Genomic DNA, 144,179 nt, shown 5'->3' on the forward strand with positions numbered 1-144,179 from the left:
ACATTTCTGTCCATAAATGCTGTTCCAATCCCCCACCATCCCCTCTGCTCCCCCAAAAACATCAAACCTTGAACTGCACCCAATGACAGATGTGCATATGTGGCCTCTGGTTGCCAACACTCCTTCTCCATCTGTTTGGGTGGTATTGCATTTAATCACAAGTTAAACAAAGCCTTCCACAAGAGTATTGTGATTTGGCAAAAGATTTTTGGGAAGAAACATTTCATATTAACATTCTGCATTTTCCTCTGTGCTAGCATTGTATCTCAGTAGATTCCTCCTGCATTTGACCCATCTATTCACTTCCAAGCCAACATCCAGTAAATCACCAAGAGAAAAGGAAAACAATTTATATACAGTCAAACCTTGCACAACAGCTTGCATAGCAGTGGGTGTTAGAGAAGTTGATGCCATTCATGTTTTAGTGCAAATCCTCACGCATTACCAGAAAACAACTGAAAAATTTGTGACATAACTAATTAGCATGAAAGTAAAGGCGAGTTCAGAGGGTATAATATACAAAAATAAGGTGTGAAATATGTTTTTTAAAGGGTTAGAGGAAATACTGTATTTTTTCAAAGAAAACCCCTGGGTATTTTTCTTCTACTACTTAGAATTTTACCAATAAAGGATATTTAAAGATAAAAATCTCAAAATTACGTTATATCCTCTTAAAATCTAAAATAACTTAATTGAAATGTACTTACTCTCCTTCAAAACTTGCATGGAAGAAAATGAGATCGGTTTCATTGCTATAAATGTTATCATGGCGGAAGCTGAACTGGCTAAATTGGGTGTCCTATTGCCATATTCTAGAAAGTGTTATATGAAAGATGAGAAGCTATACAAAATTACATTTTGTGTTGGCCTGAAAAATATACTTTCCTTAGCCTTCTGCAACAGCTGATCTAGCTTCCTTGGAGAATTTTTATGACATTCCTTTAAGACTATGAATGCCATACTAAAATGCAGTTCACATTGAATGAAAAAAGATGGATAAGTCTTCAGGAAATCTTTGAACACCATTGTATTTTTGTATCTTGGTATTTGTAAAAAACAGTACATGTCCTTTATACAGTAAGTGAATTTTTCCAGCAGTTTTCCATGGAAAGAATAATCATAGCCTCAGAAATCAGACATTGGAATTGACTAACAAAGAATTTCTTGAAGTCTTCAGCAGGATGCCATTACCAGCTGAAAAAGGGCTAAAACAATTCTGTGACTTCAGCCCAAAAGAGGTGTAAAAGGAAGTTGATTTTTTGCTATACTTACAGTCTATGTAAAATGTATCAAAACACATTTAATAGTATTTCACTGAGTGATTCCGTATGGGTGTGGAACATGAGACCTTTTGTTATGTAGATAATGTTATTCTTATATGAATTCCAAATTCATTCTTTTTTAAAAAAAAACATTCCTACAGATATTTCATTAGTATATAAATCACTTAACAAATATCTGAGGTCTGCCCTGTTCCTAATTCTTCCTTGTATTTTATGAATTTCGTGGACAATGCTACAATAGGACTTCTAGAACTTCAGTATAATTTAAATAAAAGACTTAAAATAATACAGATAAAACAATAATTGTTCCAGCAATCTAATCTTCTCTGTGGAGTCAATTAATGCGTTCATTATGTGATTGCACTCAAAACATTAATGTGAAAGCAGCTTGGTAGCATTGTTGCATAATATGCCTCTGCTTAAAACGTCAATCCAATTGGAAAAAAACCCACAAGTTTGTGGGGGCAAGGAAGGTGATCCACAGATCAAAATAGGAGGATTTGAAACACATTAACAATAAGTGTCATGATTTCCAAGTACAGCATTAGATTATGTCGTGATTTTACTTCTTTTCTTTGCTTGGTTTAATCAACTGGCACATCACTTATACTGAAAAAGTCTAGAAATGTTTCACTGTGTCCCAGTTTCTTATTTTAAAGGAAAATCTCACTAAGCCTACAAAAAGTATAATAAAATTACTTGGATAAGGTACTATAAACTTTTTGTTTTGTTTCTATGTAATTCATTTTTTTATCATTTGAAACAGTACTGGAGTAAAATATTATGATTGGGAAGTTGATCACTGGGGATGAGAATTAATTTTAAATGGTTAATTTTGTATTTGTAATGTGACTTTTTCTAGAGAAAAGAGTTCAAATGTTGTTATTCAGAGTTCCTGTGTCATTTTCTATACTTTTCTTAGTGATACAATAGTACGTATGTCTTGTGTAGTCACAAAATGAAATTACGTGTTTCTTGAGCTACTCCATCTTTGTGAAACTGATATCTTTAATGATTTTCTGAAATGTGAAACAGTTATGCTTTAATAAAGAGGACCTATCAAAGCTCTCTCTTAGCAAAGAGAGCTGATATATTAATATTCTGGAATTGTTACAACATATACTAGTACTGCTGAAATAATTTCTTCCTGTGTGTCTTCATAGCATGTTTTGCTAGAATTCCATATACCATTAATGTGGGAGTCGAGAGTTCAGTTTGATACAAATTATCGGCAATATCATAGCACCTAACATTTAAGCAACTTTCTTTTTTTTTTTCCACATTGTAAAAATATTGTTTGTTGAATATTTGACTTTCTGTTTAAACATACTTTAGAAAACAGAACTGAAATATTCTGATCTTTGCATATTCAGTGAAACAGATATCTTCCACAGGCATTAGAAACATAAGGCTTCTCACTGGAAGGCAGAAATATTTGGGTATACATTAAGGAATCTACAACAACAACTTCTTTGCAAATTCTATCCCACTCATGCCTAGGACAAAGATTGCCTTATTATCATCCTTGCTGAAGAAGAGTTAAAAAATCCAGAGTCCACTGTTTTTCTTTTTACAGCTCTGTGACAATTCTGCTGTACTGAGAAACAAATGAGGGAATGATAGACTTTCAGAATGAATGAACAAGTTGATTTTCACTTGGTACATATTTATTTCTCAGAAATAAAATACTATAATAGAAAGTTTTATTTATTTTCATGTTTTTATTTTTGCATGCTCTCTCTACTTCCTTGATTATGTATGATAAAACACACTGCAGTTATGAAAGAGGTGAAAACTTCAGAAATCACAAAGTATATGGCCCTGATTAACTCAAAGTAGATGCAGATGAAATTAAATTAAGTTTGTTTCATGATATACCAAACTCCTTTACCAGAATTAAGGCTCTAATTTCTTTAACATCAGCACTGAAATATCAAAGCAACAAGAGGAACTAGGGCCTAAAAACATGTAATTATGCTGTGAATGACAGTTTTGAGCTTATCGGAATGAGCTGACCCTCTCAACTATTTAAGGTACATCTACTATTAACATGGAAGAAATAAAGCCAAACATCTGCCATCTTGGCAAGTAATACAGCAATACTTTATTATTATATTAAAATTTTGCCCTGTAATAACACTGCATAAAAATCAATGAAGGTCATTGTTCAGCTTGCACTATTTTAGAAATAAGAATGCATTCATATTTAAACTCTGGTTGCAGCACAAATTTATATTCATTAATTTCACAGAATTTTTGTGCTAGGCAAAAACTAGAGGGTTCTCTTCTCTTTTCTGATATTTCCCTTTTAAACATGAATTGCTTTTCCCTTAATACCTTACGTAAGATAATTGTGCATTAAATGGCTTAGAAATTTTAAAATAGCTGACAGATAGTGGGAGGAGTTCTTTTCAGTGGGCTTACACAGACTGTATCTGCACATATAAATGTTGATTACTATTGCTTGTATTTAGTTAAATGAAGTGATGTAATCACAGAAATTTTATATTTTCTTTGAAATGACAGAGATGGCAAATAAAGTTAACTATTCAGACCACGTATTTCCTTATTAACTCTGTGGGTAGTTTTGATTTTTCTTACAAACAACTTTGAGGAAGTTTTCCCCTGATCTTCCTGTTACAGGTCTTCAAATTTACTCTCAAAGCTGGTTTTAGGCATTTTCAGCAAAGCTTACAGCCATTCAGTTGTGAAACATATACCTTTAATGATACGCTGAAATGTGAACTAGATATGCTTTTATAAAGAATGCCAATAAAAGCTCTCTCTTATCTATTCATGTTAAACAGCGTTAAATCAAACTTAAGAAATGGATGAGCCTTATTTGTTTTGTATCACATGCTGTACTTGATGCTGAAAGAACTAGAATCCTTCTGTAACAATGAATAATCAATCAAGCTTATAGCTCTAGAACTACATAGATTTGAACTTTGAAGGCAGATGCTTTGAAGATTATTTGTTTGCTGTTTTAACTATAAGTTTTCAGTTTCTAATATGTTTTATATGTGCAAGAATGTCATATACTGAGCCAAATCTAGAAGGCTACAGCATTTTATGTGAGTCATTTCACATTAGGTATTTGATGTTCTGGCCTATGGCAATAGAACATACCTGTCAATAAAACGACAGCAATATGTCATAGTCTTATTTGGGTATTTCTTAATGTGCTGTCAGAAAGAGAAAAAAAAAACCAGCAAAACTGTTAAATCTAATTTTAACAATCTGTACAATTTATTAGGGAAATACATAAAGTTGCCTTTTTTTTTAATCTGTGGATATCAGGGCTTCCCTTTTGTAATGTTTTATCATTTTAATGTTTTGGATTTATTTTTTCATCCTGGTACGTGACAGAAAAGCATTTTGAACTTTTATTGGGCAGCTTAATAGAAGATTCTGGGGTTTAGGAAACAATAAACTGTTAGAGCCTCATTTACAGGAAATAAAGAAAAAAACAAATTTTCCTAATATTTGAAATAAACTGCAGTTTTTAAGAATGTCAGAACTACAAAAGGTCATAAAAGATGTGAAAATTGCACCTATGAAAAGTTTTAGTACACATTGCAAGACAGGAGAATCTGAGCTTCTAAGGAAAAACATGATGATGTTCATCACACAGTAATTGAAATCATATTCAAATCCCATACTAGTTAACATTATTAACGTTGCAAAGGCAACTCAGGAAATGTCATTATTGAGGCTGTGTATTGGGTCTGTGTGGTACAGTTTTGGCAGCAGCACTGCTACAGAGGTGGCTTGTGTGAGAAGCTACTAGACGCTTCACCTGTGCCCAACAGAGCCAGTGCCAGTCAGTTGGAAGAGGGATCAGCTGCTGCCCAAGGGTGAGCCAATCAGCAATGGTGGTAGCACCTCAATGATAATGTATTTAAGAAGGGGGAAAAGATGCTGCACAGCAGCAGTTGCAGCTGGAGAGAGAAGTGAGAATATGTGAGAGAAACAACCCTGCAGACACCAAGGTCAGTGAAAAAGGAGTGGGAGAAGGTGTTGCAGGCACCAGAGCAGAGTTTCCCCCACAGTCCGTGGTAAAGATCATAGTTAGGCAGTCTGTCTCCCTACAGTCCATGGAGGTCCAGCGTTGAACAGATATCCACCTGCAGCCCATAGAGTATGCCAGCCTGGAGCAAGGAGATGTGCCCAAAAGAGTTTCTGACCTCACAGGAATCCTGTTCTGGAACAGGCTTCTGACAGGATGAGTGGACCTGTGAATAGAGAAGCCCATGCTGGAGAAAGCTTTCTTGCAGGACTTGCCACCCCATACAGGGCCCATGCTGGAGCAGTATATGAAGAACTGCTGTCCTTGGGAAGGACTGCATTAGAGAAGTTTGTGGAGAACTGCCTAGTGTGGGAGGGACCTCATGCTGGAGGAGGGGAAGACTGTGAAGAGTCCTCTCATTAAGGAAGAAGAACCATCAGAGACAACATCTGTTGAACTAACTACAAACCCATTTCCTGCCCCCTTGCACCTCTGTAGGGGAAGGAAGTAATGAATATTTATATTGAATATTTACTCTTATTTTCTGCCTTTTGCCCAGGTGAGGACTTTCAATTTCATACTATGGCAGATTAATTTCTCTAGGAGTTTTGATGAGAGACCTTGTCAATCAACTTTTGGATGTCTAAGCAGACTATGAAATCTGATTTCCCTCCTCTGTATGTAAAAATTCTGAATGCCTTGGTTCATAGCAAGTAAATAAAGCTCCTGAAGATGATCAGATCTTCTAACCTTCTGCCTTTGTGAGACAGCAGATTACCACACTATCTGGAAACCTGTCACAATCACAAATGTGCATTAGTTCTATAATTCTTTGTAATGATGAAATCCATGAGGCAAGATGCATACTAGAGACTTGCATTATGGTTGAGATATTCTTTACGCACCCACTGTTAAATAAAGTTCTGCAAACGAAGTTTGTCAACACTGTTATGTGTCACTGTCATGACATCCAAAATTTTACAGCAGCTACTAATCAATTAGTTTCTTGGATTTTATGTACTTTTTGTGACCGTACAGCTGGAAGTCACACAACTTTGTCATCCTAACATCTGTTTGAAAGATAAAAGATACTTTCTAGGTTTAACTGTAAGCTTTACTCTGGCATTTTAATGAATAATATATCATCAGATTTTGTTATATTTCCCTCAAATGGACAGATATAAGTTTTCTGAAAGTTTCTGCACACAGTACCTAAGCATGAGTGCAAGTATATTTAGTAAATATTGTCCTTCCAATGCTTAATAATCCAAATATTGTTTTGCAAACATTAATGGAAATGTTCAGTAGGATTTTACCAAGTATGTGCTCGAAATATATCTAATCTCTTGTTTATAGCCAAAAATAAAAGAACAAGTATTTGCCACATTTATTTTCAATTTTTTTTATTATTCATTGTTTACTGAGGTTGACATCAACTTAAAGACAATAAAGTTCCCTCAAATATTAAATGTTTGGTTTGAAAATATTTTTTTTAAAAAAGAGAAATTTGCATTTAGAAAAAAACTTTAGTTTAAAAACTGCCTTTGAATTTATAGTGGACTATATTCCTTTATAATGAAAACAAAAATATCTTTAAAGAAGAGAAAACAAAAGAACTTTTTAAAAAAATTCTATCTGTCTTATTGTATTTATTGATTCCCATGTGGTTGTTACCATATTTTACATCTTCAGTAAAGTGGAAAGTGACTTTTCAGCCAGTTCAACCATGTTAAAATAAAGCTTGAATAAGTCTCTGAAAAACTAGAGAGACAATAGAGAAGTCCATGATGATTTGTTTGGAAAAAAAATTTGTATTCACGTGTCTCCTTGTATTAGCTATTTACTCATTATGTTTACTATTTACATAACATTTTGGGACATAATAGATAACGCTGTGATGAATAAGTGAAATTGTTTTATCTTGAACATCTATCTGCTCATCTCGCTGTGAGTAGATTACTGTTCGGTGACTTCTGTGCTGTTCATGTGAGTCCGATAATGATAATACACTGTTTGAAGTCTTCTGGAACTTTTATAGTCAGATCTCTAATTCCTCTTTAGGAAGCCTAAACCCATTTTTTTATATGCTTATATCAAATAGATGTTATTAACTAGCTTCTTGAAAAGTTCATTGAATCTTCGTTTGAATAGTTAACTATGGGCCAAAAGGAAGTATTTACTCTTTCCCAAATGATGGATAAACCTAGATGAACACCATCAAATAATTTGATTTCTGTTAGAACAAAGGCAAACAAACCTGAAACATTTTGGAGCAATGATTGGACTGAATTGCCTCCACCATTTGCGATTAGCATAGTAAGCAGCTCTTTAGCCCTTAACATTCCTATTCTAATAGGACCAAATTATAAGAAGAGGTTTGAAGAAGAATAATGTAACAATTTTGATTCTTTTTCTTCCAACTTAGTGTGATGAGTAGGATAAGAAAGATATGAAAAAAACATTACAAGAAATCTGATTCAAGGTCAATAGAGTCACACCGGACAATGAGTGAGAGGAATGAAGGGTAGGCTCTTGACAGATAGTAAAGTAGTTTGGCCCAAGAGTAGTATTAAATACCGTTGCAGGACAAATGGTGGAACTGTGACACCTTGTAAGAGTGAATGAGAGTGAATGAGAGTGAATGAGAAAAACATCTGTATATACAGGGCTGGTGGATATTGACCTGGTGAGGCTCAATGTAAGATTTTTTTTTTTTATTAAAGTGCTTGTTTTATCCCTGTTTTTTTCAGTCTGCTTAGACAATTCTTACCATCAACATTTTTCCTGAAGGCCCTATGGTATATTACTATTTTTGTGGTTGTTGCCAACATAAGATCTTGTACATATCTTTCATGAAATTCCCTTTGTTTTAAGAAAAAAACAATCAGTTTGTTGCAACAGACTCTAAGAACACACTGTTTCCTGGGGTCCAGTGGATGCAATAGTTTTGATATGTTTTGGAATTTTTAAATATTCATAAGGTTTGCCTTGTCAGTCATTTGTAGGTTCCACTTGAAATGCAATATTAATGTATATTCTCCTTTAATGTGGTCCTGTGGCATGTTTGTGTAAGAACACATAAAAAATTCATTTAGACTAAACAATACCAGAGTCTTGTTTACTAAATGCTGTATTTTTTCAAGTTTCATACAATTTCATGTGGCTAGGCTTATCAGGTACTACTTGGGAAGCAAATATCCTATTTTAACTTTTCTTCTCTTAAACTGTCTGGGAATTTAACCTTCTAATTCCTCATTATTGCAAGGGTGTAAGAATTACATTGATGAATCTTGAGGCCTTTGTTCTCCCTTTCCATGACATCCGATACTCATGGTTTTATCTTTTACTATATGGCCTTACATTTGACTAAGCTGTTATGACTAATCTGTAGCATGTAAAAGCATGGAGAACACTTGATTGTGGAGTCTTCTGTGACTACGTGTAATGATCCAGTTCCTAAAATAAACTATGGCAATGAATTATTACTTCCTGAATGCTTTTTAATGATTTGTCTGCACAGGTGACTGCATTTTCCTTTGCCCACTTCCACTAGGCTGAGATATCTGTACAATAAAATGCTGTTTGCACAGCAACATTTATAATGCTGAAATGGATTTTTTTGTCCTTTTCCTAAAATATACTGGGAAATAAAATTCCAAGGATATGGCAAGAAGTATGAAATGAATTTTCATTTATATTATTTATATAATAATTTTAGTAGTATGTTTGTATACTGTCATATACTTCCACAATGTATACTACTATTTTATTTCATAAAGCATACAGGATTAAATTTTAAACATTAGGTTTAGATTATGCTGAACAATTATAAAATAACTTCCTTAAATGCAGTGATAAGAGAAATATTTCCACAAAATTATTATTCAGAAATAAGTACTGAAACGCAAATCAAAATATAACGTATAATGTAGTGTTTGCTCATGGGTTTAAGGAGAGAGGGAGCTCTCTGTTTCTTTTTTCATTCTAGAAACAGACAGAAATTCTTACTGAGTTATATGTAAAATCATTGGCTGGATGTGTTTAACCAAAATCTTTTGTTTAACAAAGAGATAAAACCCAGCTGTATTACAGACTATTTTATCTTTTGTTCTAATACATACTCAGTTAAAGATGTAGGGTGTCACTTACCTCAATATTAATGCAGACAGGAAGTCTGCATTAATATTGTATTGGAAGTGTGCTTGTTGATTATTTATGTACTTAATGTATTAATTCTTTTTGCTTGTTTCTTCCTACTACATGCTGTTGAAGGACAAATGGAGATTAGGAAGTAAGAAAAAATTAGATCCATTTCACTAGATAATCATAAAGAAACCCAATTGTTTGTATGGTCTCTAAGATTTCTACAAAGCTTTGTAATGCTGATAATCCAAGATGTTTCTTAATATCCTCAGAATTATTTTCTATTAAGGAATATAAGAATTACTTTTGTTAATGAAAGTATTACTGAGTGAAATGAAGAAAAATCCATAATCTTCACAGTTTCTTAATAGATCAAATAGTTTAACTTGATATCAAGTCAATAAAAATTTGATCTCCATTGCACCAAGATAGCTTGCATAATAGCACTGTGTTCAGCTTTCAACTTCATTGGGTTTAATCACTCCATTAAGGACAAGAAATATCTGATCAAATAAGAAAACAGCGTTGCACTTTTCAAAAGATTAATATATTTTCATTATCTGTTGATTTTATGCCAGTAGGAAGTTAAGAGAGACAGAGGGGAGATTATTCTTCAGCTTCTTCCACAATAAATAAACAATGTAGATCTTATGACATCCTACCTTTGCTCTGAAATTATTTCATCTTGGAAATGTTTCAAAATCACAGTGCTTGTTTACTAAATACATGTGTGTAATCTAAAGACTGAAAGAAAAGAGACTTTTCTTAAAATGTCTTGGGATACCTACTTTTGTTTTGGATTAGCAAAAGTATGATTTCTGTTACAGTTGGCTAGTTGTTCAGGTTTCTTTTTGCTAGACTTTTCCAAGCTGTTAGGAAATTCAATAGATTGAGTGAGGGAAGTGCTAGTTTTACTGGCACTTTGTCAGCTTTCATGCAGCTTATCAGCTTTATAGGAGATTAGGTTACTCTCAAATGGCTGCACAGTGGTTAGTCATCAAAGGATATGTCTTTGGAAAAGGATGGTTCTTAAAAATATTTGCTTAAAAATATTTTTACACTTTATCCATTGCATTTGCATATCACCTCTGATGATGAAACTATGATTCAAAATTGAGAACTATAGAACATAAAAATGCAGGTTTTGAAACTAACTTTTTGTGATTGGATGGATTAGTTTTACCAGCACGTTTTTACAGTAAGGTAATTCAAGTTGAGACAAAATAGTAGTTCTTCTTTCTAGAATAGAACTGTATAAGTTCAGCTCAAAAATAAAACAAAATTTCTCTTAAACATATAGGAAGTAGCACTTTTGAGCAAGTAAATATGTCTGTAACTTGATCTTCTCCCTGTAAGCACAAGTCACTTCAGATTGTATTATATGCATGGAGAATACTGCAGAGCAGAAATACTTGCAGGTGGCAGTGCTGGCATCACAGAAATTTCACATTCTTGTCAAACCTGGAACTGATGGCCATAACAGGCAGGCAAGCATCAACATAGTTGTAAAACCTGGTTTATTTCTTAAAAATAAATACAAAAATATAAATATAAAACATTGGCAGATAGAATTTGATGAAATGAAGTTGCACAAACTTTTTTTTTTTTTAAACCAGCTGCATATTACACTTATTAACACCACTTGTACATTTCGTTTTAATTTTAATGTACAGAACAGGACATACTGGATTTTTTCTTCTTTGCCATCTTAAAAGCTGCAGTTGCAGGGATAGGACATGTACCTAACAGAAGCGACTTGTACATGAGGTTGCTTAAGGGATTATCATCTGTTCAATTTTCTGAAGGTAAGGTATTGTTTATTTTACTTACTGAAATGGACAACACTGAATTTCCATAGCTTTGGCTCTTGGAAGGTGATTAAATAAAATTCTGTATATATTCCAAGTGACATCCTACTAGAAAGAATGAATGACATTAATGGACAAATTAAAAAAAAAAAATTAAAAGGAAACCATTGTGCCGAGTGGCAGGAAAATTTTCCTGAATGTTAAGTACTGTTGAGTGCAGAAGGTGTCTGTAAAATTACTTCCACTCAAAGGAAAGAAAAACGTAGTCTACTGTAGGTTATGAAGTGTCTTTGTCACTTTCTCCTCCACCATACATTTCAGCTAGCTTATTAAACCGAGGGCCCCATTCTCGGAGGTAATCATAGTTTTGGTCTCCTTCAGTAGTACCTGACTCTAAGGAGCTCAAGGATTCAGCTATTGAATCATTTCCTTCATAGGCATAGGTTGCAAGTGAGTCATACGGTGGTGCAGAAGGATCAGTATCGTGCTCTTTTAGCCTTTGGTTAATGAAATCTCGGACATCTGTGTTATCTGGCGCTGAAGGAGTCCTCCGTGGTACAAATAATGTTTCAGGAATAATGTCTCGCCGAAGCTTCTTATCTTCGATAGCTGCGGGATTCCTCAGTGTGCCAATATCAAAGGCTTGGGTGTCTTCCTCTCCACCGCCTTCATCATTATAACTCACAATGTTGTCTCTGATGTCCTCTTTAGAGAGGATCAAAGGCTCCTTCTTTCGTTGTCTCTTCAGAGCAGCAAACAGCACCACTATAACTTAAATAGAGAAACAAAAAATCAGTAAAGATCTCTATTAAAATGTCCACTAGGTACAAGAGTTTTATTTTAACTACTTTTCAGCAATTCATTTCTAGATGATAAATGGATAAATATCTCTATCTGTATTATTGTAGCACAATAAAGTCTATATCAAAGTGTGTTATTTTGCACACACGTGTGCTTTGCTATACAGAATCATGGGATTGTGTACATGGTCTTTCTGTCTTCAATATGTTTTACAATAGCCAGGTCTATTCAGAAGATTTTTTTTCCTTTTTCAAACTCCAAGTACCATGTTAAAAACTTGTTTTGATGTGAATTGTAGGTCATTAGTGATACTCTGAAAAAAACAAAATGGGATTTTTACTAAATTTACATTTCTTGGTTTTATCACAGTGTAGAAACCCTTGGATAGACAGTGCTTTAACACAGTAAACGTACTTTTCACTGGCATATTCTGTGTGAAATATAAACTGCATGTTGACTTCAGATAGTTATTTAAATAAGAAAGAGACATTTCTTCAAAAAAAAATTAAAGACATGAAAGTGATTTTTTATTATGTTCTTCCTCTTCTCTGATGTTCTTTTTAGGACAACTTAAATAAAGAATGAAAAAGAGCTTCTGGTTGCACACTGATTGTCTTAACAGTCTGGGACTTCAGTTCTCATTTAGAAGGTCCAGTTCCCAGGAAAAAACTTTTTGACTTTTTTTTCCTTTTGTTTCAAATTGCTGTTGAATTCTTGCAAAATCTGTGATCATTTATTTTACCAACCTGCATAGTTTTGTAAAATGAGTCAGGCCTGAAGCATTTGTTCAGAGGAGCAAATATATAATTCCTTTTCTTACCTAGCAGGATAATGATGCAGAGGAGAATGGCCACCAGTGCCCCTGTGCTGAGGCCAGCAGGGAGAAGCAAGGCCTCGGCATTACAGGACTGCATGTTCCCTCGGCTGTCACAGGCACACACTCGAATTGTCAGTGTGCCGGTGCTGCTCTGAATTGGGTAATCATTGTCTGATATCACCACTGGTAGAAGATAAGTACTGATTTCATGACGACTGAAGCCATTCCTTCTTGTCAAAATTCTGGCAGTGTTATCTAGATTGATTAAAATATAGTGTTGTAGAGTATATGAGTATATGAATATAAAATATATATTTTATAGTAAATGCAAAACATCACATTTAACATCATTGGTAGTATTTTGAAACTGTTCCTGATATCATAGTGTTATCTCTCTTTTTCTAATAACATTCCCATTTGATTAGAAAGCTATTTATAATTTTTATGTACATCTGGCCCGCTCCTCTGTGCCTCTGCACACCACCTTTGAGTGTGATTTGAAAACAGGATTTCTCAAAGCTTAAAGCCTTTTATAGATTAATGCAGACAGTACATGACACAGTTCCAGTGCAGGGATGATGCCAGAAATGAAGTGGCCAGCCAAGAAAAAAACAACCTTCCACTTAATACTGTTCAACAAGTACTCTGTTAAGAAAGATTCTTTCTATGGACCTTCCATGACAATGACCATGGGAACTCTATCTATAAACTCAATACGAGATTTTCCACACCAAAACACTTTCAACATGCTATGGAACAGTGAATTAGTATCTTAGCAAAGCCAGTAGATTTTTTGGGTATAAATTGTCTTAGGAATTCAGAAAATGTGAAAGATGGTAGGTATTCCTGCGCAGTTTTGAGAAGTTAATTTACTAAACTGAATTACTAGAAGACAAATCTTCTTTGCATGCAGTATACTTCAGCATCAAAAGCCATTCACTGAATGGCCAGGGAGAAGGAAAGTAAGGGAAAGAATGAATAACAGGGAGCAACTATTTCTTCTATTCTTCTATAGTGTTGTGCCGCAACACTAGAGTGTGAGTCAACACTAGATATGCTAACTTTTTAGTCCAAAAGAGAAAAAAAAATATAGATTTAGTTTCCATTAGAAGGAAAACTTCATCGTATTTGTGGGTCCTGAGGTAAGTGCTTAGCTATCTTGCCAGACAATTGAATTGCAATAACTTATATGCAAAAAGAAAGAAAATAGTTACGGATAGAAAAAGAATAGTAAGATCTAGACCTTTATAAACTCAGGACCTAATCATCAGGATATACTCTTGTTTAAAATACTTAATTATATATTTTTGTATAGCCTCCATGATGTGAAACATGAAGTTTTCCTTTATTTTGTCCATTCATTTGTTTTGGGTATTTGTATACTATTTGTTTTCACTCAACTTCAAAAACTATGCGCCTGATGGATCTTTAAATACCGCTGCTACTAAAGATTCTATAAGATACCCAAAACATTTAATTTCAATTCTTCACCTTCCCTACTGTTAGAATTTTTTCATGTTGTTTGCATCCTATTACTTCTTGAAATCTTCATCAGGAAAAGAGAATTAATTGCATTGCCTTCATGCCTTTAACACATTTGAAGGCTGGAACCATGTCCCTCCTCAGTTGTTTCTTCTGTAATCTAGAGTTACAGAAGACTCTTAGTTAGTCACACCAATAATGAAAGACAAAATGAGCACATGGTTTCCTGCTCCCAAACAGAATCTTCTGAAAATTTTCTCTGATAAAGAAAGACTGACAAAGGAACAAAGGAAAAGCCAAAGCGGTTATGGAGTAAAAAATGTTTTTTCATTAATGGTCAAAAAGAAGCAAAACAGAAGACCAGGGGAACAAGAACTATGTAACGCAAAACTAAAGTGAGAAATCTGAACTTGTCAGGTGAAGTCATTTTTTAAACATTTTTTTCTCCTTCAGTCAAGCATTTTGTCTGGCTACTACTGCCCCAAACCAACACTTTTACTGATTTTGTCTGTAATTTTTTTCATCACATTTTTGCCATTTTTCTTCCCTTGCACAGATAAAAATGTAGAAGTCCTAAACCGCAAACATTGAGGTAAAATTATCATTCTTGCTAGCAGCAGCCTCAATGGCTTCTCTACATATTAAGGGACATCACAAGCAAATATATTTCAGAACCTATGCCAGGTAGCAAAGATAAAAGTCCTTCTCTGGAATAACCACGAATTTTACCTTCATTATCCTGAACTGTGAAGTTAGGATTAACAGCAGCTAAACTGAAGAAAAATTTCTGTCCACCAAGAGGGTCATCTTTGTCTACTGCACTTATAGTTTGAATGAGCTGCAGAAAAAAAAGCAGGCAAACAAACAACAAAAAACCAAAATACACGTGCATTGTTGATACAGTTGTCTCATTACTTTAAGAAGACTAGAAGTGTTAAGACAACTTCATATTCAAACTATACACATATTGATTTAATGCTTAATCCAGAGAGCATATTACTGAACAAATGTTAAACAAGCGTATCATGGAAGTTTTTCCAACAAGAGCATCTATACATATTTCATGTGGCGGTGCATGTACATGTATAAAAAGGCCAGCTTCTGTCTTAGTCCTTCTCTATTTATTTTTTTCAACACATATTTATGTATTTTTATAAATACGCAGAGGACAAAAGCTGCCAAAAATAGTTTTATCTGTAGCCTAAGTAATTTTTATTCTTCATCTCTGATCTATAATTTTATATTCAAATCAACACCTAAGACAGCAATTCAGAGAAAGTTTTATATTTTTGTGAAAAAAAATGGTATTTTACCAAATAAATGTTTCTGATAGGGAAGTTAAAATCTTAAACTAAATTTCTAAATTTCTTCTTTCTGAAACAAGACTTTTCTATTCATCAGTTATAGCAAAACATACCAATAAGATTTCTGAGATGAAAGATGCCAGTTAGATTATATGTATTTCAACTTTTGCAATACACTGTAGGACACTACAGATGCAACACCTCAGAGTGGGAAGAGAATCTGGTATCACAATTTTCAGAGATGCATCAGCTGAGTTCAATACATGGATAGAGAGTTTTCTGCAGTGCCTGAGAAAAACTTTGGGTATTTTCGGGGGAAGCAGTGACAAGTACTTTGTCAACATTTGTTTATCTGTCAGGTAAATGTGTGGCTTTTTTTACTGAAGTTTCTATACCTAAGCCTGGCAAAATGTCATACCCCAAACAAAGTACAATTTTTGACACATTTATTGCTTTGTTTCAGAGTGTTTTTTTCATAAGATAGCAATAAAAACTGTACCTATTGGTGAATTTTTGTGCATGCATGTGTGAATGTTCAGTTATATTCTTTAGTTTAACTTCCAAAAATAGGTTAATCTTCAGCCTAGATAATTTTATTCTTCATTTCTAATCCATCATTTTAAATTGCAATGTTTTTTCAAGCATGGAATCACATCTAATTTTTGATATCACTCCTTCCCTGTGGCATACTTGTTAAACCCTGTTTGGTTTTCCTCTTCCAGTTCCTCCAAATACAGTCATTTCTCTCCATATTACAGCTTTTGTCAGGACTGATCATCTTTCACATCAATGACTGCAATGTACTCCTGTTTGCCTTAAGAAGTGCAAGATTAACTCCCAACTTCTCTCTTGTCCATTCAGAATACAGTAACACATTTCTTTATGAGACAAGGATTGGACTTCTTTCTTTTAATTCAGCAGCTCTCTTGCTTTTTCAGCTGGATGTTTTCCTTTCTGTAAACTTTTTTTCTCACATAAACCTCCATAACTTATTAGATGAACAAAACAGATAACACAAGCATAGAATATTAATTGGTTTTATAGAATTAATCAGTGAGTAATTAGCAAATAAATATTTAGATATTTTTTGAAATTAAGTCAAGAAGTCACTAGTCCATTTTACTTCAGAACTGTAGACGTTGAATGCAGTCAATTGTTGGTGTTAACCTGATGGAACTCAACTCCTTCAGTTCTGAGTGTCCATATTCATACTTTAAAAGTAGTATGTAGAATTTGTTCTAGCCTAAAATCTTTTATGTTTTACAGAGATTATTCACGTACAACAACACTACTGACCAGTGTTCCTTAGCAGAAAATTAGACAGCCAGAAAACGTCTCCTATTAATTCCCCCTTCATCATTTGTTGTAGTGATTGAAGTTCTCTGGGATCTTCTCTGTTCAAATACGGATTGTTTTTAACTTTATGATACATTTTGCAAGCAAATTCAGCTATTTTTCTTACTTTAGGGATAAAAAAATCTTGATCGTATTTTTTTTTATTGTGAGCATCATTTAGATATTAAAGCGTAAGGGTAATTAAAAAATGACTGTGAATATTTACAAGACTAAACATCATGCTTGGAAACCCAAACAGATGAAAAGACAACTTCCCTCATTACTCCTGAGGCTTTGAAAGCTGTGGGGAATCATACAGTTTACCTACTTCCTACCTCTCGCACAGGAAGTAATTCACAGAAAGGACATGATCTTTGAAAGGAGCAGAACGCCGCTGGGGACCCATAGTAGCACAGGTTTGTTATCACAAAGGCTATGTGATTTGATATGTGTTTGTTAATTTTTTTATATTTTATGTACATAACCCCCCCCCCCCCGAGGCACCTGTATACATCTATTACAATGACCAGAGTAGGAAAAGATGGTGACTGGCCAAAGAGAAATAGAAGAAAACTAAACAGTTTCCTGTTTAAACATCACAACTGCACCCCGTGCAGTGCCCGGTGCAGCAGGGGTGGCAAAACGCTGCCCAGCAGCCAGTGCTGAGCGAAACCATGTGAGAAACAGCCCTACGAGCCCCGAGGGTGGAGAAGGAGGAGAGGAGCAGGAGCTCCAGGAGCCCTGGCAGGTCTTCCCCTGCTTCCCAGGAGAGATGCTCACAGGCAGGTGTTTGCCTGTGGTGGTGGAGTGGACCCCAACCTACAGTAGATTTATCCTGAAGGACTGCAGCCCATGGGGAAAACGCACACTGGAGCAGGGAGAAACATGAGAAGGAAGGAGTGGCAGAGAGGAGGAGATAGAGGAATCAGGAGTGAAGGAAAGGAAAGAAGAGGGTATGGAGGAAAGTTGTTTTAGTTTCTTTGCCTATGTTTCAATAGAGGATGAGGGATAATGTGATCAAGAGCAGCCCTATGGAGAAGGACTTGAGCATACTGATTGATAAGGAGCTCCACGTGAGCCAGCAACATGGGCTTACAGCCCAGAAGGCCAACCGTATCCTGGGCTACATCAAAAGAAGTGTGACCAGCAGGTAGAGGGAGGTGATTCTGCCCCTCAATTCCTCTCTTCTGAGACCTCATCTGAGTATTGTGTTCAGTTCTCAAATCCTCAACATAAAAAGGATATGGAGCTGTTGGAATGGTTCCAGAGGAGGGCTACAAAGATGATCAGAAGGCTGGAGCACCTCCCATATGAGGACAGGCTGAGAGAGTTGGGGTAGTTCAGCCTGGAGAAGAGAAGGCTCTAAGGAAACCTTACATCAACCTTCCAGTACCTGAAAGGGGCTACAAGACAGCTGTGGAGGGACTGTGTACAAAGGATTGTAGTGACAGGACTCGGGGCAATGGGTATAAACTTGAGAGGGGCACATTTAGACTAGACATAAGGAAGAATTTGTTCACTATGAGAGTGATGAAGCACTGGAACAGGTTGTCCAGGGAGGTTGTGAATGCCCCATCCCTGGAGGTGTTCAAGGCCCGGTTGGATGGGGCCTTGGGCAGCCTGATTTAGTGGGGCATGTCCCTGTCCATGGGAGGGGTGTTGGAATTAGATGATCTTTAAGGTCCCTTCCAACCCAAATGATTCTATGATTCTATGTTTCCCACTGTTCTAACCTATTTTAACTGGCAGAAATTAAAATAATTTTCCCCAAGTTGAGCTTGTTTTGTCAGTGATGGTAATTGTAAATAATCTTCCTTGTCTTTTTCTCATTTTCCTTTTCATCTTATTTTCTCCCCCTTCCCTGCTGAGTAGGAGAGAGTAGCTGAGTGTGGACCTGGCTGCTTTCCAAAGTCAATTTATACCTTCTTTTCTTTTGGCAGCACTTTGAGAATAAAAGAGGGCCCCTCTTCCTACCAGTACTATAGGGAAAGTGAATACTTAGGAAAAAAATATATTCAACTCCCATGTAAAATCTTCGGAAACGTAGGACTGACTGCCACTTTCTACTCTGATTCCTGTCATTTACAGAAGAGGATCTTTGGCGGCTGGCTGCTGGGCTGCCAGATGTGTGGCAGCTGCGAACTGACAAAACCAGTGGGAATCCATCTGTCCAGATGCCCATCTCATGGATCTGACCACCTGCGGTTGGAGGACAGCTGAACATCTTTGTGTACAGAGCAGCAGCAATCTGAGCATTTTGTTTCTCTCAACTCCTACCATGTCAGCCTTGTATAATTTACACAAATGCCTGTGTAACCTTTATGCCATCACACCAAGATCGTCCTCATTTTTTGGAGAGTTATCAAAAGAACAGCTATCAAAATGGCATTCTGCCCCAGGTTCTGCTTGTCTGTAGCTTGAGGTTTTTGGAACACAGTATTCCCATTGTTTGGAAGGCCATGGTAGGATCTGACATCAGCAGTAATAGCAAGCAGGGGAGTGATCACAGATCCTTTGAGTCACTCAGACTCTGAAAATCACATTTCATAAAAGGTACTCTCCCTCTCGCGCTGTATATATGCATATATGCGTGTGTGTATATATGTATAAACATGCGCGCGCACACACACGTATATATTATATATGTAGTGTTTGTATATATCAAAAAGTGTATATATATATTTATATACTTCCATATAAATTAAGTAAATAGAAATTTTAAGTGAAAATAAAGGAACCAGAAAACTGTAATATTCATTAAAATTGTTGTCAACAGGAGAAAGAAAATAATGAATAGCACAGAGACTGTGAATGATGAAAGATCATAATAATTTGAGTGACCTAATGAAAGGTTTAAATTTGATCATGGATCAAACATAACTATGAAAACCTAAAATGAAAGAAAAAATAATATAAATGTGAGAGGAGCCAAAAAAAAAAATCCACATTCAGCACGGATTGATTATGTTCAGTCTCTGAGGACAGACCAAATTCCAAAATAACAAGTCTTATTTATGATCCACCAGTAAGTAATAAGAATATAATTACATTCAAACAGATTATTCATGTTACTCTGCATTGCTTTTTTTCTTTTCCTGTGTTTTATTTTCTTTAGACAATCATTTGCAACTTAGTTTTTTTTAGAAAAGTGTTTATATTAAACTGGTGCTTTTTGCTGATAAAGGAGAGAATACTGTGTTCTATTAATAATCAACATTTATGGATATATACACTTATTTAGCTCCTCATTTATTAGTTGTAAATTATTAGTGTGATTTTTTAAACTTTTTAACCGACAGCTTTTTCTGAATGTAAAGAGAGAACAAATGTAATGAAGAAATAACTTATATTTGCTTCTAAATTATAGTGACTTCAATATTCTAAATAACTCAGAATAAGAGTTTCTCAGAATAAGTTTACAGGAAATCTTAGCTGTTTTGTTAAGCATTGCCTGTGCTCTCTTTCTGTTGTTAGTAATCTGGAGAGAATACATTCTGAAAGCTCAAACAGAGTAAGATTTGTAGATCAGTACATTTAGATTTTTTTTTTTCCCCAGTACTTTTTTTGTGAAACTGGGAGAGGAAAACTCCACTTTTACAATTCTTAATACATAAAATGATGGAAGTATTAATTTATCATTTATAGGAGACACTGCAACTGTCAAAAATTCTAGATGTTTAGCCAATGATTTCTATTTATCTAACAGCTTGAATTCTCACATAGCTTCTGTAGCAGACAAATGTCCTTGCTCATTGCTTTTAGATATTTTATGCAATATAAATTTGGGCCTTAAATCCTCTATGCTAATTTGCAACTGATATCACTTTAGAAAGAAGAATGGCAGCATGAATATGAAATTTGTAATACAACCTGAATGCCATACCTGTCAGACTCAAACTGTCAAGACAAGATGGCATTTCTCCCATGTTCTATTCAAAGTTGTTAAAATGATTGCACTGATGTAGTGTTGCTACCATTAATTATAGGATTTAGTATTGGCTGACCATGCTTTGGGACGTGCTGTGCTGTAATAGGAAGACATTTTTTTAACAGTTCTAATGAGCAGCTGAGTATTAGGAACCTAGATATTAAGCAGTGCAGTCATTTCACATAAATTGAAATACATGTTCTGTAGCCTCTAAGAGGAGAAACAAAATATTATGTTACCAGTTAAAAAACTGTTTTTAATATTTTCTTTTCAAAAGTTTTTGGTTATAATAAAAGATAAGTCTAACAACTGGAAAAAAAAAAGGTGTGTGTAAAAACAGTGGAGGTGTCTGTAATCATCAGCATGGATTGAAATATATCTGCAGTTTGCTATTTTGAGAGTTATTGAAAATATAGATTAAACTTTTTAGTAGTTACCTATAATATTTACTTTGTGAAGGTAACAGCAAAACTAATTATGACCCTGGCTATTGGACATATCTAGTCAGGGTTTAACAGTAGTACAGGGCTAGGTAAAGAAAAGTGGTAAATCATACACTGTTATTGTTGTAATACATTGATATTTCACTCTAAGCCTCAGCGACAGAGCTACTTTTCTCTTATTTTTAAGATTTCACAACCTATTTTGGATATTTCTCCCAAGCAATGGGCAAGAATGATCTGCTATAGAAAATCTGGCTAATGGGAAATGTTTGTCAAAGTCTTACCTGTCCAGCTCTTGCATTTTCACAGACAAAAGTATCGTAGAATACAGCAAACTGTGGAGCATTGTCATTAACATCCAAAATTCTTACATAGACAGGAACACGAGTAGTATCTTTGGGGTTGTCTGACATGAGAAGAGAGAATAATAATTAGTTAATTTTCCTAGTAAAAGTTTTCTATTTTCTTCCAAATTTCATGAGCAACAGACATTCAAGAATAAGCATGAAACTGGTTGAAATTTATTGTATAAACTGACGTTCTAAGAATCAGGGTTCCTGGAAAATAAAGAGATGTTTTGCTTAGAGTAAAAAGCAAAGTATTGGTTGGTATCTAGTGAGCAATTAAGCTTTTACAGGAAAATTGGGGCTGCAATTCAATTATCTATGCAAATACAGTATATGAAAATTATGCCCATTAGTATAATGATGAATTTGATTATTTAATGGGCTCAAGAGTGTTATTCTGCTGTAAGGTTTTGATATCTAATTTTTAAATTGTTTCTGTTTTACACAGTAAAGACAGTATTGACTTTGTGCATAAATATTTTGATTTTTTTTTCAAGCCTGAATCTTGTATCTTAAAAAACAGAGAGAAATTCCAACAAAGCAAATGAAAATATCCCCAGAAATCTGGTAAATAATTAATTAGAATAAGAGGTTTTATGTTTAAATTGCCTTAAAAAATACAAATGTATATTTTCAGGCCTTAGGTTAAAGAAACAAGAATAGTAACCTCCCTCATGTCAAATGCAAACCCTTTGTATTATTTAGAGTGCTGTGTTATTAGTTTAGGTTAATTCAGGAATACAAATATCCCTGTCTTCACTTGCTGATATATTTGCCATGCCAAGAATCTGAAATAATGCCTGAGAGTAAAAAAGCTTAGCCGTTCCTTGGAATTCTGCTGGTGGGTAGTTAAATGATATTGCAACTTCAATGCAATGAGATAAGTAACAACAGAAATTATTCAAAATTACTGTGTTGTTTTTTTGGGTTTTCTTTTCCCCCTTTAAGCTACTTCAAATAAAACTAACCATTTAGGAGTAGCTGGCATTAAGTTCACTTGTTATTAATAGCACCATTGCTAAAGAGAGTATTGTGGATCTTTTTGACATCCTAAATTGTTTAAAATGACATGTTTAGGGCATCATTTTTCACAAGGTTTTGCATTTTTGTACTAACTTCCCAAATGCCTTCTGTTCTTACCACTACTTTCCCACTATGTCATGCTTCCCAGTAATATTTTTTTAAGGATTTAAAGACCTAAATTTCCCACTTCGCTTCTTTTCCAAAATTAACATACTCCTTTGGAGAATGATATCTATTCCAGCTAGGGACAGAATGTAAATTTACTCTAAGTATCCTGACAAGAAAGTAAGTTTAGAACTGTGATATAACTATATAAGGATAATAAAATTTTAATTATATAAATACTTTTGAAATGTATTCTCACAACATTGGACAGTACTGTGAAGGATCGTAAGCCCAGGACCAAGCATTGCAGGAAAACAGAAAGGTTTTTTTTCAAAAAAAGTGCAGCTACTGAGTATACTGAATACAACCAGCCTATTGCTCTGCACTACAGAAATGGGAACAGGCAGGCTAAGAGTGGTCAATTGGCTGGACACAATCTTCCTTTTAGTTATTTACAGTGTAGTTCTGGCCATGCTTCACTGCTGATCAGCATTTTTTTTCTTTTTTTTTTTGTCTGATGTAGAATTAACACTAAAAAAAAAACCCAGTGTATTTGGAAGCAAGTGATCTTCACTAGCAGATTTCAAAGATCATACCTTTGTCACTTAGAAAATTTTCTGTGAGTCGATTAGAGTTAATCTCAATAATGTAGCAGGTTTAGGAATATCTCTACTCTGTCTTTTCACTCTTAATCTGAAAATATCTAAAGAGAGCTGATTTAAATAGTCCAAGAAGTGCCACAGCTTAGTGATAACATTGAACCTAACGTGTAAACGTGTTGATTCCAGGAGTTGTAGGTGTAGATAGTGTAGGAAGAGATAATGAAATTATTTCTAAGAAAACGATAAAGGCAAAACCATAGATTATCATCCTAAACTCTGCTACTTTACGAGCAAAATCATGTCATGATCCTCAAAGAAAAGGAAGAAAACAGATTTACTCCAGTGTTATTATTTAATTGAGTATCATTTCAGAGGTAACTTGGACATTAAAGGTCAGTTGTGGAAGTAGGTGAGGAAAAAAGCAATGAGACAGCTTCTGTTAGTTACTTCCAGTTTACTGGAATATCTAATAGAAAGGGGTGGAAGGGAAGGAAGAGAGTCTTTTTTCTCATGAAGTCACAGCTGTGACTTTGCAGGCTAAGGAAAACTGAAAGGAAAGAGAGACCAAATTGACTTACTGATCTCAGCTGCTATAACGCTAAGATTGTGCCATTGTGATATCTCACGGTCAAGTGGCTTAGAAGTATAGATGGACCCATTTCCAGAATGAATATTAAATATCCTGTCAAGGTCAGTGTGACGATCCAAAGAAAACCTAAATAAGATACAGAAAAAAGAAAGTATTGTTGAAATGATAGAAAATGTAGGAAAGTATGTGTTTCAGAACAAATCAATATAGCTTTTAGGTTTTATACGTTAATTTACAGCAGTTTTGACAAGACGTACATTTAGCTCTTATGAACAATTATGAAAATTCTCAAGGTTAGTTCCATACAATGAGGAATAAAAATTGCAAGAATTTCATAAATATGATACAATACAATAATATTTTATCATCTGAGCCTTTATAGGCATACATGAGAATCATAAAAAGTAAGCCACAATTTCTATATTATCGTTAAAGAGTTGAATTAATCCTGAAGGAAAACTCTATATGATGTACCATTCCTTCAGACTGAGACTGACAACTAATTTAAGAGTTTTTAAAAAATATTGTTATAGGCTCAGTTTCTATACTTTAGGGTATATTAATTTACTTGTAGTCAAATTAAAAAAAAAAAAAGAAAACCAAACCAGACTCTATAAGAGCAAGTTTGCATGCACAGCTTTCACTTTCATGAATATACTGATGTTAAAGGACCTATATCACTATAGTTCTGCAGGCAAAACTTCTAGTAATGCAGTATGACAGAATGACAAACTACGGTCACAAAATTGCTCTTTCCTCTATTTTTTCTAGCATTTAACACTGCTTTCAAAGTTAGGGTTGAACCTTTGATGTGGAATTAAATGTAGGATTTTGCAAAGTACAGAATCTCTACCTAACTACCTGGCAGAATTGGGCCAAATTAAAAAAAAGAGTACACTTGTACGGTGTGATAGAAATTACTGTTCATGTTTCTATGAACTTTTATGAATTATCTAAACAGTTCATCAAGTGTATCTTGTACTTTTAATTTCAGTACTTAAATAAATTAAGCCAAATGAGAAATTACTGTAACACTTCTCCATCTATTGAGATTTATTCCTCATTGTTTCATTAAAGATTCTATACCATTTGATAGTAGCCATAAGATAAGCACTTACTCTTACCCCATCATATTACTTCTAATGGCCTGGAAAGATTACCAAAATTATTATTTTCATAAAACACCTTTTTAAAGGCCTTTTCTAAATTATTTTCTATGGGAGAATGAAAGAAACCTCAACAGGACAGCAAAAAAAATAAATGAAATATTCTTTAGGTTGCTCCTCTGTGTGTAAATAGTACTGATAAGGGAAATACCTGCCATAGTTCTTCAATCTATAAATTTGTGACAGAAATAGAATGAGCAAAAGCTCCAAGTTTGTTCTTTTTCCAGTCATGATTAATAAGTCATAACTACTAAAACTGTCAATTGTCTCACGCAATTAGTGTGGATAAAGGAGCAATGCTTGCATTGCAAAGTTATTTATACATTCTTAAATTTTAGAGGCTTCATGTTATCTCCTAACTTTTCCATACACACAAATTGCCACAGGAGAAAATTAGATTCAGTTTCATTTCCTAATCGAGTTTTACCACCTGGGCCTCATTAAGAAGCATACAGCAATTGACTTCAAAGTCAATAAATATGGTTCTTTTGCCAGAATGTGATTTTTATACTTTGTTCAGTATTTCAGACAACACACATCCAACTGGACAGCATTGTCTTACCAGTTTGTTAAAGCTTATGCATTATATAAGAACAAACAAAAACAACCCACACCAAAATATGGTTTACTACTTTCAGCTAGATGTGATGCAGCATGTAGCATCCTGTACTATACATAGAGAAGATTTTTAAAGATATTAGTCTTTCAGAGTCTAATTTATTAGGGTATTTGAGCACACACAAAGATAATTATTTTCTGTATAGCAATCACATTGGGAAGGCTACAAGGCAGGGGCACTAAATGGGGCAGGTGAGATCAGCACAGCATACTTTCCAGGACTGATCAGAGGAAGCATTACAAACCTCTGTACCCTTCCTGTGCCATAGACTCATGTGGCACTTTTTCACAGTATGAAGCAGGAAGTAGTCCTGAAAAGATTACTGGAAATCCATGTGTAATTTTGTAAGTTTTCAAAGATTTGAAATACTAGAAAACATTTCCTGTGTATCTCTTGTGTGCAAGTGAATGGCTGTTTCTTGGGGTGTTTGGAAGCTTACAGGTAGCATAATTCTCAGTTTGGTCTACCTCTGGCACACTAATAAAGAACAGAAAACAACCCATTAACACCTCCCTGCACACCATGTGTATGTGAAAGCTCATCTTGGATTACTATTTCATGTAATTTCTTTAGCAAAAGATATGCTTACAGAGAACGGAGTATTACCTTATTGGACTTGAGGCCGAATCAGGATCCCGCGCCATTACTGTTCCTATTATTGTCCCCAACTCGATGTCTTCATGCACCTCAAAAAGGTAAGAAGATCTACTGAAGACGGGAGGTTCATCTACATCTTCTACAGAGATTTTCACTATAGTTGTATCTTTGAAAGGCCCAAGATAATAGAAGCGTGGATCCACATGGGTATTCTCAGCTTCTACTTTCAGGGTATAAAGTCTCCTCGTCTCATAGTCCAGTGGCTAAAAATGATGGTGATAATAAATGTATTAAATTGCATTCATTTTGACAGATGTTAACTTATAGACATAATGGAAACTGAAGAGGGAACCCCAACACAAATCAAATTTTCCACAGCATCGGTATAATTTTCCCTAGTAAGAAATTTTCATTGTTTTTAGAGGAAGTTTCTCTTCCTAAATATTATCTGAATTACAGCACCAATGACAAAAAGAATTTTCAGCACAAATTTATCAATTACTTAGTGGATATTGCAGCTGTGTCACAATAATATAGAATTAAATCAATCATATAAGCATTTAAAATACTTGACATACAGACTTGAAATAGTGACATGTCAGAACAAGGTATTTAATAGTAATATTTCTCAGGGAATACTATAAAATCTTGGATACTCAAAATGCCCTGAATTATCCTTCTTGTCAAACAAAAGTAACTGGCCCTAAATACCAGGAATTTAGGTTTCTTCAAAGGAGGAGATGTATGCCAAAGTTCCCTATATCTAGAGAAACAGTAAGAGCTTAATCTTCTTCCTTTTCATTTAATTTAATGAATCCAACATCAGAGATTTTTTTGCAAAATAGATTTGACATTTTTTGCCAGCAGTACATTTTTAAAATGGAAGGAGGAAACTTTCAGGATTATAATTAGAAACCATTTTGGGTAGAAAAGAATCTCTGTTACTTCAGATTTTTCTAGCTGTCATAGATGAAAAATGTCAGCTAATTAATGATACTGTGGAAATGAGCAAGCTGAGGATTTAACTTTCTGACACAAAGAAAACTTCATTAAGTCCTCCAAAATCTCAGGCAGAAATCAAACTTGTGTTTTTCGTTCATCAAAATGGGTGTTAGAAGACTTGTTTTTTTTCTGCCTAACTGCCTTTAAATACAAATTAAAGTTACTGAAATACAGCAGAGTGACAGTCTAGAAGTTTAAATATTCTGTTTAAGAGTGGAAAGATATAGTCCTGTGAATGAATGAGTTTCCTCACTGCCCCAACCAATTTAAAAATATAATTAGAGCAGAAAAGAGAATAGCTATGCATGTGACAACACCATCAGCAAGTTTACAGATGACAGCAAGCTAAGTGGTGCAGTTGTCACACTGGAAGGATGGGATGTCATCCAGAGAGAGCTGGACAACATTGATAAGTAAGCCTGTGTGAGCCTCATGAAATTCAGCAAGGCCAAGTGAACCTGGGTTGGGGCAATCCATGCTTTCAATACACGACAGAGGACGATGTGATTGAGAGCAGCCCTGCAGAGAAGGAGTTGGGGGTGCTGGTTGAGAAGAAGCTTGACAAGAGCAGACGGTGTGCACTTGCAGCCCAGAAGGCCAATCACATCCTGGGCTGCATCAAAAGAAGTGTGGCCAGCAGGTCAAGAGAGAAGATTCTCCCCCTCTACTGCACTCATGTGAGACCCCACCTGGAGTATTGTGTCCAGTTCTAAAATCCACAGCATAAGCAGGATATGGAGCTGTTGGAACAAGTCCAGGAGAGGGCTACAGATATGAAGCACCTCTACTATGAGGACAGGCAGAGAGTTGGGGTTATTCAGCCTGGAGAAGAGAAGGCTCCAGAGACACCTTTTAGCACCCTTCCAGTACCTGAAAGGGGCCTACAAGAAAGCTGTGGAGGGACTTTTATAAGGTCATGTAGTGACAGGATGAAGGGCAATGGCTTTAAATTGGAGGGAGGAAGATTTAGGTTAGATATTAGGAAGTAATTTTTCACAATAAGTATGGTGAGACACTGGAACTGGTTGCCCAGGGAGTCGTGGATGCTCCCTCCCTGGAAGTGTTCAAGGCCATATTCAGTGGGGCCTTGAGCAGTCTGGTCTGCTGGGAAGTGTCTCTTTCCCATGGCGTGGGGTTCAAACTAGGTGATCTTAAAGTCCCTTCCAACCCAAACCATTCTATGATTCTATAATATAATTGAGAATACAACACAGTGCTGCTATTCAAGCTAGATCTGAGACTACTTGTGTGTCTGTGAAGTACAGTACGCTGCTTTTACAGGATGCTGGCTTCAAGCCTAGAGCCAAAAAAAAGCATGTCATGAACAAAGAAGCCACCTAATTAGATGTCTTAATTTCCAGAAGGCACACCTTGCAGCTGTAGTTAATTTGCTACTAGTACATTCACATACAGATTGGACATCTCTTCAGGCTACACTGCATCTCCTCGGGTTGCATGGATACAAAACATATGATATATACAGGTATTCCAACATGTCACCAGTAATGAACAAAAATGTTGCCCAAATATATGAAATTGTGGCCAAGCAATTATTTTGTCTGTGAGAAGTTGTATAGAAAAACTTATGTAGAAGAACTTCTTTGCAGCAGGTATTAAGTTTATCATAGTAACTTAAGGGTTCATTATAGGAACACCAGCTATTTGTAGTTAGTTCACATTGAAAACAGAAATGACAATCAATGTGGCTAAATAGTAAAAGAATAACGTATATTTTCAGAAATTAAGAAAATGAGCCTATCTTCTGCCTTGCTAGTTAATGCTGTTGTCTGTGCTATCTGAGTAAGCTTATTTATCAATACGAGAAGGCATCATGAAAATCTCAGCGTCAGATTGCTAATGAAAGAATGAGAAGATCTTGTTCATTAGAATTTATAGGTGACATTTTTGGAGCTGCTGTGTTATAACTTGTGATTTTTTTGTGCTTGATCTAGTTTTTAGACTGTTTTCAAGGCTGTATTGATTTACTATAGTAGCAGTCTGTGTGGAAAGTCTGAAGCAAGCAAGAAAGGATCATCTTAAGAGAAGCCTTCACAAACTTCTAGGAAAAGAATATCAGGCCCGAAACTTTGTATTTTCACTCCTTCCCAGATAAATTACAATTCTGAATACAAAAGTAGAAGAACATAGAGATTAAAGAGGAGTACACTCTGATCTTTACAGAACTTATGTTTTCCTTGGTTGCCATTATCAAGAGATATGGACATATATTTTATAGTGGTGTTTAATTCATCATTTTCTGCTTTCAGAGATTTGTTTTAAAGCTGATACAAACAGTGCTTTATGTTAGAAATGCTGCCTGAACTTTTTAGAAACACATCTAAAAATCACAAAGAAAAGGACTGAGGGATTTCTGGAAGGTCAGTAGTTGGGGAAGAGGAAAATGGCATTTCAAAGTGTGAGATCTGACATGCAAGAGGGCAGAAATAAAACTAGCTCTGAAAGAGAGATACCATCATTATTCACTGCTCATGTTAACCAGGTGACATGTTGGAAACAGGAACAAAACAATGTAGCTCACAACTCAGCTTCCATAAGTGCATTTGTGTTCTGGCATACACGAGTCACCCAAGTTGATGAGAATCTCCTAGATAAGGAAAAACCTGTGTCTCTCAGTAGCAAATGAACTGTGCATTGTTTATTGAAGAAAATAGGTTACATTAGTACTAAAGAAGTCTATATTTGAAATCACAGAGCTAATTACTATTAGCATATCAGGGACAGTCCATTTTTTTACATACTTCACTATAATAATAATTTAATAATGCTTTAAACCTATGCTGCATCTCTGATATTGTTACCACCTGTTATTTCCTGTTCATCTTAAAAGGAAATAGTACCATTCAGTCACTGACAGGGAATGCTTGCAAGTGTTAGCCAGTTAGAACGTGATCTAAGCTTTTTTATTTCCGATGAACATTTGTGGCACAACATTAACAGCAAAATCATGTACTGAATATTGTTAATAGACACCTTTCGCACTGTTATGATGCCTTCCTGTGTGTCCTTCTGTGTCACAATATCAAACATATCTGTTCCATCACCATCTATAATTTTGTATTCTACTTCTGCATTTTTCCCAGTGTCTGCATCTGTGGCTTTGACGCTGCCAATGGCTGTTCCAACTGGGGAGGACTCAGGAATGCGGAGGTGGATGGTACCTGTCGAAGAGACATAGAGCCACAGGAGTCACATAAGCTATTACACATGCATTAAGCAACGTTGTGTAACACAATAGCTGATTACACCTTACTGTGTATCTTTTATTCTGGAGAACTTGCCATTTAATACTTGGAGGATGGGAGAACATGAGGCAGAGAACCATGCAGGACAAAACTTTAGGTAGAAAATAGAAAACAAAATTGTAGATTAACAAAAAATAGAAAAAACCCATAGAAAAATAAGTTTGAAAAGGACCTCTATTCTCCTATCTCAACAAAGAGTCGACTATGTTTGTACTGTTTTTCTCTATTTAATTCTTGAAACATAATGTGGAAAGACTGCTCTGTGTTCTTTCAGGCTCCACTGTGCTTTTTCTCTCTTAATATCTAAGGTGAATGTTTTGGGACACTTTTCACCTGCTCTATTTTATCATGGAAACAATACAAAGAACAGAACTCTGACTTTGCTGGCCAATTCTAAACAATTTCAGCTTTCAAAATTAGATAGTCAGATGCAATGTTAAATAAAATTGAATGACTTCTTAATGTAGGGATAGGTTTTTGAAAATCCACAAGCAGAAAGTGCGCCTAGTTAAAGCAGTTAATTCATACTTAAATAGGGCTTATGAACACCGCAGGTTTGGTTTCGTGCTACTTTCTCTACCTCAGTTGTACCCCTTTTTTGTGGTGTCATACAGCTAATAAAAAACATAGGAATAAAGCTGTCATCATTCAGGTATGCTGCAATAAACTGAAATAAATATCTTACCATACATTTTTAGTATTCTATGTCTTAGACTTACTGTGAAAACTGTAAATAAAGGTTGAGATCTCTGGTCTCATCTGTCAGAATATACAGAAGGAAAACATGGGATACATAATGCACCTTGAAGAATTCTCAGAAGAAGATTCGAAAATGAATGCAGATATAGCTGTCATTCCAAAGATGAAAGTTAAATCATCAAAGCTCTACTGAAAAACATTTTCTTCTCTGGCCTTAGTTAAGTGTTACAAGATTTGCTGTTTTACTCAGAGACTTCCTGAGGTAAGTAAAATGAATTAGAAAGATAGTTCAGTTAACAGTAACATAAAGGTGGAAGTGATAAAGGCCAGCAAACACAGCAGGAGAAAGTTGAATAGGCTACCCAGAAGGCAGCACATATATACCTCACAACAAATAAGAAATACAGAAAAGTCCATAAAGGAAGTTAGTTTTGTGCAACCAGTAAGAATGGGGAGAGAGCAGAGGCAAGGCAGTACAGGAAGGGCACTGGCCGCATGATCTTATTGTATTTCCAGGAAAGCATGGATAAGTCATGTGAGGATTACGAGTGTCTCTTAATATATTGAGTGTATTACAAGCTAGCTACAGAGTCAGGAACTGATTTTGTGTTTGAGAACACTCACTGAAAAAATCCTTATTATTCCCTGGCATGTTTGAGACTTTCTTTCATTCTTCAGAATTAATTTTTTGTATTCCAAAGAAGAAGCAAAAATAAAAACACATTAACATATATTTTGTAATTAAATGTTGAATGAAAAATAATTTTACTTAGGTAGCTTTTCATATGAAACTGATATGCTGCATCAAGAATTAATACTTTATGGACATATATACTCCATATTTTACATATATGAATTTATTTTTGCTCAGTTGCTTTTTAGTGTTTCAGTTGAGTGATTTATCTTGCATTTGCTCTGACATTTTCATTACCTTTCTCTAATGCCTAACTCTGTGCACTTTGCTACATTAGTACATAATCTCTCTGTAATCGCCTAATGGTTAAAAAAAAAAAAAAAAAAGAAGAAAAAATAGCCTCTGCTTCCATTTAGTATTTATTCATTACTTCGTGAGACTATTTTGAAAGCTCACTTTCTTTTCCAAATTAATATTTATATGTTATAATTAGTTTTATAGGGTATCAACCATTCCCCACATTTATTTCTTGAGTTCTTTAATCTACACCCTCAAGCTATGCCTTGTGGACACTACTTTGACTCCTACTGCAATACCCACTTCATTAATTTAGTCTACAAAATGGTAAGAACTCATGTCTTGAGTTACTAATAAGGTAGTAGAAACAGAAAGGTAAAATAACCAGAAATCTGTGATCCAAAAGATGATTTTATGTCTAACCTATCTATTTATAGAAATCAACACTGTAATATGAAATACTTTGTTTTATTATTTTTGTCACTGAAGACATTTAATGCATTGACTAAGTATGGAATGCAATGCGGCTTTAGATACTGTATCAGAACACAAAGTACATCAATGTAGAATATTTCTTGCAAAACTCTGCTATGAAACCTTTTTCTCCCACTTTTCTTCCTCAAGAAAATTAATTTACTCTTTGCATTTACTCCAGTGAGTGATGTTCTTTTATTTTTCTGTCAGGAATAAAAATGAAAGGATCAAGAAGAGGAAAAGGTTTTCTACATGCTAAGGAAGGTGGAAATCAGCTTGAAGATTAAAGTCTAGACATTTTTGTCTCAAAGCATTTCAGTCAGTCATAAAGAATGATAAAGCAATCTTCTTCATGTTTGCCTTCTTCCCATTTACTTTTGAATGGACATTTAATGTAAAGTTAAATATTTTTATAGAGTAAAACAGGCAATAGTGTCACAGAAGGCATGGGTTGAAATAACTTAGCTGCACTGAGTTTCAGTCAAATTCAGATTCCTGAGTTCATAAACTGTTTTTTCTATTTATCATTGGTCAACATCATTTCCATATTTCTAAGAACACTTGGAAATATTACAGTTGAATCAGAGATATGGTATCTTAGGTCTTTGATGGAATTTCCATGCAGAACCTTGATAAAATTTTAAATTTTATCATATCTCCTCAGAAGAACAGCCACTGCTACCTATATGGTTTTCAGGAGACTTTTAAGAAGAAAAAAGTGTTCTGAAGATTCCTTGCTCAGTAATGTAAACAAGAGAGGAATTAGCAATGCTTCTGGGTTTTTTTTAGAGAACGCATGGTAAAATGCAATATGTAGAATTTTCCACAATTCTAATATGAGTTACTCATGGGAGAGATTTAACCTGTTATGAAATATTTTATTTTATTGAAACAGATAGTGGTAATATGCTAAGTCCTGTGAAAATGTAGTGGACATTTTAATATTTTTTCCTGGTATATTATAAATCTGATATGAATATCATTGGCTCATGAACATAGTACGCATCTATATTTTATTAATGGAATAGAATAAGAATAATTTAACTTAGTCAGTGTGAATCCAGTAGTCTCATTGTATTCTGTAAAAATTTGGAACCTTTATAATGTCTGTTTGCATTTTGACATTTGAAATTATATATAAAGATATTTACAGGTCCCTTCTAACCTAAACAATTCTATGATTGAAATGGGGCGGGGGGGGGGGGGAGGAAAAACATAAAAATGTATGTTTGATGCTTATTTACTGCCTTAAATTTAACTGTTGAAATCAGCTTTTCCATAAAACTTTGAACATTATATCTCTTTGAATAGTCTTCCTCAATAGGTCCAGATCAGAGTAATACTGCATTCCTCACCTACACAAACTGGAATTACCCTAATCCTCTATATCCAAATAGAAATGAGAAAAAATAAATCAAAAAGTTGTGGAAATACAAAGAACATAAAATGAAAAATTAACAGTAAATTCTGTCCAGAACAGGGCCTGTGTGGAAATGCACCAAATATAAGTATTCAAATGTTCATGCTTTTTCTATTTTGAGTATGTAAATGAAGTCATATCTTGATAAACATATTAGATAAAAATGTATATATTAATCACAATATTAAATTGAACAAAAAGCTGTACTAAATTTTTGACATAAGGATCACGTTAAAATCAGAATCATCTGAAGCTGATTCAGTTATTTTGAGCCTGAAGACTGATCATCAGTAACTACTGGATACAGTATAGTCATACAGAAGAAAAAATGGGTGATGGGGATACAATATATCCTTTTCCTATTAATTATATCCAAACTATCTTGTAAAGGTTACAATTTCAGTCTATGAAAAAGGTTTCAAATGTACATAAAATGCTTAACCTTTAAGAAGTTTGATGTCACGAAGATTAATATTTTCATATTACGTAGAGACAAAGAATATTTTTGTTTGAGGATACAAAGTCTTGATAGTTGTACTGTCAGAAGTTAAAAGCGTTATAAAAAAGCTTTACAAAACTTAAACTGTTAATAAAAAAAAATAGTTAAACACCTTTTAGTTTACTTTGGGAAATTTTCTCTGCAGCTTTGTAGCACCATAACTGCAAAAGTACAAATCTCCTCAATTCCCTTCAAGTGATTTCCTTCCCACATTCTTCATGATTAAATTTTTAAGCAGATACTACAATTCAAACATTTCTGCATATCTAGAATTACTACATGTTTTATTTTCCATTTGGGGCAGTATGTAGGATTTAAGCAATAGTTAACGGAAAAGAAAAACATTGCTCTAATGCTCTTATGTGTCCACCTACCACCCCTCCCGTAGTACTGGAAGGTATTCCAGGTTTGTTAGTTATATTTGACCATGTAACTGTTTTCCTAACAAACAAATTCTGTAACATTTAATATACTGCTTTAATAATAGTAAATAAATCAGTACGTAAGCCTTTTGTTCATGTGTGTCACATAATCTAGATTTACTCTAAATTAAACCAGATGGTGATTGCTTAACTCTCTAGTTTGAACCTCTTACAGGGCAAGACAACTATTAAATACAGCTTACTCTGGGGGAATCGAGGTGGATTGTCGTTGACATCAGTCAAAGTGATGTTCACGGTGGTGGTCCCTGATAATCCACCCATCTGGCCTCCCATGTCCTTTGCTTGGATAACTACTTGATACTGTTCCCTGTTCTCTCTGTTCATGTTTGGCAAAGCAGTCCTTATGATGCCTTAAATAAATAAAGGGAAAAAAGTGTTAATAATCACTTTATTTTTTTATGTATAGCAATCTGCTGCATCATTTTTTGTATTAGTCTCTGAAAAATATTTCTAAAATATTCATATCATTTTCTAATACAGAAATTTCTGTTCATAAGCTTTATAAATAGTCTTCAGTACAGGCTTTTTGTTGAACAAACCTTATTTCTGCATCACAGCTCCCTTTCCAGTTTGCGTTTCATGCTAAAAAAGATTCAGGATATTTATGCACAAGGCTTATGAGTGGAAAGAACATCTTTTATTAGTCCAAGTAGAACCATTTAGAAAAAGAATAACATTTTCTAGGATACAAACTGTATTTTTGCCTTTATTGGAAATGTTATTTAGATCCTTAAGCTATTAGTAGTACCACTGTAAAGTTACTTATACTTTATAATGTCAGCTGTAACAACTGTTAAGTTTTTATATTTATTATAAGAATTACAATTAATGAGGAAAAAACAGGAAATATTATTTCATTTCAGTTAGTTTTAAAAATTATATTTTTAGGTAATCTTTGATCTTTAAAATAAAAGAAAAGAGTCTACAGTTTCTAGTAAATAGAAATAATGACAATTCTCCTGACCTGTTTCTGGTTCCACAGAGAAATATGGCTGTCCTTGAAGTATGCTGTAAATTATTCTGGCACTGTTTCCATATGAAGGGTCGTCAGCATCAGTAGCTGTAACTTGCACCACAGAAGTACCTGAAACATACAAAGTCAACTTAGTCTTACCTGGTTTGAGGTGGAGGTCCAAGAACATAAATTTCCATTTGAGCAGACCCCCCAAAACAATTTCAGCTAATATTGATTGGACTCTCGAAATGTATTTATGAACTTTTAGTCAACTTCAGGTACATTCTTCCCTGTTTCAGGATCTCATTCTACATAAATTGAATCTAAACTTCCCTAATCCCACAATAGTGATTAAGAACTAATTAGTAAAGGTAAACAATAGCTATGATTGTGCTGAATTTGTATCCTTATGCCACTACAATCATTTAATAATTATATATTCACTTCCTTTTTTTCAAAAGACTTATTTGCTTTTATTGAAATAGGCATCTGCTTTCCATTTCCTAGAATATATTTTCTTTTGGTTTTTGTCCAATGATGGACATATTTATATCAACACAATATGAAACTACACATGTAGGAACAAGGCAGAAATATATGATTAAAGAAATCATTGGAATGTGGGAAAAACTAGTCATCATTACTCCCTACCTTCAAGTGTTAATATGATAGATAAGACCAGAGGAAATACTGCCATTTGGGCTTTGAAATCCTCTGCTTGTTTAGATTTCGTAACATTTTCTGATCTTGAAGATCATCTCTAACTTTTGGTGGGATATACTAGTCCTTCAAAACGTGGAATGCTTACCATTTCTTCTGCCATTTCTTGCTGAATCAAAATAGTTTCTACATCCTGTTCAGATCTTCAATCAGAGAAATAAAGTATCAACAAAGATCTCCCCTATTGTACCTCCAGAAAATGCAGATATGAATTTAAATATATAGGAAAGAAGTGAAAGAAAAATGAGGAAAAGAAAATAAATCATCATATGATTGTGACTGGTTAGCCATGGGCTATTCTGAGGATCAGAAGACTTTCAAACGTATTTCTCCTTTAATGCAAATTCTTTCCTTCCATCAAATTCTTCCAAATATTGTGAAATAAAGCACCTGTAGGTCCAAGACACTTGGCACAACTATTCACTCCCTCTCATAGGCTGACTACATTACATATTTGTTCTAACAGACATAGAAAGGCAAATAGAAGTAAATGATAAGCTTCCTCAGTTTGTTTGGGATTTCACAGGATGACAACAAATCTGCTTTTTACAAGTCAATTGTTCAATCATGTGAATAACTCCGCTAATACAATGGATTGAGAATGTGACTAACTGTTGGATCAGAGATGAGTTCTCAGAAATGTTGGATTTTCAATTGTTTTAGAACAGAAATACTTATTTCAGTGAGTCCCTAAAAATACTTATATAAAGAAGATATAATAGGCAAATTCCTGTTGTTAACTGATATTAAAATGGAATTAAACACTCACTTAACAGAATAAAGGCTCAAACACAAAATATAATTTAAAAATGATAAAAAGCTGCTGCACAAGTATAATGAGAAAAACAAGTTAAAAATTATGAATACTTTCCACTGTACAAATAAGTGCTTTAGTGATCATCTAGACTAGAGCTGAAACTGAATGTCTTTAAAATATGAGAACATAGAGGTGATGAGCTACCCCAGAAAACCTCCATCTGTTTCTAGTTCACAGATGTTTCATATCTCCAGCCACATTGAACTCCATTTGTAGATACACGTCTAGGAAATCATTCTTTAAAGGTACAGAGGCCTTTTTGTTGAATATGTTTGAATTTTGAGGAGTATCACCTTGATTATGAAATGCCCTTTTTTTGACCATCCAAGCGTCTAGCAAATTGCAGTGCTAGAATGTATACTCGCTTTGAAAAAAAATATTTGCTTCCAAACAGCACAGTGTTGTGTAAAAAGCAAAAGGAAAAACCTCAAACTACCAAGTACACCAATTAGAATGGTGTATTTGGTAGATAGAATTTATCCAAGTAAAGGTTACAAATTCTCCATTTTATACCCATAAAAAAGGGAACAGTCATCACCAAGTCATCTATCACAACACCACAATGTATTAGTCAGAAAAATCTTACGCTGCAAACCCATGAAATGTGATATTATGTCTCTATTGCATGTAACTGAATCATTTCTTCTTTCTAATTTTCATATTTCCTTCATATGTTCAGACTAGTAGTATTTGTTAATAGGTCAATTGTATGAATAGTTATATGGTTTTAATTAAAAAAAATGCAAAGAGTCATCTTTGAAGGATAATTCGGGAGAAAACTCAAGAACACATTTGATAACTTTAAAATAAATTTTAAAATGTTCCATTTGCCATTTAATAATATGTGTCTAATAGTGCTGCCTCAGTTATGAGTGTCGTGATACACATATTAATGCTATTTTAATACATATGCACATGAAATGGAACAAATATCCGTTTTCCTTCTCTCTGTCTGCAATGAGCACTGCTGCATATGAACCCAATACAATCTATCAGACATTTCTTATGAAAACCGTAGCTTTGATCCTGTTCCCTTTAAAGTCTGTGGGGAGAGATTTGGGGTCCTTAATTTCTTAACTACCATACAGTGCAATTCACTCAGTGAACTGTGCTTAGGGTAATGTACGCTCCATTACCCAAAATCAGTAAGAATGAACTATACTTGTTAATGTTGTATCAGTTCTTTGCTTTTTGCTGGCCAGCCACTGGGCAGGAACCTGGCAGGAATAATGCAAGGACACCACTACACTTCCGCCTGCGATTTATGATGCAGAAGTCACCACGTTGATTTTGGCCCTTGCTCATAAGAGGAAGAGAGACATGCTCTCTAGTCTTTCACCAAGGAATAAGTTATTCCTATGAAAAACTTGAAGAAACAATGCAAAGAAGCAAACAGATGGAGTATATCATTATATCAATTATGTTATGCACATCAATCAAAGAATGGTAGAATTGTAGAGCCATTAGACTGGAAAAGACCTTTGAGATCATCAACTCCAACCATACCTGGCTACTACTAAATCATGTCCCAAACCACCTCATCTACTTGCCTTTTAAACATATTCAGGGATGGTGACTCAACCACCTCCCTGCGCAACCTGTTCCAGTCCTTGACAACCCTTTCTGTGAATAAATTTTTCCTCATGTCCAATCTAAACTTCCTATGATGCAGCTTAAGGCCATTCCGTCTTGTCTTATCCCCTTTCACTTGGGAGAAGAGACCAACACCCACTTCTCTGCAACCTCCTTTTAAGTAGTTGCAGAGAGCAGTTAGGTCTCCCCTCAGCCTCCTCTTCTCAAGGCTAAACAACCCCAGTTCCCTCAACCGCTTTTTGTAAGACTTGTTCTCCAGCCCCTTCACCAGCTTCATCGTTCTTCTCTGGACACGCTCCAGGACCTTAATTACTTTCTTACAGTAAGGGGCCCAAAACTGAACACAGAATTCGAGGCGTGGCCTTACCAGTGCAGAGTACACTTCTCTAGTCCTGCTGGTCACACTGTTTCTGATAGAAGCCAAGATGCTATTGGCTTTCTTGGCCACCTGGGCACACTGCTGGGTCATGTTCAGTCGGCTGTCAACCAGCACCTTTGGGTCTTTCTCTGCCAGGCAGCTTTCAAGCCACTCTTCCCCCAGCCCGTAGCACTGCACGGGGGTTTTGTGCCCCAAGTGCAGGGGTCTGTAGTTGGCCTTGTTAAACCTCATCCATTGGCCTCAGACCATCCATCCAGCCTGTTCTGACCCCTCTGTAGACCCTTCCTATCATCCAGCAGATCGACACTTCCTCCCAGTTTAGTGCTGTCCACAAAATTGCTAAAGGTGCACTTGATCCCTTCATCCATGTTGTTGGTAAAGATATTGAACAGGACTGGACCAGCACTGTGCCCTGGGGAACATCACTTGTGACTGGTCTCCAGCTTGGTTTAACTCCATTTACCATCACTCTTTAGGCCTGGTCACTGAGCCAGTTTTTAGCCGCGCAGAAGGTATGTCTGTCCAGGCCATCAGCTGCCAAAACATCAGCTTATTTTGCTTTGCTTCAGTTCGCTGAATTCACTGAAGATTACTGATGCTCAATACACCAAATATGTTGTTTTCTATGGTCTGAAACCTGGATCAGAAATCTGAGGTCATTGAAGATCATAGAATCATAAAATCATAGAATAGTTTGGGTTGGAAGGGACCTTAAAGATGATCTAGTTCCAACCTCTGTGCCATAGGCAGGGACACGTCCCAGTAGATCAGGCTGCCCAAGGCCCCATCCAACCTGGCCTTGAACACCTCCAGGGATGGGGCATCCACATCGTCCCTGGGCAACCTGTTCCAGTGCCTCACCGCTCTCATTGTCAAGAAATTCCTCCTTATGTCTAGTCTAAATCTGCTCCTCTCCAGTTTATAGCCATTACCTCTTGTCCTATCACTACAAGCCTTTGTAAACAGTGCCTCTCCAGCTTTCTTGTAGGCCCCCTCCAGGTACTAGAGGGTCGCTATAGGATCTCCTCAGAGCCTTCTCTTCTCCAGGCTGAACAACCCCAACTCTCTCAGCCTGTCCTCATATGGGAGGTGCTCCAGTCCTCTGATCATCTTTGTAGCCCTCCTCTGGACCCGTTCCAACAGCCCTGTGTCCTTCTTATGTTGAGGACTCCAGAAATGGACACAATTCTCCAGATGAGACCTCAGAACAGAGGAATCGAGGGGCAGAATCACCTCCTTTGACCTGCTGGCCACACTTCTTTTGATGCAGCCCAGGATATTGTTGGCTTCCTGGGCTGTAAGCACACATTGCTGGCTCATGTCGAGCTTCTTATCAATCAGCACTCCCAAGCCCTTCTCCGCAGGGCTGCTCTCAATCACATCATCCCCTTGCCTGTATTGAACCCATGGATTGCCCTAACCCAGGTGTAGAGCCTTGCACTTGGCCTTGTTGAACCTCATAAGATTCACCCAGGCCCACTTCTCCAGCTTGTACAGGTCCCTCTGGATTACATCCTGTCTTTCCGTTGTTGCAACCACACCACTCAACTTGGTGTCATCTGCAAAGTTGCTGAAGGTGCACTCAGTCTCACTGTCAATATCATTGATGAAGATATTAAACAGCACCGGTCCCAGTACGGACCCCTGAGGGACACCACTTCTCACAGATCTTCACCTAGACTTCGAGCCGTTGACCATTACTCTCTGAGTATGACCATTCAAACGATTTCTTATCCACTGAATAGTCCAACCACCAAATCCATCTCTCTCCAATTTAGAGAGAAGGATGTTGTGAGGGACCATGTGAAAGGCTTTACAGTAGTCCAGATAGATCACATCTGTTGGTTTTCCCACGTCCTCTGCTGTGGTTACCCCATCATAGAAAGCCACTAACTCCATCATAGAAAGCCAGTTGTGCCGAGGTTTAAAAACTACAGTGTGGATGTAACTTAGTCAGCACTAGCACTACTTGATCTGGACCTTGCCCTGTCTTTAACATAGTCACAGGTTGCTTCTGATAAGGTTGCTAAGAGTCTTTGGCCTTCAGGATCTAAAGCCTAATCTGAACTCTTACCATAAGAGTGGAGAAAGGAGACAGCTATAATATACTAGAGAACATGGCACTACCTGTGTTACAAAACATATGAATTCTGTAATTTTCTCCTTGTATACTTGGCAATTTTATTGTACAATAAACTAGAATTCTGTGGTGGTGAGATAGGCCCAGAAAGAAACAGTAATTTGTCATATTATTGTAGTTCTCAGAAGGCATATTTTAACATAATTTTAATTATAATGTTTGAAACTCCCTAGGGTCTGGTATTATAATTGTAATTAATATATTTGTCCATTTTTAATGTGTTCCTCGCAAGCATCTTCAAACACCATACAAGTATTAATGACTTTGACCTTATAGTGCATTTATAATGTAGACGTATTAGATAAGAAACACTGAAGATAATTAACCAGGAAAAAGAATCCACAGAATAGCCATTGCAGAGGTGAATTTTTAACTTAGGTTTCCTTTCTCTTAGTCCCAACTGAGTTATTTGATATTTAACTAGAACAAGTGCCCCCCTGCAGTAAATTAACCATACAAATAACAAGTCGAATTAATAGAAATTTTCTATTTTTTCTAGCAGGAAAAAAGAGGAAATAATGACACATTCTTCCCTGAAATAAACTGTTTGATGCAGCAGAAAACAGAGAAGAAGTGGAAAGAAGTGGAGAAGCTGCATATTCAGAGAAACTGATGCCAGAAAGATCTTTAGTTACATAGTTCTCCCATAATTTGGAAAACAACATCCTGGAAACAGCACATCAGTGGATATTTCCATTTCTTCTAAAATGTGCCTTTTAAAGAAAAAAGAATAAAGTTGGGAACTTTTCTGGTTTGTTTGGGGTTTTCTTCTCCCCATTTTGTCCCCTCTCTTTATAGTAGGACTTGTGTGCAGAGTGGAATTTGAAGGTGTAAAAAATCTAAAAATTTGAGTTTTTAAAATCTGTCATTATTAGTATTGTGAAATTATGAATCAGAGGATGCAAAAGGATTTGGTAAGAAAACTGTAAAAAAGGGGATTAAAAATAACTTTGTTAATCAGAAACAAGGAGGAAATGTTACAAGATAAATGCTATGACAGAGAGGACTAAGCACCGGGAATCAGTGGAACACTAATGAGGGAGTGTACAAAAAGCCTAGGGAGAAAGCCAAGCAATGATGACTCTAGATGCTATCTGAAGAGAAAAATAAAATAGCCACAAAAATATTGATGACAAGCTAACTGCAGGATATCCTACCTATGATTAACATGTAAACCTAGGGGGATGTTACATCTTATGGAGCATTGATATCCTTAATTCAGAAGCAGAAAAGATGAGCTAGGGAGCATGACAGACAGGAGAAATAGTGCTGAAGATACAGGAATAAGGAAAATGGGTCGTTAGAGAATATGGAGGCTAGGGCAGGTGAAACATAAAAAAAAAATAAAAGAAAGAATGTGATGATAAAAATGTCTAAATAGCAGAAAGTTCTGAAAACTTGTCTAAAAGATACCAATGGGCAAAAAACACAAGAAAAGCTGTATAGAGGAAAACAGACTCACCTGCAGTTCTGAAAAGAAACCTTTGAATGAGCAGAAAGAGTTAGATGGGTGAAGAATATGATGGACACAGAAGATTATAGTCAGAATGGTAAGAATATTCTGAATCATAAACTTTGAAGGTAAGGAAAGAGAAAAAAGTGGAAGAAGAGAATCCAGTAAACAGTACAAAGACTTCAGGAGAACAAGATTTCTTATAGGATATTGACCCAACTGCAAGATCCTGAAGTTGGCACATTTATCACTGCCTTTACTATGATTAATGAGCAGCAGAACAAAGATGAACAAGACAGCAAAGAACTTATGGGCTTTTGTCAAGACACTGTGTTTGATAATAGAAATAGCCACATTCTCAGGTATCCAACTGGCTAATACCACAGCTTGAGGAAGAACTTGAAATTGCTGTTTCTGATCTGAAAGAGACTAGAGGATGGCTATATCATGATTTAGTACCTTGTGATGTAGGCAAAAGGACTAGGTACATAATGAATAGTCTTTTTCTTACCTCTTGGTCCCCTTTGTAATATCTTGAAAAACAGGGAATTTTAGGATGGAGAAAAAAAAGAATTAACATGTTCTCCAAGGGGTGCACAGATTTCATTTATTTCAAGCTGATGCTTTTCCTTGGTTTTGATACTTGTGCAGTTCTTTTGGTGAAGAAAGCAGGACATTAGGAAATAACAATCTTCACTTATGAATTAGTGGTCATTAAGTGTTTACCAGTTTACTTGTTTATTAACTAACAGAGATATGTTTGCATACAGCCCTGCAGAGAAGGACTTGGGTGTGCTGATTGATGAGAAGCTTGACATGAGCCGGCAATGTGCACTTACAGCCCAGAAAGCCAACCATATCCTGGACTGCATCAAAAGAAGCATGCCCAGCAGGTCAAGCGAGGTGATTCTGCCCCTTTACTTCGCTCATGTAAGACCCCACCTGGGGTACTGTGTCCAGGTCTAGAATTCCCCAACATAAGAAGGACATGGATCTGTTGGAACAAGTCCAGATGAGGGCTACAAATATGATCAAAGGGCTGGAGAACCTCTGCTATGAAGACAGGCTGAGAGAGTTGGGCTTGTTCAGCCTGGACCAGAGAATGCTCTGGGGAGACCTCATAGTGACCTTCCAGTATCTGAAGGGTGCCCACAAGAAAGCTGTGGAGGGAGTTTTTATAAGGGTACATAGTCATAGGATGAGGGGGAACAGTTACAAATTGGGAGGGGGAAGATTTAGATTAGACAATAGGAAGAAATTCTTCACAATGAGGGTGGTGAGACATTTGAACAGGTTACCCAGGGAAGTTGTTGATGACTCCTCCCTGAGGTGTTCAAGGCCAGGTTAGGTGGGACCTTGAGCAGCCTGATCTAATAGGAAGTGCCCCTGCTCATGGCAGGGGGATTGGAAGTAAGTGATCTTTAATGTCCCTTCCAACCTTTACCATTCTATGATTCTACGATTCTATGATTGAGAGTATACTATCAAATTTGGATGCACAGACAGTAGTAGGCGTGCAAGGCATTCTATAAACATATACTTTTTTAGTCAATAATTCTACCAAGGTATCATAGAAATCTCAAGTTGGAAGGGACACATAAGTTTCATGAAGTCCAACTCCCTGCTTCTTGCAGGACTACCTAAAATTAAACTGTATGACTATGAGTGTCATCCAGACACACTTTGAGCTCTGACAGGCGTGATACTGTGACCACGTCCCTAGGGAATCTGTTCCAGTGACCGACCACTCTCCCAGTGAAGAACTTTCTAATATCCAATCTAAATTTCCCCTGACACAGCTTCATTCCATTTCCTCATGTCCTATTGTGGGTCACCAGAGAGATCAACATCTCCCCCTCCACTGTCCCCCTTGATGAAGTTGTAGACTGCAATGAGGTCACCTCTCTGCCTTCTCTTCTCCTAGCTTAACAAGTCAAGTGACCTTAGACACTCCTTATAAGTCTTGCCCTAAAGACCTTTCACCATCTTCATTGTCCTTCTCTGGACACACCCTGATAGTTAGATGTCCTTCTTATGCTGGGGCACCCAAAACTGCACACTGCACTTGAGATGGAGCTGCACCACAGCAGTATAGAGTCAGACAGTCATCTGTCTCAGTCAGGTAGCTATGCTGTGCTTGATGCACCCCAGGACATGGTTGGTCCTTTTAGCTGCCAGGGCACACTGTTGAGTCATTCAACTTGTTATCAACCCAGATTCCCAGATCTCTTTCTGTAAGGCTGCTCTCCAGCCTCTTGTTCTCCCGTTTCTCTGGATAACCAGGATTACTCCATTCCAGACGGTGAATCCTGCACTTAATCTTGTTAAATTTTGTATGACTGGTGATTGCACAGCTCTCTAGTTTATCCAGGTCTTCCTGTAAGGCCTCTCTATCCTCGAGGTAGTCCACAGCTCCTCCTAGTTTAATATCATTGGGATATACATTTGATTCCTGCATGCAGATCATTTATAAATACATTAAAGACTACTGGCCCTAAAATCAAGCCCTGTGTAAAGCCACTGGTGACTGGCTGCCAGCATTGTGTAACTCCATTTACTATAACTCTCTGAGCCTGACCCATCAGTCAATTGTTCACCCAGTTTATTATGGACTTCTCTAGCTGTGTGCTGGACAGCTTGTCCAGAAGGATACTGTGGGAGACAGTATCAAAACCTTTGCTAAAATCCCCAAACCAAGCCCCCAGAATAATCTTCTGTGTAATTTTACCAGACACTGAAGTGAGACTGACAGGCCTGTAATTAGCAGGGAATTCTTTCTTTCCCTTCCTGAAATCTGGGGCAACATTTGCCAGTTTCCAGTCGACTGGGAGCTCTCCAGACTCCCATGACCACCGAAGAATAATTGAAAAGTCCCACAATAACGTTGGCCAGCTCTTTCAGTACCCTGGGATGAATCCCATTGAGCCCCATAGATTTATGTTCATCCAACTGGAGCAGTAAGTATCAAAAAGGGTCAAGGTTGATTGGGAGTTTATTATCCCCCAGTCATGATCTTCCAATGCAGAGCTCTGGGACTCCCAGAGCTCATCATTGATGTTGAAGATAGAGGTGAAGAAGGCATTAAACATCTCTGCTTTGTCTGCATTCCTATTTGTGAGGTGACTAACCTCAACAAGGAACAGACCATTATCTCTGATCCTCCTTTTTGTTGTTAACATCATTAAAAAATCAGTTTTCTTTGTCCTTCACAGTGTTGGCTAGTTTGAACTCTAATCAAGCTTTGCACAAATTTTCTCCTTACAATGGTGAACAAGGTCTCTATAGTCATCCTGTGTTGTCTGTCCTTGCTTCCAATGTCCACACACTTCCCTTTTCTGCTGAGATCTGGAAGAAAATCTCTGCTCAGCCAAGCTGACCTTCTGAGCCTCTTGCTTGACTTCTGACACTTAGGAATTGCCTGTTCCTGCACTTTTAAGAGATTGCTCTTAAAAAGTGACCAGCATTCATGGACCCCAACACTTTCAAAAGCAGATTCCTAGGGGATCTTGCTAACCAGCTCCTTCAGCAGCTTGAAGTCTGCTCTCTTCAGATCTAGGGTTGAAGTTTTGCTGGCAGTTTTTCTCCTGTTGCCAGTAGTTTGAATCTCAACTACTTTGTGGTCACCGTGACTAAAATAGCCACCAATCACCACTTCACCCATTAGTCCCTCTCTGTTTACAAACAACAAATCTAGGAGGGAATCTTTCCTAGCTGACTCCCTTAGTACCTGCACCAAGATGTTCTCTTTAACAGCCTTCAGAAATTTTCTGAAACTGTCTGCGGTATGATATTCCCAGTTGGTACCTGGGAAGTTAAAATCACCCATAAGGTCAAAAGCAGTTGATCTAGAGATACTCCTTAATTGCTTGCAAAATAATTTGTTAATGTCAGCACCCTGGCTGGCTGGTTGATAGTAGACTCCCACAAGAGCATCCACTTTATTTGTTTCACCTTCATCCTTACCCAGAGTCTCTTAACTGTGTTGTCACCGACTGTAAGCATCATACAATCCAACCCAACGCTTACATACAGCACCCCTCTTATCCTGTGCCCTGCTTTGCCTGCCTTTTCCCTCCTGAAAAGCCTATAACCATCCATCAGGGGACCCTTGTCACAGAGCATCCCCCCAGGATTTGCTTATACCGATGATGTCATAGCTCTGGGACTGGGCCAAACCTTCTAGCTCCTCTTGTTTATTTCTCATGCTGCATGCATTAGTACAGAAACACTTCAAATGTACTCCAGTGCACTCAAAACATTGTGGAGCAGACTGAAAGGCCTCACTAGCATGTGATCCCTCAAATATTAGTATACCACTCCCAGGCTTATCTCCAGTGAGCCTGCTTTTATCCTTTTCTCCTTTCAAATCTAGTTTAAAGCTCTTTTGATGAGCTGTGCTGACTCCTGCACAAATTTTTCTTTTTCCCCTTTGAGAAAGGTGTACTCACTCTGTCACCAGCAAGCCTGATGTCATGTAGACCAACCTTTGATCTAAACCCCCAAAATTCTTCTGGTGACACTAGTCTCAGAGCCAGGTACTGATCTGTTGACTCTTTCCATTTCTTCCCTCATCATTCACTGCAACTAGAATGATAGAGTATAACACTGCCTGTGCTTCTGATCCCTTAACCAGTTGTCCCGATGCCCTGAAGTCTCTCTTAAATGCCCTTGGAATTCTTACCACAACTTCATTGGTGCCTACCTGAAAAAACAATAATGGATAATAATCCACGGGCTGTACTAAGGTAGGAAGTTTTCTCTTCCCATCTTTCACCTGGGCCCCAGGCAGGCAGTATAATTTCTTAAAAAGTGAGTTAGGTTGGAATATTGGGTCTTCTGTTCCCCTCAGGAGAGTCTCCCATGAATATGACCCATCTTTTTTTCTTTATGGAAGTGGTTTTGACACAGGGCATGGGCCGACTTATCCTTGGCAACATCTCCAATCTAGATGAACCATTGTTGTTGTCATTGCTACACTGACAGGGTAGTACTTTTTACAGAACAATATAACTCATATCTACTTGCCTAGGTAAAAGCCACAGTAATTTAGCTTTGTAATTTCTCTTTCTGGTACCTACACCTGAGGGAATAATCATATATATACTCTGCTTAATGTTTTCCAACACTTACAGATAGGTTATATGCTTCTATATGCTCACAGAGGTGAGTACCACAGGAGACAGATTCAATGCAACGGTACAATTACGTCCAAGACTGCAATTTCTCCCTGCTTTCCTTGAATATTATGATGTTTAAAAAAAATATACTGATTTAAAAATAGTTTGTAATTTATTATGTGATATTTTTATTAGTAATAGAAGAATACATTTGAACATTGTGACTTTACTATTTCTAAAATATTCAGTTTACCTAAAAGATTTACGTAGCTTGTGCATTTAGAACATTTCTCCCATTCTCCATTCAGCCTTTAGCTTTGAGTGTAGATTTGTTTAAGTTGGAAAATTAAATTGGTGTAAAGAAATGAATCAGCTTTGAGGAATTCCTTATAAAATCACATCATCCACTCACGGACAACAGATGCCTCTAAGGATCAGCCATAAAGCAAAAATCCATAAAGCTGAAAGCACCTATCAGCTAGTAAGTAGTTTGTCAGCTGAATGACCACATTTATAAAATCCAGAAACATGATAGATTTAAGCCTAGTTATAGTTCTCTAAATTATGATCATTTTATGGACAGAATAAAGTCTCTTTTTTTCAACACAACTATTTGTGCAGGATACGGAGTTAATACTAAACATCTCCAAGGTTTTGTTTTGGGTTTTTTTTCTGCCCATCAGTGTAGGGTTTTTTGATATTTTTCTTAACAGCTTATGCCTTTTTCTCATGATGTTTTTATTTTATTGCTGCTCAGCAAAATTCGTAGTTTCAAAATTTGTATGATCTATGTGGAAGTACTGGAACCTCACATCCTGAATATTTTAAAATCATTGAAATAATGTCTTGAGTGTTTGATAACACTTCAGAAAAATATGAACTTTACATCATTGAGACTGACAAAATTATGAATAAATAGATTTTACCTTCATGTTACACTGTAGCATAATGATTGATGAAAACACTGAATTGTTTTCATAAAATCTTTCTAAAAATATTTTAAGCAATACCTTCTGGAGTTTATAGAAAGAACATGAGAAATAAAGTGGAAGGTCTAAGATGTATTTTTTCAACCTTACTGTAATCTTGCCATATGCCTCTCTGGAAAATGCAACAATTCTCTTTCAAGGTGCTGTACATAAATCTATATACGTTTATGGAAATGCATGATTCTAGTGAACTGATCAATATATTAATAAATCAGTATTACATTTTGTTCTATTTTGAAGCAGTAAAGAAAGAAGACTCTCAGTTTTCCTGTTTATGTGCACTAGTTTAATGGGATTCCAGCAAAGCTCTGTGCAGTCATCTGAGAGATTTCTTCCTCTTTCCTTTTTATTTTCCTTTATACTAAAAACTGCTTGCTCATTGCTGGGTGTTTTAAAAATTATTCAATCACAGACTAAAAGTTGATTGAAATATCTTATTAAGAATAGAAAGTTATCAGAAATATGCTTCCACGCATTGTGCACAGCATTCATGAGGTCATTCTCTTTCAATAATTACATACTTTCATGGTCTTCTAACATTTTCCAAAACCCAGGAAAGCAAAACTTATAAAACATCTCAGACCACTGTTTGATCTAGTTCAGGCAGTGGTATTGAATATACTATAATAATAGCTCATGTTCCAAAATGCTATTGTTTACTAATCTGATCAGCTGGCATGACTCAGGCCACAACTTTGTAGTTAAGACAGGAACTGAAAATACAGAGGAAAGATTAACTTGAACAGCTGTTTAAGATTCTTGAATCTTCCATTCATGAGGGAGTTAAGGGAGGAACTGAAAGAACAAGATGATTTGTCCATACACTAAAAACTGAAAGCAAAATGAATAGCATCTACCTTCAGGCAGTTGCATCATCAAGGTATAAGTAAATATAGAACTGTCTTCAGCCACAGAAAGAGTGAAAGAGCTCTCCATTCAGTGCTTGTCACCACTGGGGACCTCCAGCGGAAATGAAAGGAAAAAGTTGTTGAGCTTTCAACAGGCTTACTCAGTGATCTTGTTCTGACAGTTCTCAAGGGAGACAGTGGTTCATCATTCACTACTTTATATTTATTTTCCAAATCACTGTAAATTAATAACTTTAATAGTCTAAGCATATTCTAAGTGCATATTTAAAGTAGAAATGGATCTGAAATCAATAAAATATGCTTCTGGACGCAGTTCCAATACTTAAACAACCCAAAATGAAAAGTACTTAACCTATGAGGTAGAATTTGGAAATTACTGACTTTTTAGAGGATGTGGAAATTATTCATCAAGTAACACAGAGCATGCATTTGTGCCTCAGTATAAAGCACTCACCCACTACAGACATTTCAGGAACACTAGCAGTGTAAATTTCTTCAGGAAATGTTGGTTCATTGTCATTGATGTCATGGATTTTGATGACAAACTCAGATTCAGGTTCCACTGGTCTCAGAGTTCTTCTATTAATAGCTTGGGCACGCAGGGTATAAAAGGCTTTCTCTTCCCTATCAATTCTTCGAGTAGCATGAATATCACCTGTTTTCTCATCAATTATAAAAAGAGTACCAGCCCCATCTCCTGATAAAATGTATTTGAGGGATCCATCTCCCTTGTCCTGGTCAGAATGAAGCTGAAAAAAAAAAAAACCAAAAAAAACCACAAACATTTTATTTAGGGAAAAAAAATGCAAAATTGTTAAATAATTCTGTGTGCAATAAGCATATTTAATGCCAACAAACATTCAGACATCATTGATTGGCAGTCATGGTGTCATACTGAGGCATTTGTTTCCTAACTTAGCTCCAAGAATCTTTTCACTTGACTGTGGTGGCAGATTTTAGTCTTGCAGCAACACCTGTTATCTGCTAAGAAACCTTTGCACTACAATTCTTAAAGAATATTTTTATGTTAATACTGACCTTTTCCTTCCTTGAAGAGATGCTATTTAAAATTCACAGCCTGCTGTGCTAGTTGTAAATTCACTAAGCAGATAAAGAACATGGCAGAATACATGACAATTAAGGAAAATAGAACAACTGGTTCTATGTCATACTAAATTTTTTTGAACTTTATTTCATTTTATTTATATTTCTGCTAAAATGGAGACCATTTCATTTTAAGTCATTATCGCTTTCACTTCATCAGCTAATGTAAATAGCCTAAAGGAAAGAAACAAATATATTAAGCATTCAGTATTGATTTGATACCCATTATGTAAGTAATATGAAGCTTAACTTTATCTATTAATGACCTGTAGTACTGAATTACTTTAGCACATCCACAAAAAGAAAAAATATTTAATTATGTTGCTTTGTTTACTACAGTAATGTGGTCGGCTCGTTTGATTGTTCGGATACATTTACCATAATTTCTCTCATCACTTTCTTGGAAAGTTCTTTCCAATGTAATTGATTTCATAATTAACTTAATGAATCAGGCATTCAGATTTATTTTCAGCATGAAATGTATTTTTTTTTTTTTAATTTTGGGTTCAGCAGAAGGATGAAATCAAGTAGAAGCTCTGATTAAAATATTAAGTGCATATATAAAGACTTTTTAAGCAGTATATTAAAAAATATCAGAATGTTCCAAGTAGTTTCAGACTCAACTAGAGCATGTATTCCTCCCTAAAAATAGTTATTTGAGCATGAATTAACAACATCAATTAGAGCTGCTGTAAAATCATGTGTAGGTTTTTTGTTAACTTAAGCTCCCATTTCAGATCATAACATTATATGAGTAGGTTAGTATAAATATCCCCCTTGGTATGCAGTCAGATAAAGGTTTCTCTTTTTTATCTATGGGGACTTCATACTGTTTTCCATAGCACCCATTTTAAGTCAGTAGCAGAGGTAGAATATTCAACTGTTATGTGGATTTCCTTGCCTTTTGGGCTAAACCCAAATGTACACAGTGGACTGCCAACTGTATCCTGGGCTGCATTGAACAAAGTGTGACCAGCAGTTCAAGGGAGGTGATTCTCCCCCTCTACTCTGCTCTCATGAGACTTCACCTGGAGTACTGCATTTAGTTCTGGGGTCCTTAGCATGGGAAAGACATGGATCAATCAGAGTGAGTCTAGAGGAGGACTACATAAATGTGCAGAGGGCAGAGCACCTCCCGCATGAGGACAGAATGAGACAGTTGGGCTTGTTTAGCCTAGAGAAGAAAAGGCTCTGTGGACATCTTATAGCAGACTTCCAGTAGGTAAAGGATGCCTGAAGAAAAGAGGATCTTTTTATCAGCAAGTGTAGTGACAGGATGAGTGGTAACGGTTTTAAGCTGAAAGATGGTAGATTTAGATTAGTATTAGGAAAAAAAAAAATACTGTGAGGGTGGTGAGGCACTGCAACAGCTTGCCCAGGGATGTCATGGATGCTCCATCCCTGGAGGTGTTCAAAGCCAGGTTGGATGAGGCTTTGAGCATCCTGATCTAGTGGGAGGTGTCTGCCCATGGCCGGGGGGTTGGAACTGGATGATCTTTAGGATCCCTTCTAACTCAAACAATTCTATCATCCTATGATTCTAAGACTGGTGGGATAAGCTGAAGTCAGAAAGTAAGCTTCTCTGCTATGAAACATTTTCAAACACTGAATTTTTCCCACACACTTGCAATATGTAGAACAGAAGGAGCTCATTCGAAATCTTGGATCAAAGCCTTTATGATAGAAATTTAGAAAACTATTATTGTTCTGTACTTTGATTTCGTATATAAAGATTTGCCTGTTTTCTTTCAGTTCAGAAATAAACTTTGAGAAACACTGTAAATATTTATCAAAGAATGACAAATTAAATTTTACTTTCATTACATATGTGTATGCTTACATTGCAATGTATACATTTTCTTACTACTTTATTTAATTCTATACTACTACTAAAGAAATAGGAAGCTCCACCAAACATGAAGAGTAGGAAAACAGAAGAGAAACCTTTTGCAAACACATCTTATTCTTTGTTTTCTTTCTCTTGCTGACTTCAAAGTGAAGGTTTCAAGTCATTCTCACTCCTCTTTGGGGTAACAAATTTTTACTGTCAATTTTAATCCTTCATGCATCTATCTTGATGGTCCATTGAAGCTGTGACTTTCAGCCTTCTAAATAACGTTCTTTTAAAGGGACTGGACAGTATCTTGCAGGGTGTGGCCCATTTTATAATGTCTTTTAGTGTAACTATCCCTCAAAATCCTTGCAAGTGGTTTTTTTTTTTTTTTTTTTTTTTTTTTTTTCCAGGATACTACCTTGTCTTCAAAAGTGTTTTGGTCCTAAGAGCTCTCTAATAGTCATGAGCACTAGGTACAATATTTTCACAACAGAATGATGAAGAGCAGTTAGTTACAGCAGGCTGCTCTTCCTTAGAGATATGTACTGGAAATACAAAATAAAGGTCAGTTTGAGCAAGAAAGAGTGAGATGGGAGGAAAATCTTTAAATGAGCACATTAAATTTTTCCTATATGCTTTCCAAGGCTAGATCTGGTACTATAAATTCTCATACAAGTTGGAGATAGTACATTGAGGCTGCAGTGCCTGTCCATTAATTCAGAAATCAGTCAGAGAGTCTGGCAAAATCCATTCTAATAAATTACCTATCTCTAGAATAGCATAAACCCATGTAAACTGTTCCCAGAAAAAAGTATCTGTCCAAATTTAATTCACAAATCATGGTCAGAATTTGTTTTGAAGAGTCATACTTAGCAAAAGGACACCAGGAACCGTAAAATAATTTAGTCATTCTAACAATCAACTTCTGGTGATTCAGAATGCTACTTGGCACTAGAAGCTTAAACACAGTGTAGTGAATAGAACTAAATTACAAAATAAAAAAAAACCCTCTACACTATAAAGCATTAAGATTTTCAACAACCATTTTTAGATAGTTCAGATTGTAAAGATCTTTTTACATACATATTTGTCTAGTATGTATCTGTAGCTATGTATGTCAAAAATTTTTACTAATCTGAGCTGACTTGGAAGTAAAAATACTCTTTTACAAAACTCACAAAATCATTATCCTCTTACCTCTACCAAATTCAAATTTTATAGGTTTTTACCTATAAGCCAAAAGACTGGCAAGGAAGCTGCATATAACGTTTGAGACGTCCGTATAAAGGCTTTTCGAGAGCTGAATGTTGCAGTTCAGGGTAATGTATTTATAAGGACTACCGTAGTTTAGAAGAACACTTTAAGCTATAACACTTCACATTTTCTAAGAAATGTCGATGATTTCCTTTCAGATTGGTAATCTAATATAAATTTCATATATACACACATAACAGTCCACAGTTATTGTAGAAAACTTCAAATTCAGAATGACATTTCAGAAGGTCTTCTTGGGTGATCAGGAAATACAAAGCTATAGATACAATGAACAAAGGTTCCAGATATAATGAAAGGAGAGACAATGTGTATTATATACAAGCAAAGAATGAGAACACGTCTTAATTCCATCCAGATGTTATCAGAGGAATCAAGATGCCTAAAGACTACCCTGCGTGCCTAGCAGCCTTGAACACTGAATCTTTACTCAGCTCTGAAGTACGTGAGTAGTGTGTCACTCAGTACTGCAAAGTTTTGTCATTTTCCTCTAGTATTAAAAAAAAAATCTGTGAAATAATTCTCTGCTATTTTTAGCATAAAGTGGTTTCTATAGTTATTTTGGCTAATGGGCATCTGTGATTCATGTCAGCCAAGCTGAGAAATGGAGGACATCTGTTTAATTTAGCAATTTTATTGCACAAAATGATCATCTGTGAAGAAGTGGTTTTGTTTTCATATCTGTCACTGATATTTTGCAAACTCTTTTTTCCAGTGAATTTCTTGCTGTTCTTCCACAGAAATAATTCCCTTTTCAGCCATCAATGTTATACATGGTTTATATATAATTTCTCCTCACTGCAGAGAAAATCAGAATGTCTGCTGGTTTTATTTTAGATAGCCGCATTTCATCATACAATAATTGCAATTACTGTGAAAGACAGTTTTGCACAGTTGGTCATCTATCTAAACTAGATACACAAACTTTTAAATTGAGAAAGATTTCATATAAATGAAAAAGAATGGTAATTTTAAACAGAAGATAATGAATATTTAGAGTAGGTAACAAAACAGTGTTATGCCAGTACTTCAAAAAGAAACTGAGTTATCAATCCAAGACAGAGAGGAAAACAGGTGTTAAAAGATGGATTTCTGTTTTCTTCAAGTACAATAAAAACAGAGTTAATTAGTATGTATTGCCTTGTTCTTCAAGGTAAATGCAACCATAAATAAAAAGAGTTAATGAAAAGATGCCACAGCCGAATTCAGCTCAATGTCTTTTAAGGTCAGTAAAAGATCTTTGCAAAATATCATTCTGAAGACTTAAGATGAACAACATAATAATTCACCAATTAATTGATTCAAATGAAACCTGCCAATTATAGCAGTGTGTTCTTTTCCCATCCCTCTCCACTCCCTTGTCCCCATGAATTCCACTCGTGTCTGAAACCTCTTAACTGAATATAAAGATCATGGATTTTTTTCTAATAGCATACAAAGTGTTAATCCTTTTTTGACCAAAAAAGCCAGAAGATGATACTTTGAGAAAGAAAGAGCAGATTAGGTTAGTCACACCCACTTATTAAATCTTAATAGAATATGTTTCTGTATAGAACCCTTTCCAATACAATTTACATTTTTCTTTAGTATTTAACAAATGACAGGCTATTCCAATACTACCTCACTAAAGATATTTTTACTCTTTTAATTTATAATAGCCGTTATTTTTTGCATAATCCAGAAAATGGTTTTCTCCTCCTGTCTTCTACAATATATTTGTCAATATCTTAATTTAATCAAATATTGTAGTATGAGACCTCAGTGCACTCCTCTAAGATTTTGTTCAAATAAGTCCTGAATTTCTCCTAATTTTGAGGACAAGTTACAGGACAAATGGTAACCTCTTAGCTTTTTTCTAAGATTAGCCATGTGATGTCAAAATGCACCTGTGGAATGCACAATTTCACTCTAGTTTTTCTACAGCACATATAATATTAGCACCTTCACTGGATACTTTGCATAATAATAATAATAATAATGATAATCTCTCTAAACCTAATCACAACAGAGGGCAGATTTGATCTGAAATCAGCAAAGAATAGTAGATCTAGAATTTCCACAATGGAGATACTTATTTTAAGCATCATGAATTGAACTATTAAAATATGCAGCTGTTTAACAGTAGCTGCACTTGTTCTAAAAGATTTTCAGATTAGTTTATCTCCTGTGAAGTATTCTCTTAGTTGCTAGATTTAACTGTCATGGCTTTGAGCCAGATTTTACTCACCTAAGAGAGTCATTTATTTCACTTCATCCTTAAGGTAACATTTAAAGCAACTGTCTTCAGTGATGCAAGAATTTGCACTAAGTTTTAACGAGACATGTCACACATTTAATTTTCTCACTCAGTTACATTGTCACTTTGCCAGTCCTGTGTTATTGTGTGCTATTTAAAAGAGGAGACAGGTGGAAAGGAAAAAGACACATTGCAAAATGAAATTTTTGTGAGAATGGGAAAGGGACAGCAAACTAAAATGGAAGCATAACAAGTAATGCATGATGAGGAATGGTCTGAAATTCTTTTGCTTGCTGAAAAGAAGCAACAAACAGAAATTTAAAACTCTAATCTGCAGAGCATTTACAGACTATATTAGTTGACTTTAACTTGATTCCTTATCCAAAGGAAAGATAGAAATCATTGTTACGATTTCTGTTGAGAAAGATTGCAGTAGTTCCTTGGTATTCAAGGTTTCTGTTTATTCCTGACAATGTTTTAAAATGGTTAGAGATAAATTAAAATTAATAATATTTTTAGCATTTCTTTACACATCTCTGGGGAAGCAATGGCTATCACAGGATTAGAAATATTATTTTCCCAGCTCCCTACAATCATCACTACCAAGTGATATCATCTGTGAGATTCTCTGTTTCCACAAACTGATGATACAGTGAAGGTATTTTTTCATCACTAGACTTGCATATTTTCCCCATTATTGTAGCTTACTCTAAAAGGAGGATTCACAATCTACAGACAGTAGATGGTCCTGTCACTAACAAATTCTCCTAGCATTTCAGCTGAGAAGGGCAGTTTCCTTTTTATGACATAATATGAGCTGCAGAGAACCTTATGGAGATGCACTGAATCAATGTGCCAATAATTATACTTCCTTCTCAAGCCAAGATCTTTAGCTGGTGTTCAGAAAGCTAGAACAAGAGAGTTTTGGCTTCATTAGACTGTTACAGCTTCCAATACAGAAGACACACAAGCATTGAACTAACACGAACTAGAGACTAATTGAATTTCATACGCCAAAGAGTTCTTGCATGAGCCAATATGCATGTTCTCTTCCAATTTTAATGTAATAAGTACAGAACATACATTAGGTCAAGACAGGAAGTAGAGAACTCACTAAAACTGAAGTACCCTTACTTTCTGGCAGCTCGACCTAATACCTCCTGTAGATGATTTGGTATGAATAGGCAGAACAGAATTCCTTTGCTAAAGGGGGAAAAAATGTCTTGACCTATGTCTGCTATTCACTTTCCCATCCATTACAAAAGGTGAACTAAAAGTAGAAACATTACTTGGTCCTACTCCAGCTCAGCTTGATGCAGTATAAACCTATATTCCTACTTCCATGAGTAGTTTCTCTACACTAACCTATGGTCTTAGGATGGAAGTTTGCCTGATAAGATTCTCCTCAGGCTTGAGTTCGGTTTGTTGGTTTTTGTGGTTTTTTTCGTTTGTTTTTTTTTTTTCTTTTTTAACATACTTCTTTAACATTTATGTTGTTTGGCTGATTCTGGACTGAAATAAAAAGGAGTACTAAATATTGTATAAAGGATTAAGTAGTTTCCAGAACAATCTTTCTATTCCACTAAGGAATAGGGAAAACAAAGAGGTAATTTAGAAGCAATGCTATGTAATATTTTTTATTCAGAACTTTTTCATTATAGCCTATATATGTTTTCACTGAAGTAGCCTAGTTGTTAACAAAATAACCATTAAAACATTTTTATATATCCTAATGCACTATAAATAAAAAGCATTGTGTTTTTTTAAACTAATGCAGAACACTGTTAAGAATAGTGATGCTTAGTTCATTCTGATTACTCCTGGAGGCCATTTTAAAACATTTTAAAAAAAGATCGCATTTGTTTCCAGCTGAAATCACTGTAACATGTAAATTGGTAAGAGCTGTGAATATTTTCTACATTATTGTGTGTGCATTTTCTCCTCATGAATATTCTAAAGTATATGCATCTTTGGAAGAGGTATACTTACGGACAACAAATGTACCACAGAGAACTAAACGACAATGTCAGCCCGGGAAGTGGAAAATGTCAGCTAAGATGGAGGGTATATATCAGAATTAAGTAATGAGAAACATTAAGGGAATATTTTAATAATCTCCAAAACAGTGATATCCATGATAACATAGTATATTGTTAAATTAAATCCCAAGAGAAGGAAGAGAGGAAAAGGGGGAAAGCAGACATATTATTAGTACGTTTCAGGAAAATACTGATGAATCGTAACTGTTACTATGTATAATATTATAAGATTTCAAACAACAAATATGCATATCACAGCGAGATCAATGGGGCTGTTCATGTAATGGATGTGTAGTCCAGGAGAGATGAATTGATATCTTCTAAATGTACAAGGGTAGTCGAGGTATTAAAAGTAGATCTGTGAGAGAAGAGTGTTGGATTATGTGTAAACCTTTAAATACAACTCACATTTTTATTTGACCACCAAATTTGTCTCTCCTTTTAGCAAAATATGTAATCCATTCTTCTAGAGAATGTTATTCTCAGACAAATCCTATCTATATACCAGTTACTAAATAAAGAATTTTTAGTTTAAATCATTATATACAATTACATTACAGAATGGTTGAGGTTGAAAGATGATTGAGGATGGCGACCATCTTTTTGAGCCCATTCCTGCTTAAGAAGGGCCACCTACAGCCAGTTGCCCAGGTCTACGTCTAGACAGCTTTTGAATATCTCTAAGAATGGAGACTCCACAGCTTCTCTGCACACACTAGTGTTACATTGCCCTCACAGAATCAGTGTTTCCTGATTTTCAGAGGGAACCTCCTGTGTTTCAGTTTGTGCCTGTTGCCTCTTGTCCTGTCACTGGTCACCACCTAAAAAAGCCTGGTTTCCTCCTCTTTACACTCTCCCTTCAGGTATTCATATACATTCATAAGATTCCCTCAAGCCTTTTCTTCTTCAGGGTAATTATTTTCAGCTCTCTGTCATGTCAGAGGTGCAGTCCTTGATTCACTCTTATGGCCCTTCTCTGGATTCTCTCCAGTATGTCCATGTCTCTCTTATGCTGGGATGCCCAGAACAGGACACAGCTCTCTAGAGGTGGCCTCACCAGTGCTGAGTAGAGGGGAAGGATCCTCTCTCTTGACCTGCTAACAATACTTTGTCTAATGCAGCCACCAGCATTCTTTGTGACAAGGTCATATTGCTGGCTCATATTCAATCTGTTATCCAGTGGAACCACTAAGTCCTTTCCTGCCATGCTGTTTTCCAGTTGTTCAATTCCCAGCATATACTGGTGCCTGGGGTTGTTCATCAATGGCTGCAGGACTTTACAATTCCTCTTGTTGAACTTCATGACATTCCTGCCAGCCCTTTTCTCTAGGCTGTTTAGGTCCTTCTGGATGGCAGCATGATCCAGTCATTTGCAAACTGTCTGAGGGTAAAATCTGTCCCATCATCCACATCATTAATAAAGAAGTTAAACAGGACTATACACAATATTAGTTCCTCGAATATACCTCTAGCCACTGGCCTCCAACTAAACTTTACACCACTTTTCAGCATCCTCTGGAACTCGTCATTAGCTCAGTTTTCAGGCCACCTCACAGTCTGCTCATCCAGCCTGTACATCAACATCTTCCTGATGAGGAGCTGATGGGAGACAGCATCAAAGGTCTTACAGAAGTGCAGACAGATTATATCCATTGCTCTTCATTTACAGGCCAGTTGCTTCATCGGAGATGGTTATCAAGCTGATTGAATGTGATGTCCCTTAGTGAAGCCATGCTGACTTCTGATAATTTTCTCGTTTTTATTGTGCTTGGAAATGGTTTCCAGGATGATCTGTTCCATTGCCTTTCCAGAGATTCAGGTGAGGTTGACTGGCCTGTAGTTCCTTAGGTGCTCTTTCTTGACCTTTCTGGAATTAGGCTGACATTTGCATTATTTCAGTCTTTGGGTTCTTCTAGTCACCATGATAGGTGAAAGGTTTGCGGAGAGTGGCTTTTCAATGAATCTGCCAGATCCCTCAACGCTCACAGGTTCATCCGATTAAGGCCAATGGACTTAGGGTGGTCCAGTTTGCTCAAGTATTCCCCAGCCTGATCCTCTTCTACCAAGGATATGTATTCTTTGCACCAACCCTTCCTCCTGGTCTCTGTGATGTGGGATTCCTGAAGGCTGGTCTTGCTAGGAAAGACTGAGGCAAAGAATGTTTTCAGTACTACCATCTTTTTCATTTCCTGTGTAGCCAGGTCCTCCATCTCGTTGAGCAATGGGCACACATTTACCCTAGTCTTTGTCTGCTATGTGCTTATAGAAACTCTTCTTGTTGTCTAGCCAGATTCAATTCATCTCTAGCCAGATTCAATTCCTAGCTGTCCTAACTTCATCCCAGGTAGCTTGGGTAGTGTTTCTGTATTCCTCCCAGGTTACCTGTCCTTGCTTTCATTTGAGTGTGAGTTTGGCCAAGAGCTCATTGCTCATCCACACAGGCCTCCTGGAATTTTGGCTGACTTCCTGGTCACTGGGATGGAGCTCTCTTGAGCTTAGAGGTGATTGTCCTTGAATACTAACCAGCATTTTGTGGGCTTCTTTTCACTCAAAGGTCTTATCCCACAGGACTCTTCTAAGTAGATCTTTGAAGAGACCAAAGTCTGCTCTCCTGAATAGTGGTACTGTGAGTTTGCTTTTCATCGTGCCCTCTCAGGATCCTAAACTCCACCATCTCATGGTCACTGCATGAAAAGCTGCCTTTGACTTTCATATGGTCAATGAGGTCTTACTTTTTAGTAAACATGAAGTCCAGCAGAATACTTCTCATTGGTTCTTCAATCGCTTCCATTTTTTTAAAAAAGTCTCCTTGGTTTAGCATAAATTGTTACTTTATCATTTATACCAAAACATTCTTTTTATTTTGGTTTTAGAACCACAGAGAGCTTTTGCATTCTCCTTCTTGTCCAGAATTAGTCCCAGTTCATGAAGCTTTAGTTCTTCCCTTGTGCACTATTAGTTCCTACGTTCCTCTTTTGGCAATAAAACAAATTCTACACTGTTCCTAGAAAACTTCCTAATTCTAACAGAGTCTTACATGACACTTGAAATAATATTCCTTGCTCCTTCAATGGCTTTGTTTTCTATAGCACATCATTATACCCTCCTACCAAATACATGAGTATTACTGAAATCTCTACCATTATTCTTAAATGATAAGCCCTGATTAATCCCATGCAGCTCTTTTCAGTGTCATGCTGCTCAGTAGTCCTCTCACTATCACATTTATTTACTTGGCTTTTACTAGAAAACATGCCACTCCTGACACATAGAGAATGGTCTGTCACATAAACTGACCTAAGAAGATAATTAAGCAATTAGTTTCCTTATCTTCCAACTGTATCATTTATATAGCTGATTCATTATCCTTTCTAAATGACTTAGGGTATCCTGCAGATGGCTAAAGGTATTTCTACGTCCTCTGAGGGAAATACTTTTGTGGAGGTGCCATCCTCAGTAGCATCACTATGTAAAAATGTGACCATATTCCTGCACAGCAGTTCTTACAAGTGGCAGATACTCTCAAAGCACAAAAGGAGTGGCCTGGGAGATTTTATGAGTAAAACGAAATAATATAAATTTTAAGAAGTCTTGTATCTTCGCTGGCTCTGTCCCTTCATAGACGTATTACCTGCTATCTGGCTATACCCATATATCACTTCCCTGAAGTCATATATTCTATTTCTCACATTAATTTAGCAAGTACCTCCACTTTATTAGAAGTTTTCTTACATTTTAGTAACGTGACTTGAAACATTGCATTCCCCTATCTATCTTTTCTGATTCTTTCCTCAAAATTGTAGAATCATAAAACTATTTAGGTAGGCAAAGACCTTTAAGATCATTGAGCCAAACCATAAGCCCAACACTGCCAACTCCACCATGTCCTAAGGATCACATCTATATGTCTTTTAAATAAATTCCTACTTTTTAAAACATAAAATTTATACAGAACTCTTTTTTTTCTCTGCTTACTTCACCTCTTAAACAATTGCATTAATCTTTTTTCTCACTGTCAGAATGTAAAATATATAAAATATAATTTTTATTATTTAGTGCTAAGCTGATAATTTGTAATTGTGATTGCATATTAAGTAATAGTTATTAATTATTATATTAATCCAAAATAATATTTATTAAATATTTTAACTTCTTAAATTTCCCATTTGTATTGGAATTAGCAATCATAAACTTGGAGATTCAGAAATTTTGATTTATACATATTTTACATCAAATGTCATACCACAAAAAAAGGATACACAAACGTTCTCACTAGAAGGTGAGGTTATTAATATAGAAAGAAGAAATCTTTATTACTACTTCATGTCTCCGCATATCAAGTGTAATTTAGTCTACTAATCACTATATTGTAGCATAGGTATATATTATATAATTATATATAGTTCCAAGAAATTATTAACACTTTTTAGGAAGGAAACCTAGATAAGCATTTTTATAACATTGAAGTGACAGTGCCTGATTGACAGGCTTGAAATGATATGCGTTACCCATAGATGGTTCATATTGCATTGCTATGTGCTTTGCCCAGTCTGAAACTTTCCACATCACTATCATCAGTAGAGTTGTACTGTGCTATTTCTAATAGGTAAGAATGTTAGAAAGTGTTTTATTGTCAGTAGAATTGTGCTGTGTGAAAGAGAGGAGCTGGACAGGAATGCTGTGTTTCTACGGCCCCTTAGCTTAAAGATAAGAATATTCAGCTGCTTTTCCCTCTCCTGTGACCTTGGCCACGTTCTAGGAGGAGGAAAGGCAGTAAGCAGCTGGTTTTTTGATGGTAAAAAGGCTAAGCCCCTCACAGTAAGAGTGGGGACACCTGAGTCACAGGTGGATGCACTGTGGGGTTTCACAATTGACTCTCCAAATCCATGCTGTGAAAAAGAAAGGGGCCTGCCAGGGACTGTGGATCTGGATGAAGTTAAAGCAATTGGTGATGCATTCTCTTAATCACTCTTACGGTAAAGATCAGACACATTGCCTTTGCAAGCTATTACTGATAAACTGTTATTGATCACTACTAATCGTTTGTCTTCTTTTTATGTAGGCAACTTGAAAGGAAAGGCAAACTCAAAGGAAAAAAAGTTGAGAAGCAGGCAGAGTGACTACACTTTTGCCTAAATAAAAATGAGCCAATAGTGACCTTCCAGTACCTGAAAGGGGCCTACAAGAAAGCTGAGGAGGGACAGTTCACAAAGGCTTGTAGTGATAGGACAAGCGGGAACGGGTATAAACTGGAGAGGAGCAGATTTAGACTACACATAAAGAAGAATTTCTTCACCATGAGAGTGGTGAGGCATTAGAACAGGTTGCCCAGGGAAGTTGTGGTTGTGCCATCCTCGGAGGTGTTCAAGGCCAGATTGGATGGGGCCTTGGGCAGCCTGATTTAGTGGGATGTCCCTGCCCATGGCAGGGGGGTTGGAACTAGATGATCTCTAAGGCCCCTTCCAGTTCAAACTATTCTATGATTCTATGATTCTACGAGCCAAGGAAAGTTAATTGAGTGCATTATATTACATAAAAAACAATAACTTTAAATCCAGGTAGCATAACTGCACTGAAGACCATAGATGTAGGAAATAAAAGAGAAGCACAGACTGTCAGTGAAAGCCAATGAGAAGAAGCAAGGCTTTTCTGCAACTGGGAGAAGGGGAATGGGAACAGAAGAGAGATGAACAGAATTGCAATGGAGCTCTGAGGTTTTCTTTAATTTTTACATATTCTTGGAAGTATCCCTTTTTTTTTTCACAGAAATTTTGTGTGCGCAGCCATCCGAGTCTTACAGTGCAGGCAGTAATCTTTGCAACTGCATAATTTTAAAAAATACAATATCATTACTATCCCAGATCATTGTGTTCCTTCTTTCAGTTCATATTTTCCACCTAGATGATGCATATAGTCTGTTTGGACATGACTTTTAACATGCCAAGATAATTATTCATTAATGCTTTTCTAAGTAGTTGTGTCTGTTCAGACATGAAAGGTAACTTGCACCTGCATTTCAGGCCACAAGATGGTCTGTGAATTGAATCTTTTTAATGAAAACAAGACAGCCTGTGTTCTCAGACTTGAAGAGCATACAAACTTATCAATGGCTGCACATTTAAAATTGCTACAGACCTAAATATTGTCAAACTAGAGAGCAACATTTTCTCTCAATGGTACAGTCCTCCTTTAACACTCTCAAGTAAACAACTGTTAAAAGACTCAGGAAACAGAAATAATTCAGTCTGAGGAAGTAACACTGATGAGTTGGACAATGATATTTGTTTGCTCCTAAAAACAAATCCTACTCTGTCTTCCAGGGACCTCAGATACACTGACTGCACAGTTACTCACTGTCTCTAAGTATAAAGCATTAGAGGGTTTGAAAGAACTTGCCATTACAGCCTTTTTGGTTCTGCTTATTTTTAATTATCTTCAAAGACATGAACATTTAGAAATATAAGTAAAAGCTTCCAGCAGGAAGACATTTTCAAAGGGTAAACATCAAATTTTAACTTCTTAGAACTCTCTCCCTCATGGGTATTTTGTTGCAAGTCACCGATTTTCCCTCAGTATTACCCCCAGCTCTTCCTTGCTGTCTGTGTATATAGGATATTTAAAAGGTCATCTGCAAGTGATTTAAAAAAAAAAAAAATCAAGAGAGTTAAATAAAAGGCCCTAAAGCATCAACTTTTGAATTGCTGTTGAAGCTATTGGCTATTCATATATTTATCATTTCAAACAAGGTGTAGGTCAAATATTTCCAAAGCTCCCTTTTCTGTTATATTTTTTAATTCCTTAAGTGAACAAATGTATTGTGATGAAGTGGACAACTTTTCCTGAGCTACGGCTTTGCACATAAATCCTTTCAGTTTTATCAGTTCTTTCCTTTTTGGAGCATCTTTTTGAGACAAGTAGATACAATTTTAAAATTGAAAGAGTAATTGAACTGAAAGGAACCAGAGAATTCAGACTAGAGTACTTTCATGTTTCTTATACTATTTTGAAGCATGATGCTATTTTAAGTGCAATGCATAATCATGCAAAAACTTAGAATTCAGAAACCACACAAGAGGGCTATAACTCTTCTCTGTGAAGACAGCAAAATGCATCTTACTGGTGATTTTAGACCTGCTGGAAGGTTGTCTATAACTTAACTACCTTCCTCCTAAATCTTCCCAGCAATTGATCAAAGTTATTTCACTTTGTGCTTGCATATAGCAAAACTGTCTCTGTTACAAATTTGTTTTAAAATGGCAGATCACTACTATTGGGTTTATTAGGAGGGGGAAAAAAAGGCAAATATTTTAAAATAGTTTTCTCAGAGACTGAGAAAGGTAGTGGCAGGAAACCTACCGCAGGACTAGTAAGACCATACTGACCACTTGCCTTTATTCCATGAATTATTTAAATTGTAACTGCCACCACTACTTTCATAGTGCACTCAGAAAAGAAAATCTTCTTTTATACTTCTCCTGCACTCAGAAAAGAAAATCTCCCTTAGCAGAAACTTAAAAGTGAGCTGATCAAAACAATACACAAACACACACAAAATCTCTCTGACATATTAGATTACAGTTTGAGGTCCCATGTTTTGATTCTAAATTATGGTCACAATGCAGCTGCTTTTGTTCTTATTTGGAAAGAAAAATGAAGTATATTTATAAATTACTTGCACTCAAGTATCAATTAGTAAAACCAGAAAAATAGAGAAATTGAATATCTTCTTCACTCTTGCATCAATACTAGCAAGCTTTCATTAAACCATGCATACATTCCAGCAGTGAATGGCATTTACATTACTACCTTGTAGCAGTGAACACCATTAGATGTAGCTTTCAGTTACCTGAGAGAAAAGAGCAAACAATATTCACTACTAGTCTATACTCGTATTTGCATTAGATTCTGACCAGACTTAAAAGTATTTCCATAAGGGGTAAGAACATTAAAGCAATTAGGTGGGTGTAGAAAATCATGGTGTGAAACCTACACAATGTTTTGAAAGCGTTATCTGTCAAGCACGCATAGCAGATTGAGCATAGTGTGTCTCATTCTACAATCCTGAGAGCTATTGACATATGGAAAGGAAAATAAAAATACCCTGTTTTAATATAGATGAGCTATAAGTTATCATATAGAGTGCAGGTACACAGGTGTTGGTGTAGGTTCAGCTGCAGATGTAGCCCCTGTGTGCAGTAGGTAGGGCACGCTGCACTGGCTACAGCCAATTCCAGCCAGTTCCAACAGCCTCAGTACATGGTACAGCTGAGCCCTTCATCCACGAGTGGGTGCCTTCGGGAAAGTCTGGATGAAGGAAGGCAAAACTCTGCCTGTGGCATATGATAGCAAATAGGAAATACAATTTAGCGCTTTACATCAGAAGGTAAATGTGACAGTAGTAGTGTGTAAAAGACATGCTTGAAGCAGAAATCTTCTAAATGCCTGTGAAAGGCCATTTTCACCAGGAAGGTCTAGGAAGTTCATTTAATTTTCAACTGATTAATAAATCTATTCAGCAGTATTTAATGTTTCTTAGCAGCTTCCTCTACTTTGAACCTACTACAAGAAAAGACATGTAGTTTTAGTTTGTTTTCTTTAAGGGGAAACAAAGTATAATGATTAAAGCCACTTCATGTTTTTCGGGATGTATTACAGCTTCCATGTTTTGAATTTCAATTAATGACCATTAACGGGGTAGAACTATCTAATACACATGGTCTTATAGAGGTCAAGAAGAAATAAGAACAGATTATCAATTTATTATTTGCTTGAAAGCTGAGAATGGTGATTTAGAGATGACATCCCATTTCATTCACTATAAATCTTCCAATCACCGTGACTTTTAAAATTACGCAAACTATGTATAAAACTGTACCCAGAGAAGTGAAAAATGTCCTAGACTAAGTTTAGTGTTTAACTTCAAGCTATGGTATACAAACACATTTGCTTTTATCTACCAAAGACATAGATGTGTCTACCTAAGAAATTCAGTGTGTCGCAGTTCTTTCTAATGAGGTCTGCCTTGCTTCTCTCTTTGGAGTCTTGCAGTTTCAGAGAGTGGTTTCTATCTTCAGCCAAGGGTTCACTTTGTTCATTAGCACATCACTTGCCAAGGTCCTCTGGCAATTAGCCAATGTATGGATATGTGATGTGAGCCTGGAACCGGCACAGATTTTATTGCCAGTGAATATCTGATGTGGATACAAACCTGGAACCATGATGTTTCCCCTCTTTTCACCATACCAGTTGGTAAAAGAAGGTGTATTCATTTGATAACAACTAGATTAGGACTGCTAGACAGCTTTTCCCTAGCAGTACCCACATAGGCATTGGCGTGCTCTGAGCAGTCTCCCTTATGTCCAACTCATACAATAATAAAAATATAGGACACGTTGCCTTTCAGTTCTGTCAAACCAGATCTTGCCTGCTAAGCTACAGTTTGAATGACACCACTGTTGGTTAGCCTACTTTGTCATCTTTTTAAGTTTTTTTTTTTTCATTCTGCTATCCTTCCTTCCTTCCTTCCTTCCTTCCTTCCTTCCTTCCTTCCTTCCTTCCTTCCTTCCTTCCTTCCTTCCTTCCTTCCTTCCTTCCCTCCCTCCCTCCCTGACCAATGCTATATCTCTTCAAATACCTCACTTGACAGTTTGAGCTACCATCACCATATGAGGCCTCACTGGTATTATGATATATCTCTCTTGCAGTGCTAGGTGGTTCTGGTCGGATGAGTGGTCCTATTAACTTTACTATTTTTGAGAAAATGTGCAATCCTAAAGTAGTCTGCCTGTTTGGTCATAAGGACTGATTTTAAGCAGAGAGGCATTCAACATCAATACATCCAGTATTTCTTCTGAACTCTCCAGGAAGGACAAAACTGCATTGCAACACCTACCCTCAGTACTGTTGGATGTGCTTGCACCTCTAAAGAAAAGTCTAAAAGGACAGTAAACTATTCCAATACTATTTCACTGTGAAGCACTTGATTTTTGCTGTAGGTCTCTGTTCTTCCTTACCCTTTCCAAGATTTGCCAGTCTAAAGAGAAAACTGACAATTCTCACTTAGCTCTTCCATTTAAAGTGCCTAGCACATCTGACCCAAATTATCATCAGATAATTTAGGCCCAACACTTAAGCAGCTGGGTTGAGCATGCCCACAGTATGCCCTCCCAAAATGACCCAACCTTTTTTCCCTTGTTACCAGACGACAGTTTTGAGAAACACAAACAACTGTCCAGGCCTGGGACTCCACAACATTGAACAAATATATCTGACTTTCAATTTAGGCATGTGACAGCCCTGGCTTTTCAGTCTTCATAAAGCCTTTGCATTCCTTAACAACTCTTTATTAATTCTGCCCTGTGTCGTCCAGAAAACCTAGTGCCTTGTAGGAATACACCCAGTACCAGAGCTAACAAATATTAATAATTTATTCTTTATGGGAATAAAAAACTTACTATTCAGACAGGTCAGCTCTTTGCCACCAGTACCTTCTGCTACCGTTTAGTAGTAAAAGGAGTCAGAGACTCCAATATACGCTGAGGGTTCCAAAGGAATAGTCCTTCTGCAAAAAGAAAACACAAACCCTCTGCACGCTTAAATTTAGAGTAGATGATAAATCTAACCAGTTGTAGTCATAAGCACCCTAGTAAGGTAGTTCCCAACATAATTTGAGAAAGAATTTCATCTCAGCACTCACTGCGAATGAATGAGACTCCAGAACAATCTTAGAGGAAGATTGATGCCTTGGTTGTTATGGAAAAAAACATTTGTACCTTGTGATTTGAGAAGCCATCATAGTTTCTGTACTCTGGACAACCAGAAGAGGTAAAAACTAGATCTTCAAAAAGAAAACAAGTTGTGATATGTTTCACTCTGATGCTCTTGACCTGTGCTGAAATATCTAGAAGCCCACAGATGTACCACCAAAATCCAGCTTTCATATCCTTCCCATAAACTCATGTCTTAAATGCTCCTCTTCACAGCTTATGTGTTAAGTTTTGCTGAGAATGAAATAATTTTCTAAATATTGTGCCTCAAGTGTCAATTCCACCACACTGTAGTATCTTCAATGAGATAATATTTTTGAAGATATGCAGCTGTGAAAAACTTGGGGTTTTTTTGCATTCAGTAGAATTACATCAAAAAAAATCCCAAGCGGAAACTGTTAAAGGTCAAGCTGTCCTCTTTTTTTCTTGGCAGCTGAGTCCTAGACACAGCAAATCACAATTCAAAATTCCTGTCAGTTGATCCTTTTTGTAATAAAACTACTGTGATGGAAATTGCTGGAAAAAGTCACTACCTCAGAAAGCAAAGTGGGAAAAAATATCTGCAAGAAGGAAATAAATTGTAAAATTTGGTGAAATAATAAAGAAAATAAACCTTAATGTGGATGAAGAACTCACTTGTAAATTTTGAATGACTATGAATTAAGACACAGTTAGTACATGGTACTGCTTCCTGTAGGTTACAATAATTAGAGTATAATTTTTAGATTTAAAACAAACAAGTTTTTCTGGATATGCTCAAAATAAACTCAAATCTTTCAGAACAAGTTTGAAAATGTGTAATGGCTTGCAATTGCACCACTTTTATCTGAAAAATAATAAATGAGCCTTGAAACTATACACAAACAAAAAGGAATAAAAATTATGAATCAGCTTATGGTATGTTGAGGAAGAGTAACAGAGCATGCATAGACTTCCTGAACAGAAAAAGACATAAAGTAAGTATTAAACATAACGCCAACCCCAAATATGAATAAATTGTCTTTTCTGATGTGAGGTTTAAGCTTCTTTTAAGCTGCATTGTTTCTCTGGAATGGGGAAAAGTACATTTTTTCAGAATTACTGTCTTCTTGTATATTTTTGCAAAGATAGCTCAAAGATAAATTGTGTAATATGTATACAGGTCTGTTTTTTCACACTGCTCTTTTTTATGGCTTCAATCTTTACTAGGAAATACCACTGTAATTATTATTTGAAGCCTCGCATATACAAAATTCACTTACATCATTTTGATTTCCACCCTCGCATATACAAAATTCACTTACATCATTTTGATTTCCACCCTCAGGATGCTGTGTATTACTTGATGGGAGGGATGAACATATGGCTTTCTTATAATAATAAAAAATACTGACCTGAAGCAACCAGCCAGTGTCCATAATCAGACAATATGTACTTTGTCACCATTTCACAAGCATGACTGACTTAAGAGGGACTCTTCAGCTGTTACTGGTTCACATATCCCATTCATTCATTGAACCTTATTTCCATTATATTATTCTAGTAGTACATTCTCAAGCAGACTTAAACAGTGAATAAATGAACCCATAAATTGTATTGTGATTTGTAGACACTGTTTTCAAGAGTAATATGATATTCAACAGTTCTTAAGCTCCCTTGAGAGATATAGAGATGCAGGATAAGAAACAAGAAAAAATATATCAATCATGAGCTCAGAAAGCAAGCAGATGTAAATCACAAATCTAGATGCATCTGGTAGCCTCAATTTTGGAATTTCTGTTGATCCTTTCACTGGGATGTTTGTTATCTATTATAGTAAGTTTTAAAAATCACACTTAGTACTTATTTTTAACTGAAATCTTTCCACGACTAACATTCTCTCCTAGTCAATGACTACAAAGGATTGAGTTCTAACTCGAGTTCTTACTGTCTCATGTAACTTCCAAACACCATCTCCAAATATGTTGCAGGGAAATTAACAGGGCAGCAGCATTTTATGTCACTCGCCTATACAAGTAATTTTGGCTTCAGGTAAAATCAGATAAAAGGAAACATCAAGAAATGCTTTGACTATACAACCCAAATGACCTTTGAAAGGAAAGATGAGTGTAACACCAGGGAACAGAGGTAGCTATTATAAAGTTTATGTACTAAGATTTTATTCATAAATTTTTTTACTCTAATAATTTGATAGTTTCAATCAGATGGTTAAAACACTAGTTAACATAACAATCAGGTTTTAGCTCCACATATGATCTCTGTATCATTTTGCTTCCTTTGTGTAAAACTATCCCTATGCAAACACAAAGCTACGATAGCCTTCATTTTGCATGTATTTTCTACACTTTTCCCAAACTTGTCAGAAAATTAATATAGGACAACTTTGTATACTCAGGTTAATTTTAAATTTGCTTGCTCAAATAAGCAACTTTTTTTGCCCTAAGCAGAGCAAAAAAAAGTGGAAGTGCAGTATTAACTGCTCCTTAAATTTCTTCTCAGTTGTGTATTCTTTATTTGCCATTTTTCTTATCCGTATTTATCACTTCCAATTTGAAAATGCTTATTTTCTCTCAGCTAAAGTACTCCTGTGTTTATCAACATCTCTTTTTCTTATGTAGATAAGCAAGCTTATGAAAATGTTAACCCTTTACCCTTTAAAGAGTCTTCTTTCAATCATCATGACTGGAAGAAAATTATTAAATAACACCAGTCACACTTTATGAATTGGAATCACTATTCAAAAAGAATGCAATAAAAGAAGTAATCATTGAGTTTCTGAAGGAGTCCAAATAATTTGAAATTCAGGATTCTCTGCAAAGCTATTTATTTTCTAGGACTTCTGTGAGCAACACACTTTCAAATGCAACAGCATAGTGTTTTGATACAGTGGCACTTCTTATTTCATGGGCAAGGCCAGGTTTCATAAACTGTCAGTATGACCTGGACTGAGGAACTGGCCTGGCCTAGATACTTTGGAATACATGAAAAGCATAGATTTACATTTGATAAGTGTATGAAACAAATATAAGAACAATTTACAAGGCTCTCAACATGGTTTGGAAATGTCTGTGTGAACGTACTAGTGTTCAAATACCAGTGCAAAAATTACAGACCTAAAGCTACAATTAATAATTGGAAACAAAATCACATTTTATTCATTCATAAGCTTCCTCTCTCGTTTCCCCCAGTGAGACTGATCTGGAGTGCTGTGTCCAGTTCTGGGCTCCCAAATAGAAGAAAGATATGGAACTTTGTGGCCAACAAAAGGCCATTAAGATGACTAAGCAACTGGAGTATTTTTCATAAAAAGAGAGGCTGAGAAGCCTGAGACTTTTCAGCCTGGAGAAAAGAAAGCTCAGCAGGGACATAATTAATACATATAAACACCTAATAGGAAGGAGTGAGGGAAACAGATCTAGTCTCTTTCCAGTGGTGCCTAGTGACTGTACAAGAGACAGTAGGCACAAACTGAAATACAGGAAATTCCCTTTAAATATAGGAATTCTTACTGGATGGGTGGTCAGACACTTGAACAGAGTGCCCAGAGAGATTGTGGAGTCTCCATCTTTGGAGATATTTAAAATCTGACCAGACATAGTCCTTAGCAAGCTCTAGCTGACCTTGCTTGGAGCAGAGTGATTGGGCTAGATGATCTCTAGAGGTGCCTTGCAAGTCAGTTATTCTGTGATTTTTAACAAGTCAGTATTTCAATAAATCAGGGAGTGTAGTGATAGGATGACATGCAACGGTTTTAAGTTGAAAGACGCTATATTTAGATTTGATATTAGGAAGAAATTTTTTATAGTGAGAGTGGTGAGGCGCTGGAACAAGTTGCCCAGAGAAGTTGTGGTTGACACGCCCCTGGAGATGTTGAATGAGGCTTTGAGGAATTTGATCTAGTGGAAGGTGTCCCTGTCCATGGCAGGGGTGTTAGAACTAAATGATCTTGAAAAGCCCTTCCAGCCCAAAACATTCTATGATTCTATGATGCTCTTTAGTACTTTAAAAGTTCAAAGCCTTGTAAAAAATTAAAATCTGGATTGTAGAAATTTCTGTGTTTATCACCAACCACTGATGCTGATTAGTACCTACGAGTGTTGACACTAACTTCCACTTTCAAGCAAATTACCATTTTGAATTAATTAATTGCACTTATTTGGATATTATTGTGGCATTATACATTACGCATTTTTTAATAAATCACCTGGCAAAACATGCATTAACTGAAAATAATTTAAAGGACATTTCCAGTGTCCTTTATGTATGCATCTAGTATGCTATGCAGTCACTTGAGTTGTTCTGCTGACTTCTGTTGCAGTTCACTTCCTAATCATCTTGTTTCAGTCATGCTGTTAATTAATTTTATTCACTGTAGTTCATAGAAATTCAGAGAGAGTTAAAGAAGGAGAATACTTTTTCTTCAAAATACTTTGCATTCTCCAAACCTAAGCATATAAAAAGAATGCCTTATTTTGTATGAAACATGAAAAATTCAAAGAGCAACAATTAAAAAAATTTTATAATAAGTTATAAAATATTATGTTTTGATACAGAAGAGGTAGTGAGTGGGCTGCTGGTAGGTATAATGTGCTAAAGTAAACAAATTTGTCAGATGTCTTAATTTCTTTAACTCAAATATTTCTGGATAACTTCAACTAGCAATATTAATTTAGTGATTCGAGCATGACAAACATATCACCTGGAAATCAGCTTTTTACACATTAGAATAAGACACAGAAACTAGGGTTCTGTGGAAAGGTAAGTAAACTTGACTATTATACAGAAATCTTACAGAGAAACCTACCTTGCCTACGTACTGATAATCAGATCCTGTATATTCCTCTAAAAGAAAAAACTGGTTCCACATCCAGCCTCGCTTCTGGCGGTGAACTGCTTTTCCATCATTCCCTGATGCACGTCCCCCAAAGCTTTTGGGTCTGAGATCAGGAGTCCTTCTGAACAACATTTCTGCATGGCAGGGATGCGGCAGCCACATCCAGAGCAACAGAAGTAAGAAGACATGCTGTGTTGTCATAGTTCTCCACTGTTGATGTTCTCCAAGCCGGTCAGTGATGGAGTCTATAGTTTTGGTTTTCTTGACCTGCGTTTTATGTCTCTAGTTCCTGGTGCAGCCAAACAGTTTCCAGCAACTCACCTCTGAACTGTACATAGTAACCAAATCCTGAAAATAAAGAGGGAAGAAGCAATGTAAGTTTAAATGCATTCACTCCCTGGTGTCCAACATTCTTGCTACTGTGCCCTGCAGATACAAAACATTATGACATAGAAAGCAACCTGTTTAAGAACATAAAGGTTATCCAGACAGGGAGAAAGTGAACCTATTAGGTAGCTGCTGTCAAAATATTTCCTAAGAAAGAGTATGAGTGCCCTGAGAAGATCAACTATTTCCCCATTAAAACCTTTCAATTTAGAAACTTCTAAGGTTGTTCTTTATGTGGACTGGGGGATTAATATTGCTGAAACTCACACTTTAAATACTGCTGCCTTGACTTCAAATGTTTTCCACCTGGTTTCATTTACAAGAATTTCAGTGTTTTATTAATCTTACTATCAAGAGAACCGAAAAGCCAACACAAAGTAGTTTTAGAAATAAGGAAATGGTAAAAGACCAGTTCTCCAGGGTGTTTTAAATGCTAAAAGTGAACATCATATGCATCAGGAGAAATACAACATGACAAGAACTGAACTTTTAAATAGAAAACGTTCTTGAGATGATCTTGCCATATAGAGTGATGCAAACTTAGCCTTAAACTGAAGGAAGTATTTTAAAAATGAGGGCCTATTTTGCAAGTATCCTGAGTAAATAATTTTGGAAGGTACCGAAATTAATCTCATTGTGAAAACTTATATCATAGAGAGAAGACAAGCCTCTCCTAATTCACCTTTATTGTTTTTTCCACTTTGCTGGGTTTTTTTGATTTTGCTTTGTTTTCCTCTAGTTTTTCCTTATTCTACCAGAAACAAAAGATGTTATTTCAGCAAGAAAAATTTAGCCACATTCCCTTCTCATTAATTCTGTCCCAATATTTAAAGAGCAAAATTTTTTGCTAGTCAGATCGTTTTGTAATGTTTTCCTTCAGTAAATAATGAAAATATGATTTGTCTTCTTAATACGGTGTAGTTTCTGCAAATTTTAATTGGTGTGGTGGGTGTTTTCTAGTGTGTCCACAGAAAACAAAATACTTGAATGGTGGTTTCAGTTCCTTGCATACTCTTTTACATATGACACAAAACACAAGTAGTAAAAATCTTGAGATACTTTTTTCTCCTTTCTGATTTTGACAGATAAGAAATATCACACACAGCAATCTCATGTGTCCTCTCATTTCATTAACATTCTACTATAGCTCACTATCATACTAAATGTTTTATATTTTTCAAAATAGAGCTATGTAAAATTTTCAGAAATTCTTTCTGTTTTCAGTTTGATATTAATACACTACTTAAGATATTTCCAGTAAGCCTGTGTTGATTGAAAGAGTTTGCAGTAAAATCTCAGGAGTTTAGAGTGAAAAGTCTGTGAAAAGTACTGATTTCTTACAGTTAAAAGACTGTGCGCGCGCGCGTGTGAGTGTGTGTGTTAATAACCGAACAGATTCATTTCATGAAGCGTCTTTTTCTCTGCAGTGTTAAATGCTTTAAGGGAAGTGATTGTGTCTCTGTAAGCATTGGTGAGGCTGCACCTTGAATACTATGTTTGGTTTTGGGACCTTCACTAAAAGAAAGACATTGAGTTCTTGGAGTGTGTCCAGAGAAGGGCAATGAAGCTGGTGAAGGGTTTGGACAACAAATCTTATGAGGAGGGGATGAAGGAACTGGGGTTGTTTAACCTTGAGAAGAGGAGGCTGAGGAGAGACCTTATCACTGTCTACAACTACCTGAAAGGAGGTTGTTATCAAGGTGGGTGTTGGTACTTTTTTCCAAGTGAAAGGCAATAGGGCAAGGGAATGGCCTTGAGTTGCAGCAGGGGAGGTTCAGATTGGACATTAGGAAAAAATTCTTCACTAACAGTGTTATCAAGCACTGGAACAGGCTGCCCAGGGAGGTGATTGAGTAATCAGCCCTGGAGATATTTAAAAGACAGGTAGATGAAGTGCTGAGGAATATGATTTAGTAGTGGACAGGTACGGTTGGACTTGATCTCAAAGGTCTTTTCCAACATAGTGATTCTATGATTGTTTCCTCCTCTCCTTCAACACTTGGAATACTACACAAAGTGACTGTTCACAGTAATTGACAGGCATTCATTTCTAATTGTCTTGATAAATACCACATTATGTATTGTTTGATTTACCCCTTCTTCCTTTATCTGAAAATTTTGACATTTACCTTATTTGTAAACTTTGAATACTACCCAGAAGAATCTGTTTTGAGTATAAACCATTAATAACATATGCTGATTTACGTCAGCACATACAAACTGGAGATGTGATCCTCCATCTTAGAAATTATTTCTCACATCTCATGTCTGTTTTTCGGAAAAAAATATATATTGAGTGACAGAGGAGTACTATGATTTATTCTTAGATATTTAAAAATATTTCTTCTCAAAGACCACAAGAATTTCAGTCTTGACATTAGCGCTTCATATTATTCAATACTCAAAAGTTATTGGGTATTCCTTTTAAAAGGAGATATGGCATTTTCTCTCTTGTTTTGGTGCATAAGGATTTTTTTGTTGTTCTTTTTTTTGCTTTCGTGTTTCCTTCAGTATATATATTCCATTATTCACACATTATTATTTGATGGAGAAGTGTTGTTGAATTCCACTTGGGAAATAATGCTTCAATATTAGGGCTTGTTATTGAATTTCTTTCTTGTTAAATTAGGTCAGCAGAATGAAAGCTCAGATGAAATTTGTTAAAGTTACAAAAGCAGCTAATGCACTTGGACTTGGCAAGCACGACTGCTTAATGGATGTAAGCACCAGCAAGGTCTTTTCCCTCCTTTGAGACTCATGTTGGAGTTCAGCTTCCTGCTTTAAATGCAATGAGTGTGATAATAAACTACACTAAGGCAGTAACATTTACCTTTCAAAATATCATAATAAGCTAGGAAACAAGAAAAACTAGTAACAATTAAAATTAAAAGCACTAGAATAAAGGAAATGTTTGAAGATAATTAGATGAAGGAAACTTTTAAATATATAGCTACAGAAAACAGCCAGAAGTCTCAGTTCTGTAATACATTCCATGTTTGGGTTCTGGGCTACCCTGTCAGAGCTGGAACAGTCAGTGGAAAAAGATAAATTAATCATCTGTTTGGTTTTTTTTTTTTAATTTCATGGAAAACTACTTGGAAAAATGTCTATATTTTGCTGAAAATCTTACCTTAGAAGAGGGTCTGAGAACTCAGTAGAATTGTAATAGTTTTACTGGCTTCAAGTAAGTTTTTTTTTTGTAAAAGAACAGAACTAATTTTAAATAGTTTTAAATAGTTTTAAATGAAACTATTTCACCAGTCTTTCTCCTCAAATCTCTTCCACCTCTTCTTCCAGAAGATCACTTCTCAACTTTTTCCCAAAATAGAAAAGAAACAAAGAAAAAGCCTTAAAAATATATTAAGGCTTTCTAAAAGCTATCAACGTTGTGCACAGTTTCACATTTCTGTGTAACAGCCTTCTAAATTACATTACATTTAATACAGAGGAACATTGTACCCTACCTGCTCTTGTTTATACAGGTTTTCATTTTGGAATTATTTTTAATTAGTTTTCTTGGAGCAATCTCTGGTATAGAGGAGATGGATCAATCATCACTGAAGCTGTTAATCATTTCACCATTAGCTTTTAGCTAACAATTTTAAATAATTAGGCAGTTCTCATTTTTCTCAGATCAATCACTTTTATATCTCTCAGAACTTAGAAGAAAATGTTTTAATGCCATTCCAACAGTATTCGTATGATTTCAAACACAGCTTTTGCAAAATTTGTAAAATATTATATATTACATAATAAAATATTATATTTTGCTTGCTCAATCATGCTACTAAATATAATTCTATATAAATTATATATAACACTAAAACATACTTCATATCATTTCAAATTCATGAGATTTAGTGAGCACATAAGATGGGCCATGAATACGTTTAACTAATGCACTTCCATTTACTGGTGGCTCAAAGAGGTTGATTTTTTTACAGCTAAGATATTATTTCTCTAGTAAAATATTTCCTCTTTTTGTATGTCTTTCTGCATTAATATATAGCTTCTATTGGAATTGAGCAGAATTAAATTTGAAGTAGAAATTGTAATATAGATCAAAACCTTATGTGTTTTTTTGAGTCAAGAAATTTTAGTAAACATCTTTCTCCTGTGAAGAGTAAATTTGAACAACAAAACATTTTACTTGGGATAGCTGGCAGTTACGATTTTTGTTCCGTATTTAACTTTGGTCAAACTTGAACTGTTTTTCTAATTGTGTAACATTTCAAAAAACTTGATTGAAGAAAGATATTCATGCAAAGTCATTTCTGAGTTTGCTATTTCTATTTCAGTTGGTAGCCATTATCTATTAACACATCTAATCTTGTCTTTCATTACTTTTTTGCTATGCTTGAACAAAAGAAAAGATTTTGGAACTGAAGGTGCTTCATAACAAATTAGGTTAAACTACATTGGAATTTTATGAGGAGAATAATCTTTAGTTTTATCACAATGGAAGACATTGCAGCATATTTTTTTCGCATTTGTTCTTGCTCTGCAGAGGTGACCTCAATAGAGTTGCTCATATATGCAGCCACAGTGAGAAACTTTCCTTATATTCTGCCCTGCTTCTCCAAATCTTTGGTGCTTCTCCAGCCACCCATACAGAGCTACCACCAAATGCTGAAGACCCTCTTTCAATGTAGCTACAGCCATCAACCACAAGACAAATTTTCTATCTTTTTTTTTTCTTCCTTGAAGTAGGTAACTTGGTAAGATGCCTCTCTATTTCATTTCAGCTCTGACTCCTGGTTTATGAGGTCATAAACAAAATTCAAAACTCTGCCAGGTTTTGAAATAATAGGAACTATTAAACAAGCTACTGAAAATGGAAGTTGGAAGGCAGGTAAGTGCAGAAGAAGCCGTATTCCTCCAGTTCAGCTGATATATTCGTTTTAACTTATTTGTCATCTCTTTATGGCAAGGAATGAAAAAAGGAATAAAGTTCTAGTGCTTTAGAGTGCAGTATGATGAAGCAAGTGCTTGAAACACACTTCCTACAGACTCTTATTCAAAACACAACAACATATATCCTTCTGTAAATGTAACTTACAGGTGTAAGTTATCCCTCAAGGGGAAAAAAAAGAAAATAATAATTTTTATAAAGTTTTTTAAGAGTGCTTGAAGCAAACAAATGAACTCTTTAAATGATTAGTTCTTAAGGGATTCTAATCTCATCATTCCTTGTATTATAGATTTATATTCTGTTCTTTATCTATTTTATCCCAATGCAGTTGCCTAAAGCCATGCATAATGCAATTGTCTGGTTCTGAACTAAGAGATAATTGACAAGTTGTCAATAAGCTTCTTATTTCATAGCTTCCAGTGGCACACTTCCACACCGTACTTTGAGTTATTAAATTATAACATGAATTTGCAAAACAGACAGCTATACCTTTGAACTTTAGAACTCAGTCTTCCTTATGAAGTTCTGCAATTCTTGATCCACTTAGGAATTTGAATTGTGTATGCATAGTTTGATGCTAAATTAAAAAAAAAAAAAAACAACTAACATTTCAGGAATTATGTATTTTATCTAGCACTAGTAATCGTATTTCCCAGCTATCAAAACTACTTCACTCAAATGGGAGATTTTCATATTATTTTCATAGTTCATGGGGAGAAAGACTGAAAAGAAAAGTTATATACTGAGCATTATAAGTTTTGCTACAAGAGTTAAATAGTATTTTAGGCAACAGAGAGACTACATAAAAGCATAACGTCTTATTTTAAAGCATATTTATATAGCACAAATCCTAATTATTATTAAAACAAATAAGCTATCATACACGATACTGATTTCAAAGTGGAAGCTTAAAGATTCAGTCTGCCTTCCGCAGGTAGTTCAGTAAATTTGGTATCTAAATAATAGATAAAATAATCCCAAGTGCATGTTAAACTGCAGAGGAAGAAACCATTAACACCTCACTCTTCCCAGTTCCTCTGCTGCAGGGAGCATTGTCCTCCTCCCTGTAAAGACCTCTGGATGCCTCACTGCATCCTATTCTTCTTAAGGAAGGCTGAAACTCTCAGTCTAAAGACACAGTGGGACATTGAGAGGGTGAGCAAAACACCAGAGAAAAGGCATAAGGTATTAGTAAATTACCTTGCATAACAATTTTGACAGTTTATTAATGAAGTTTTTCTGTATTCATTACTTGGACAATTAACAATAGTTCTTAGCTCCATATACACGGTGAATTCACTTCTTCTCACAGCAAGACATGAAGAGTAGTGCACTATTAGGGTAATTCTCAACTTTGACACTTAAATTTACATTTGTCCTTGAAATTTTGGGAGAATTTATGCCTGCAGTGGTAACAAAGTGGTAGATGACTTGTGGATATGCAAAAGTTATTTAAATCTTTATTTTTTCTATGAGGTCCCCACAGCATTTCGTTCCTTGCTGTATCCTGTTCTCCCTCTTCATGACTCTTTCCTATCTGATTATATATACTGAGTTAACTTTCACAGGTCTTGGTAGCCACTCAGTATTTTCCACATTATTTGGATGAACAATTAGAGACTTAATTTATTAAATTAATTGACTGCATATGGTTGACAAGAGGATCTCTCAAGATATTTTCAAGCTTCATCCTGTAGAACTCTGTCCCATCTTTTTTCATGTCATTATTTCTCTTCATGTCTTCCTACTTCTAGTGTCACTTTTACCAGAGACCACCCTACTCTCCTATATATGAATATGTATTATTCATTCCAGCCTAACCCCATCCCTTTTCCCAATAAAACCAGCTGTAGAATTACTGTTGTGGGTTGAACACAAGTGAAATTATCTTGCTTGCCAGCCAACACAGCACGTTCTTCCACATCAAATGATACAGTCCTATCCATACAGTTGCCTCAGAGGACTGTGCTAATTCTCTGACCCTCCTTCCATAAAATTTTGGGTTTGCATTTATCCCCAAACCAACTGTAAATTCAGCATTTGAATATACTTTCCTTTTCCTTTCTTTCTTTCATTTATTTTGTTTAAAAGCCCCAAATCCCCCCACCTTCCTCAATTAAAAAAAAAAAAAACAAACAAACAAACTCTTGCTCTGATGTTCAGCATTTTTTTTTATGATGATGATGATGATGAAGGGGAAGGGGAGAGTGATGGTGGAGAGGAGGACGATAACCCATTCTCATAGGAAGCAGCAAACAAGAAGTTCCAGAATGTTGTTTTCTTCTCTGAAGATGTACCAAGTAGGAGGAAAATAGTGATTTGTCAGAGCAAATAAATCTATTTGCAGTACAGTGACATTGTAATTTAGGCACAAAAGCATATACTAAAGATTTTTTTAACACTCCATTTTCTTTTTCTTATTAATTGCATTCCATCTTTGACAGATCATGATTTTTCTGGAAATGAAAATACCAGAACATTCTGTCTGGATGTGGCCAACTGTTAAAACTGAGAAATCATTGAATATATAGACTTCGGGACTTCATATCCTTTCCCCATGTACTGCAGGGTTTTCCTGAACAAGGTGACTTGTAATGAATAATGCTAAACAGTTACGAAAAAGACATTCTTTTCATTCAGGGTAGGTGGAATTCTAAATCTCCTTGCCTGTGCTATCCAATCCTTTCACCTGCCAGCAAACTCTAAGCCTTATTAAAGGAACTGAATAAGCACAGAAGCGTGCCAAATATCTAAAACCTCAATATAATCTCATCAGGAGTTTATATCTTCAGCTCAGGCTGAAACCTTACGGCTTCAGAGAGCAGCAGCAGTTCACTAAAGGATAAAGAATTGGGGCATTGAGAGACCATGCCTGCTTAGAAAACTGTGTAATTTAATAAAGTGTTCATTGATGTCTACACAGTGGCTCCTCAAACTTGTGTAAGTGCCTATGCCTGCAGCATGGATAGTTCCATTCCTGTTAATTAGACGATAGCAGAAGGATTACATTCTTTCTTAGTAGATGGGAAGAAATAGAAACAACCATTTCTCATGGAAGCTCACAGTTGAAATTAAGAAAGGAACACATCTTAAGAAAGTTTGTTAAAGCATGTGACTGTAACTCTCACATTTATTAGAATAAAAAGTGTAAGTATTGAAAAATACAATTTATTATTCATAAACCCCACAAATGTTACATTTGGTATAAAAAAATCTTGAATTACAACAAGGTATAGTTGCAATGTAATTGAAATTTTCACTATAAATATTTCTTATTGTCCTTGGAGTTTCACCTTGTGTTAAATTCCTTTATAATTATTTCAGTATATTAACAAATCCTACTATGGCTTTTGGTATTCTTCTCAGTTAATACAGTAAAGTAAAAATACCTTTATGGGGTGACTGCAGTTTGTTGGGCCAGGATAACCTGAAATTATGAAAAAAAATGGGAGTGGTAATATTATTTATAATACTGCTTTGCTGTGGTTGGATAAAACAATTGTAATTTTGTTGTCATTAGTTAGTCAGAGTTATAGAACCTCCTTTATAACTTGTCTGTAATTTGTTTTAAATGTGAAACGCTGACAAGAAACCTCTTAACAACATACTGCACATATGTATAGTCTAACATTATACCTTCTACAGACCATTGCAACAAGATGAAGTACTGTACATTAGGTATTCATTTTAGGCAGCATAATATTTGATATTACCTATGCAATGTGAAACTATCAGTTATATGATGTATGTATGATGATAGGAGTTAATTAGAAGATTACATCCAGCTTTTTTACATGTCCTTGCTTTTAAATTGTACACAGCAAGCTGCTACTGACATCAAAATTGGTTTTACACCAAGATTAACTGTAAAGACCTGGAATTCACATAATAAAATTCACCTTTTTTGCACATCTTAATAATGAAAAGGATATGTCCTGACTAGTTTTGAAAAGTAGCACATCTGCTACTTTTTGACTGCTCTTAAGTAGCACATCACCCTTAGAATAAGGCATCACATATCATCAGAATAAACTGCTAACGGATATGGGTCAGTCAGAAACTTTGAAAGTAAAGAAATTTTCCATTAAGAATGCTTCTGTGTACTCTAAAGCTCCACGAGCACTGTAATTATACTGACACTCAGAGAGCTCTTCACATTCTATAAACATCCTTTATACATACACTGACACTGCTGTGTAAGAGCACAGAGATAGATATTGATCAGATAAATGAAATATGCATATTCTGACCCTGGGCTCCTCACTTTTATCAAGATGCTTCTGACAGCCTCCTGCAATATCTGTATATTTCTACGCTTTATACAATCTCTGTCACTGTCTCAGTCTTCAAGGAAAGTGAGATTAGGCCAATACAATAGATTCCATTGGACTAGCAAGTTTATCAGGAAAAGTCAGATAAACGTGCAGATTTCAGAAATATTCACTGAGGAAATGTGATGATATTGAAAAGCAGGTTTGTACAGTACAATCTTTTTCACATGTCTTTCATGGGTGCCTGTTAAACAGAAGCATATGCAAGTTTGCTGGTTTTCTATGTGCTGTAGTTTAATGGTTATTATTTTTTAATGTTGACCACAGCATCTGAGAAAATGGTAATAACGTAGAACTATGACAGAGATAGCCTGATCATAGTTACTGAATTTGTGGTGAAAGTCAGTTAGGAATTGCCTGCTTTTCCCATCCAAATGTCACCAACATAAATCACTGCTTGACAAAACATTATTATTTCAGAGGAAAAAAAAAATAAAAATCGATGTGCTGACAAACACTTGTAATACCTCAAGAATGTGAAGAGGAACTCTTCTGAATGGGAACACTTCTCTGGAGAAATAGATCACTGAATTCTACACAGGTGTTTTATCCCCACATGTAACATATTCCGCACACTGTGTTGTATGATTCTCTGATAAATACGTGGGTGGAAATCAGAAACCACTTTGCACTAGAATGAAGTTGCATAGGTAATTGGTGAAGGTCTATACCCAGCTGCCACAGGAGACGTATTTTTTTTTCCAAAATAATCATGCCATCTCTGATCTTGCATTCCAAATTTTCAGGGGAAAATAACAAAACACCTTTCAAAAATAAATCTGGAACAGAACTTCAAAACTCAGCTGGAAACAGAAAACAATGGACTCAAATGAGTTTCTGGTTTTATTGAACTTCATAATCTTTCTCACTTCCCTTTTAACTTCTGTATATCCACAGGTTATAAACTACCTAACTCTCTCTTTCCTTTGAAAGCTAAATGCATTTTTTTTCTCTTCAGCACCCTTCTCATCCTAATCTATCTCATTGGTAGCTACTACATAGACGTATATATTTTATTTTACAGACTTCATGTAATCAATAGCTATCTAATTAAAATAAGAGAAATTGTCCTTAACTTTTTTTAGTCCTTAAGTCTACTTTTTCTATTTCAGATCTGAAAAAAATGCCTCTATGCCTGAAAGAAGGTATTTTTTTTTCCAAATAAAGCCAGAAAATGCAATACAATATTTTGACTTTATTGAAAGAGATATTCCTCACCTCTAAGTCCTTGGATCATTACTGTTACAGCAATGCTAGCAGTCTTTATGGCATTCATTACTACTTCATCCAAGGCGCAGTGAAGAAATATACACCTTTCTGTTACTCTACAGAATGCAGTAATAAAAATGTATTCTATTACTCCAGTTTCTTATTCTAGACAGTATGAATAGAAACTCAGGCAAAGACAAAGTCATTACTTGAGAATACAGAGCAAGTATATGAAAGGCAAGGAGGCAAATTACACCTTTTGAAGTCTAAGGTACAATACTGAGTCGTTATCCTTTTTTGAGAGGCTTCTGTTAGGCATTCTGTGCTTCTGTATCCTATTTCCAGCCTGTTTGATGAGGTCATCAAGTTTATGAATAGTAATGAACTTGCGATAACTCAAGTAAAATCATTTAGTCGCTTAGTGTTGGGGGGGGGTACACAAGAAAAAATTAGTAAGCTCCTACTTATAGGATAAAGCTGTGCTCTGAAGAGCTATAAATTCACTGAAGTTATTATAACAGTATAACTCAAGTAATAGAGCATTGACATAACTGAGTGTGGATTGATGAGCAATTAGAAAATAGAATAACAAGCAGAGTCTCCTTAGTCCATAAGAAGAATAACAATGTTTTACAGAATTTATCTATGCTATTATGGGAAAGAGAACGTGACGATCAAGAAGTGTCCATACGTCACTTTCAAATATGAATTAAAGGAATTTAAAATTTGGTGCTGGCTGTAATTAATGTGTGTGAGACTATGTATGAGAAGATGAAGTTATTAACTTATTAAAACATAAATGTCAAGGATTGTCAAATAATAGGAGAGAAAATCATACAATGTATAAGGAACTGTTAAAGAGATATACACGAGAGACACTGTTCCTCAGAAAGAAAATTTGCTGAAGACTGAGATCATTGAAATAGTAAACTCTTCCTATGTACAGGTTACCATGAACAATCTGCATTGCTGCCCCAAATGAAGAAACTTAGGGATCAGATGAAGTTTTGAGTTGTGTTGGTAAGCATAAGCAGACCTTATATTCAAAAGTTGTGAGAGACGAGGCAAATTCAGAAAGTCATTTGTAATTAGTGAATGAGTGGTTGTAACTTGAAGGTCTAAGTATGATTCACAGTGCATGCAGAATGAATAGTTAAACAATGCATGTATTGGCAAACAGAACAAAGTGGAGTGTGAGAGGAAAAAAAAATACTGTAGAGAATCAGTACTAGCCTTTTCTTAATCTTCTCTGCCGCCTCCAAACTTTGCTTAATAGCAGGTAATGAAGTAGCAACATCTACGGTGTATGGCATGAAGATATTCCAGATTAATGACATTTGCAAGGACAGGGATCAGGTTGCAAGCAAGAAAATAGCTCTGACTCATGACACAATTTAAAAGGAATTATTATCCCATATTAGTATGTGTACATATCTATTTAATTTAGCTTGGGAAGTAAAGGTCTACCAGTGTAAGTGAAAGCGAACTGGCACAGTGACTGGACTTAAGAAAGCCTGAAATTATATTATGTAATTATAGAAAAACTTGCTCTTAAAAGATCTGTAAAAGAAAAAAAAAAAGAAAACATATATATAAACAAACTGTAGAGTGCCTTAAGTAAAGTCTACTGGACCTGAGGTATTTTGAATTTATTGGTGTGACCGAGATTAAGAAAACCCCAAACAAAAACTTCACATACATTTGTGGTATTAAATTTTATTTTCTTTTCTCCCAGTTTGCACTATATCATGCTATTAAGTCCATTAGGTGTTAAGTGTAGGTTAAACATTGTAAAATACAAACTTTAAAAATTGTTAATACAAGAAAGGAGGATTTGTTTAAAAGGTAAGGGCTTTTTGCTCCCCCCCTCCCCAGCACATCTACTCTCCAAAGTGTGACTTCATTAACTCCAAAATCATTCAAAAATTCAGTACAGATGGTAGCTAATCAGGCAGAGATGTTAACCAAGGCCAGCTTCTCCAGAATACTGTTCTGATCACCAGGTCTCAAGATCTCTCACAGATCCTCTCACTGAAATTATTAAACACTGTAGACTTTTTCATAGTTGATGAAACATAGAAAAAAATGTAAGAGAATGACAGCTGCCCAGCAGTAACGCCGTTCAAGAAGGCCTCAGAGACAGAAAAATCAAAGCTAGGTATATTACAGTTGTTGCTAATGTGCATTCTGGCAACCTCTCACTGCTCTTGCCTTCTGCTTGCAACACCGATTAGTATCGCTAGGAAACACACAAAAAAACCTTAGTGCTTTCAACAATAATTTCCAAGGTGCTAACATATTGAAAACATATTTTGAGACTTGCTAGACCTAATTTTTAATGCAACAGTCACAAAAAGCTCCAATTGCCCACAATTTTCAGACCTATCTTGTTCTATTTAGGAATCTGAAAACTGAAGTCCTCTAAATCTGTGACCATGTGAAGAGTTTGGTCAGAATCCTTTTAACAGAAGCAATTGTTCCCCTTTTTATCCTCCTCCCAATGACTACTAGTATTGCTCTGAAGTAATCATCCAGCCGACTGTATTAAACTGTCTGACAGGAGCTAACAGAATATAGACTTCATTGGACACCATTTTTAAGGTTTGGGATGGTGGTTTTGGAGGAATTTTTGTGATTTTTGTGACAGAATAGCTGAAAGTACTGACTGCACAGTAGATTATTTTGTAACATTCTGTAAGAGAAATAATTCTGTTTCAATATCACTTGCAGATAACTCGAGAAATTTCATACACAATTTCTTTACTAGAGATAATTAAGACAATAAAAGGTACTTTCAACATTTATTGTACACTTCTGGTAGTTATAAAACAATGACTGGAACATGAGAACTTAGGTAAAGATTACGTTGGTGGCAAATGTTACCTTTTTATTCTTAGAACTGTTTTTGGCCAAACAGACTTTTAAGCTGAAACACTCAAATATAGCAAATTGACAATTGGCAGCTAACATATAACAGCTACAGTGCCTATCAGCGTATTATTTAAAACTACCGTCTGCTGGAGGGTTGCCATCCTTTTTCTCAAAAGAAAGGAGAAATTCTCCCTTTAGACAAAAACTAAAATTGAAGAAAAAGAATAAAATAGCCATTTAAACAAAGTAATGTTCTGTAATTATTTTTTACAATCATCAGGAACTAGGAATAATATAAAAATGTCAAGATGAAGAAAAAAGCTGGAGGAGTGTAGATACAATTAGATTTTTTGATTGATTTTAATGTTACACTGGTCTCTTTCACAGCTGAGTTCTGTGAGATTATTTTATGAAAGGCTTTGGAAACAGGTTTACAAAACTGGAGCTCTTCAGACAGTAATGGCTTTATCACAAGTGTTATCTGAGAGGTGGTTGGATGGCTGATAAACTTTTAAGTTATCCATTTCTGGGTGCAGTCACTTGTTTTGTTTCTATGTATGTATAAAAAAACTTTGTATAAACTTTGCAAGCATAAGGATACTTATTCAGCAAACTGTATAGTAGTCAGAATATTATATAAAGAAAGAAAAATACCTGTTCTGACGGGAAACTAAAAGTAAAGCAAAAAATAGTTTTAATTAAAATTATATATTTCCATATATTCAGTTAGCTAGAAAAACAGTAATTTTCCTGACAAATTCTGGTGTAGGTTTTATGTTTATCCCAGTAAAACTCAATGATTTATATCAATATACCTGATCTAGTGTGATTTCTGTGGCTTTAATAAATAAAGCAATTATTTTATGATGCATGCAGAATTAAAAAAAATTTCCAATTATCTTTTTTTTTTTATTTTGAATCTGAGATGAATAAATTACTATTATAAGTGGAAACCAAATGTTTATACTTTAACTATGACTTGGAGTCAATTAGGGTCAAAACTTCTGTGTGAAAAATGCTGTTGATTTGTACTAAATGTGCCTAATAATTGTACGTGGGAAATATAGGACATTTAGATTATTGGAATGCTTTGTGTCTGTCAATTATTATCCAGTCTCTGGTTTTTGTTTCTCTTCAGAATTAGAGATTGTTTCATCACAATATTCACAGCTAATAATTTGTGTTTCCTTTAAAAACAACAGTCTGTTTTCAAATAAAACACAAATTATCAGTGATTAATTATGTATTGGTCCTCAAAACTTACAGATTATGAAGCTATTTTTTCCACAAAAAGTTTTAAAGGATTTTTACAGGCGCTTATTCCTACCTTGTGCTGTAATATATGCAACAGCTTTAGATTATTTCTGAATGACTAATGCTGTCTTAGGTATTACGTACACATTTTTCTTCACAGAATGTTCTTCTGTAAACTTACTAAAGGTCTAGCACAGCAAGTGAAGAGAAATCTCTTTTGTAAAGATCACAAATAGGTAACCACAAGGAGACTACAGAAAAATAATCCTCTAATTCCAAGAGTCAACAGTGTACTCAAACAAAGTGTCTACTTAGTGATAAACAGACTTCAGCCCCATCCTATCCTCATAAGTGAAAAAATAATTATGTAAATAGCATCTAGTTCCCTGAGAAAACTGCCTTGAACAAATCTGTTATTCTTAGGACAACTGAAACTTAGTATCTCTCGTATATTTAAAGGCAAATCCCTTAAATTTGCATCTGTGAAATAAACACGATATGCATGGCATATAACTAAGATATTTTACACAGAATTTCTTGACAGAATAAACTAATAGCTTGGACAGATAAAAAATATTTATGTAAAACAATTCCCATTTTAAAATACTCATCTATGGAAAAAAAAACAAAGAAATCTCACCACTTAATCCCACCAGACGCATAAAAATAAAAAAAAACTTGAATGCCTAAATTAATTTACCCATTGTACTGATTTTGGCTGGAATAAAGTTAATTTTCTTCACAGTAGCTTGTATAATGTCATATTTTGGATTTTTTTACCAAAAGAGTGTTGATAGCAGAAGGTCGTTTTAGTTATTGCTGAGCAGTACTTACACAGCATCAAGGATTTTTCTGTTTCTCATGCTGCCACACCAGCGAGTAGGCTGGGAGTTCACAAGAAGCTGGGAGAGGACACAGCTGGGACAGCTGACCCCAACTGACCAAAGGAACATCTCACATCACATGATGTTGTGCTCAGCCATAAAAACTGGGCAAAGAAGCGGGGGGGGGGGGGGGGGGGGGGAAGGGGGGCGGAATATATGAAGTTATGGCATTTTTTTAACCAAAGTAATTGTTAACATGTGATGGAGTCCTGCTTTCTTGAAATGGCTAAATATCTGCCCTCCAGTGTGAAATAGTGAATGAATTCCTTGTTTTGCTTTACTTGTAAGTGCAGGTTTTGCTTTCTTTATTAACTTACCTTTATGAATTTTCTCACTTTTATCCTTCTCTTTCTGTTCTCCATCCCACCGCAAGGGGAGAGAGGGAAGAGCTGTGTGGTGTTGAGCTGCCTGCCAAGGTTAACCCACAACATTCATCTTTTTTTTTTTTCCCCCCACAAAAAGCTATCTTAAACATACGTAATCTTTTGGGTTAATAAGAACCAGATCAGCTGCATATTTTTTTTCAGATTTCTTCAAGTCCCTTGCAGAGAGCAAAACGCTACAGAAGATCACAGAACTATTTGTAATAGATTCTCCTTACCATGCTAGGGATGTAAAGCATCAGGAAAATCTGAATCTCACATCTTCTAGCAACACTATTGTCTAAACACTGGCTAAGGAATACATTCACAAAGATACAGATACAATATATTCAGATACCTTCTGCAAAAAAATATTCTGGGAAGTGTCAATATAGGAAATGTTGACCATCTGTGATCAAAATCCCTCCTGGGGAACCAAATCCATTTCTGTCCAAAGTGTACCATAACCTAACCAGTTGATAAAGAATTACTGTTTTATGCAACCTGCCTTGGTATTTTATGGAATGGTGTCCAGCTTCTCTCTTCTGGAAGGATTATGTCAGACAAAGTCTCTGTCATACTGTTACAAACATTATTTGTTGCATCTGCCAAGAAAAATGCATGGGCCTAGTGTTAGTGTCAGCATGGAAAGAAGGAAAGCTGAACATTTGAAGCCCCCTATTCTCATTTATAGTTTGCTTTACAGTAAAGCAAGCAAGCAAGCACAAGGAGTTTAGGACTGCAGACAGAGTAGAAAAGTTACTTGACATTCTGCATCCATTCTTTAAGGTGCAAAAGAACAATGATGCCAAACTGAAAGCATAAGTCATTCTTAACAAACTGTAAATGCCACATAAATTAAATGGTAACACATCCCATTGACTTTTTTTTTCCTGTGATTCCTTCTGTTCGCTTTTGTAATTTCTATCCAGTGTCATTCATACGCTACTTGCTTTAGCCTATATTTTGAACATCGATTTTCATTGATACATTGACAGCTGTCCCTTCTTTTCCTAACATTTTCATTTTATCTCTGGTGTTTCTTTTAGCCCTTTTCTAAACAGTTGTTTGAGAAAGGCAGGCTAGCATAAGAATCTAATGTCAATGGACGTGTTATGTTTCTACAAGAATGTCAAGGATCTGTTCTCAATTTCGGCAACAAAAAGCCAGATACTTCAGTGACTGACGTGTACTTACTGAACATATTCACTGGTGTCATTCACAGCACAACGTGATGCATATTTAAAGTGTATATTACCATATTTAAAGAAACTATGGGGAGTTTTTCCTAAGTAAGAAACACAGAACTACAACGCTATAATACATATACATACACATTAGCTAAACTTAGGAAAAATGTCAAGCAATTAGTTCCTCCCTCTCCTTTAAACAATATTATAACATGAAATACATACATTGACTCTAGTAACTGTTATATGAGTAATAACTGAAGAACTCAAGTATGAATTTTTCCTGTGCTTGTGAACAAGCCTTCCAATTTGCAATGTCTTCATCACATTACAAGTGCAACTCTGTAAGAAAGACAGCTATATGATAGTGAATTAAAAACAACTCCAAACCACAATGAATACACCAGCTCTAGAAGATAGATGCTTAAAAAAGGGCCATACACCAAATAAGATATTAAGTCACTTTCATACTATTGAAACTTTTGCATCTTTCAGGCAATTTTTGAGGTAAGACATCAAAAACCACCCAAAAGGCAATGAGGCCAGTGAGAAGTCATGTCACAGAGCAACTAGATCACAGCAGCAGCACTGCTGCTCTCATTTCTGTCCTGAGTTCTGACAAATGCTGCATGTATGTCCCTTCTGGTCTGCAGTTTGACAGTAGCCTCTTCAAAGCCTTTGTACCTCAATGTTTTCTCTGTAATTCTGTTCCACCTTTTCCAATTATTTTGGAAATCTTCTACCCCAAAAGCTCTATTCATGCAAACTGCTGAGATCTGCTGCAAATCCTTATCTGTGCCAAGGCACGCCAGTTTTGTCCACAGTCGCAACATCTGTAACACCCTCTTACTCTTTTCATTAGCAAGTTCCTTTTATTCATTATCTTTTAGAGAACATTCTCATTAGGAATGAAACATCAGTTCTATAGATAATATTCTGGAAGTAAATTCATGACTGATGGTGCCCCCTGGACTGCTTTGGCTTTCTCACCTAGAGGCCATTTTTCATTGGGCTATTAGAGAAAGATGAATATTTTCTTATGGGACCTGGAGGGAAATAAGGAAGGAAGAACCACTTACTAACTTAGTGAAAAGGATTTTAAAGTATGATGAAACACGAGATTGCTAACATAAGCATTTAATTTAAGTACATTAAACAGGAAATATCTGGAAACCAGTCTAAGGGTAAGGAAAATAAAATGAACAGGTGACAGAAAGTCAGAAAGAATGAATAAGGTACAACATTAGTCATCTGTCAAACACCTTTGACACCTCTACATTAAGACAAAATGCACAGGGAGCAAACCTAGCAAACCTTAAAGCCTTTTGTTTTAAAAGTTGAAAATCATATAATAAGCATAGTAGAGAGCTGGTGAAGTATCCCATAGGATGGAAAGATTATGATAATATTATATGCAGGAAAGACATGAATATCAAAAGATGAAGTAGTTTTTGAAAGAAACTATATGGCACAAACGAAAGCTTTTCTAATGGGATAGGAAATGCAATAAAGAACAGACCAGTTCAGTCACTGTCATTTCATTGAAGACATAGGGAAGGAAACGTAAAAAATATAAAATATAATGTATAACGTATTGCTAAATATGAGTATCAAGGAACAGTAGGCAAAGAATGGACAAAGTTGGAGCACAAAATGAGAAGTTAGAAACATCTAGGATGAAGCAATTCTGTAAGAATATTAGCAACAGGAACAAGATTAAAAATTTGGTTCAGTAACTAATGGAGAAATAATACTTCTACAGAGAGAAGGAAGTTGGAAGTGTCTTTTGAAAGTGTTGGAAGTGTTGTAGTGACTTTTCTCAACAGCATTGTTTCTAAAAGTAAATTTAGGACAGGTAGCTCATGAAATTAATGTTGGCAGCAAGATATTATTATCACAACACTAAACAGGAAGAAGTGAAGATAAAGACTCGTTGCAGAACTTAGATGAGCATGGCCAGTCTTCGCAATCATATTAGCTGCATAACAAGCTGGATTTGCCACCAAGAGCCGTCAGACAATTCCTAGGTGGGAAGTGATGTGAACTCCTCCTATGAGCAAGGCAACCCAGTTATTTTAAGCTATGCAGCTCTTCCTTCAGCAACAAAACATTCAGAAATTCCAGCAACCCAGTATCAACATGTTCACGTGTTGATAGCTTCAAACCACCTCAGCACAGGTATCAGGCATGCTCAAGGACCACATACTGTTCACTGTAAATTACAGGTTTTTAAAGCACTAGGCCTCATGAATTTACTGCTAGTACAGAACATGTATTGACTGAAGCAGTTTCAGAATAATTAGTCATTCCCTTATTTAAAAATGTATTTTCCACTCCAATTCCACTCCAAATTCTTTCTGTAATTGAATAAATAGCATGCCTTGTGGACAGAGAAAAATCAGTAAATGTCAACCATCTTAATGCTAGTGAGGCAAAAAGATCACTGAATGTGATTTAATGGTGTTATCTGGATCCAAAAAGGAAACTGATATTTAAGGAGAATTACTACCTATAGGAAAAATAAAATTTACCTTCTCTATTCAGACAACAGTGGAAAGGGCTCAGCTAAAACAATAAATCCATTTTTTGAACACCACACCTTAAAAGAGGTATGGAGAAGTCAGGGTAAAAGAGGAATTGTCATGACTATTCTGGCACAAGCAAACAGAAAATTGTAAAAGAGAAGAAAACAAGTTACAACTTTTAAATATGCAAGATTTCTATAGAGAGGGGATAATCTGTTATCCATACTTACTGAACATGACAAGAAGTAATGGCTGGGATTATTTATAGCTAGGAAATAAAGAAAAAAAAAACCTGCCTTGTGAATTTTTTTTGTAACTTTAATGATAATTACATTTATAGACAGAACTAGCACACATTTATATAGCTCAATTTGTCTCTTAAGACTGCCTTGGATATTAACTTCCCATTCCACCTCTATGAATCCTTAATTTTGTAAGTGCCATACCCAGAAGATAAACCCTGAACTTTTATTTTATTTACACTGAAAGGAAGTAGTAAAAGGCTATTACACAATATATACTTTCAGACTGAACAAAGTAGTAGAACCACATTTTTTCGAGCCAATCTTAAATATACAGACTCTATTTTGTGAAATAAAAATAATAAAAAGCTCTGTTAACCCAGATTCAACACTAAATAAGTGATTTTTGCAAGCTGGCTTCCACAGCGTTCTAGGGATTAAACATAATTTGAAAAACTAAATGCCTACTCATATTTTGTTTAGTAGTAGCTAACCCTACATTTCCTTTTTTAGAGTTGTCACTTTAGACTACTGGATTTTCAGAAGTAGCTTTTAACATCACTGGAAACAAGAAACATAGCCCAAGGGCCTAAACACACAATGGTTAGTGCTTATATACCCGCTGTGTCTTCAAGGAAAGGAAGATGGAACGATTCCAAGTATGCAGAAGAAATGCTGTCTGAAAGAGGAAAAATAGTATGAAAGCTAATCACATTGCTATTAAGGATGACCTGTCTCCAGTATAATGTTTGAGTCTTTTGGATATTTCAGCCATTTCAAATCACACTTAACTCTAATGTGATATGTCATTTATCATCAAACATAAAACATGTTTCCAAAAGGATTGTGTTGGCAAGTTGAAGAGGAAACAAATCAATATTTTTTTGATTTATAGAAAAATTCTAAAAAAAAATACAATGGTAGAACAATAATTAAAAAAGTCAACATTTTTATTAAATGGGTAAACTACTACTTCATCAGCCTTGAAAGGTCCCAGGAAGTTATGTTCCGTTTCCCACATTTATTTTATTATCTATTTTCATATATTTTTACTGAAGCATACTAATACGATACATAGTCACTGGACAGGGATGAACCTGAGGGAGAGTTCCTTTTCCTGAAACTTCAAGCAATGTCAGGTGTTAGTTACGGCACACTATTTCAAACCTCTGTTAGCTATTGCCCACCTCCTACCCTTTTCTAGTCTTGTGTACTGAACTAATAAATGTTTTATATCTGTGACAGTCTCTAACAGGCCACAATATTTCCGCACAAAGGGTTCCATACAAATACTTCAAAAGGAGCAAGAAAATTCAAGCAGCTACACTAAAGAGTTTACATGGGTCTTACTCAATGCTGGAAGCCCTAGCATACTATAGTAAGATGTTTTTGTTTGCTTTTCATTCCTGTGTAATGTTCAATGGGTAAAATTTCACATCTTTAGGGAATTGTGTGCCCCTGTACATATTACGTGTACCCTGGGTTAAATATTTGATCTCCCTGTAGGTACCTTAGACTTCCTGGTTCATCTCTCTCCCATAAACACCTTTTTCTCAATTCTTCCACAGGCAAGTATCGTGACACAGGACTTCAAGGCAAATGGAAAAATTTTGAACAGGATAACCAATTCCCATCAGGATGTCTTTACAAAGAAAAGGCCCTAGTGATTCCATATAAAGCAGCCTGACTAGTAGAACAAATTTTCAAGATGAAACTGAGATAGAATGACTTTCTCAACATCTCTGCCCTCTCTAGATCGAATATCGATTATAAATTCACTTTAGATTCAAACCTAAAAATATCATTTATGGCATTATGAATTATTTTATATTTCACTAAATAATCTTTGTATGCTTTGTATGCATCTTTGTATGTTATAAGGTCCGTATAACTCAGGCAATTTGCAGGAGTTAATAGGAGTACAGTTTGAACAAAGTGGATATATCTTGTGTGGGGTTTTCTTGTGATCCTTAATTACACTATATGATATGGACAAAAAGAAGGCTTAAAGCTCTTCAGTGACTCTGAAGCCCTTACTGTTTTGCAACCAGCCAGGCTGTGCACAATTTGATAAGAGGATAATGCCTAAAAACAAACACTGTTGCAGCTCAAAAAAACACAGTACTTCACATACCTATTAATAGCTGTTAAGTGACATATGATAAAAACGGAATTTTCTTTATCATTAATTAAATCCTCAAAAAAAAATCCATTATATGATGACAATTAATCAGGAAATATAGCTGTGAAACATGAACATTGTTGATAAAGCACAATAAGAAAGCAGGTGATCAAGTTCCGAGTAACAGTTCAGCAACATTAGGATGTACGAAACATTACAAAAATCTTGCTTTTAGAAAGCTTATGAACAGAAACACCTCAAGGAAAACACAACAAACATTAAAATCCTAGAGGCAAAATATGTGTCTAAAAAGAAACAGAGAAAAAAAGCTCGGAATTTGATTTCCCTTATAATTTTATGCCATAGTCTTATGTTGAAGACTTAATAATTCTAAAATATTTGGCAGTGTTGACTTACAACACTGTAACCTTTTTAATGAGAGAGCATGTTGATATTTTATTAAATCTATAATTCTGTATATCACTTTGGATGTGATATGGATGAAAATTTCTGCTTAATGCACCCTGAAGCAAAAGAGCAATTAAGCGCTTCCTAGGTAATAAGGATGAGCAGCTCTGTGTAAGTTCTCATTTTGCACTTCTTTTCCAAGACAAACTCTAATCACACGTTTTCTATATATAATTCATTCATTCCAGCTGTCCTTTACATTTCATTGCTAAAGCAGAATGCTCATCTTGGTCTTTAAATCAATTAAATCAACTACCTGACAAATACTTATTGGAGATCATTAGAAGGTTATGAAAAAAAAACATTGCCTCCTGAGAATTATGTGAGGGATGAAAATTGCCCTTTTATTAAAACCTAGGTGGAAACCAATAAAATGTCTGAAAAAATTAGATGTGCTGAACACAGTACAAGAACAAACTGAGACAGATAGGGCCGATGGTTAACATCCACTTAATCGCAGAAACACTGAGCCATCTTATTCATATTTTCAGCTAGGAAATTAAAGTCTCAGAACAAGGCACAGCTTTGATTAAGGACCAAGTTTGCCAAAGCACATAACTCTGTACATATCTGCACAGTACTGAAAGCAATTTAAATATGTTTAAATATATATATATATGTATGATCAAGTCATACATATCAGTAGTAATGGAAATTACACATAAACTTAAGTCCTTTGCAAGGTACTGGGGTCTCCCAAACATAAAAGCACACTAATTTAACAATATACCATAGCCCTCAAACCTCTGCAGTTTAATACATCCTCCAAGACTGCAATACTTAGTAAGAGGTGGCTTTTAATCCTCCCTGCAGGCAAGGTCTTTCTCTCTAATTAGGAAGAGAGTATCAGAAATCTTCAGCCAATGAGGAGCTTCTGCAGTGCTGCCCAGCCCTGCATCTTCTGGTTCTTAGGACACATGACTCTTATGCATGAACAAGTAGTGGTATTTCAAACATGGCCTAATTGACAAGAGCACCTGACTGCTGCTGTTAACCAAAATGCCTTTCAGAGACAGTACCAAAACACACAGAAAGAGGCAGTGTAAATTAACTCTTATTTACTCCCCTTCAGTTTCGGTTGTGTTTTTTTTTTTTTATGTGGTCTTTTCAAAGTACAAAAACTGCAGAGTTCTTATGGATAGCAATGGGGACTAATGAAGAGAAAGCAGGAGAGCTGGTCATTGTTACTATTCCTTTCTTGCGTAAATCAGCTGTCACAAACTCTCAGGACCTAGAAAAGACGTGGTAGTCTTAGATCAGGCTACAGAAGACTATTAGACTATGTCGAGGCATTATTATTATTGTTGTTGCTTTGTTTGTTTGGCTAAAGAAAAGTTGTTTGAATGCTGCTGGAGATATAATTCTAGAAACAGAAGGGTTTATTTCCTCTGATTTTTTTTCTTTCCTGCTCAAGACATCGCAAGGCAATTTATTGTTAAATTAGGGGAAAAATAATATTTAAAAAAAAATAATGTTTTAGATTTTTTTTAAAATGAGGTCTATTTGCTCCCATTTGTAAGGAAATACACTTTCTTTTTATCTTCTGTTTCCTGAATTCTCTTTGCAATACTCAAAAGTGACAGCTATCTCCATGTAAGCATTTCACAGTTTGCTCTGTATTAAAGGACACAGATATAAATCCATTGCAGGAAAATACAGGTTTATTTCTGAAGCACATAGACTTCATTGTATAGGTCCACTAAAATATAATTTTATTTTTTGTCTTATTTGTACAGTCATACCTTAAAAACACTTTAAATTACCTCTATCCTGTAAAAGGTAGGAAAGGAAACAAGTGCTTCCTTTGCAGCTAATGTATACAAAAGCATCTTAGGAAAACCAACTTCATTTTTTCAAAGGAAAGCACATTTAACCTAATGCCACAAAGTTCATAGCCTGAAATATCAGTGTCACTGCTCTTATTTTAGCAGTTCTCTTTTTGATTGAATGGTACTTCCTGGTTTGCCCTAAATCCTGTAGTCCCAAAGGACAAAGTCATAGCAACAAATTAATTCGAACTGTTTCTGCAGGTGTCTGAAAAGATTGTACACCTATGTTTTGTAAGTAAGAACAGCATACACGTTGCGATCCTGTGCTTTTGTGATCTTTGTATCTTGTTTAGAATTTCTCTAGGCATTCAGGGCCTGAAGCATGTCAGTTATATATTACTGAAGTTTTACAGCAGGATGATTTTTTTTCTTTTACTGCCACAGCCTAAGTGCACGTTGCATAGTCTAGCGAGTAGTCACACTAGACATAAATGATTTTGACAGTCAGGAGAAGTACACTCTAAGTACACAAGTTCCACAGATCAGTGATCAATCTTACCTGATGGACTAAGCCCAGAAACAGTTTTAAAAAACATTTTTCCTTTTGATCACCTAGACAAGTTCTGTAACATTTTCCAGTCTTCCCTTTATATGCAGGATCTAACAGTTTCCATCATAAATAATGTATTTACATACCTACCTACAATTCTAAGTAAATTAAGCACACTGGGATTGAAAGAGAAAAATCTGCTATTCAACAGGTGTAGTTTACAGAAAGGACATGCAAGGAATTTGGCAACTGAGATGAAGAAATTCTATCAATTCCACTGAATATTCTGAATTGGTACTATGCAGATTTCCAGCCTTTATTCTGTTTTCCTTTCACCTTCAGAAGCTCCACAAGTGGGAATAATCAGTTTAATTGACTGCGTTTCTTCTTCCCTCTCTAAGTTCATTGGAGACATTGATACTTTGGATTATTTCATCTTTCCAAGACATTTTCCTAACGATCTACATCATCTTCTTATCCTGTAAATTTATTTTATATCCCTATTATCCATATAACACTGCCCGTACATTCTCATAATCTCATACCAACAATATTTCTGTTCAGCTCTTTGGCCAAACCAACATTTTTTTTTCTATCACTGAATATCATGCTGCTTTTGTATGTGGCCTCTTTTATTTTTCAAGGCTGGTGCAGTAGATTTGCATGAAGAACAACAGTTTTTCTCCACATTTCAAAACTCTTTAAATAAGCATTCACCTAACTTCCTAAAGTGCTTTGGGTATGTACATCAATCAATCCAAGAAACTCTCTCTCTGTTCCTCCACAACATCCATTGACTTATCACAGTTAACATTTCTGCTTTTTGCACTGTGTAAACACAACTCCTTCTCATTGGAGACTTTCTCTTTGGTAACATGATATGCTACATAATCTTTCTGTATCTGTGCTTGATTTGTTGCCTATCTTACTCCACAAGAAGTAGAAGCATGCTACCTCCCTTACCCGCAGCTTTTATAAGTAAATACATTTTGAAAAACCCCATAAACCAAATTAAAAAAAAACCCTTCACTTTAATATACATAACAGAATTCCTCTTTTCCCCCTCTTGAATATTCTTTAAAATATTCTGTATTCAGTTTGCATTAAATGCAACCACATTAATATTACAATGTCATGCATACACAAATGGAAAATACTAATGCAGAATAAGATGTTAAGAAGATGTAATTTTGAAAAATAATTTTCTATAAAGGTTTTAGGATTTCATTTTTACAAACCATTCACAGTTTACATTGAAACAACAGAAAATCATGTTTAATGGATAAATATTGACTCTATTTTACAGTGTAAGAAAGTGTAAATTCTACTAGACCTAGAAAGTGTGGTTATAGAAAATATCTGTAGTAGGCCTGAAAAGCAAATTATAGAAAGATATAGAAACCAATTTTATATGGATTTCAAAAGGTACAAATTATATTTTGGATTTACATGTATTTATTATTAGCTAATTATATATATCATAATATCACAATCTTATTTATACAAACATTATTTAGAGTTATGCCTTAAACTTCACACCTTTCTATCAAAAAGACTATGACACACACTTAGATTTATCTTCCTTAGAGAATTCACTGGAATGAACAATTGCAATTCTTTTTTTGTTCATTCGCCTACCATTTTAATCTTGTAGAAAAATTATGCTATAGAAAGCCCCAAAAGATACAGAGAGAGAGAAAAGCATTCGTGTGTTAACTGTCAAGAGAATTTTACTGGGATCAGGAGGAAAAATTCTAACAAAGACATCATCACATGCATATACAAACCTGTTGAAATTATATATCTTATTACATTAATGTTATGATTATTTTCTCCATTCCTGTCGGTAGGCAATAGGGTTTTATCTCTAGATTACTTTTATAAGGGTTACTCAGCTAACCCTTATAAAAGAAATCACAAAATCTCTAAACATACAAAAGAAGCCCTTCAACTGTTGACAGATTTATCAGTCATGATCTGGTGCAGCATACAACTGCACCTCAGCTAGTGATTGCTCATTAAAAATTGCATTCTAGTGACTAACATTTTAATATGTACAGTATAATTGTTAGCAAACATATCTTGCATTAATTTCTTATATTTCTATTTTACGTATATGTTTAGAAAAAATATAGTAGACAAAGAGGCAGTGTTGTCCATGTGTACAGAAAGTGATTGAAGCATCTGCCATTGCAAGAGTATCCAGTTGGAAAATATTTCATTTCAAAGATAAGACCTTAAACAGTATTCTCATTTGCTAGTCATCTTGATTGATAGTATTTCCTTTTTCAGCCAGGAGGACAGACTACCAAAAGTACTGTAAGTTTTTGTTTTCTTTTTTTTTTTTTTTTTTGTTTTATTTTGCGGCTATAGTACTGGTCTGAAATTCAAAATTTCAGTAAGTTGTCTAGCCCTGAGTTATGAGCATCTTTAATATGTATATGCTTTCATACCTCTTGTCTGAGAAAAGGTACTATAATAATTCACAAAATTGTAATCTGGAATTGATCTTCATTTACTACAAGACATTTGGATGTTACTTGGAACAGACTATAATAATGTCTTAATAAAACCAAACAAACCAAATAAACTTTACTTTTAAAAGAATGAGAACCGCTCACTTAAGTAAAAAATAAAACACAACACTGATATCTTGATTTTCCTTTTAGCTATTGACAGGGAGTAATATCTTTACATCTAAGGGCTTTCAGCATGACTGGAAGTCAGAGATAAATAAATAAGCAAATATGGGCTATCAGATGGGAAACTCCTTAGGAAATTGAGCAAGAATGTGATCTGTACTGACTGTAGGCATCTACAAGCATTATCTTCAAAAAACCAGATATTAAACTAGCATTCATTTAGCACAGAACCAAAACTACCCATCTTGCTGAATCCCAATGAAAATATCAGGAAAATAAACAGCATTCCTGTGCTGTTACCGGTTTTTTTTTGATGCAGGCTAGTATGAATTTTACCAAGCCACACCCAGAAAATAAAAGGAAAAACAATACCAGCACAAACCTTGGTTTTCTGTTAAACATTACAGGATGCTGAACTGAATGTTGCCTTGAGCTAGCTAAGAGTTAAAGTATTCTACAGAGATCTAACACACTACGACAATAAAAATCTATTGACAATTGCCTTCAACTAGTTAACTGATTAACTATTCTACAGAGATCTAATGCATTAAAGACAAAAAGAAATTATTTCTATTTAGTAACTATAGTCTATTTTTATGAGATTTCTCTAATCAATATTTATAGTAATGCACTTGAAATGACCAAATGGAAAAAAAAAAAGAAGAAATGAAAGAGAACTTTGTCCTGTGTGTAACTTGCTTTGGTATTTTACAGTTACTGTAAAAATCATAGATACGTATCTATCACCAAAGCAAGATATTTTGCTAGTAAGCATAGAAAATGTGATTTAGGAGAGCACCTCCTGATTTCATACAATTATCCTCTTGCCACAAGATGGCACCAAAAGATTAACAATATCTGCATTCCGAAGATTCTCATCTGAAAAAATGAACAAACTTTATAGTGAATTGCACAAGAAATGACATCAACATCTGACTTTTGATTTAGTACACAAGTCATGAATATCATTTTGCTTACTTCAACAAGCAGCTGAAATGCAGAGATTTACTATAGAGTTAATGAATATGGAGAGAAAAAATAGATTTTCCTAAAGCCTAGGTTTTCTAGAAACTGCAAAGAACAAGCAGTGAACATTTAGAATGATGTATTTCTTTTCTAGGTCAGGGAAGTAATAACATATGCGAACATATGAATACAAATGAAATCAAAGAAATAATAACTCCAAACTCTTCAACAATTTAAAGTCTTCCCAAAGGAAATTTTATAAAAGCAACATTCAACAACTTTTATATTAAGAACTTTTCTTTTACTCCACTCAGTTTTCCCTCCCAATTGCAATTAAAAAAAAAAAAGTTGATCTCAAATTTATTGAACTCTTAAAAAAGCTGCATGTTTTGTAACTTGAGAAATACTGAAGAAACAGTATTTCTAGCTTATAGGATAACTCATTGTCAAATAAATGCTTTTCTATTCCCAAAGCAAAACCTCATCCTTCACAAAGAACAATATGGTATGATCACAACAGAGTGCACTAACTGCATAATACCAAACTGAAACCCTGAAGCTTTGTGGAGGAGGAAATAAATCTCAAATCATAATTATTTCACTGGCAATTATTTCATGTAGTACCTTTCATTTATCTAAAAAAAAAAAAAAAAAGTCCAGCAAAACAGCTCTTAAAAAAGTGTTTATAGCCTTCAGCCAGAAAGAAACCAAACATCTTAGAACATAAAAATACTAATTCACCAACAACTTTCTTTAAAACACTGTAATTGTTACCTTTAAAGAGAAAAGACCCTGAAAAATCTCAAGACTATAAAAGAATTATTTTTGCATCAGTATTACCCTGATCATCATTGTCAGTATTTCGGTTTGTACAGAAACATATTAAGGTACCTTCAAACTTTTTCTTTCCTATACATCACTTCATTTTAGCTTATATATTTTAGATTGCTAATGGATCACCCTTGAGAAGGCAGTGCTTGATTACACATTAGAATCATTGAGATGAATTCTGTTTAATTAAATAGAATTTAATTCAATCCTTTAATATATTTTGCCATCATCATGTCATTATGACACTACAGTTTTTTCATGTTATTGTCCCAGTAAACAATAGTCCATTTTTAAACTACTGTGGTGGTAACAGAATAGTTTCTAAACTAGTTCAGAAATCCATTTTTCTAGCGCTGCAGCATCATGATTTTACTTGTCTGCCCTTTTATTAGTGAAAAGAAGAATTTTTGTTTGCTAGAGCTAGAAATAGTCTCCAATCTGCATACCCAGGGTAGCAAGGAACCAGTCACATGACTAAAACAACCCCACAGTCATGTATAGCTGTACCACAAGACTGTCTGGGTGCTTTTCCAGAGATTGAGCTGGAAACATTTAACTGGGAGCTGTTGGATTGATCCACCTAGGCTTCTTTTACCCTGTTAAACCTGACTTTCACAAGCTGTTCAAGTAGTAAAACATCTCCAACCGTATGTACATAAGCATTTCCTTGGTTGGATCTTTGTGGATGTAGCCATGGAGAAAAGAAAAAGTGAGTATTTCATCTCCTGAATGTACATAACCCAAAGTTTAGCAACAGGTGACTGCTGTGTTAACACAGATTATTTTTTTTTGCCCTGTAATTTAGAAAGTTGAACTACTTTGAGTTTTACCTAAGTGAGTGTTAGATAGTAAAACCTTTAAAATTTAAAACTTTGAAAACTCATTTGTAGATTACTATTTGTAAGTTCTGTTCTAAAACACTAGCATAACAAGTATAATTTACACACCACCACCCCTGAACATAACTAATTCTAATTGTTGCATTACTTTTTTAAAAACTTTGCATTTCAGAACTTAAATAATTGGTTACTCCTTCTTTGTCATAAACGTTTAGGCATCCAGTTAAGGATGGCTCAAGCCCAGTGACTCTTCCTAAAGTCTCTAGAAAATTTATGCTCAACAAAACTTTAAGGGGATTATTACTAGCTTATACTATATCACAGTTCATCACCCTTTTCTAATTGTCATTATTCAGAACTTGAAGAAAAAACTAGAGGAAACTAAACCACAATTAGGGTATATTCAGAAATAACAGTTGTTTCAGAGTGGGTTCAAATGCCTTGCTAGTCAAGGATAGGAAGAAGAAATGTATGATTTTGCTTAAATTTTCCATTCTGCACATATGTTCCACATGCAAACTTTAGAAAAGAGACCAATTTCTTCTGATTATCAGAATGAATAAAGACTATCCAGATAATATAAATAAATAAAAAAGTAATACATTTCCAACTTAAGAAAGATTTTCTTGAATTAATTAGTGAAATCGGAAATTTGAATTAATTAGTGAAATTACTTCATTTGAAACCATTTAAGAAGGGAAGTTTGTAGGAATCCTATAAGCAAGGAAAAAGGTTTGTATTTCATAAAAAAACAGTGCTGCAGAGGAAAATGCTTCTATCTGTGTCTGTAAATCTGCCATTCAGGTGTAACTACCAGAAAAAAAGTATATATAGTAACACATAATACATTAGCTTCTACATTCTTAATCACAAATTGCCAATAAATTATCCTCAAACATTAAGTCATGGAGAGAACCAAGTGCACCTAATATATCTGGGACTCAGTTCACTTATTTTAATCAAGATATCAGCTTTAGTGATATTTTGAACATAAGCACCGTATTCTTACTCAAGAGCGCATGTCAACATGCAAATGGCAGAAAAAACTTCATCCAGCAGAGGGGGGAAAAAATATAAGAATGACATTTTCCCATACTGATACTTATTATAATGTTCTACGTCCTACTTTGTTATGAAAAATACATTTCCACCAAAAACTGTCCCCAAAGGGAACAAACTAGGAGAAAAAAACACTATTCAAAAGTTGGCATTGGGAAGTGGGAAGCAATAGCATATTTAGGGAACTCGGATGCAGTACGCTTAAGCAGACCTTAAACTATCTTTCATATCATAATGCAATGTTTTATTTTGCTAATTTCAGAAATAAGAATTTTTTTTTTTTTAATATATAGCAACAAAATGATTAGGTACACCACAGTAACTCATTCACAAATTGAGGTCTACACTACTACTTACCATTTAACATAGGCTGAGTAAGTGCCTGAATGCTGTTTTCTGCCCAGACCCCCTTATTATATGACAGTGGTTTCATAGATTCTGATTTTTTTTTGTTGTTATTTTAAAAGATGTATTTACCTGCATTTCACTACTAGATTACTCAAGGGTTAGTTAGCTTGATTAAATGGTTTTGTTTTGATGTTTTAGCAGAAAGTTATGAGGACAAGCTAGGACCTCTACACAGCCTAATTTGCAGGATCAAGACTATCATGCAAGAAAAAATAGTAGAGCATACAAGAGTACTGACATGTAAAAGTCCTCCCCTACTAAGTGAAGTTAAAAAACAAATTAAAAGGCGTCGCTACTGACAATGAAAAAACCTATCCGTAGCATTTTGTAACATTTTTGTGAAAGGATATTTACATAATTTGTTATTGAAATTTGTTCTTACAGGTGGAAAGGAAATAAGAGTTGAAATATTGTTCTCCTGCTTCAGTTCATCATGGTTTGGGAGTTTTTGCTTTAAACACATTCCACTTTTTTTTTGTGTTTGGTCTATTTTTCTTGGGGTTTGTTTTGCAATTATTTTCAACAACTGAGACTGCTACTGAAAATCCAAGTCATGTTTTGAGTAGCCTCAATATTAAAACAACCAAACCAACACACCAAAATATTTTAAGAATCTAATCTTATTCATGTAATTAACATATGTGCACCTCTCATGAATATATTACCTAGAATCTTCACGATGCAGACAAACCAATTACGTTTAAGCCATTTTTTAACAACTTGCTTATGACTCACAGATAAAGGGGATCTATAGGTCTTCAAGGAATCTTCTTATGTACCTTGAAATGATTTTCAAAACAATGTCCCGATTCCTTTTTAGGAGACTTAGTAGAAAGACCTTTGCAGGGTTAACGTACCCTTGGCCCTGGAGATTGCACTACTGCAGTACAGGGAACAAAGGCAAGGATGCTCAGGTTATGCAGAGAGCAATGTTACTGACGTTCACTAAGTCTTGCATCTTGGATATCACATGCATTTATGGTCCCAGTTCCATGCACCATCAAAAAGACATCAGGAAAATATCATGTGACTTTTTGTAAGAGAAAAGTATTTATACAATTAAGGGATAAGTTTGCTTAGAAAAGTAGGATAAACTTGACCATCCTCCCTCTGTCCTGAATGTTACCTCTAAATAATTACAAATATTTTGGGTTCCTATCTCTAAGCTCAAACATTTTGTCCATGTATGTTGTCTTATATGCAAGATATGAAACATCTTCTAGAAAATCTACGTACAAACCTCAGTTCCAGTGGAAGCAAAAATCAGCTGTACACTTGTGACATTTTGAGGAATCAGTGACAGAATTCACAGCATCTAAATTTCCTAGATACCAGTACACCTCTGTTTTGTTTGTGCTTACTATTACGAAAGGATAAGAATCAACAGAATAATCTTTTCATTCATCAAACAGGTGTAAGTCTTATGTGAACTACTGAAGTGTGGTAGACAGGGACACAATAACAGTACACTTACACATATTTTTATTTTATGTCAATCTAGGGGAAAAAAATCACCAGTCCTATTGGACACTGCATTTTGGGCCTTACACATAATACTGTGAATTATATTAATGTCTATTCTGAGTAATCTGGATATTATAGCATTGCACAGTTTATGAAGATTGCATTCATCTTTAAGGATCATGATCTGATCATGATGTATGTCATGTTCTTTATGCTATAATGCAAAGCACTGAAGTTGGATAATACAACAAACCCAATCTAATGTGGCAGGAAATAGAATGCTAACCGAAAAATCATAAAACACATATATGTCACATATATATACACAATTCTTTATAAGAAAACATTTTTGAGAGTTTTTTTTTTTTTTTTTTTCATTTTTGTAGAACACAGAAGAACACAGTTCTAGCTTTTGAAAAACGGAATTCTGGAAATATCTATTTTCAATTCAGTTTTTCATCATTACTTTTACATAAACACACATACATTTTCATCTCTTCACATGATTTCCTGCTCTTTGAAATATGAGTCAAAGTTCACATAAAGTTACAATTAAGAGATGCTATAAAGGTCACAAATAAAAAAAACCACATTGTGTGAAGAATGATGTGCATATAGGAACAGTAATAAAAAGGACACCTGGAATGTTCCTTTCCATTATATCCAGTTAACTTCTTAAACTTCTGTATTCCCCTGATGCAGCCTGTTGGTTATAACATAGTATTACACACTTCCAACCAGCAGACTTGAGTTTATGTACCTGATCAGATGCTCTGTGACAGCATAAGCTGGGGAGTACCTCTGAGATTTCTGAGATACTGCTAGAGCGTTATGCCTCCTGCTGGACATGTATATTTATCAAAAATAAAAGTGATAAAAATAAACTATTTCATAAAAGTTAGTGAAGACAAGAAATGGTAGTGGGAGCTAACAGAAAAAGGGAAGTAATAGAAAACTAATATAAATTAAGAAAGAAAAATCCTACAGTATTCTGCTTGCCAGAATGCAATCCCTGTAAAAGACAAAGGCTCTCCCTGTATTGCATCTACTGTACACACATGCACACGAGGTAATTGGCTCTGATATTTAATAGTCAGTAAGACTGTATGTACAAAGAAACTTGAATAAAGCTTCAACTGGCAGATTTTTGGCAGATCTTCAGCAGATCTTCCACATACTAAAATTTAGATTGATAAATCAGTAAACAGAACATATAAGCTCAACAGGTCTTTGATTGGGCAGTGCTCTGGCTTCCCATCAGATGAAAAGAGAACAAAGACAGTGCTCAGGTCTAGTTGATTTTTATTGTGTGTAGTATTACAGCCAGATAACTGTAACACACTCAGCTCCCCAGAGGTGGGGATTGTTTTCCATTACTGTGTTGCAAAGGTACTAACTCACAGGAACAGGCAAGTTAGGGAAGTCACCATATCAATGTCTCAAAGCTGAAGAGGAAGGGAAAAGCAAACAACCTCTTTGGCCTGAAGAGAGATTTGGGGAACCTTTAGATCAAGGTAGAATTCAGAATACCATTTTTTCTTCATTGATTCTTGCTTTCGAGTTTTTTCCAGAAGTTGGACAGTAGAGGTAGAATTTAATTTTTTTTTTTTTCAATAATCAAGTATAGATTTGGGTGTGTGCACATGAAGGGTGCATGTGCATTGTGCACGTCATATAGTCAATCAATTTCAGTGACCTGTACCTTTACTTTGCATGAACTTTCATTGATGGTTGCATACTATTCAGAGCAATTGGAAATGTGCTATGGTATGGCATCCTTATGTGCAATGAAGTGATCTTTCATATTGTTTTACTTTGGCATACCTAAACCGTGCATAAGAAAAGAAATTTTATTTTGGAATTTCAATTTTCCTCCTTTCTAATTAATGATAAATCAATTAGTATGTTATTAAAAAGCCCAAAGCAAATGCAATGGTAATAAAGAATATATATTTATCCGGTTCACTTAAGGCAATCACAAAATGTTTCTTACACCCTTATATTCTGCCTATTGGCTTGCCCAAATAATCAATGTTTTCCTTCTATTTCTTTCTATCATGTAATATCGAAGAATTAAATGTAGCATAGATTTCTTTTTAAATCTATGAACAAGGACATATCATGATGTCCAATTGAGATGCCTTGGTGCTTACAAACCTGGTTTCAAGTAATAATAATTAATGAATTAAAAATAATATAGTGATAACAGTCAGACATTTCACCCCATTGCTACTGTTCAACAATATTTCAATCTTAGTTTACCCTCGTGCACTAATACTGCAACCTAGTGGTCTGTTAAGGTATAAAATTATACTGCTTCCAGGGCACTGTGTTATCACTTGCAACCTGGCAGTAAATACGGTTAAAGACATAGAAACTAAGTCACCTGCACAGAATTATCCAGATGAGACAGACTCTGTTTCAGTCATTTATTTCCTTGGGAAGTCATTTTGAGACCAGGAAATTAGTTTCTCAGAATCATAGGTTGATATTATTTTCAAATTAACCTTTTCTGCTTTTTGCATTTAATTATTTAACAAGGAAAAAATAACTTATATTACTTACTGTAATTTTTATACTACTGTGCACATACAGATGAACATCTTATTAATATCTCTCTACATTTAATTAATTATGAGCTTATTTGCTTTGACATATAACATTATTTTAATGCATTTTTCAACTACAGCTAGGCACAGAAAAGAACAGCACCACAGTGTCTACTATGAGTAATTCCAGTATTTCATCAGTTTCTTCAAAGATCCTTTGTCTACCGAGAACATGCAAGTACAAAGTTTTAGTGTATTTACACTCATTTACTCTAATGCAAAGCCAAGACGACCATTTAAGAATATACAAATTCCTACCCAGAGTCCCTTTAGGATATATTTTACTCTTTTCTTTCCCATGAACTGTTACAAAGCATTGTAAACATAAACGGTTGGCAAAGCAAGCAACCAAGACATATTTTCCAGTGCTACACAAAGTAACAAAAAACCCTAAACCAGCAGGAGCAGTTTCAAGTTTAAATATCTGTATTATAATCAACATTCCTCAGACAATGTAAAGTTCCCATTGAAGTGTACAAAATTATCTTGTCACCATAGAAAGAAAACACAGATATAAAGCCAAACTAAAATTAACAGAAACAGCTACAGAAATGACCTCTCCATTCACAGTTTTATTTAACAAAGTATGAAAAATCTGAGAAGACTCCCTCAGGCACAAATGAAATCACCAGTTTATAATCATAGAAGTATTCCTCCCTTGAAGTATTCCTCCCTTATATTGACTCTAAAAGCTGGTTTTCAGCTCGTGAGAAAGATAGCTTGTCTTTTCTACTCGCCTGTCGCAGTTCCTTAAGTTTGTTCTTTAATCTTCTCTAAAATAACACAGAATACTACTACATTCAAAAAAGTAACCAATTGATATAAAAGTTTGAGTAACTGGAAAATCTCAATAAATGCTTGTACAAGACTCAGAGTATTCCTAGTAAATGGCATATTTAAAAAGGCTGTAGAGATTCAGAACTATGTCCCAGTCTCCTACTCCCTGCATTCCCCCTCCAGCAATATCGCCATGTAAATTCAAAGCCTACCTCCTTAAACCAAAAAAAGACACATTATATTTTACACACTTGCTTCCTCACACCGTGCATACACTCTCACTCTCTTATATGCATACACAACAAGTTGTATAATTCAAAATATGTCTTAAATTCAATGAGTGTGCAGTTGGGTTAATACAGTGGCTTTTACTGAAATGAAAGATGAAGATTACAGACAACAGCTCCATTTGTGTGGAAGCAACAGAGATGATAGGTCAGTTTTAAAATGCTGGTTGCTATTTGTCAGTGATTGCACGTGCAGATGCATTCTCTTAAGCAAAAGGACAGTTAGATTTTTACAGCTGCAACTACTATCATGTACAGTATTACCCTGTTGCGAATGTTTAATGCAGCTGACAATGCCATCAATAGTTACTAGTTAGGAATGTGGATTTAGACTTTCATTGTGCTGCATTAATTTAATATCACATCAAATATGGATTTTATTGCAGCAGTGACAATAAATGCTCACACAGGTGCACACTAAATTCTTCCTTCCTCCACCTTTTCCCTTTCCTCTCCCCCCCCTTGACTTTTTACTGAAATGTCGAAGCTGACAATATTTTCCCCATTTGTGTGTATATAGTTCAGTACAGATATTTGAAATATTGCCTGTATCTACCTTGCCATCCCTTTCCACAGAGATTTCCTTCATAAGAAGCATCTGCTCTGAGTGTGTATAATTGTTCTGAAATTTAATTCAGGGCAGAAAAAATAGCAGTGAAAGCTGTAACAGATTTGCACTGATATACAGAAAGTGAGGGCACATATATGTATGCTTCATGCTGTGTTCATAAGTTACACTATGAAACATTGTGGTTTTTCTAATTCAAGTAGTATTGTTCTCTCCTACTGAATTTGCCAGAGCTGAATACAGATGGAAACTGCTGCTCAAAAGAGAGCCTGCCAACTAGGAGAATAAAAATAAAATTATAAAATGTTTAGTGTCTCAGTCTTCAGTAAATATATTGGTTTGCTTTGGGGAGAGAATACAGACAATTTATTTCCTATACTCATTATCCCTGGAGCATATGCATAAAATGTAAAAAGTTGTATATAGTAGAAAAATTCTATGCATTGCATTAAACACCATACCGTTCATGCTACAATATTAACTACAAAGAGCTTAATGAAATGAAGATAATAAAGAATCCTACCTTTTATTCTGCTTCTGAGAAAGTGGTGTCCACCCCAACCAAACTGAAAGAGAGGGATTAGAATCCTTTTTTGGTTTGTTTTCCCCTATTATTTTCTAAGACTGATCCTACTTGGATCTAACTCAGGTTTTTTTCTCCCAGCATCACTTAACTCTGGACAGTCGGGAACCAAAGGTAAGGGGGAGCTCTCCCTCTGACTGGCTTTCATTCAGAGCTCCTGATTCGGGAAAAAAAAAAAAAAAAATAAAAAAAAAGAAAGAAGACACAGTATCACCCCCAGTAGACACACGCAACATGCACAGACACGCACTCACACGCTCACTCTCCCTCCGAGGAGGAGAGAGAGAGAGAGAGAGGCGCTGCTGATGGAGCCGCAGCACTTACCCTGGGAAGGCTGGAGACTGGGGAAGCGCAGGCTTTTCCAAGCACACAGTGATTTGCAAGTGAATGCGGTGGGAGGGTACAGCAAACGGAGAGCTTTTTTTGTTAAAGCCTGCCGCCCTCCCTTCGCTGACAGAATGGTTCTCTGTTTTTGAAGTCTAGGGTAATCAGCCTCATCTGCTTAGCTTGTTGTGATAATACTGAAAACACCATCACTTTTCGTGGTGTGTTTTTCTTGATTAAATATTACCACTTTCCTATACCACCAGTGATCTCACAGCGATGCTTATAAATTATATATATATATATATATATTAGAAAAATAGCACAGTGACAAGCTAAATTGCAACCTTAGAGGGCTCAGATGAAACCACAGAGAGTGGTTATTTTCTTCACTGAACTGCTTATGTTGTTAGGTTGAAAACGTTTTTCCTCGTGTTTCACCAGTTTTATGATTAGTATATACAAGACAGGTTCATACAATAGGAGGTATTTTCACATTTTCTGACGTTATCTGAAAAAACTACCAGCATCACTACTAATCCCTCATTAATATTTTTTCCCCAGTTGTTACTGGCGATGCCTGTTTTTATTTTATTTCAGTCACTGAATCAGGACTTGACATTTTGCTGTGTGTTCCTTTTCATCAAGTTAATCTGTGTTGGTTTCATGTTTCTAATACAGCAAATTGGACTTAGCACAATCCTCCTTGGATCATATCAAGTCCAATCCTTTCATTGTGATACTGTAGAGGGTTATGTGTACATTAGTTAGGAGAGATTTAACAGATAGTAACAGAAGATTAAACCAATGGATGTCAGTATTGCTCTATCTAAAAAGTGTCAGAAAAGACTTTCTCTGGTTGTTAAAAAAGTCTTTAGAATAGTAATAATAATAATAGCAAAGCCAAATTCCATTAAAACAGGAGCTGAAAAATGTTGTATTTGGGAGTGAGGAAGAAAGTAACAATGAAAACTATTCCATTATTAGAAAATCTAATACAAGACTGGATAGATCACTGGCTGTTTTTATGCTGCTCAGTGGTATTTGGCTTGTTTTCAGCTGCTGTCTCTGTGTCAAAAAGACAATAAGAAAAGAAAAGCAAGATCCTTACTGTGCCTACTATCACTTCCTAATTTAAGAGACTGCTGTCATTTCCCGAGATCTGTAGCCATCAGTAGGACAGGAACAACCTACTACCTAAGCATAACCTTTTCGCGGATGAGCCACTCAGCAGTTTAGTAACAGACTAAACTAGCGTGTGAACACATTATCTAGATAACTAAAGAAGCAAAGCATCAAAACACCGGTGTGTGTGTGTGTGTGTGTGAATTTCTTTTTACTACTATATCAAATTATTTGGTTTTGAAACACTTATCTACCAAGATAAATTTTTAATCTTCCAAGGAAAGACAATTAATTTATTGAGCTTTGACTGTACTCGGGTACATTGGTACACAGTGCAACACATAACACATCTGCAAATAAAAAACAAAATCCATTGTTTTCCTTCTCCCTTTCCCAATCTCAAAATAAAATTCGTGATTGCCATATGTCCAACTGTTCCTGGTTTCCAAAGAACTATATTATCAATTCTTTCACAGGAAAGTAGGAGAATGCAAACTCCAAGTCAAGCTTCTTAATCTCTGCCATCGAGGTTACACTATGTAAAGATACATTCATAGTTCAACATGATGCATGTGGGACTGAAAATACTGAGGTATGTGTGCTGTTTTCTAAGATAGTCCATTTATTTATGTGAAATTGGAAGTATGAGATCTTCTTTTTTTGGGGCAAATCCAGTATCATTGATCTGAAGGTAAAGTTCATGGAACTTTCTTTTCTGGCTGTGCCAACTGTGCTTCTGCCTTCTAAAATATCAGATTTAGACTTGGACCCTACAGTAGCATGCTAAAGGTATTGTCTTAGAATAAAAGTTGCAGCTTTAATCCAGTAATAGAGAAAATTTAATTATAATGGAGATATAAATATTTAGAAATGTCTCACACATACACAGAGCTGTGCCAGATTCTGAAGTAAAAAAAAAAAAAAATTGATCCAGTAGAATTGTTCATGAACAAGAACTTCAGAATCACTGAATGTGCACTTGATCCCATTTCTGCAGAGTATTTTGGTATATTTCTGCTAGGGTTTTATTCAGCTAGAATGAACCAATCTTATCCTAGAGATATATTAATTTATTCAGGCACAGTTACTGGAAGTTACACTTGCAAAATTAAATTGGACTAAGTTTGAGAGTAAAAGTTTAACTGTGGAAAAGCCATACTTTGTCTTTAACTTCTGATTCTATTCCTATGATCCACTATTTAAAAGCCAGTGTTTATTTATACTGATAGCATATTGGTATCAAAAACAAAGTAGCTATTCAAACCATCCACTTATCCATACACATGTCAGTGACTAAGGTGCCATCATAACCTATTTTTAACACTGCCTAATACTTCCCAAAAGAAAAGTCCTTTTATACTTGTTTATAAATTTACCAAATAAATTCTTTAGGATTAAATTTTCTACACTGATGATCTGCCTCAGGCAGAAATAATTTAAAAACATTTCAGCCAAAATGATACTGAGATTTCAGAGAATGAAGAAAAATTATATAGCTGGAATTTTCTCACAGAGGTAAAACAACTGTCATGCTTTGAAGGCAGAATACGAAACTCCAGAGGGTATAGCTGACCTTTGAGTCAGAGAAGCTTACCAATGGGGACAGATTAGGTCAAGGAGCATTAAAATAAAGGAAGAGTGGTAGGAGCAGAAAGAGTGAAGTCTTGAGGATGTATTCTTCTTGGACAGCAAAGAAAAAAAAGACATATTTCTGCTAAAGAAGAAGGAAGTGGCAGAATAGGGGTAAAGACATAAATTCATGGACGCCGAACAAAGAAATCTGGCATGGGGAAAAAAAAAACAAACCAAAAACAAAGAAAAAGAAAAAAAAATCAGAAGGAAGCACTCAAGATAAAAAGTCAGAAAGAGAGATACAGAATTTACCAGGAACTGTAGGGTTGCTTTTTGCTATCGGTCTTCAAGGTAGACAGCTTTATCCTCTGAAAAGTTAGGTCTAGTGTGATACCTACTCAGACTATAGCAGCCATGCTTTCCTTGCTTTCTGGTTACAGACTTGGCAGACATCCCAGAAGTCAACATTTGCATTTGTAGGAAGACGGGGAGGTGTAAGAAGGATGAGAAAGAAAAAAAGCTGGAATTAGACCCCATTTTCCTGAGCATCACTATCAAAATATATATACACTATAAGACCTACTGGAATTGTGTCCACTTTGCTCTGGCCCACATGGAGTAAGAAAGCTCATTAGCTGCTTTGTGAGCTCATGAAATAATGATCTATGTGGTGTTTTTAAACACTCCAAACCTAGCAATGAACTGTATGGAATATGATAATCCTATTTCTCCCTGGTTTTATTCTGTTTGATATATTTTTAACCTCTGTAAATTAGTACACAAAAACCTGACAGTAAAACCCAAGCACCTCAAAATTAACAAAGGTACAAATTGTTTATCTATGTATAATCCAAACAAAAAAATATTAGAGTGTATATAAGAAAAGAAACCAATTTATTGCATACGTTATTAGTCACATAATTACTTTCCATCTCCTTTTGTACACCCCCAAAATACCCTTTGTCATTGCACAAGATGGACCGGTCTATGGGTAAGTTAGAGCATGGCAAGAGTTGTCTAGAAAAGATTGTCTTTTATGGAGTAGAAGCCAGAAAATTTGTAGTAAATTGAAGCTGAATGAAGAGGAAAATAGAAGTTTTGACAATGAAAACATTCTCCTTAGAATCAGATTGTATCTAATCCTTTGCCACCTACTCTTGTATGATGCTGAGTGTGTCACTTGAACCCGATTTCTTTCATGAGTCTTTTCCTGTTATGTCCTATTATTGCTAAGTTTCTGACTGAAGAGCTGGATGTGATATAAAGACGTGCTGAATACTCACAGTTTCAGCACCCACTGTGCTATGATAAGAAAAAATGGTAAAAATGAAGTTGGGTGCTCTGTATCTTGTCACTAAGTCAGCTTGTGCTTCTGACCGTCGTCTGTCTCTGTTCTTCAAGTTCTATTTTGTGGAAGAGGGCCACATATGAGACACTGAGAGTATAAGCTAATGATTAGGAAAAAAAATAGCTATTATAATATTAAGCACCACCGAAGTCCTTAAGAAAGTTCTACAAAAGCAGTATTTTAAAACCGTGCCTCAAACAAAGCCATAAGCTACCTTGAATAGTAAAACTAAAGCAGAATTTCTGTTGATTCTGTTCTGTTTCTGTTGATAAGTATGTTCAATACGGTAATATTTCAAAATATAATGGTTCTTATGCACCAAAACATGTTAGCCGCAGGACAAAAACATAATTTTAGCATTTCCTCTGTTCTGCAAGCTTGAATATAAAATCTTAGTATTGTTCTTTTACAATGACTGCATGCACATCAGTATATTCTCATTATTTATTCATTAAGTGACCATGAATTTACTAGGTACCGAGGCATAAAGTTTAGTTGGAGAGCACTAACTAGCAGTGTATATCTGGGATCACTGTTGACTCCAGTCCTACTCAAAATTTTTGTTAATGATCAGGATGATTGGACAGATTTTACCCTCAGCAAGTTTGCAAAAGATGCCAGACTGGGAAGGGTGGCTGATACACCAGGGGGTTGTACTGCCATCCAGAGAGATCTGGGCAGGCTAAAGAAATGGGCTGTCAGGAGTCTCATGAAGTTCAACAAGTGGAAATGTAAAGTACCACACCTGGAGAGGAACAACCCCAAGCACCTGTATATGCTGGGGGCTGACCAACTCGAAAGCGGCTTGGCAGAAAAGGACCGTGTGGTTCTTCTGAATACCAGGTTGAACATAAGCCAACAATGTGCTTTTGCCACGAAGAAGGCTGATGGCTGCTTGTTCTGGGCACCCCAGTACACCTGGACATATTGGAGTCCAGCAAAGGGCCATAAGGATGAATAAGGGATTGGAGCATCATCAGATATGACAAAAGGCTGAGAGAGCTGGAACTCTCCTCTCCTAGAGGAGAGGAGGCTCAGAAGGGATCTTATCGATGTATATAAATGCCTGAAGGGAGACTGTAAAGAGAAGGGAGGCAGGCTCTTTTCATGGTACCCAGTGACAGGACAAGAGGCAATGGGCACAAACTGAAACAGAAGAGGTTCCTCTGAAATTGGGGAACACTTCTATCCTGTGAGGATTACCAAGCACTGGCACAGGTTGTGCAGAGAGGTTGTGGAGTCTCCATCCTTGAAGATATTCAAAAGCTGTCTAGACATAGCTCTGGCTGGCTGACTCTAGATAGTCTTGTTAGAGCATGGGTAATGACCTCCGGAGGTCCCAAACAGAATCAAATTCTGTGATTCTGTGAGACTATCCAGACAAAAATACGATAACAAAAGATCCTACGCAGAGGGATTTTTTCCAAAAAGACGATGTGTAAGGATGGAAACTGAACATAAAAAGATAGCTAATTAAAAAAAAAAAAAAAAAAAAAAAAAAAAACCACCAAAACCACCTAGGTTAAAAATAGCAATAAATAGAGGTTGTAGGTCATTGTAATAAAGGAGCAGAGGCTCTTGTGTCAAACAGCCTAAGCACTGAACATATAGATAGTACTATGAACAAAAAGACTGTTCATGAAGGAAAGAAGAGCATGTGCATTAAGAAGAAAAAAATTAAACAGAGAAGTTCCCAGTCCAAAAAGTTACTCTTCTAAAGGTAACATCGCCACTCCATTTCATTCAAGTAGTGTTCATACCAGCTGCAACTCCTGCTCTGACAAGAACATAATTTTCTCTAATTCTCCATGCCTTGCAGTGTCCTGATTTCTGTTATAAATCTCCTTTGATCTTTAGTGATGGAGAAAATAACTCAAGAAAGTTCTTTGAGTTCTTTGAGCTTCTGGCATCTCATTTTAACCCAAACACATTTTTTTTTTACAATTTTTTTTTACAATTTTTTTTATTGAAAACCATAGGTGTATTTAGCTGTCTCCAAAGAATCGACGATCCATTCTTTCATTCATAGCAGTTATTCCAGAGTGCACACATCCTGCTATCTGCCAAAACTTTGGGGTTTTATAAATCATCTGCCCTCCTACTCCTGTATCTGAGCATTCAGATGTTCGAGTGCTACCAGCGAATTTTAATACAGTTCTAAGAGTTCATAGTTACCTAGAAAACGTACATATACATGGTATAAACAGAGCATAATTCATACAAAAGACAACATGCAGAAAAGATTAAATTATTTAAAAAGATGTCAATGAAACATCTATATTGTATATAAACTTATCTGTGGTTTATCTAATGATTATGAAAATTAAATATTAAAACAGCCATACAGACAAGTCTTTATGGATTATTGGTAGCATTCTTCAAATCAGCTATCACGTTTTTAGCATTATGAGAAGATAGGGTGCTTTTAGGAAAGAAAGCTGTATTAACAATGAAGCAGAAAACTTTTGATAGAACACATATCCTCTAATTTGGAAAAAAGGTATTACTTCTGTGTAATATGAAAATAAATATGACAGAAAATGTCTTTACTTGACTTCACTAAAAGGACTTTCCCCTTTTCAAGTTAGTTCATTGGTTGTTACTTTTCTGTTAGCACTGGCTTAAACATCGTTAAGGTTTACTTGCAGATATAAGTCAATATCCTGTGTGAGCACAATACTGGTATGCAAGATGTCCACAGTCATAGTAATGTGAAAATTACTGGTCCCTCTTTCCCTTGGTCTTTCCATTTCTCAGTTTCCATTCAGTGACAACTGCACCAGAAAACCAGAAACTGTACACACAATTCCAACAACTTGTTTGATTCCTATTTAACTTTACTACATTTCTCTGCATTCACAGGTATTTCTATACATTGGGTTTATTCAGATGTTTGCTTTAGCTGCATGTTTCTAATTTTACTATTTTATACCAATGCTGTTACACACAAATCTGTCTCTGCAGGTTTGTCAGGATGTTTAGTGCCATAGCATTACACTAAAATAAGAATGTGCATATATATGCAATTGACAAGAAATGAACACATACGCAAGAAATCCCTCCTCCCTTGATAATGTCTGGAAGAACAGATTAAATGTATCAATTTTGCATTTGGCAAATATGATGGTGACATGTGAAGAAAGCTAAACTGCTAAACAGCTTTAGATCTGTTACTCACACTTGAAAGAAGCTATATTTCTGCAGAGAACAAAATCAAACTAAGCTATTATTTTAGTCTAAATAATAAGAGGAATTGCATTTGTAGACAAAAGCAGACAGTAAAGTATAAACCCCCTTAGAAAAAAAAAGGACAGAAATAGAAAGAAATGCTGCTTGCAACATGTGTATGCACTGTAGCTATAGGATATTTGGATTTAGAGAGATTTTGGGACATTTTAAGCTCCTTATTCATTGAAGTGTTGATATGAAACTAGCAGGACTCCCTTTTGACTCTCTTTTCAGCTTGAAGAGATTATGAAAAGTGCTATGTTCTTATCTATCAAGAGGTACACCTTAAAGTTAGGATAGCAGAATAGAAGTGAAATAAAGGACCTGCTCTTTCTTATGCTGTCCCTGATATGACTCAAGCTTCCAGTATGCAAAGAAGTACACTTGAGAATTTTTTTTTCTCCAATGAAACTCCCTCAGAGAGAGTAGCATTAACAGGGCACAAATGAGATGAAATAGAAATAAAACAAGTCTTTCCTAACAGAATTAATGATTTACAGTTACTGTGTACAGTTGTAGCCAGTAGGTCTAGAAGTCCCATTAGAGGACTTTATTATACCTTCTAAGTTTTCACCTATACATTATCCTAGTAGGAATCAGCCCTGTGCTTGTACTCCACCTTTATCTTGAAATACCTCCTGAGTAGACCTTAGACTAGGGACTGAGTAAGAATTCACATTCTGACTGAGACTACAAAACTATGGAACAGCAGAGGTTGCAAAATACTTTTTCTCTTCTTATTAACACTGATTCACATATCAGTTCTTGGTTTGCAAACTTAAGTATTTTCACAATCTCTTCTTTGGTATCTATAATTGCACAGGGATAAATTTAATGGTTAGCGAGAAGGAAGCTATCTAATAGCAGAAAAGTGATATGGCATTTAATGTTTTATGTCCTACCAAGAATAGCAGTAATGATGACTCTCTTGTTGAAGAGTACAAGATCAGCCTGGGCCCTGGTTCCAAATAATTCAGGAAATATTTCTATCTATTCTAGATAACATTGGCAATAATTCAATCTACTTCTGACAATATGTAGCGGGGCGACTTCATGGTACAACTTCTTACTCAATACTGTAGTTCAAACAGAAAACCATATACTTAAATCCCATGCATTTACGTGCTACAGAAGAAATAAGACTAGGCTTAGGATCTTTACCAAAAAGCAAATCGGGTTAACAACATCTAAATCAAATACTTCCAGATTCTGGTGTAATTATTTCATAAGCATCATTCACAAACTCAAAACTTACCTATGCCTACAAAATACTTCGTGACTACAAACTGACTGTCATGTCCCGGATCCACAAGCTACACATTCATGTCAGGGCCTTCTTTTGACCTGCACAGTGGAAGGAAGGTGATTTGTTTATCTGTGTGGTGATTTGGAGGCCAACAAGGTCACTCTCAGGGCGAAAATCAATTTTTTCTGGCTTTGACCAAAATAAACAGACCAAAATACTAGGATGTGCAGACAAGATATGAGGGTGCAACTTCCCAAAGTTGCAGAAAACAGACCTCAATCTGTTCAGATTACAGTCTGATTCCTGAACACAGATAAAGTCACTTGGATTTGATCTGACACTCATACCGATACCAGTCAAGAAAACACCGTAAAGTAAATGATATATATGTGTGTATATATATATATATATATAGAGAGAGAGAGAGAGAGAGAGAGAAAGAGACCGAAAAACTGGGGGGAGAAAGAGAGAGAGAAGGGAAAAGGAAAGGGTCACCACATCTGTGGGTACCCAACAGTTCCTTGGGAACACGTGGTCGCTGCAGCAACAGCTGCTTCCAGGCTCCGTGGTCCAGGCTGGTCTGATTGGAGTGACGGAGGTGAGCTGCGTGGCTCCTTGCGAGTTGTTTTATAAGGCCAGTCTGGGCCCCATCAGCACGTGGGTGGTCTTGCCATGTGTATGCAGAAGGTCCTTCTGGAGGGTCCAGCCAGGGCAGTAAGGTGGGTGTGGGGAGAGGAGAGGAGCAGTGCCTGCCACTGCATCTCCTCACCCATAGCAGCCAGCTCACGACCATGAGCTCGGCCAGGCGAGGGGCAGCGATGCTTACTCCTGCACCTCCCCTGCCATTGAACTCGGTGCCAGAGAGGAGGCCCTGAGGTGGCATCCTAAGATTAGTCTTTGGGGATCACCTGCTGCTGTACTTCCTCTCCTATTCATTGCCTGCACCACAAAACAAGGGGACAAATGATCAGCCTTCAGATGAAATATTTAAGGCAAACAAAGAAGTAAAGACAAACTTTACACTGACCAAGACACAGTCCACTAAGCAAGGACAGGCAGGTGAATCAAGACAGCCACCATGACTTCACTAAGGATAAGTCCTGCCCGACCACCCTAGTGGCTTTCTGTGATGGAGTGACCACATCAGTGGACACAGGAAAAGCAACGAATGTAATCTACCTGGACTTCTGTAAAACTTTGACATGGTCTCCCACATCATCCTTCTGTCTAAAGTGGGAAAGATATGGATTTTATGGGTGAACTATTTGGTGGGAAAGGAATTGGTTGGAAGGTTGCATCCAGAAAGTAGTGGTCAATAATGGCTCAATGCCCAGATGGAGATCCATGACAAGTGGTGTCCCTCAAGAGTCTGTACAGGGACCAGTGCTGTTTAATAATTTTGTCAGCGATATAAACAGTGACATTGAGTGCACCTTCAGCAAGTTTGCAGACAACACCAAGCTGAGTGATACAGTTGCCGCACCAGAAGGACGGGATGTTATCCAGAGCGACCTGGACAAGCTGGACGAGTGGGCTCATATGAACCTCATAAGGTTCAATAAGGCCAAGTGCAAGGTCCTACACCTGGGTTGGGGGTAATCCGTGGTTTCAATACAGGCTGGTGGAAGACGTGACTGAGAGCAGCCCTGTGGAGAAGGACTTTGGGGTGCAGATTGATGAGAAGCTCAACATGAGCCCAAAAAATGTGCTCACAGCCCAGAAGGCCAACTATCCTGGACTGCATTGAAAGAAGCACAGCCAGCAGGTTGAGGGAGGTGATTCTCCTCCTCCACTCTGCTCTCTTGAGACACCACCTAAAGTACCGTGTCCAGTTCTGGAATTTTCAACATAAGAAGGATGAGGAACTGTTGGAATGGGTCCAGAGGAGGGCCACAAAGACGATCTGAGGGCTAGAGTACCTCTGCTATGAGGACAGACTGAGAGAGTCCTGGAGGAGAGAAGGCTCCAGGAAGACCTTATAGCAGCCTTTCAGTAACTGAAAGTGGCCTACATGAAACCTAGGGAGGGACTTTCTACAGGTGAATGTAGTGATAGGATGAGGGGGAATGACTTTAAATTGGAAGGGGGAAGATTTATATTTGACATTAGAGGAAATTCTTCACAATGAGCATGGTGAGGTACTGGAACAAGTTACCCAGGGAAGTTGTGGATGGCTCCTCTCTGGAATTGTTCACAGCCAGGTTTATGGGGCCTTGAGCAGCCTGGTCTAGTGAGTAGAGTTTCTACTTATGGCAGGGAGGCTGGAACTAGATGATCTTTAAGGTCCCTTCCAACACAAACTATTCTATGACAGTAGGAATTGTGCACATGTAGTCTTATTGTCAGAATTCTTCTGAACCTGATGGTATCTGATCCACTGAATATACAAAAGTGTTAAAGAGAAGGAGGAAGGACTGCTGCATGTGGTAACCTTTTTTTTTTTTTTCCCTTTTTCTTCAATGCAAAATCAGATCGCAACTGAGAAATGTAATATTCAGAGCAAGGAAGCATCAGGATGCTAGGTAAGAGCTGTTTTCGACAGAATGCATAATTACTACTAGAAGTTTTTATCTCTGTGCTTAAAGCATTCATCTGGGAGGCAGAAAGTATCAGTAAAAATTGATTTCTTATGTTTTAATTATAAGCATGACAAAACCAAACAAGCTAGTATAAGTATGTTGTAGAAGTGTGTTTGTCTTCTACTGGAAGACAAATGCAGGTTTTATACCATTGACTCCCTTGAAATCCAATATTCTGTCATATTGAAAACTATTTCTTGGTCTGATCTTGTAGCTGTCCCTTATTAAAGATTTTTTACTCACTTCATCATCAGAAGTTTCAAGTTTCTTATATTTTGAAAAGGACATCAAGAAATTATGTTAGACCCCAAACATAATCAGATAGTCTTCAAAGAAACAAGGCAGACAATGTGTGAAAAAGAAATAATGTAAAACCAGTCCATGATAAAACTAGGAATAAAATCTGAATTTTCTGTTGCACAGGCTGGTGCACTTTGGCAATATGATAATTCCTCCTAATCTAACAGGCTACAATTGTCTTCTTCCTTTCTGCTTGGACTGTCAAGAGATCTGACCTTTTCAAGGTAATAATTAATTTCTCCTCAGAAGGATGTCCTTAAAGCCATTACTATTCTTGCTAGCTTTCAAGAAACTGAATCACCGAGAGGCATTAAATAGACTACCCTCTGCCACTTACCATGACAGTATCAGGAAAGTCTTATCAGCCTCATCAGACTGCTGGAATGGTCCTCTTCTCTACATATGAGTCCCTTTAGTTTCCTCTTCACTTGTATTGATATGATAAATAATGCTAAAAATGTTAGGTTCACAACACAGACCTGTTAATTATGTTTTTAAATCAAGATTTGATGATACAATCTCAGAATAAGAAATAAGTAAAAGCATCAATTAACTATCAATAAGTATCATAAAGGCAGAAATCTTGAGAGGATGGCAAATGCTGTCAAAAACAACATACAGTGTTACTGATATATTTTAGACTAAAAGTAAAGAAAAACAAAACAGGAGAAGAAGTTCAATTCCCAATACATGCACCCAAATTATATCTTACATAGATGGTTGTTAAAAAACAGATAGCAAGCAGCAGAAGGCAGTTTAAGTATTCTTGTAGTAAAAGAAACAAGGAACCAGACCAAAAAAGTGAGCAAGTCAAGCCAGTCTACTCTTTATGGATTCTGGCTAAAATATCTGCATCTACATTGTGTACTGGACTTTAATCATAAAACTTTCTGAAAAAGAAGCATGTTGATTATCAAAAGATAACTTTTAGCCAAATAACAGCATATTAAATTGCAATTCCAAATCACATGGTAGCTGCAGGCAGATCTCATTTTAGAAATGGACATGATTAGAATAGGCAAAGTATGTAACTGAAGGCATGACTATGAAGGTACTTTACGCTTTAGTCCATTGTTAATGTGAGAAATCTGCACCATTTAATGTCCAGTTAGTGGTTCACATAAAATCAGTGTGTTGCTTTGGACAATTGCCCAATGAATATGTACTCACATAAATATGCACACATAAAGATCATTATCAGTACTAATTAGAGCAGCAACCTTGTTGGCAGACTCAACAAAAAAGAAAAGGAGATTTGGTTAGGTGACAGCATACCATCTGATGCCAAAATAAAAATGGATAAGCAAATGCTGGCACAGAAAACTCCCTATGAAATCAGATAAGTTTAAAATTTAAGAGGTTGGACACAAAGAACCCAGGCATAACCCTGTGGCTGGGGAAGCAAGAGTGGGAGGGGAGAGAAAGAGATAGTTATACAACATGTTTTAGCTTGTTACAGTGAGACAAGGCTCAGCTCAATTGCTTTAAATAGTGGACATACATTCAAATATAGACGATTTCTTTGTCAGAAAATTTCGTTGTGCAAGAGTGAACAGTGAGTTAACATCAAGTTTCTTGTGAAACTGAATAAATCTGCAACAGAAATGGTTAACTGAGGCTTATGGTGAAAAGATCCCCTAAACAAAGTCAGTGCTCAAAAGAACCCATTTTTTGTTGGGAGAAGAGAGGAAAGAAAAATGATGGAGATCCTCAACAGCCTTTCAGAAAACGATCTGTGGAAATGCTTTGAACATTGGCAACATCGTATGCAGCTGTATGTCAACTCCAAAGGGAACTATTTTGAAGGTGATCGTAGTAGATTTTCTTAATTTGTTAAATAAAGAATTACAGCCACAGTCTCAGGATTCTTTTGTGTCAGATGTCATAAAAATAAAAAAATGTATATATAGAGAGAAATACATCATTTGGATTTGGTTGTCCCTAAATAGAATGAAAGCTAAAATACAGTGTGCTGCTTCCTTGCTAATTTGCATGGCTTAGTTAAGAGTGGGACAAGGGAAAATTCTTGCAAGTAAATTAAGACACAATTAAACATATGCTTTAAGGTCACTCTATATGTATATGACTTTATGCTTTTTTCTATAAAATTTTACACTTTTAGGAATAAGCAACAATGAAAATGTTATTTTTGTGTTTTGATAACTTTTTGACAACAACAGATGTGAACTGTTTTGTTTTCAGTACTACTTGAAACTTAGGAATTTTTACTTTAATATTATTCCAAAAGTAGATGTAAAACTTTTCTGGACTTTCTTTACATTTTTTACCACAGTGCTATTTTCAAATATTTATTATCCTTTAACTTTCTAGAAACATATTCCTATTTAATGAGATGTTTTTATGTGGGTGTCAGGAAGTGACTTAGAAGTTACAGGAAGTGAATTTACCTTCAATCTTTGACCCTTAATCATTTCATTACTATATGGTCTTTACAGCACATAGAACTCTATAAAGTGGTTCACACTTCATTTATTTAATGCTTTCTCTTTTTGTTCAAAATGTCACAACATAGCATGAAATGAATTTTGCATACAGCTTTCTAAAAAACCATAAAATTTTAGCCTCAGGACAGTAGCATTAAAAATAAAATGAAATAAAATAAAAATAACTTAAACAAGGAAGACCTAAAGCAGCCAACAGCCTTTTATGGCTTATCTGCAAACTGGACATCAGCCAAGAAGCTTGGGTGCATTCTCTTGTTAGGTCAGTTATTGTGCTATATTCTCATCTCCAAGAAAGCAAGTATTCAAAAGTTTCAAGTTCCGGCATTTTTTAATTACATTACTATGTAGTATAACATGAAGTTATAAGGTATAATGAAGGCCTACGGGATACTATTAGCACAGATTTTTAGCTAACAAGTAGTTGTTAATATTCATTTTGTCATAAATGCCATATGCAGAACTAGTAATTAAGAGAAGTGGACCAAAGAACAGAACTCTGAAAACAGAATATCATTGTATAACAATTTAACATACTATGGTCCTTGATGAGATTTTGCTTTCAAGTAAAAAGCAAAAAAAAAAAAAAAAAAGAAAAAAGGGAGATTTCTTCAAATATAGGTCTCAGAACAGTTAGATAGACTGAGTAGCAAATATAGTGCACTCAAGGGGATTACCACAAGAGCTTCCTAGGTTCCATTGTGAAGAAAAAAAATACCCTTGAAAAATTAGTAATAACCTAAACAGGTCAAAAAAAAAAGTAAAATTTGACACTAAACTGTGAAGCTATAAGATGATGCATAAGACATCACTCACTATTAATAAGTTTTCTTCAGAAAAAAAGAATGTGAGTAGTAAGAAGCTGATAATAAAAGAAAACTTCTATAAGTATCATACAAGAGCTTGTAATTTGTAAAGGTTGTCTTGTCTAACAGCAAATGCACATGGCAAGTTCTAGAGATAATCATCTCTGTTCCATCTCTATCCTTAACCCCTTTTGTGAATTTTGGCCAATCACTTACTTGTGTTCATCACTATGATGTAGATATTAATTATAGAATAAATGTATTTCACCTTCAATTTGCACATTGCTTATGCAAAGCTTACAGGTTCCTCACTTTCCTTCTGCATAATTAATCATTCAACTTCTCAACTAATAATTTTTTTTCCACTGAAACTGATGAAATGCTGGTTAATTTTGACTGTTACTGCATTATCCCCTCTAATTGGGTAAGCCTAGATTTAAAACAACTTTTTTTTTTTTTTACCAGCCATACATATCTAAAATTCCTAATTACCCTCCACAAAATAACCATAGAAATATAATGGGAAATAGTGTGTCATATTAAGGAATACTAAATAACTTCAGTAAATATTACCAAATAATAATTTCAGTATTTTTTATTCACAGCCATACCTAAGAACTGTAAGAAATGTCTCTCTAATATTCATACCATATTATCAGAAAGCAATCGGATGTTAAAAATAACAGCAATAAAAAAAGATTTACAATGACTAGATGCTTTCTACAGTGTGTATTAAAATACATATATATTTTTATAAGAATATTTTGAGATTTTTTTTTTATTTGGCGCTGGAAAAATAATTCTAAAGTTTGCATCAAATTTAACAGACTTGAAAGGTCACCATCCCTAATGAAATGTTAAAAGACTTTCCCCAGAACCAAGGAATGTTTCTAGAACAATTTTTTACTCTACCTTGAGAACCTACACAAGGAGAGATGGAAACAGTGCCTGCAGAGAGCAGCAGTTAACTTTTCACTGTGTCAAGAAACACATATGTAAGGACTACTGGCCAAAAGGAAAAAAAAAAAAGTAAAAAAAAATAATCCAAAGCATTCCAGCCCATGGAGTTGAGGTCACTGCAAAGATAGGATTAGACAAACCTGCTATGGATCACCAGAATGGCAAAAAAAGTCCGAAATAAGACAACAGTTGTGCTCATTAGAGACATGCTGTTTTCCTCAAAATGGCATTTTTTCTGGGTCAGACTAACAGAAAGTCAGGTTTTTTCGGAGAAAGAAAGATGCCTTGTTGGTCTAACTTTCACATCATACAGGCAACGTACAATTATGTTATTTTATAACAGCATGATATATTTCAAAGGCAGTTTGGATTTAAATCCCTATTTCTCGCTTTAAGACTTTGCAGATATAAAAGACAGAAATTAATCCTGTTAAAATACTCAGAATATCAAAAGCAACACTCCTAGATTACAGTCACATTCTGAAGTTCCTGTCCTTTTAGAATCAGTATTTTTTACTTTCAAGGTATAATTTAGAAATGTCCCTTCAGATTCTGAGGAAATAACAACTGAGTGATGCAAGAATATTGTGTGTTATTAAAAGATGACTGAAATTGTTACAGAGTTAGCCTTGTAGGCTAATCTCTGTCATATGACAGAGTTATTACATTTAGGTCATGTACCTAATGACTTTCCTTGTGATACAACGAGAATATAGATACAAGTGAACTGTCGTACTGAGATCTACTTTGTTTCATAGTTTGGTTTTCTGTGCATCTCTAATAGGGTATATTTTAAAAAATAGAACCACTTACTATTCTTGAAAGACTTGAACATACTGTGATGGAAAGCAAAAATAAACGGTAGTTCATTTTATGTGTAATTTATATAGCATATTTTAATGACGTTGTATGGTTAATGGTTGTATTTACATCAACCTTATTTGTAAATTCTGAAATTTGCATTTAGCTTTGTTTTCAACTAGAAATCAGACTTCCAGCTTTTCAACAGGGCTTCGTAAAACAAGCTGCAAGCTAATCCTCAGAAAAAGGTTATTTCATTATCTACTTACCTCAAGCATGAACAGCTCTATTCCATAGATTAGTTAATTTCTGAAGAATCACTATGCAGTTTCTGCTTCAAAATTTCTGTTGGATTTGTATTTACCTGTGGAAAAAAAAGAACAAAAAGAAAAGAGGGATAGAGACAACACATTACAATGGATCTGTTTTTTGAAAACACGAGAGGGTCAAACTTTGATATGTTAACCAAATTTAGGAAATTTCTTCATCTAAATCATATAACTAATTAAAAAATAGAGCATTTCTAGTCTAAGCAAGTGTGCACAAATTATTACACCTCTCTTCAGCAATGCATAAGCAAATAAATAAATAATCAGGGAATGCAAACTTATTTCTTCTATGTGTGAATGAGCCATTCAGGATAATGGCACAGTGTATCTAACATTAGGTACTGTTACTTTTTCATGTGATACACAACCTAGAGAACTTCCTCATGGCAAAAAAACTGATAAAATTATTTGGTTTAACCTATTATAGTTGTGACATTTTCTACAACAATTCTCTAATTGCAATTCCCAGAGCCCTAAGATACGAGTCAGCAATACAACATACCTGCAGGCACATACAATAGGTTAGGGCTAAGTTACAAATGCCCCAAAGCCTCTTTTTCTGTTTCAGAGTAAGGTGAAAAAAGTCTATTAGTATTACTAAGTGTTTTTACACCAGTGCATTCTACAGAAAACTGATGCAGACACTATTTCTTTTCTTCTAGTTAAAAGGACATATAGTGTGGGGTTTTTTTTCCTCTTAAGAATGGAGAGAAGTATATGCAAAAGTGCCCAAGATTTCTTTTATTATTATTATTATTAGATTTTGTTATTATCCTTCCCTTACCAGTTAAGTGAAAGAGTGGGGAATTAAAAAAAAATATCATTATGTACACAGCAGTAACTGATTTCCAGTTTAGAAACTGAGCAAAGCCAGAATGCAATTAAGGAACTGAAGACAGGTTCACACTGTACTTCATCCTGAGATGCACGCTTATCTTGAGATGAAAATACTCACAGCTTTTCAAGAATCAAGAGGACATACTTTTGACTAAAGTAAATCTTTTAGTTGAGTGACAAGGTTTCCAAGTAAGCTATCCTTTTTTTTAATCAAATAAAATGCAGCCACCTGCATATACAATTTTTCTTAAACTCTTCAGATGAGTTTTGCTGATATTTTTCAAGGTATTTTTCTCCTCCTTTAAAGTCATTTAGATACATGTGTGCACATCACATTTTGTGCTATGCATCATTTTGGCAGCTTACAGAAGCAATCATAGCTATGCATGAGCTCTTACAAAGGTTCTGTTTCATGGTACATTAAAAAAAAATTATGTACATTAAAGTCATGGTTTAACCCCAACCAGCAACTACGACCACACAGCTGCTCTCTCACCACCACCACCCCTCCAATAAGGAAAATTCATGGATTGAGATGAAGACAGTTTAATAGGACAGCACAAAGAAGAGAGAATAATGAAGATGATAGGCTTGTTTAGCCTAGAGAAGAGAAGGCTCTGAGGAGACCTTGTAGGAGCCTGCCAGTACTTAAAGGAGGCTTACAGAAAAATGAGGAGGGACTCTTTATCAGGGAGTGCAGTGGTAGGAAGCAACAGTTTTAAGCTGAAAGAGGATAGATTTCAATTAGACATTAGAAAGACATTTTTTACTGGGAGAATGATGAAGCAGTGGAACAGGTTGCTCAGAGAAATCATGGATTCCCCGTCACTGGAGGTGTTCAAGGCCAGGTTGGATGAGACTTTGAGCAACCTGTCTAGTGGAAAATGTCCCTGCCCATGGCAGGGGAGGCGAAACTAGATGATCTTTCAGGTCCCTTCCAGCCCAAACCATTCTGTATTTTTATGATGATGATGATTGATAATGATGATGATAATATATATACAAAAAAGTAATGCATGATACAACTGCTCAGCACCTGCAGAGACTGATAACTGTTCCATTTCCAAGCAGAGATCCCCAGGCTTTGAATCTTGGCCCCCAGCCAGCTTCCCACTGAGCATGACGCTATGTGGTATCGAATATCTTTATGGCCAGCTTGGGTCAGCTGCCTGGCTAAGCTCCCTCTCAACTTCCTGTACAGCTTCTCATTAGCAGACTACTGGAAACTGAAAATTTCTTGATTTCTTAGCAACAACTAAAAGCATCAGTGTATTATCAACATTCTTTTCATGCTAACTCCAAAATACAGCATTTGCTGGGTGAAAATTAATTCAATCCCAGCTGAAACCAGGACAATAAAGTAAGATAATTACATGCACATACATAAACGTCTATGAAATTTCACGCAGAAAAAATGTTACATTACTACAAATTTAATAAAACATGTCTATTAATGTCAGAAGTTTTTTGAATGGGGAGGTGGGAAGCTGTGCAATCTGCTCACCAGGTTGAAATAAACAATTTGAACCTTACAGGAATTAGAAATACACTTTATTCAAAAGGTGATTAATACAGAATCTTTCTTATTCCAGGAAATAATATTAGCTTATGCATCAAAACCGAAGGGGATCGGGAGACATGTAGCAGCCAATGGCAGTGGGTGTCTATACCTCTGATTCTGCTGTGAGAGATGTTGATTGAAACTTTTCTTGGTGTCATGACATTTGTGTGCTTTCACTTAAATGAGAATTTTGTTGTGCCTAATGAAGTGTGAATGCACAATAACTTTTTAGTATAGTTTATCTTAAAAAGTCAATCAATAAGAAGAAACAAATGCACTGTCAATTAAACACCTACAAACTTCTGTCTTCCATCAACTCAGAGAGTGATTTCTTAAGGAAGAAAAAAGCTAATCACACATCATCCTTAGCCCATTAATATCCTATTTTATTTCAGCTCCGAGGTAAAATGCCAAACAGAATGAATGACCAAAAGAAACAACTATATTCTTTCCTTTGCTTACTTAAGAAGCATCAACAAGCTGAGGGATTTTGAATATATCAGTCTACTACCGTAAACTGAGCCATTAGTTACAAAAAGCTTTAATGCTATTACAACAAGTGAGATGAAGTAGGGACACAGCACCTATGTAATTCATCAATTTGGTTCCGTTATTTCAAAGACCACTTATTCCAGATTGAAATATAGCACTTTGTCTGGGGAGTGGAGCAGTGGGGAGGGAACCTACATAGCACAATTGACAGGAGGTGTTATTAGGGTATTCATTCAGCAATGACTGAAAAACATTCAATGATTTGGCTGACCAGGAGACACCTCCAAACTGATAATACTAGCATGCCAATTGATTTTTCAAGTTGTATTTTTAGTAAATACTTAATATAATGGTCAGATAAAAGCTAAAGAGGTTACAACATCAGTATACACCACCATCTGTTAATTGATGCCAACCATTGCCTGGATTTCTACAGCATAGTGTTAAGTTGCCATCTGCATTAGAGAGGGTATTGATATTAAAGAGGCATTAATGATCATATGCAATGAGGGAAAGATGATACTTGAACCTGAATTACATTATTGAAAAAGATCAAAAGGATATTTCACCTTTCCCACAGGTAAAGCTTGTGTTAATTTAGTCAAAGTCAAGATTTTTTTAGTGGGACACCATTTATCAGAAGTCATCAAGGCCCTGTCTATGGAAACAGTAGCTTTTTCACTTGGACAGTAAGAATTTTTTTCATTCTGTTCTGTTGCAAGGCTTTTTTTGAGGGATTTTGTTTGGTTAATTTTGAATTACAAAATTATTCCATGTAAAATATTAAGAAATGCAATTTCAATATGATTTCTTCATTTAAATTCTTGTTACTCAGAGGCCTGCTCCCCAAAAGTCCAATATTGTACATCTTAATAACCATCTACTCTTTTTTTGTTTTCTGAGAATATTTACTAGTGACATGGAGTAAGAATACTCACAGGCATCTCTTTCTTAATTGGTGACTGCCTTCTGTATCCATGGTACATAATCATTTATAGTCTATTTGGACTAATCATTGGTTCCTATATTTGAAGCTGGGAAGGCTGCTGACAATGTTCACTTTCTTTTTCAAGCTATCAGTGCACTCTGGGCTATCTAAAGTCCCTGGAGACACATATTCTAGAATTTAGAGAAAAAAAATAAATACAAGACCAAAATAAAACTGATACCAGAAAGTTTTTCGTGTATTTAATAAAGCAGAACCTCTCATCCTGTAACCAAAAGGGAAAATATTTACATTATTAGTGGCACCTTCTCCTACTTCATTCCCCCTTTTTCAAACTAGAAATATCTGGGCACATCAGAGCTTCTGTATGTCGCTAAAAATAAAAAAAGGAAAATGTGTGACAAGGTAAAATTGAAACCAGCCAAACCCAAGGTTATCAGATAGTTGTCAGAAGGTAAATAAGCCTATAGGAAAGCTATATTTTCATTTATCATCTTGCTTTGACTCTTGGCCTTCTAGGCTTTCCATCATTGTCAGTCAGATAACCAGTTAGCTGTATGTTACTTCCTTTTTTTGTCCCAATCTGGCAACAAGAGACTCAAAAAGAGATAATTGCCAATCCAGAAGAGTTGTATAGCACCTTAAGCGTGATTCTTCAAAATTAACTGTACTTCCTTGCATTGCAGAAGGTAATTTTCTGAATTATACTAAGCATCCCAAAAAGATGCCGTGGCAGAGCTGACTGAAGTCAGCATTAAGTATAATCGCTCCAAGGTTCACTCCACTCCGACTTCCTTCTCTGTACACTTTGTCAGCTGTTTGCCACCCTCAAAGTCCCACCACCACTGCACAATGTTTAGGTTTTTCATTCTCTTTGTCCATCAACTGACCTCTACTTCTCTATATTCTGGTTTGAGCTGAAGTAGAACTAATTCTCTAATTTTTCAGCTAAGTCTAATCTAAGTAACTTCATTTTCTGAAAGTCACCAACATGTTCTTCAGACAATATCTGCCTTTAGAAATTATAACACTTGATGTTTACCACCAAGGTAGAGAAATCATTGTTCCTACTTATTCCTATGTAAATGGAGACCATCCCAGAGGAGGTGAAGGGTGCTGCAGTCGCACCTGCAAGGAGGAGCAGACAGCATAGGTGATCCAAAGCTGACCAATGAAATATGCTATGTCATACATGTCATGATTGGTATAAAGCCTGGGAATCACGAGGGTCAAACTTGCTTCTCTGTTGGCTGACATTCAGGAAGGACCTCGTCCATTTGTCTGCTCCTGAACCCAATTTGTTCATTCCTGAATCAAGTTCCTGAGTCTAGCTCCAGTCTGCCACTGAATTCAGCTGGGGACTTCCCCCATGCTTGCCTTGCAGTGTCTGTGGTGATGCATAGTCATTGGAAAAGTCTGAACTGGTTTTATAGACTTGTAAATATTTTATTATTTTCTTATTAATATTATTATTTTCTTTTTTATTATTACTGTTTCATTAAAGTTGTTTTATTTTCCAGCGTACAAGTCTCTTTTCCCTTTTTCCTGGGGGTGGTGGGGGGGGTGGGGCAGGGGTAGGAATTGGGTCTACATTTGCCTGGCTGGGCTGGGCGCTAAACTAGGACACTCCAAGTGAATGCTATTCTTACAGTCTCTATGACTCCTTTCACAAATTTTCTTTTCTCCTTTCTCTGTCTAAACACCTGACATTTTCCAAGAGGAGACTGAAGTGAGAACTTCTCATTTCTTGTACATCTCCTTCCTCCCTACAGACACAAAAGCTTCTCATCAATTTTAATCCTTTAAGCTTTCCAGTGATCCTCTTGGTCTTATCTACTTCTGTTCTCAAATTTCCCTCCACATTTTATCACCTAATTCTTGACTTGTGTATTCTTTCACAATGCATTCATGCAGTAATTTACTTCACTTACGCCTCTTTGAGTTTATACGCTCCCAGAATATAGTGAAACAGCTCTTCCTAGAAAATATAAATTCTTCATTAATAAAAATTATAATAAATTTCAGTATTAACTATTGTAAAAGAAATTGACTTCCTTCTGACTTAAGTTAGAGGGCCACACAATGTAGTCAATTCCTTACCTAACTTATTTTGGGAAAGCAGCATAAAAAAGTTTAACTGTCTTGTTAACCTTGTGCTTTGGAAAGGCACGTTAAATAATATTGTTTAACAAGTACACTTTTATAGACTACACCACATAAAAATTGTATATAATACATTGGAGAAAATTATTACAGGAAACATTGCAACAGTGTCACTGTTTGTCTCTCTTTCACCAAAGCAACTGCTTGCAAGAATATCAGACCTTGCATTTTATATCTGCACAATCTACACAGCTTAGCTGAAATGCCCATTCAATACTGTAAACCGAACGATTTAATCACCCACCATATACGTACGTTTTCTAGAAATTGAAGATTTTCCTCTTACACATACAGTTATCGAATGATTGCTTAAACTTTACATAGTAAGCTAGTAAGGAAAATGCAAGACCACGGTAAAACTACTGCGTAAGTGCTGAGTCATCTACTACAGTGAAGGAAGAGAAAAACCCCTGCCAACAAAATGACTTTTCCAACCTATGAGTGTTTGAATATATTTCAATGAATTTCTGAAAATAAAGCCCAGATTTTCTAAGTTTTGTTGAATTTGTTTTATTTTGCTGAGTTAATTTTCAAAGTGTTTGCCTCTGTAGCTCCAGTTAGTAAGAAAACATTGTTGTCTTGTGAAAGATTCATTCTAATGTCAGGACAGAAAAAAAAAAAGAAAAAATCCAAAGCAACAAATAAAAAGGTAAAGAAGTGTTGCACAGACAAGTTTTTTGTTTTTTTTTTTTGTTTTGTTTTTTTTTTTTCTTTATGTAACATTCAATATTAAAAAAACTAAACAAAAATTAAAAATTGTAAAGAAGAAGGTTTTCAAAATGAGTAATAGCACATGAAAATAATAGACAAGGAATGTTTATTTTCTTTTGAATTTAAAGAATAAAGACTGGAAATCACCCCTGAATGAAATCTGCAAAAATCTGGAAGATAGATATTATGAACACAGGAAAAAAAATCATCCAGTTACTTACAGAACATCGAGCAATTATTCAAGCCCTTTCAAGCAGGCATTCATTTTTCTAATGATGGATATTGTTTTAGTGTAAATTCAGACAACAAACAAAAATTTATTTTAGAATTCATAGTCTCAAATGTCATGCTGATGCAGCACAAAAATGGTCTTAGTGACGCACAGGAACAGATTAAGGAACTCACAATGGCATCCCATGTTATGCACGAATCTGGGGCAGACCTTCCTGTACCTCTTCCTTAAAAGAAAATATCCAGAGATACTCAAAGACTTCAGATCCTTTGTACTATTTAATTGAAATATAACTGGGAATAGTGGAACTTGTTTAACTGTAGATGATTCAACTCCAATGAGTGAGGCAAATAAAAGGTTTGGAAAACAGAACTCAAGACTCTAGGTCTCGTTTCAGCACGATGCAGTGTAGCTGCATGTCTACTGCAAATGCTGAACAAGCAAATGCTGTCCTTCACAGGAATGCACAAGTTAAATAACACTAGGCAGGAGGGGAAAAAAAAACCCAAAAGAACATAGGAGAAAGAAAATCTGCTGAAACTGAAAAGTACTTATTAGGAGGTAGGGAAAGGAACACTAACAAGTAAGAGAAATCCTATGACCTTTTTTTAAGGTACATCAAATATCCAAAATTATGTAACTAATACAGTTATCTCAAACAATTTTACAAAGAAAATTTAAAGATAGGTTTTCTAACTCAAACTGTGATATTTTATTACCTAACAAAATACATTATAGTGTTTGATATTTCCAGCTTTGAGTAAACCTAATCTAAAGTATGTAAAAGAGATGTAAATATTTCAGATAATTCTAAGTAGCTGAGGCAAGGATTTAAATGGACTCCATTGAAGTAAAAAACATTAATGACACATTTGTTCACTGCAATAAATTGAAAACCAGAAATGTACAGCAGGTAACCTGGGAAGAGATGACAGAAAGAGAGGATAATTTAGAGAAATAGTTTAAGTATTTCTAGGCCTACCTCAACAGTAATAATTTTTATAATATTTATTAAAAATCTCTAGTTCTTGCCAATGTATCTTTCTGAAAACATTTTGAATTTTGCAATTATTTCCTTAAAGAAGCAGAAAAGTTCATTCCTTAAGAGAAAAGGTTCCTTCTGTAAGGAAGTAAAATAAAAATAGTACTACTAGATAATGCTACTAATAATTCAGTAAGAGGGAAATTTCCATCTGCTCTTCCTTATTCAACTTTCATCATATAAAAGAACACATAGAAGAATATATATCCAATTTACATGTATAGGGAAATATGTAAGAAGAGGATCCAGAGAAACTGATCTACTGGTCCACTGTGGGTGTATAAAGTAGTACAAGCAGTTAATAATGAAATCCCTTTGAAAAGGTATAGTGTTTCCTCTAAAGTCTTTTGTCAGCCATTCTGATTCTTTGTTACTATGACATACACATCTGCACTTCACTGTTGATCTTTTTTTTCCCTCCAACAGATGCTATATTCTTAAGAAATAAAAATACTTTAACAGAGTAGAAATATAGCAATAATTTATCTATGTGGTCACCATTTAGCAACTTTCTTGAAGCAAGCCAGAATACAACTGTGTCAGCTAGTGTCCTTAAATTAAGGACTGTAAAAAACTGAAATGTTATGCTGCCACTGTTACATAAGAATTTGTTGCAAACTTGCTTTGTTATATATTTATATGCATTGCTCTAAGACTAATTTGTCTACAAAAAAAAAAAAACAAAAAACCCAAGCCCATCAGGTAAAAGTAATTCCTGAGATTAAAAAAAAGTCTAGCATTGCTGGATAGGAGCGTGGCAAGATCCAGTGGCTGAATTCTTTTAATTTTTTTCTTTTTTTAAGTGTTTGGTAACACAAAATCTACAAAAGATATTTGTAAGATCCTTTATTTCTTCTTTTTTACTTACTTTGGATGCCTTTTAATAACATAGTTTAAAAGTTCAAGGTTTATTAAAGCCTAAAGACAGTAATGAAGTTCCCCTGTACTATTATGCATGATGATCACAGTGGTCACTTGTGACCTTCATAATTTAGTACTTCCTTATTCCACATCTCTATACTGTTTCTTTCTGTCTACCCAAATATAAAAGCTGTTCTGAATTTTCTCTATCTCCATTTTCTGTGACAGAGAACATTCAAATGCAAAAATCTTTCAAACAAATGACAGTGTTAGCTTTTAAAGTCAGTAGGGATATAACATTAACAAAAGTGGATGTCCTGGTTCAATGACAACAGGCACTTACAAGACCACATCTGGAAAATGTATCCCGTTTCATTCTCTCTAGTACAAGACAGAAAATGCTCTGGAGGCATTCCAGCAGATGGGCACACAGGTGGGGAAAAGACTTGCTTTGCTTTAAGAAGAGGAGTTGTAAGGGGGATTCAATTGCTCTCTATATTTACCTTGAAGGGAGATCCAGAGAGTTCACCTTGACGAACAGCCAGACGCCCATCCAGCCACTCTTTCACTCTCCCTTTTAAACAGGTCAGAGGGAGAAAAAAGGATGAAAAGGCCCATGGCAGGGATATCACTTATTAATTAACATCACAGGGGGAGAATTAAGGCAAATTATTGCCAATCAAAATACATTTGAGTAGCGAGAAACAAAACTAAAAATCAACATGCCACCTCTGCTCACTGCCTGCCCCCTCTTTTTCCCAGATTCATCTTCATTCATGACTCCTCTACCTCCTCCCTCTAGAGCAATCCAATAGGAATGGACAACGAGGGGATGCAGTCGGCCCATAACAGCTTCTCTCTGCTACTGACACAGGCTCCTGGGTAAAACCAGCTCTCAAGTCTCCATCCCTTAAAGCTCACGTGTCAGGAGCTCTGCACAAGCTGATCTTGTTAGAGCTGCTCTGAGCAGATTGAACTGGTAGAGGTCTTGCAAACAAACAGTTTTCAGGTCAATGTATTTATTCACAAGTTATACAGACTGGTTTTGGAATGACTGCTTGGGGCAGTTAATAATGCTAGAAATCATTATATGAAATGAATCATTGGATGTTTAGCACACCTCTGACCTCTGGCAAGCTCAGGGTTTGTGAACAATGTCACGTACCACTGAAGATTTTAAAAAAACTCAAAATTTTTTCTTGTTTATAGATTTAAAACTGACACTGAAGTATCAGTAGGAAATATACATGATAAGTTATACATAAATAAGGTTTTTTTTCTGAAATGTAACATAAGAATAATAAATGCATTACTAGTCTCAAGATCAGTGACATTTCAAGAAACTCAGAAGCTTAGCAGCCCTGGAGGAGAGAGCTTTAGCTTCTTCCCAGTCTTTTTTCCACATATATTTGAGATTCCTTATGAACTTTTGGCTCAGATTGCTTCAGCACAATTTTGTTTTTTCCCACAAGTTTTGCTATCTTCATTGTCAGTGCTTCTGTTTACAAGAGGCACTTAAATGCACTTCTAGATCACATTTTTCTGTGGTACATCATTGTTTAGGGACATGTCATTCAGTGACAAGTGTAGGAGTCTGACAAAAATGAAAACCAAGTCCTTTTTAGCTGTGCAACTAAGTAAATTTATAGAAAAGAGATTATGACCTTCATTGTCTAGATGAGACATGTCCTGCAGGAAACTCTCACTGTTACTGCGCAAGTGTAGCTACACTTTCTTTCCATTGACTTAAACCATCAGCATTTCTACTATATGTAATCTAATCTGAAGGAAAGGTGAAATGGTTTAATATTTTGTCCCTAACAGCAGCTTAAGTGATACTGGTTTTAAGCCAAAAGTTGCCTTCTAATATAACGAAATTCTTTTTTTAACAATAATGAATAATTATTTTTTGTGCAATAATAACATGAATTATGCTCATGAATTATAGCCTTAAACTCCTGCATAGCACAAAGGTAAACTAAAACTGCTATCAGTCAAGCAAAATATACAATAGCATCTCCTGGTTTAAATTTATATGAATTTTGATATACATGTTGCAAAAGCAAGATTACCTAAAGCCTCATTAAGCTTTATGAGTTTTGGCCACATAAATCCAGAACTTTAGGTTGTAATATCACTAGAGTTTGTTGTGCTAGGTAATGGACATTAATTCATTCTATGGCTTCAGAAATAGCCTCACCCCTTACACGCAACTTCCATGCAAATGTTTGAATAAAGCACTTCTTTCTAAACTAAAAGCAATTGCATTTATTTCTCCAAGAACTATGCAGAGACCAAAGATGGTACCTTTCTCTGTTCACAGCAAAAAGAAAAACCTTTATAATTAAGAATAGAATATTTATTATTTTATGTTTTAATTGTAGCTGAAAAAAACGCACCCTTAACACCACACGCTAAAAATAAAATTGAAAACCCTAAAAGTACATTTGAATTGGTTAGATAAGGTAACTGGTAGCTAGACAAGATAACATGGCAACTGCAATCATGCCACAGAAAGGAAGCTAAGTTTCTCAATGTTATTTCATAGCTGCAGTGTCGCTATCTAATCTGTTTAGACTTCAAGCCCTGCTAGGAATCAAATTTTATATCACACAATATGTTCCACATGTAAAAGGAAAACAAAAAATTGAAAAAAAGACATCCCACCAACACACATTTTGAAAATAAGGTGACAAAACCATACAAATATCAATGACACTGACAATGTAGGTGGTATTTATCTTCTGAAAAACTACTCACAATTAAAATGCAAGCTGAATTTGCAAAGGTAATCAAATTAGAGAGATGGGAATAAATTAAGTTCTGGCAATGTGATTCCAGAATTTTCTCATGATAAGCCAGGCAAGACTTTACTTAATCAAATGTCACAATGACATTGGTAATATTGATCTTGTTGCACAACTACCTTCGTGAAAATTAGTTTTAAAAGAGAGAAGCTAAAGGAGCAAACCAGTTGAAAATGTTAAAAGAGGAAATTACCTGAACATTGTGGGAACTTATGCATGTCGAGTCCTAATCATTATTGAGTATTCCAGTGACATTTGAGTCTTAGAGAGTTGCAAAGTCTAATTTCTGTCTTCTGGAGTGTTATCAGTCCTCATCCCCTTCAAAAAGATATTAAAAGTCTTTATCACTAAGTTATTTTTTCTGGCACTAGCATGAAGAAATTCACTTCCTTTCCCCCTTTTAAATGCTTCCCTCCCTCTAAAATACTGCTGCTTCAATTGTCTCTCAATATTTCTCTCATGATTTCTTTTTTATTACTGCTTTTTCTTTCCCATTTCTTTTAAATCACAAGCCCTTCCTCATCTTATCCAGTGAAAGAAAAATAATCTCACACCATTTATATCCTTTCTATTTTACTTTTAAGTTTCCACAGTTCTGAAAAAAAAAATATCCCCTTGGCTGACTTCATAGATACTTTCTGTTCTCTCTTGTCACATTTCTGTCCCATCTGATTAGGCTGATCTTGGTTTAAGGGCATGTTTCCCTCTTAACAGCCCAGAAAGTTCAGTTCTCAGTAGTCTGATTCCTTTTCCCACACTTCAAGAGATCAACTTACAAACAGCTTCAAACTGCAGTTGTTTTTCCTACTTTTACAGTGATGATTTTCCATGCAAAACATTCCAGATTTTTTTTTTTTCACCTCAGGGTCCATTAATTAAATAAATGACATGCTTCTGATGAAGTGGCTGAAATTGTTAGTACTTCTACAGAATACACCATATACAGTCAGAATATTCCTCCTTTCCCATATATTTTGGCTAGGCTTTTCCATGTATATCGAGTGCTGACTACCAATGTACAACGCACACACCTGAAAACTTTTCCTCTGAAATAATCTATAAGTGTGCTTGCAACTCTGCCAATATTAATGTTTTGACACTACCTTTACTAAAATACTCATTAATGTTTTTCTTTTTATCGGAGAGATCCACCTACAACATTTAAATAATAATAATGAAAAAAAGTCGTTTATTTTAGGTTTTAGTCCCTTTATATTCAGAGAACCTAGTCAGGGACAAAAAACTTTTCAGCTGAGTTTTGGAATTAATCTAAGGCAAAGACAAAGAGAAAACTGTCTTTTTTGTCCCAGAAAACTGGGAGCAAAAAATGCAAAAGAGTGGGCTCTTTCACCAGTGACACTGCAGGAGGAGAGCAACACTGAGTGGTTCTCTGTAATCTGTTATGGAAGATGTTGTTCATAATTACACTAAATAATCAAGTGTTTTGTAATTAGGTTTCTATGAAATGTTTTAGTAGAAATCAGTACAGTAGCAACTCATTGAATTAGTAATGGTTTATAAAAATATAAAAAAATTCCATTGACTATATGTTCCAAAACGCTTAATGAATCTAAATTAATTAGGAATGTTCACCTACTATTTTGATAAACTTTTTCAATGATGCCTAGGACATTGTAAAATAAATTGAAAAAAGAAAAATAGAAAATTGAAAAAAAGTCTTTGTACAAAACTACATTTTTTTAAACTCATCACGTTGTAACAGACCTGATGCACAGACCAAAAAGTTAAAAGAAACTAGAAATTAGAGATCTGAAAGGAATGGATTTATTTCATGCAAGCAAACAGAGGCAATTTTGTTTGCATTTTCAGCTGCTCTCTTTGTTTTGACCAGAAGTTAGGGGTTGAGATATAGATAACAGCCCTGATGTTTCCCTTTCCATCATGCCTTTTCTCTTCAATAAATAATGAATAAAATTCAGTTAAAAAAAAAAAAAAAAGGAAAGAAAGAAAGAAGCAAGTACTTTACAAATTGCCATAAAGGAACAAAATATTTCCATAATCTATTCTATTATATATGCTTCTGCACTTTTTTCAGAACATGTTCTAGATATATGGCAACACTGCACAAGCTGAGACTATATGAAATCCATGAATAGCATTCTGAAAGCATGTCATGACTGCAGTTCGTGAAAGTATTCCCTTGTTGTGATGATTAAAATGTTATTTCTGAAATATAAGATATTCCTATAGCATTATCAATTATATTTCTTAAATGTACTAGCTGAAAAGCCATAAGTTATCTGCTAAAATATTCTCTGGTGACCCATGAAGACACACCACAGATTTAATTACTGAATTAATGTGGTTTGCTTTGAAGAATGGATGCTTTAAGCCATGAGATGGACTTTAATGTAAGCAAAGTAGCCAGTTACCTGGGGCAACAGAAAAACCTTACAATGATGCTTACATTGTCCATGCTGTATCCCTGGAAACCCAGAATGATTGCAGCTCCTCCTTCCACTGAAGGACGAGCCTGTCTGGTGACAGCCACTCACAAGCAGAGGTGATCATTTCTAACATTAGTATAATGTTATATAACTAGTATTTGCCATGTCCATCCTGCCAGCAGTAAACAAGTATTCCCATCCCTCTCCATTCTTCTCCCATGATTTATTGTGAATAAAGTAATAAGACCCTGGCATAACATCCTGGAGCCATAACGCTGAATTTTGGCCACACTATCAAGCAGACTTTATTCACCCCATCCAGGCAGCACTCATCTCTGATTACCTTTTAATTGTCCTATCATTTTTAAAATTGCCTGTTATAACAACCAGTATTTCTTGATATAGTAACATAAAAAAGAAACAAGAAGAGGAAAATTATTTATAAATAAGGTTTCTGAATTTCAAGCAAATTATACTATCTTTATAAACTAGGAGAGGCAAATCCTCTCCAGGGCAGGCTTACATTCTAATTACAAAGCTTTAAGTAGTTTGTAGTATCAGAAAACAGGACTTTCTAGTTTATTTGTGATATTGCTGTTGGTGGTGGATTTTTTTGTGTGTTTTCTTTCTCCAATTTAAATTTTTAACTTGTGAACAGATGATTAGTATCCAGATTCCTATTTCAATGCCAAAGCTTTTCAG

At 35.6% G+C, this 144,179-nt stretch overlaps 1 protein-coding gene across 5 annotated transcripts; it reads right to left on the reverse strand.

Moving 5' to 3' along the window:
- Nucleotides 1-6,635: 6,635 nt before the first annotated feature.
- Nucleotides 6,636-112,742, reverse strand: CDH10 (cadherin 10). 5 transcript variants are annotated; one of them, XM_054059139.1, is made up of 13 exons: nucleotides 112,662-112,700; nucleotides 112,278-112,320; nucleotides 74,199-74,576; nucleotides 50,619-50,913; nucleotides 36,097-36,216; nucleotides 35,315-35,482; nucleotides 30,395-30,582; nucleotides 26,411-26,664; nucleotides 24,009-24,145; nucleotides 21,638-21,759; nucleotides 15,073-15,181; nucleotides 12,865-13,116; nucleotides 6,636-12,014 (listed from the first exon to the last, which is right to left on the reverse strand). In XM_054059139.1, exons 3-13 carry the CDS (start codon nucleotides 74,427-74,429, stop codon nucleotides 11,521-11,523), a joined length of 2,370 nt encoding a protein of 789 aa, XP_053915114.1. In that variant the 5' UTR covers nucleotides 74,430-74,576; nucleotides 112,278-112,320; nucleotides 112,662-112,700; the 3' UTR covers nucleotides 6,636-11,520. The 5 variants fall into 5 exon arrangements, with proteins under 5 accessions (XP_053915114.1, XP_053915116.1, XP_053915117.1 ...); XM_054059141.1 differs by lacking the exon at nucleotides 112,662-112,700 and adding an exon at nucleotides 80,017-80,104 and having other exon boundaries at nucleotides 112,278-112,585; XM_054059142.1 differs by lacking the exon at nucleotides 112,278-112,320 and having other exon boundaries at nucleotides 112,662-112,742.
- Between the last annotated feature and the right edge of the window lie 31,437 nt (nucleotides 112,743-144,179).

This window comes from Cuculus canorus, chromosome 2 (assembly GCF_017976375.1).
Source record: "Cuculus canorus isolate bCucCan1 chromosome 2, bCucCan1.pri, whole genome shotgun sequence".
Classification (NCBI taxonomy): domain Eukaryota; kingdom Metazoa; phylum Chordata; class Aves; order Cuculiformes; family Cuculidae; genus Cuculus; species Cuculus canorus.

Coding starts and splice junctions, on each gene's coding strand:
- CDH10 (XM_054059142.1), bottom strand. CDS start 74,429: ATGACAACACAGCATGTCTTCTTACTTCTGTTGCTCTGGATGTGGCTG. Junction 35,483..36,096: donor CTCTGTGGAACCAGAAACAG/GTCAGGAGAATT, acceptor TATTTATTTAAG/GCATCATAAGGACTGCTTTG. Junction 30,583..35,314: donor TCCACCTCGATTCCCCCAGA/GTAAGCTGTATT, acceptor TCTCTTCGACAG/GTACCATCCACCTCCGCATT.